The sequence below is a fragment of the Geotrypetes seraphini genome, chromosome 1 (assembly GCF_902459505.1).
Source record: "Geotrypetes seraphini chromosome 1, aGeoSer1.1, whole genome shotgun sequence".
NCBI classification, from domain to species: domain Eukaryota; kingdom Metazoa; phylum Chordata; class Amphibia; order Gymnophiona; family Dermophiidae; genus Geotrypetes; species Geotrypetes seraphini.
In genome coordinates, this window is record NC_047084.1 from 351,658,033 (window position 1) to 351,802,211 (window position 144,179).

The window sequence follows — 144,179 nt, forward strand, 5'->3', positions numbered from 1 at the left end:
AGACGCCAAACCCTCACATAAGCCTCCGGGACCCTAATAGAGTTGAGATCACTTTATCTGAATACCCCTTCTTACCTAGGTGACCCCTTTCAAGAGCCAAGCCGTAAGACAGAAGAGACCCGGATTGAACATTGGAATGGGGCCCCGAGTCAGAAGGTTGTCCAAGAGAGGCAGAGGAAGAGGATCCGCCACCAGATGGCGAATTATGCAGAGAAGAACTCTGCCCACTAATGGCCACAGAGGGAACACATACAACAGCCCCTCCATTGGCCATGATTGAACCAGAGCATCCAGGCCCTCGGCTTGACTGTCTCTGCGATGACTGAAGAAGCGGGGTGTTTTGGCGTTGACCCTTGTGTCCATCAGGTCCATGAGGAGCTGACCCCAAGACTGCGATATCAACTGAAAGCCACCGGGCTGATACACCACTCTCCGGGATCTAGCACGTGACAACTTAGGAAGTCTGCTTGAACATTCTCCACTCTGGCTATGTGGGATGCTGATATTTCCAGTAGGTGCGACTCCGCCCAGACCATGAGCAGAGTCACCTCCTGTGCCACCAAAGTGCTCCTGGTACCCCCCTGATGTCTGAAATAGGCTACCGCCATGGCATTGTCCGACAGAACCCTGACTGACTTGCCCGTCAGAAAGGACTGGAAGGCTAGCAACACCAAATGGATCGCTTTGTTCTCTAAGACAGTGATCTACCAAGAAGCCTCCTCCATGGACCAGGTGCCCTGAGCTCAGTGACCTAGACGTTGAGCTCCCCAACTGAGAAGACTGGCATCCGTCCACTGCGGCTGATACAGACTCGCCCCTTGTACCAGATGAGGGGTCTGGAGCCACCAACAAAGACTGCCCTGAGCGAAGCCTGGAAGTGGAACAGGGTGATCCAGACTGTGCCTCTGAGGTGACCACCTCCGAAGAAGAATATACTGAAAAGGACGCATGTGGGCCCCCAACCACCTCACGACGTCGAGGGAGGCCACCATCGACCCCAAAACTTGGAGGAAATCCTGCACCCAATGTCACCATAAGCAGGCGAATCTGAGATTGCAATTTGCTTACCTGGGCCTCCGGAAGGAAGACCTTCCCCAAGGAGGTGTCGAACAGCACTCCAGGCACTGAGAAGGGAGACAGCTGGCTCTTGGCAAGGCTGACTACCCATCCCAGCGACTACAGAAACTCCACCACCCGAGCCGTGACCAGGGTGCTCTCCTGGAACGACTTCGCTCGAATCAACCAGTCGTCCAGGTAGGGATGAACTAGAATGCCCTCTTTGCGCAATGCCGCCACGATGACCACCATCACCATGAGTCCGCCGACCAAGCGCAAAGCCACAAGGTACGGTGAGCTGCTACTGCAAACGCCAATGACTTGGCAGAAGCTCGCAAGAGGTCATACATGGCATCTGAAAGATAAGAAGCACCCAATTCAATCTTTGCCATCTCGCACTTGAGCAATTCCCAATCCTCAGTTTCACAGTCAAGGACATGCTCAGCCCAGCGAAAACACGCCCGAGCCACCAGCCCACCACACATCGCCGCTTGGACCGCCAGAGCTGTCACATCAAAACTCTGTTTAAGGAGGGACTCCAACTTACCATCCGGGTCCTTCAAGGCCGCACTGCCCTCAACAGGCACAGTATGCCTTTTAGAGATGGCCGAGACCACCGCGTCCACTACGGGCAACTTCAGAGTGTCCCTATCACCTTCAGGAATGGGATACAGGCAGGCCATGGAGCGAACAAAATGAAAGGGAGCTTCCGGCACCTGCCACTGTGCGAGCATAATATCCCGAATATCCTGATGCATAGGAAAAGAGCGGGAAGCAGAGCGGATCCCTTTAAGCAAGGGGTCCACCGTACGCGGGGGCTCTGACATAGTGTCCTCAAAGTGCAAAACCGAGGAGACCTGAAGAATTAACTCATTAAGCTATTCCCGCTGAAAAATGCGCACCAAAGAGGCATCTTCGCCAGCTCGGGGGTGCTCAAACCCCTCACTGGCAGAGTCCAACCCCCCAAGAGGATCTTGGAAATCTCCCCAAGGGTCCAGGTCCTCATCAATAACATCTTGCTCCTCTGGGCAAAAATCCTCATCCCAAGAGACCCTCAGGCGTTTGGATGAGAGAGGAGTAGAGGGGGGCAAAACTGCCGCTGTGAGGGGCCGCACCAGGGAAGACATTGAGAGCAAACCCCCCCCCCCCATGAGACCCCCGGAGTGGACACAGAACTTCCAGCCACCAGCACATAAGCTTTACAAAGTGCTAATATAAATTCAGGGGAAAAGACCCCCGGTGGCCCCAAGGGACTCCTGGCATACCTCAGGATTATTATTATTTTTTTTTTACATAACAGATTCCACGGCTCTCAAAGCTGGAGGGCTGACCAACCAGGGGGCCAGGCTACCGGCTGAGGCACCTCTATAAAAATATGGGGAGGTGGAGGAAGGTGGGGGGAGGGACCCAGCACGAGACCCGCCGAGTTTAACAGGACCCATCCAAGCTCTATCCAGCACAAAAGGGGAACTCAAGAGTCCAAAACAAAATTCCAACAGTAGTAAGAGGGGAGCCGAATTAGTCTTATCACCTGCTAATGGAGACTGAGGAAGACTGAGTTGCTAGGGAGATTCTAGCCTGATATACAAGTTTGTGCTCAGTCTCAACCTGCTGGTAGCAGTGAGACATATAACCCATTCGTAAGGACTATACCAGTCTACCAAGCAATACAGAAGCTTAAATTCTTAACACAATTCTAAAATATACGTCAAATGAAATAGAAACTGCAATAAATATTTATACATATCCAAATATTCAGTACGTACACTATATATACATATACACACACTATGTACACTTATATATATAAAAGTTTAAGACCATTTAAGGCGAGAGATTGTACAAGCAGTCAGTTTTGTGTGTGTGTATGTATATATATGTATATACACACACACACAAACAAAACTGACTGCTTGTACAATCTCTCGCCTTAAATGGTCTTAAACTTTTGGCACCATTTTAAGAATAAGAACTTTCAGTAAAAATGTGGCTTCAAGTGAAATCAGATTCATTCATATTTACCATATTCTGTCTTGGAAGCTTATAAAAGTAATAACAAGTGTATAAGCATCCATAAACCTAACACTGGCAATGCTTAAGTTATCCTAAGTCAGAGTTTCATACTTCATAATACAGAACGCTGCAGCAGCAAACTCATCCGTGTAGTCAAATCTTTCAAGTTGACAGGATCCTTTAAACAAAGTACTTATCAAAACATTTCTTTTATTCAGGAGTTAAGTTCTAGCTCTTAAAGCAGGTACTCTCACATACAATCAGCTACATTGCTGGATCCATGACCAACATCTCGTATTTGGCTGCTGAGACAGGCACACACAGCAACTCCTGCACCAGCCCTGCAGTGAGACACAGAGCCAACAAGCTCCCATCTGGAAAACAATGAACATAATTTTGACAAAATCAGTTGACTGCTTCAGAAGTTTTTCCTAATTTTATGAATATTAAGCTATTTTAAGCAAAATAAAAGAAACACAGAAACAGATCCCCCAGCGTAATTAAAGGGAAAGAAACTCTAAGGATAGACATGCTGAACTTTGAATCTTGTGAACTTCTGAGACTCGAGTCTGAACTGCCCAGGACCAGGTAAAACCACTCAATGGGGAAAGTTATTTTATTGCTCTTCAGGTTTTAGTTTTCCCAACTGTAAATGGAAACCAAAACAGAAGAAACAAAATAAATGCTGTTCCTTTTCCCTATTCCATTTGTATGCCCAAAATTTAAAGTTAGGATATACTGTACTGTATATTGGTATTTTGAATGAAAAATAAAAAGAAGAATGACACCATTTTACACTGTGCTATGTGAGAGCTACTGGACTGAAGCTATCCCATTTATAGGCATGAATGACAAAAGGCAAAGATGTGCTGAGACTGGAGTCGGTCCAACGAATGGCCACCCGGATGGTCTCGGGACTCAAGGACCTCCCGTACGAGGAACGGCTGGATAAATTACGGCTATATTCACTCGAGGAACGCAGAGAGAAGGGAGACATGATCGAGACGTTCAAATATCTAACGGACCGTATTGAGGTGGAAGAAGATATCTTCTTTTTCAAAGGTCCCACGGCTACAAGAGGGCATCCGTGGAAAATCAGGGGCAGGAAGCTGCACGGTGACGCCAGGAAGTACTTTTTCACCGAGAGAGTGGTTGATCGCTGGAATAGTCTTCCACTTCAGGTGATCGAGGCCAGCAGTGTGCCTGATTTTAAGACAAAAAGCACAGTTACTTACCGTAACAGTTGTTATCCAGGGACAGCAGGCAGATATTCCCACACATGGGTGACGTCACCGACGGAGCCCCGCAGCGGACAGCCTCGAAAGCAAACTTGCTTGAAGATCTCGAACTTTCGAGCACTGCACCGCGCCTGCGCGCGTGCCTTCCCGCCTGAACTAGGGGGCGCATCTCCTGAGAGGATCCTCAGTTCAGATACCTAGCCAAGAAGCCAACCAGGGGAGGTGGGAGGGTTGTGGGAATATCTGCCTGCTGTCCCTGGATAACAACTGTTACGGTAAGTAACTGTGCTTTATCCCAGGACAAGCAGGCAGCATATTCCCACACATGGGTGACCTCCAAGCTAAATAGAAAGGGATGGAGGGAAGTTGGCATATTACGAAAAAAGATTTTGCAAAACAGATTGGCCAAAATGGCCATCCCTCCTGGATAAGGTATCCAGACAATAATGAGAGGTGAAAGTATGAACCGAGGACCAAGTGGCAGCCTTGCAGATTTCCTCAATAGGAGTTGATCGGAGGAAAGCTACAGACGCCGCCATAGCTCTAACTTTGTGGCCCGTCACTCGACCTTGCAAGGAAAGACCAGCCTGAGCATAGCAGAATGAAATGCAAGCAGCCATCCAGTTGGAGATTGTGCGTTTTGATATAGGACGTCCCAACCTGTTCGGATCAAAAGATATGAAAAGTTGAGCAGATGTTCTGTGAAGTTGAGTGCGTTGAAGGTAGAAAGCCAAAGCACGTTTACAGTCCAATGTATGAAGAGCCGCCTCTCCTGGATGAGAATGAGGCTTTGGAAAAAATACAGGCAAAACAATAGACTGATTGATATGAAATTCTGAAACAATTTTAGGTAAGAATTTAGGATGAGTACGTAGAACAACCTTGTCATGGTGAAAAACTGTGAAAGGTGGATCAGCCACTAGCGCTTGTAACTCACTGACACGTCGAGCAGAAGTGAGGGCGATCAGGAAAACAGTTTTCCAAGTGAGATACTTGAGATGAGCTTTGTCAAGTGGTTCAAAAGGAGATTTCATAAGTTGAGCTAAAACAACGTTGAGATCCCAAATCACAGGAGGTGGTTTAATAGGAGGATGGAGATTGAGAAGTCCTTTCATAAAACGAGAAATCATAGGATGTGCAGAAAGGGATTTTCCATCCAAAGGCTGATGAAAAGCAGCTATAGCACTAAGGTGGACTCGGATAGATGTAGTCTGAAGTCCAGATTGTGATAAATGAAGTAAATAGTCCAGAATTGATGTCAAGGAAGCAGATCTGGGAAGTAAATTACGTGTAGAACACCAAGCAGAGAATCTTGTCCACTTTTGACCATAACATTGTCTAGTTGATGGTTTTCTGGAAGCAAGTAAAATATCTTGAACAGACGGAGAAAATTGAGAAAAGTCTGTTATATAGAAAGGTACCAAGCTGTCAAATGTAGAGACTGTAGATTGGGATGAAGCAAAGATCCTTGATTCTGCGTGAGAAGAGAAGGAAATATTGGAAGAAGAAGAGGCTCCCTGGTGCTGAGTTGAAGTAGAAGGGAGAACCAAGGTTGCCTGGGCCACCGAGGAGCTATCAGAATCATGGTGGCCCGGTCTGATTTCAACTTGACTAGAGTCTTGAGAATCAGAGGAAACGGAGGAAAAGCATAAAGGAATTGATTCCTCCAGTCCAGTAGAAACGCATCCGCTTCGAGACGCTGAGGAGTATGGATGCGAGAGCAAAATTGAGGCAGTTTGAAGTTGAGAGGTGACGCAAACAGATCTATCTGTGGAGTCCCCCATCGAGCAAAAATTTGGCGAAGAGTAGGAGAATTGATTGTCCATTCGTGAGGTTGTAGAAGACGACTCAATTTGTCCGCCAAACAATTTTGTTGACCCTGAATATAAACCGCTCTGAGGAAGATGTTGTGAAGAATCGCCCATTGCCACAATTTCAGAGCCTCTTGACAGAGGGAGTGAGATCCCGTCCCTCCCTGTTTGTTGACATAATACATGGCTACTTGGTTGTCGGTACGTACTAGAATCACCATGTCGTGAAGTAGATGCTGAAAAGCTTTGAGAGGATAGAATATCGCTCTGAGTTCCAACAGATTTATAGGACACCGCCGGTCCGCTTGGGTCCAGAGCCCTTGAGTGCAAAGACCGTCCACATGAGCTCCCCATGCATACATTGACGAGTCGGTTGTGAGGACCTTCTGATGAGGAAGAGGATAAAACAGTAAACCTCTTGAAAGATTCAAAGAGAGCATCCACCAGCGGAGAGACTTCTTTAATGAAGGCGTGATGGAAATTAGTCGAGTTGGTGGATCCACTGATTGTTGCCATTGAGATGCCAGTGTCCATTGAGGAATGCGAAGGTGAAGTCTGGCAAAGGGAACCACATGAACTGAAGAAGCCATGTGACCAAGCAGAACCATCATTTTCCTTGCTGGAACAGAGGAAAGTTGGCAGAATTGGTGAGACAGTTGAAGGAGTGCATCCTGACGTGGTTGTGGAAGATATGCTCTCAGATTGATAGTGTCCAGAGTAGCTCCTATGAACTGGAGGGACTGAGAAGGAGTCAGCTGAGATTTGGGAAAATTGATGTGAAATCCCAAACTTTGCAGAAAAAGAATAGTCTGTTGGGTCGCTGCAATAACCCCTGAAAAAGAGGGAGCCTTGATGAGCCAGTCGTCTAGGTATGGAAATACTTGAAGACCTTGGTTGCGAAGAGCTGCAGCTACAACCACTAGGCATTTGGTGAAAACTCTGGGAGAAGAAGCCAGTCCGAAGGGGAGAACTCTGTACTGAAGATGAAGATTTCCTACCTGGAATCTGAGATACTTGCGAAAGTCTGGATGAATAGGGATATGAGTATAGGCCTCTTTGAGATCGAGAGAGCACATCCAATCCCCTTGATCCATCAAGGAATATAGAGTTGGCAGAGTGAGCATTCGAAATTTCTCTTTGACTAGATATTTGTTGAGAGCTCTGAGATCCAAAATCGGTCGCAAATCCCCCGTCTTTTTGGGAACTAAAAAATAACGGGAATAAAATCCCAAGTTCCTTTGTGGAAGAGGAACTTCCTCCACTGCTCGCAGGAGAAGAAGAGCTCGAGCTTCTTGAAGAAGAAGGGGAAAATGCGACTGATTTGAAAGACACTCTCTTGGATGGCGATCTGGAGGTGCCTGAAGGAGTCGAAGAGAGTATCCCTCTCGTATGATGGTAAGTACCCAGAGGTCTGAAGTAATGAGCTCCCATTGGTGATAAAAAGTGGACAGGCGACCTCCTATGGGGAGGGGAGAATTTGGAAACAGAGAAATTTGAATGCTCAGGTCGAGATTGTCAAAAAGACTGAGCAGGCTTGGTGGCAGCAGGAGTCTGAGATTTTTGTTGCCTTTGTTGTGGAGGAGGCCGACGAGCAGGAGGTCTAGAAAAAGCAGGAGTTGTTTTCTGCGGATAGCGACGTGGAGTTTGTTTGAAACCTCTAGTTGGTACAGGTTTAGGTTTTGGACGAATGAGGGAAGCAAAAGAGCGCTCATGTTCTGAAAGACGCTTTGTAGCTGCCTCAATAGAGTCATCGAATAATTCATTTCCTTGACAAGGAAGATTAGCCAATCTATCCTGAAGGTTAGGATCCATGTCCACTATCCGTAACCATGCTAATCTACGCATGGCTACTGCAAATGCCGACACTCTAGACGAGAGTTCAAAGGCATCATAGGAAGCTTGTAGCATGAAAAGTCTCAACTGAGAAAGAGTCTTAAGGATATTTTTAAATTCTGATAGGCGATTGGTAGAGATGTCCGGGTAAAATGAAGATAAAATCTTTAAAAAATGGTTGAAGTAGGACGTAAATATGTAATTATAATTAAGAACTCTATTTGCCATCATAGAGTTCTGGTATAAACGACGTCCAAACTTATCCATGGTACGGCCTTCCCTACCAGGAGGAACCGAAGCATAGATTTTGGAGGGATGTGCTTTCTTCAATGATGATTCTACAACTAGAGATTGATGAGAAAGTTGAGACTTTTCATATCCTTTACAGGGGACCGTTCTATAATGAGATTCTAATTTGGATGGGATAGCAGTGATAGAATAAGGAGTTTTCATATTGCGAGTGAAGGTCTGCTGTAGAACAGGAGTCATAGGTAATCTGAGTGACTCTTTTGGAGGATGGGGAAGCTCCATATCCGCTAAGTATTCAGGAGTATATTTTGAGTCTGAATGAAGGTCTATCTTGAGAGCTTGGCCCATGTCAAAGATAAATTTGGCAAAAGAAATTGATTTTGGATCAGATGTTTCCTCAGGAGAACCACTGCGAGATTTATGTTGAACTGAGTAGGATGGAGAAGCCTCTCTAGAATATGGTGAAAGGTCTGATTCCAGACGCAGAGTGACCGAAGAAGCTGCACTGTGAGTTGGAGTAAGAGAAGTAGCAGGTGTACGTGTTACAGAATGAGTCGAGGTATGTGTAGGACTGTCTCGACGGACTGGCTTCGACGGTGTTCTGGATCGAGAAGGGCTTCGAGTCGAGGCTCGTCGAGATCCATGCTTCGACTTTGACTTCGAAGAACAAGGTAAAGAAGCCTCGGTATCCAAATTCGAAGACTCCCTCCGAAGCTTAGAAGGAACAGGTCTTGAATGCTTCGATCGATGCTTCGGAGGAGGTGAGCCCGGAGAAGACTCTGATGAAGAAATGTTCTTCGGTGTCCGGGATCGGCCTCGGGAGACTGGAAGCTCTGGTTGAGTGACAGGCTGATCAGTCCGAGGCAAGGTCGAGGACGGGACCAATTGAGCTACCAAGGAGGAAATCTGAGTTGTGAGTATAGATTTCAACATGTCCTCTAGCATCGGCACCGAGACAGAAGATTCTGACCTCGTAGGTGCAGCAGTACGCTCCGAAGAGGGCGACCTCGAAGGTGAGTATTCCCTTATCTTGGAGGTACGCTTCGAAGGTGGACGTGTCGAGGACTCTGGTGGCTTCTTGGATACGGCACCTGAAAGGGAACTCGGAGACTTACCCCCCGTAGAAGACTTCGTGGATGGCGTCGTCTTCGAGGCAACCGAGGCAGAATAGGTCGAGGCCTTCGAGACCGAAACTCCAGCCGGAGTCTGGGTCGAGGCCTTCGAGACCACAGGTGTCGAGGTCGTCGGAGTCGAAGCCTTCGAGACCGGAGCAGCCGCTACGGTCGAGGCCGGATCCGAAGATTGCTCCATGCCAAAAAGTTGAAAAAATTGAGCACAACGTCGTCGAAAGGCCCGTGGAGTAAGGGTGAAGCAGCGATGACAATCTTCTGGAGAATGAGAAGAACCCAGGCACTGTAAACAACGGCAGTGGGGATCGGTGACAGAAATCACCCGATTACACTGTCGACAACGTTTAAACCCGGTAAGAGGCCGGGACATGGAAAAAATAAAGTCCGTGTCGAACGAAGGAGCCTAGGCCTAGGCCCAAAGCTCGACGGCCGAACAAAAAAAGAAAAACAATATATTTTTTTTTTTTTTTTTTATGAAAAGAAAAAGAAAGGAATAAAAAAAACAAGCACAGCGACCGACTTTAAGAAAGAAACAGCCGCGGTGATGAGAAGGCAATTGCTGCAGAGAAAGAGAACGTGTCTTCTTGTCTCCGCGGAAATAAACGAACTGAGGATCCTCTCAGGAGATGCGCCCCCTAGTTCGGGCGGGAAGGCACGCGCGCAGGCGCGGTGCAGTGCTCGAAAGTTCGAGATCTTCAAGCAAGTTTGCTTTCGAGGCTGTCCGCTGCGGGGCTCCGTCGGTGACGTCACCCATGTGTGGGAATATGCTGCCTGCTTGTCCTGGGATAATGGGATCGTCACGTGGGATCTCTTCACAGAGAAAGGTAGGGGAGGGTCATTAGGCTGGGCAGACTGGATGGGCCTTGGCCCTTATCTGCCGTCTATTTCTATGTTTCTAATTTGAGGGCAATTTTAAACTCCTTTTGGCTTTGTCCTTTGAAAATTCAGAGCCAGCAAACCAAGTGATGTCAAAATAAAATCCCCAAGTCTTTTTCTTCTTTACCTCTCTTGCACAACTAAACACACACATGTGGAAGACCAAATCCTGTTTTAAATATGCCCTTTTATCTAAATGTGTCTAATCAGCACTGGAATCCAAAATCAAATATACATACAGTACAGTCTCGGTTAACCGGGTCTCAGTACCAGGACTCTCATACAACCAGCAAAAAAATTGCACCAGTTGCATCCTGAGCTGCAAATCCTCCATCCCTCCCTCAAGCCCACAAGCCCTGAGCAGCTACGAAACCCCTCCCTCCTGTCTCAAAGCGCCAGCGCGGCAACGGTCCTGAGCCACAAAGCCATCCTCCCTTCCTCTCTCAAGGTCCGAAACGGCAGAAGCAGGCGGCGGTCTGGAGCTGCAAACTCCCTTACTCCTTCCTTCCCCAAGCACAGCCAGTCAGCAGGGGGCAGCCTCAAAATAGGCTGCTCGCGGCCAGCCCTGCAGGGCCTTTCCTCTGACATGTCATTTCCGATGCAGAGGAACATTGGGAGGACAATTACTGATATTTCCTGCTTGACTGGAAGTGCGGTACTGTGGAAGTGCTATTTTAGGGTGCTTCACTGAGCCTATTTTACTAAAAAATAATTGCATAAAATGGGGGGGAGGCCTTAGATTTTCTGTTAAGTCTTAAATGCGGCAGAGAACTGCATACTACAGCTCATGCCTTTTAGGAGTGCTGACATGTACAAATCATTTGGACAGCTATTATATCAGGGGCATCAAAGTCCCTCCTCGAGGGTCACAATCCAGTTGGGTTTTCAAGATTTCCCCATTGAATATGCATTGTATGCTAATAGAGCTCATGCATATTAACTGGGGAAATCCTGAAAACCTGACTGGATTGCGGCCCTCGAGGAGGGACTTTGACACCCCTGTATTATAAACACTACATAGGAGCCTTCGTGTCTGCTCAGCTGCTCACTGCTGATTCCAATGTTTATCCAGTTGTTATCCATCAGGTTTTTTTGTATTGACATACTCTAGGACCCCTGAGGAAGGAGTGTTTCTTCGAAACACAGACCATGTCGAGTCTGGGTTCATCAATCCTTTTGAATACAAACTGTTTTATGATTATATTTTTATGTATTTTTTATGATTGCTCATTAAAGACTTGGTATCTTGTACATCACCACTGCAGTTTTTTTCCTTTGTCTTTCGACTTGACATTTCACTGCAGTTTTGTTGGATCCTTTGTTTGTTGTTGCCCCTCAGTCACATCAGGACATATAATTTAGCTGAAATTAGTTTTAGGGAGGTCCTCTAACGAAAATCAGAGCGTCCCAAAAGTAAAAAGATCTCTCCCAGGTACAGTATAAGTGAACAAAGAACTGATCAAGAATGGATATGAAGTATTCCAAAATTACCTGTTCATCAATGAATCATAGGCTTCCACTGTATTTAGATATGAATTGCCATTATGGCCACCAACTGCAAATATTTTGCCCATTAATGTTGCTATGCCAACGCCACCTCGAGGAGTGGTCAGCTCTGCAACATACTCCCATTTGTTGGCACGTGGGTCAAAACGTTCTACTGAACTAAGTGGAGAATTGTCATCAAATCCACCTGCAGAAATACAACAGATTACTTAAACCCATCTGCAACAGCAACTACCACAAAACTGATTTAACCAAAGAGTCATCTCGATGGAAAAGGATACAGAGAAACTTCAAAAAGCCTGTTATGGGACTTTTAATTTTTAAAATGACACTTGCTAAATCAAGATCCAGAAACAATTAAAGAAGAAAAAAAAAAGATGTACCTGAAAAACATGTGCAATCAAATTGGTATTGTACCTCTCCCTGTCTTCCTTTTTTTCCTGAGATCTGTACCTTTAGAAGGCTAAACTTTTTTTTGCCCTTATTTCCTTATACTGACATCTTTTTCCCTCTTTGCTAAGATGCTCTTTATAGGTGGCAATTTTATAAAATATTTTCCAACTGTAAAATCTGCTTTATTCATGGAAAAAACTTTTCTGGTCTCTGTCCCTGGTTTGCCTTACAATAAATGCATTATTCTTACTTACCAACAACATATAAGCAGCCATGGAGTTCACTGACCCCATTCCCAGCTCTTCGCTGACCCATCTCTTTGATTTCTGTCCATTTGTCCAGATGTGGATCATATCTCTCTACACTTGAGAGGGAAGCCACACCATCATTCCCACCTACTGCAAACACATGGTTCTAAACAAAAGAAAGAAAATGAACTATATTATATGGCTAGAAATCATGCTCTGGGAGTCCTTCAGTACTGTAGTTTAGACATTACTATTTCCCTTTGAATTAGAAATGAGGTGTTAAGGGTTGGGACATGTATGTCAAACTGCATGCCATAGAATTTTAAGAACTCAACCACTACTTGTTCTACTAAAATGTTGTTTGTAAAAATATGGACAAAGGATATTTAACTACATCAGCATTGACTTGAGAACATAAATGTGCCAGACTTATTGAGAAGTCCTGAATAAAATCTCACTCTCAGTTGTCAGACCATGCTTGCAGTTACTAGGACTGGAGGGTAATCTCCTGTGGGATAAGCAGAGGGTTGTAGGCCGCAAATTCTGACAATCCCCAGTGGGCCTCACTGGTTCACATTCAAACAACCAAACTTCAGTTTTCAGTTCTTGCTTCTGCTGAAACAAGGTGATACGTTTCAGCTGCAGTTCTGATTTTGGCAATTAAATGGTTATACCAGGAGTGCATGAACATCAGCATCATCCCTAAGGGCTGCACACATAAAATTTCCTCACTCCCCAGATAAAATCCCCCCCAAAGATAAATTATCTTCCTTCCTTCACATAAAATCCCTCCACATAATATTATTTTGCCAATATATGATCTCCTTCATAGCTCTTCTTCCTTATCTCTCTTTCTCACACCCATGGTCTCCTACATTTCTCTCCTTCCTACCCATTTTCATCTACCTGCCCCACAGTCCATGTACTGCAGTAGTTTCTCTCTTTTCCAAGCCCCAAAATTCCATATGCCTACGTTCTCCAGATCCCAACCTCATCCCCTTGCCTCTTTTCCTTACTCACCACAAGCAGATCTTTCCTCTCTCTTCCAGTCCTGTGGGACTGAAGAAAAGTACCCACTCAGCTAATTCCAGCGATGAACTTCGGTATGGAAGTGCCTTGGCACCACATGCACAAAGGCCAAGAATATCCTACACCCTCTGAAGCATTCTGTGTACCTTGGGACCACATGCGAAGGGCCCTGTCCTGTTCCCTCTGAAGAAAGAGGAAAGATCTGTTTGTGGGCCACATAAACCTCGTTGTTAGGCTGCATGTGGCCCGCAGACCATAGGTTTACCACTCCTAGTTTAGAAAGTGCCAGTAGAAATTTTAGTTTTGGCTAAAACAGAAAAAACATTTTCAGTCAGCCTCTACTGGCAGACTGATCAGGCACACAACCCTCATCTGTGTCTACATATCTGGCACCATATCTACAACCATAATTTCCTAGTTAACTTGCTACTATCTTGAAACCATTAGTAGCTTCTGCACCTTTCAGCTAAAGAATTTTCAGGCCCATTGAAAAGATCCATTTTTTGATACGGTCAGTCTTCTAAGTTTTAGACTCCGTTTTCACTAGATTTGTATGCATTGTATCCAGGCTTTAATATGCTTTACAGAAAAAATACAGAACAATATTCTGCGAAACAAAATAAATTACAGTTAGCATCATTCACTTACAATAAGAGCTACTGATCCAACTCCTCCCCTAGGTGTATTCATTGGAGCTACAACACTCCACCGGTCAGATTCAGTGTCATATCTCTCAACGTCATTGAAACATGTATTATCATCCAACCCTCCTATGGCATAAATGGGGCCTCCTAGGGATGCCAACGCAATCCCCCTCCTATAGAATAAAAAAAAAGAAAAGAATACCAAGGATATTCATATTGCTTTTACATTACACTTAGAATAACGGTCCCACACTTAGCAGCCTGGTAGGAATTCTCCTGTGTCATCACAACATGCAAAAAAACATAGCTCTACGAATTCCTTGACTAGCAATGTAAGAGTAAAGATTCAGGCTAGGCCTACCCTTATTATTTGAAGAGTGAAAAGCAAGCACATATAGATCTCCAGAATGATGAGTATTGTGCTAGACTGTGGGACTGTCTGGTTGCTCTAAGAGTAGCTTTAAATTACAGGCTAAATTATCCATGAACATCTATGGTAGACCTGCCAAGGTATTCCAAAAAGCTTAGGTAGAGAAGGAAAACCAATATATCGCAAACTGCACACTATTGTTTGTTTATTGTGAGCTTCTATACCACTACTAATGAATGGGAAATCAATTCAGAGTGGTTTGCATGAGCTTCTGTAAAAGGTGTTACAATACATAAGCTTCTGTAAAGTGAACCTCCTGAGATTTCAGGTATGGCGCGACACACTGGGAAGGAGAGGCACCGGCACCAACTGATTGCCTACAGGCAAGAGGCACGTCCTATAGACAAGCAGCCAGCGCCTCTTCTCTTCAGCCCTCTTCCCTTCTGGCACCCCCCCCCCCACCACTGACGGCTCAGGGCCTTCACGCATGTGCATGACATCATCACAGCGATGTACGTGCACTTCCAGGTGTCTCAAGCCGCGGCCACTACGTTTAGTGTGTCACGGCTTGAGAAAGTTTGCGGGACACTGCTGTAGACGTTTTAGAGTGTACAGAATACCTAATACATATGCCACTAGAGAAGAGACATAGTAAATATGCGAGACTTCCTTCAGTACATCTCATGAGTTGTGCACACCATCTATCCTAATGAATTATTTCTAGCTTTGAGACTGGACTGGGACAGACTACATGTTTTACAAGAACAGTTCCCAATATGGAATTAAAATTTAGAATCAACCTCAAGCAAATCTTAAGTCTTAGCAATAGTCAGAACAGTTGTGTATAAAATCTGCCTACACTAAGAATTGATCTGAAATTTAGTGAGCCAAGAAAACAGTTGTAAGTTTAAGAGAATTATAAATTATAGCCAACTAAGAATGTTCTACATATGATCCAAGATGGCTGCCACCATCTGTTGCTGAAAAGACGCTGGAGGGTGTCTTTTTTCCTTACTGCAATAATGCCGAAGAGAAGGGGTAGAAGCGTCGGTGGAGCCTCCCAGCGCTCGAGCCCCGCAGTCCTTACCGTCGATGACATTTTCCGACGTCTTCAAAGCGAGCCGAGTCGTTTGGGGAATCGCCCGATGGGAGCGCCGGCTGAGAGGAGTGCTTCGGCGGACAACCCCGGGCTGGACGTCACGCTAAGCCCCGACGTCAGGATGCCTCCCCTACAGCCGTTGCTGCTGGGAGCTAGCTCTCTGAGGGAGGAGAGCATGTCTGAAGAGGCAGAGTTTTCCTCTCAAGAGGCCAGCGAAGCGGAGGGCTTGCTACAGGGAACAGCACAAGGGGAATTTCTCCTTGTAAGAGAACCAGCGACCGGGACAACCATGTCTGAGGGTCAACAAGGCTCAAGGGAGGTAAAACACTCGGATGAATCAACTAATATTGCACAGGTACTTTCCTTTGCCCCTATTCGACCCCCTGAGGTTACATTGGAATCCTTATGGGATTTGGTCTCTAGTTTGGGTAATTCTCTCAGTCCTCAGATAAAGAATTTGGATAAAGAATTACAAGTTCAGAAAGAAGAAATTAAAATTGTTAAACAGGACATTGTACTTATAAAAACTGAGATTCAAGAATAAAAGAAGGACTTAAAAATGTTAAAGAGCAACCAAGATTTGATTGTGAAAGATAACCTTAATATGAGAAGAAAATTGGAAGTACTTGAAAATAATAGTCGGTTTAATAATTTGCGTTTGATTAATTTTCCGAAGGTTGCGTCAATTCCTCCAGGAGAAATGATAAAACGTTACTTTCTGGAAAATTAAAAAATTCCAGAGGGTTCATTTCCACCATTGTCAAGAGTGTACTATTTGCCTAATAGAAAAAATCAGGACTCTCAAAAAAAAGATGGTGATGGCAGACCACAGGAAAATCCTTTGGATGTTACAGCTTTATTGGAACAATCTGATAGAGAGGTGGCTAGTTCAGCCACTCTCTTACTGACTGTAGCTTTGGCTCCGACAGAGATTGGATTCTTAAACTTTTCTTCAAAAATAGATCCAGAGATTTCCTTGGCTTCCATATTCAAATTTATCCTGATGTTTCGAGAGAAACTCAGAAAAGAAGGAGGGAATTTTTATTGTTAAAACCTGGTGTGACCCAGATGGGGGGATTATTTTTTCTTAGATATCCTTGTAAGTGTGTAATTAGATATAATTCCCTTAAATATATTTTCTTTGAACCGTCTCATCTGACTGCTTTCCTCTCTATGAAGCGCCTAGAAAAAGGAGAAACATCTGTGTCTTAATCAATTAATTAAGCTCTCTTTCAGCATCAGATGACGTCTTTTGGTTAAATTTCTTATTGTACTATATTTACTCCTAATTCCTTAATCTTGGATCCATTGTTGAGGACTAGTGTATGATTAAGTCGGACTTATTACCTTTTATGTAATCTTGATGTAATTTTGATTTATTTTCAAGTTTGAGAATAGTCAATGATATGTTTTCTTGATCGTACTTTTCTGTACAAGATTGTAATGCTTGTTAAAATTTTTAAAAATTCATAAATTAAAAAAAAAAAAAAAAAAAGAATGTTCTACATATAAAGATGGTCAAAGAGATATGTAAAAACATTTGAAACAGAAAATAAAGAGGAAAAAAAAGGCTGGTCAAGGCAGAGATGCAAAACAGAAATGCATGAAAATTTTCCAGAGCTTCTGAAAATGAAGGGAAAATTAGATACTTACCTCAGTAATCTTCTTTCTAGTAAATAGGCACCTCATTCCTGAAGTCTTGGGTAGTCAATACCTTCCTACAAGACTTGTGTAGAGCCTTATCATGTTTTTCACTCTGCCTACCATCTCTCTGGGCTATCCTATGATTCCTTAGTTTGTATCAAACCAGATGGTCAGCCCTAGAGAAGAGATTTACGAAGAAGGGGTACGCAGACTTTCACAGCGAAACAAGTCTGTCTGCTCTAACACATATAATATAACATTGAAAATATGAACCATTGAACATATACAAACAAACAAAACTGTGGAAACTCAATGTTCTCAGACCTTTGGTTATAATTTATTACAAATTTTTCTTGATAGAAGCAAGTTCAACAGTATAAACTTTATCTATATATCATAAGAGGACCCAACACGGGCCGTGTTTCAGCTAAACACGCCTTCCTCTTTCATGCTGAGCATTTTTGGATTTCTACATTTGGATTTTTGTTTTTAGGATTCATCAAGACTTTTTTTCCACATCTGTCAAAGACTATATTACATTCTGGATCCCTGAGGAAGGCGTGTTTAGCCGAAACATGGCCCATGTTTGGTCCTCTTATAATATATGTTTATACTGTTGAACTTGCTTCTGTCAAGAAAAATGTGTAATAAAATTATAACCAAAGATCTGAGAACATTGAGTTTCCACAGTTTCGTTTGTTTGGATTTGTTCTTCTTTTCCTGTGGAAATTTGGGTCTTCTTGGTTTTGCTGTTCCATTGAGCATATAAACATTCAAGCATATAACAAGGTGGAACTAACTAGCCTCTTACCCAAGTGCCACCTGCACCAATAGTTTCAGGGTTCTGAAGGATACCCGCTGAAAGCAATATAGTAGCAGTGTGTTCCTTTATCCTTGTCCTTATTTGATAAAGGAAAGAAATAAGAAAACCGGACTTCCTGGATAAAGGGATTGAGGGATACAGATAGCAGCAGAGGTAGGTTATAGAAGTAGAGGTAGATTATAAAGGTCAAAAATTCACTTCACAGGTCAAGGACCTGGTGGGCCGCCGCGGGAGCGGGCCGCTGGGCGAGATGAACCTCCGGTCTGACCCAGTGGAGGCAACTTCTTATGTTCTTATGTCTGAAACAGTAGGGCGGGCTTCAGGAATGAGGTGCCTATTTATTAGAAAGAGGATTACTGAGGTAAGTACCTAATCTTCCCTTCTAGTGCAATAGGCACCTCATTACTGAACTCTTAGGATGTATTAAAGCAGTCCCCGGAATCTAGAGGGACAGATGAGGTTGCTGAAAGGATGGAAGATCTGAAGACAGCGTCCAATTTGGCTACCACATCCACTATGTAAAATTTTGTGAAAAGTATGGCGAGAGGACCACATGGCCTCTCTGCAAATATCTTCCGGAGAGACTACTGTAACCTCCACCCAGGAGAATGCTAATCCCCTAGTAGTGAAATGCGCTTTTAAGGATATGGGAGGTTGCTTCTGTAAAGATATGGCCCCCTATAATGTAATCTTTTGGTGTTTTAAGATGTGTGTTTTTGGCTACTCTTTTGTGGATGTGAAAGAGGTCCTGGGTTCAGTTCCCTCAGAGGTACAGCAGGAAGTAAAATTAATGACAATGACAGCCAAGGGCAATAGCATAAAATATATTGTGTAGAAATAAGCTTAATATTACAGAAATGCAATGTTTATAAGAAAGATACACCAAACATATGCTTGTTACTAATGTACAGAAAGATATTCTATTATGGAGCTGCTTCTGTGAATGAGAGGTTTTTCTTTGTGCCTCTGAATAGGTGAGATGTGGTGCTGAAAGGGGGCAGACAGGGAGATAAGAAAGAGTCCAAAGAAAGAAAGAGAGAGAAAATTTGTGGAGCAGAAGATAGAAAGAAGGGGGGTATACAAGGGTCCAGAGCAAGGCCTAGATTTTAATCTCCTACATTTTGAGACTTTTAAAAATAGCATCTATTGTTGTTAAATACATTTTCCAGCATCTTTCCCTGCCATCCTTGATACGGAAAGTGTGACACAGGAATTGTAGATGTAATCAACATGTCTGATATCTTTTGTTCCATTCAAGTACTTGTAATTAACATATCTTCCAGGCTGGCTAGATACTTAAGGTATGTGGATTCTGTGCAGGGGCTTTTAAGTTCAATCTGCACCGACATGCCCAAGATCAGATCTGTTTAATATAATATCCTATAGGCCTTTACAGACATTGTTTAGGCCAACAGAAAATGCCGACAGCTAGCATTCAGCAAAGTAAGGATGACAGCTTACCACTTTCATCTTGAAATGATCACTTTGGAAGTTGGTCAACCCTTATGAGCTGCTAGCCTTAGAGATGATCTGACAGTTGAAACTCATTCGTCACTTCCAGATAACGAAGAAGCATTCTGTGAACTTCCAACAATTTCAGGACTTTATCCCTCTTCTTTGATCCCGAGGAAGTAAAGGTTAACATGAAAATTGGAAACCATCTTTGGTAAGAAAGAAGGTACAGTATGCAGAATCTGGGTCTTCACTCTTCTGTGCACACCAGACCTGGAAACACTTCCAGGTTTTCGCAGAGACGGCTAATGTTAACTGCTTTTTGGATTGTAGGAGAGTGGCAATCACCATGTCCGAATAGCCTTTGAATGCCAAGGCTGCACACTCAAGAGCCATGCTGTAAGACCAAAGTGCTCCAAATCCTCTGGGGCAACTGGGCCCTGTTTGAGCAACCCCAGATCACATGGTAGTCTGAGACTCTGGTCCCTCTGTAGATGGACGAGATCTGTATACCACAGACACCTCAGCCAGTCTGAGGTGACCAAAATTACTAGCCCTGGGTGTCACAGGATTCGCTATCATGGGCCACAAAGAGAAGACAGATAGAAGCCCTGCCTTTGGCCACGGTTGCACCAGGATGTCCAAGCCATCACTTCCTGGCTTGTATCTTCGACTGAAGAGCCACACTGCTTTCTTGTTGGCTGCCGACATCATCAAATCGAACGCTGGGTGCCCCTGATTCAGAATGCTGTTGAATGACACTGGAGAGCGTGCCCATTCTCCAGGATCTAGTGTCTTCTGGCTGAGAAAATCTGCTTCCACATTGTCCACTCCTGCTACTGTATGTCTTTAATATTCCACAGGCCTTTGCTTACACTCTGATTAATCCAAAACAAATGCTGACAGCCAGCATACAGTAATGTAATGCTGACAGCAACATGTGCTGCCGAGAGAGCCAGAAGGTGGATCTTAGCCCAACAAAACATCTGAGTTTCCAGGCATAGAGCAACACTCTTGATGCCCCCCTGCCAATTGACCTAAGCTGCCACTGTTGCAATGTCTGTGAAAACTCGCAAAGCTTTGTTCTGCAGTGCGCTACCGAATGCCTGCAGTGCCAGGCAGACATACTCCGCTCCAACCGATTGATCAACCTCTTCTTCTGGGAGAAGGATGCTTCTGCAGACCCTGAACCAGACGCCCTTTGCAATGCGCTCCCCAACTGTAGAGGCTGGCATCTGTAAACAGGATCACCCATGAGGAGATGCAGAGTGGAACGCCTCAGGCCAGGGACTGAGGCTCCAGTCACCAGTTCAGACTGAGCTGTGCCTCCACTGTCCAAGGTACATGCATCTGTAACGCATCCTTTTGTGGGCACCAGTGGGATAGAAACGCATCCTGGAGGGATGCAGGTGGGCCCTTGTCTAGGGAACTACATCTATAGTCGCTACCAATGACCACAGTAATGCAAGTAATGCAAAGCTGTTGGTGCTAGTCTGTCCCAGAACACCCTGATCTGTTGTATGAGTTTCAGCCTGCAGGCTTCTTGCAGAAAAACTTTGTTCTCCTTTGTGTTGAACAGAAACCCCAGATACTCCAGGAATTGTATCAGCTCTAAGTGGCTTTTCCAAAAGATGACCACTCAGCCCAGATTTTGCAAGAGCTGAACTACACTCTGCACTGCTATCCCCCCTATGGATTCAAACAGAGTTCTTATTAGCCAATCATCCAGATATGGATGCAATTATAACCCTGTCTTGTGGAGGTGTGCTGATGGTACCGCCATCACCTTGATGAAATGGCAGGGCCAAAAACTGGAAATGCTGATCTAGAACATGAAGACCAGTGGACCACGTGCAAAGCCGCTGCTTGTGGCTTTGCCAAGAGAAGTGTAGCCGGGAGGAGGGAGCCTGCCAGAGGAGGTAAACACCCGTGGGAGGCACAAATTTGGGACGCAGAATGGAGGGTTGAATTGGGACAGGAAGGGAGGAAGAGGGACTGCGTTGGCATAGGAAGGGAGAAGCAAAGGTCACATTGGGACAAAGAAGGAAGGGAGGGGGCACAAACCTCAGACAAAGAATGGAAGAAAGGAGGGAGGGAGCATGAACATGGGACGTAGGATGAAAGAATGGAGGAAGTGAGGGAAAAAGATTCTGAGGTGGGGAGGGCATAGAAAGCGAAAATTGTTGGGCATGGGTGTCTGAGTGAGAGGGAAAGAGATGGTGCACATGGGGAAATGAAGAAATCAGGTGAATTGTTGGGCATAGGGAGGGAGAAAGAAATATTGGACATGGTGGTGGGAGAGGCGTGAGGTACAGATACATGAGGGAGAGGGAGAAATGTTGGATGTGGTGGTGGAGAGGGAACAGTGGGACTAGAAACGGATAAATTGAAACGGACAAGATTCGTTTCTGGACTGATGAACAAAAATAAGTGTAAACCTCCTATCTTTTCTTTCTATTTAAACTACAGTACTTTATTTTGAGGATTGTTTCTTTAATGTTTAATATTTTATAGACTGTGTACTGTATAGGATCAGAGTTACCAGTACATACAAATTCAACTTAAGAATGGCTTAAAAAAAACCACAGAACTCTTTCTTAACCCAGGAACTGTTTATATATGGAGAATCTGCCCAAGCCTAAATCAGGTTCTATGGCCACTATATCCAGTACTCTCTGTACTGTCACTTGAACTCTGACCACTTTTTATGATTTCCCTGCTGGGGCATCCACAAAATAGGTATAGGAGGGGGACAAAAGAACTCAAGCTTGTACCCCCTCCTGAATAAACTCTAGTACTCAGTGGTCTGAAGTGATCCCTGCCCACACCTCCCAATAGGCTGTTAACCTCCCACCGATCTTTGGAGGTCTGGTTGTTGCCCAGGTGACATAACTGCTTCTTGGGAGGATCCTGAAGATTGGGAGCACCACGCACCCTCAAATCTCTGCCTCGCACCTTGAAATGATCTCTGGACCGATGAACTTCCTGAGCGCTAGTGAAAATGCCTAGAAGGAAAAGAACACAGAGCCATTTTGTGCATTGGAAGCTAAAATACTTCCAACACTAAAGCGGTTATAACTGGTTTACCATTGATCATTAAATGCACGGTGACTTTAGAGCATCAGGGCCTTAGAGCATCAGGGCCTTAGTGCGTAGAAGTATCACAATCGGAAGGATGCTGGAGAAGCAGTCAGTACAAACCCACAGAAAAGAGAATAGTTAGCCGACGGCCACACCCATAACAATCTGGAAGCACCATCTCTGATACAGCACTATGGTCACTGTAGAAGGCAGCAGTCCACAAGGCTGCTCCTAGACAAAATATGAAATCAACTGGTGACCTGAACATTAACCAAAATACTCAGTGATATAAGTGTATTTTGACCTCTAAGATTTCAAATCAACTGAATTGTCCCATTTCTTTATAGGGAAAGAAAATAAAAAAGAAAGAATCTATGTGTCTGGGGGGGCAAGGACCTAAGAAATATATGAGCCAGGAGTCAATTATCTGTGATGGAAATTTGAATGAATAGTTCAAAGATAAGGGGGAGGGATACAGCCAATATAATATTACAAGATCAGTTTTTCTTCTAGAAAACTAGACTAGAAAAATAACTTTTTGAACTTCTATATGAAAAAAGATAAATGAAGAGAAGGTTAAAGATGAAGAAAGGAGTCCATCATTTAGAACAGGATATAAAGATTTCCAGCAGCCTTTTTGAAATAAAAATTCTGATAGTTTATCTTCTGAATTCCCAGATTTTAATTACCAAATATCTTACAGGAGGAAAAACATACCTCTTTTTATTCATTGACGCTTTCATCATCCATTTATTATAGAAGGGATCAAACAACTCCATGCTACCTAAGTGTTCATTCCCATCATGACCACCCACAGCATAGACCTTTCCTAAAAAGATAAACACCTTCAATGCTCATTCACATAACAAAATCTGCAAGGTAAACATTTTTCACAGGCATCAATGCTTTTAAGTTACATTTCCCCTTAGTTTTATGTTTCAGAAGATGTTCCACAGAATAAATCTCCAATATGCCCATCTTTCTGTAATAAGTCAATAATTACATATATGAGGGCAAAAGTAAAAGATAAGAGAGTTCGTCTATCCTCATGACTTCGTATTAGGATAGATGTCTTTATTGATCTCTTGTGCCTCAGGCATTGTTCCTACTAAACGCTGTACAAAATCCTTGAAGAAAAATTGCAGGATATAAGACCTGTACACTTCCCCCTCCGAATCTGCGGTATCAGCATCCGCGGATTTGGTTATTTTGGGCTATTTTAAGCCCTGTAATCCCCCCCCCTTTAAGCCTTACCTGGTGGTCTAGCGGGTTTTCGGGGCAGGAGCGATCTTCCCATGCTCCTGCCCAATGCAGATCACTCACAGGAAATGGCTCGAGAGACTACGGGAGCTCAAGGCAGCCATTTCCTGTGAGTGATCTGCACGGGGCAGGAGCATGGGAAGATCGCTCCTGCCCCGAAAACCCGCTAGACCACCAGGTAATGCTTAAAGGGGGGCTTACAGGGCTTAAAAAAGCCAGGGGGGAAGAAGGGGTTAGGGGCAGAACCGGCCCGAATATTATTCGTGGTTTTTTTAATATTCACGGGCCAGCTCTGCCCCTAACCCCCGTGGATACGGAGGGAGAAGTGTATAGTACAGTAAATTACTGGAAGGCAAATGGGTGTGACATATACCCTGCATAAGATCTTATGCTAATGATCAAATTTGCTCGCTGAAACAGAATAGCTTTAATTCTTGTTCCATCTGTAGAGAATTACAGCCAAATTCCTTCCATATTATTCATCATATGTACTCAAGATATGCCTTTAAACATTTAGGGGTCATTTCTATAACAGGGGGCCTATAATTAAGTGCAGGCAGTAAGAGCCTATTCTATGCAGACACTTACTTTCCTTCATAGAATACTATTATAACTGGGTATCAATGCACCTTACATTTAGATGTGAACAAATATGCCAGCCATAGAGCTGAAATGTGATCAGCTAAGTGAGGCAGGCATCTGTATAACTTATTATGTAAGCTACACATGTAAGTGGAAGCCTCATCTAAGTCCAACCCATGTGGTAAAAAAGAGAGAAAACAAAAGGCCAATGCCAAATAGATTTCTACAATCTGTACCCCGCAAAAGACAGATGAAAATCAAGTTTGTGCACTGCATATCACTATTATAGTCTACGTATGAGGGTGCTGTGCATCTCAAAGGGGAGGGAAATACATCTTAATATTGAGATTAGCAAGTTATATAATGTTAGCAATACTTTTGGTTTAATATATACTGTTCTAAAGCGGCATCATTTTTAACTGCTCACACATGATTGGCATGAATAACTATAACCTGCAGGGTGACAGGTGCAGCTCTGACCATCTTGTTGGACCGACTGGATGACCATTCAGGTCTTTATCTGCTGTCATTTACTGTATTACTGAGTCTTTTTGCAAATACGCACTATGTAAGTTACAAAGAAACATGATGGCAGATAAAGGCCAAATGGCCCATCCAGTGTTTCCATCCGCAATAACCATTTTTCTCTCATTAAGAGATCCCACATGCCTATCCCACACTTTCTTGAATTCAGACAGTCTCTGTCGCCACCACCTCTTCCAGGAGACTATTCCACGCATCTACTACCCTTTCTGTAAAAAAGCATTTCACTAGATTACTCCTGAGCCTATCACCTCTTAACTTCATCCTATACCCTCATTTCAGAGCTTCCTTTCAAATGAAAGTCTCTACTCATGCACATTTCACATGGGTATTTAAACGTCTCTATCATATCTTCCCTCTCCCACCTTTCCTCCTAAGGTAGACCTGCAGAAGGACTGGGCGGGAAGGGGAGGGGCAGGCTAGTTACACAAAATCACCAGGAGGGAGAGATGGCAGCTCTGGCTCTCCGCACCACTGGATCACTAGGGCAGTACAAAGGAATTACAAAAAAGGAAATCAGGAGAGGTGGGGCGGGACTGCAGCAGAGGTAACGTGCTGCGGAGGCTGATGGCAACCTGCTAGGATTACTACAGCCAACCAACGATCCTCTGCAGGTTGCTTTGAAGGTGAGACTGGGAAGCCGGAGGACGCTAGAAAGAAGGGGGAAAACATGTAGGCCTTCGGGAGGAGGGGGGCTTGTGTAGAAGTACATGTAGGGAGGGAAAAAGGGAGGGAAGTGGGGGCCCAAAGAGATGTGCATATGCTGGACTGAGGGTGGGGGAGGGGAAGAAATAATGGGTCTAAAAACAGAGGAGAGGGAGAGAGGTGGTGGACAATGGGATGGAGGGAAGGAAGAGAAAGGCAGAGAAGTTGGATACAAGGGATGGTGTAGAGGGGGGAAATAGAGATACTGGATAAGAGGGTAGTTGGGAAGAGAAAGGGAGAGATGGCTGACCCTAAGATGGTGGGGAAGGAGGGAGAGATGCTGGATGAAAGGATAGTTGAGAAGAGAAAGGGAGAAATGGTAGACCCTGGGTTGGTGGGGAAGGAGGGATAGATCCTGGATGAAAGGGTAATTGAGAAAAGGAGAGATGGTGGATCTGGGGATGGTGGGGTCCATTGCTGCAGCTGCGGGGATGGATATGAAAAAAAGGAAAGATGCCAGACCTCCGGGGAGGGAAGGGAAACGGAAGGAGAGGACAGAGATGGAAGATGGATGGTTAGCACCGAGACAGAAGAAAATGACAAATGGGCAGGAGACCCGTGACTTAGCCTGTGTTTTAGATTTCAGCCCCTTATGTGATTGAGTTTGACATCCCTGTTCTACACAGTAGTTCAAGAGGAAAACTCTGTTGAGCTCTGGGACACTTTCTGAATGGCAAACAGTACATAAGGAAGTAGGGTGCCAATTCTTCCAATCCTCAGCAATAAACCTCTTTACCATCTGCTTGTTTTTACTAAAGTGCTCAACCAGGCCATTGGTCTGGGGATAGTACACCAAGGTCCAAAGCACCTTTATTTTTAACAGGGTGCATATTTATTTATGACACAACATACAAGGTGTCCCCTGATCAGTGAGCATTTCCTTAGGCATCCCTATTAGTGAAAAACATTTCCCAAAAGGTATTCACTACTATGGTAGTTTTCATTTTATCAAAGGAGTAGGGGTCTGACACAATGTCTTCCAGCTATTGTAAAGTTTCAACAAATCGAAACTCTCCTTCATTCAATGTAGAGAGTTTCAATTTGTTCAAACTTTACATTGGCTGGAAGACACTGTGTCAGACCCCTACTCCTTTGCTTTTTTTATTTTATGTGGGGGCAATCCTTTTTACACTGCTGGTTTTCTTACCTTGCTAGTTTTCATATTTTGAAATGCTATAGCCTCTGAATAGCAGGTTGTATAATCCATGATCACCAGAATGTACTTATTGCCACATGTGGTTCACTCCAGGGGTTCCACAAAATCCATGGCCACTTTTTCAAACAGGGTCTCATTGATGGGCATAGGCACCACATGGGCAGGTAGAACTATTGCAGATTATTCAACTGGCATGTCAGGCATCATTGACAGTACAATTGTACCTGTTTAAACAACCCTGGCCACCGCAAAGAGGTCTCACTTCACTCAAGCCACCAAAAAGATGAATTTGAGAAAAAACCCCAAAAAAAGACACAGAGCAGAGCATGGACTGCTTGCAGAACTTGAAACTGCAGGGGGCTCTCTCTCTCTAAAGTAGGAGGAGCACATGTTCGGAAAAGTGTTTGGATTTCTGCAACTCCCGGATTGCAGGGAGGGATTGAACACCTAATGTACTGAATCCGGAAGGGACATAACAGAATTCACTGGAGATAGGCAGGGATGGGTGAAATTTCTGTCCCCGTGCAACTCTCTACTACAAATACTGCCTGTACAAAATCTTCAGTCCAGAAGCCCAGGCCAAACACAATGTGGAAGACTGGAGCCAGTAATCAAAACAAGGTCCCTTGCACATGGCAGTACACATCCACTGGGTTGGTCTCTACTGATTTTATTACTTTTCATGGTAAAACTTTAGATTTAAATAAAATTGACCTGCTGATTTACAGTACAAAAAGTATCAGCAAGGCTCTTTTAAAAAATAAAGCTGGATAGCTAAATACATATATGGAAGTGCATCATTGTAGATGCACAAAAGTATATTATTTAAAAGGCCAAAAACAGATTCTGAAAAATAACATTTTATTAATGGAAGCATTTTATTAATAGAAGCAATGATTGGTATGATACCAAGCAATTAATTTCTAGTTCTGGTAAAAATGTGTTCAGAAGAAAATCACTTTATTTTGATACTAACCTCCCACAGATATTACACCCACATGCCGTCTCCTGCTGTTCATCTCAGGACCAAAAAACCAAGTGTTTTTGCTAATGGAGTAACATTCAATGCTCCGAAAAGGATCACCTGATCCGCCACGGCCTCCAACACAAAAGAGCACACCTGAAGAAAGTGACATAACAGAGAAAAAGAACTGCATACTTAAGTTTGTTTTTTAGTGAATTGATAAAAACAAGCAAAGCCAATAGAATCCATTTTGAGAAGATGGATCTTTATATAGACTACTGGCTCATCACAAGAACAGAGAGATTACCATAATTTGCAATATGAATACTTACTTATGTCAGTAGAAGTAAATCAATAATAATCCAATCCAATCCAATCTGACCCTTTCAGAAAAGCATGCTAAGCAGTTAGCATGTGAATTAGTACATAAGTTAGCACATTTTGAATTTCATGCAAGTATAGTAATGGTTACATGTATTTGCTTACCAAGTACTTACTACATAGTCTGCTATGGGGTGGAAAATGGCAGGGAATGGGTACGGATTGCACACTGCAGTTAGTACATCACTTACCACTTGATGTTATTAGTTCAGATAATATGGATGCTTTTGACTCCTAAACAGAAGTTGGTAAGAACAGATCTTACTGCCTCTTAAAATAGGAGATGGTTAAGTACACCAGTGCTATCTGCTCTTGCTGCCTTTTATTTAGGAAGTATTACGTCTATTGGCACTATCTACAACTGTGCTTACCGTATGGTAAATTCCTTTTCTGTGTAGTAACTGTATGGGAAGATGCTTGAAATGCCCTTAACATTTAGAAGTTTAGTATGCAACATTTAGTATGCAGTTAACTGGGTACTTATCGCATGATAAGTGCAAAACTTAATTGTATATTAGTTAAAGGGCCTCTATATCAATCATTCCCTCCTCATTTAACATCTGAATATCTCACTTTACACAAAAGGTACACATTTGCCTCCTCGAGCACTATTTCTTAACATCCAGCCACTCTATAACATTGATTAAGGAAAACCGTACCAGGCTCATGTCACGAAAGAAAGGCTATTGTGGGGATAGAGAGATGGCTCCTCCTTACAGTGGGGTACCCAAAGACCTATGCTACTCCTCTTTCATTGTTGGGCCATGGAAAACCCTGCCAGTTCTGCTGCTTCTGACAGACAGTGGCAGCTCCCACTAATGCTGCCCGATTCACTTCGGATGAATCGATTCGAATCGATTCAACAACAAACAACAAAAAAAATCGGTCACCCGATTCGGTGACTGACCCTCCCCCCGCCCCCTAAAGCAGGATCGGCAGCGCTGCCTCTTGCTGGCCAGTCGCTGCCGCTCCTGCTTTAGAGGGCGAGGGTCAGTCGGAAGGTGTTGTGGTGTCTGGCTTCCCCCCTGACCTCCCGCATATCCATTTACCTAATTCCAGCAGGGAGCAGCCTGCAGAGAGGATCGCTGGTACTTTAGCAAACCTTGCAGGTTATCATAGGCCTCAGGAGCTGACTTCCCTCTGCTGCGATCCTGCCTCTGACGTCAGAGGAGGAGCAGGACCGCGGCAGAGGGACGACAGCTCCTGGGGCCTATGGCAACCTGCAAGGATCGCTAAAGTACCTGCGATCCTCTCTGCAGGCTGCTCCCTGCTGGAATTAGGTAAATGGATGCGCGGGAGGTCATGGACGAACATGCAGACCTTCGGGGGGGACAGGCCTTCAAGGGGGGGGTGCAGTCCTTCGGGGGGGGGGAACAGGCCTTCAGGGATGGGGTGCAGGTCTTCAGGTGGGCCTTCAGAGGGGCTACAGGCTTTCGGGGGGGGAACAGGCCTTCAGGGAGGGAGGCCCTGATGTAGAAGTACATGGAGGGAGGGAGGGAGGGAAGGGAGGTTCAAAGAGATGTGCATATGCCGGCTTTGGGGGGAAGAAATAATGGGTCTAAAAACAGAGGAGAGGGAGAGAGATGGTGGACAATGGATTTAGGGAGGGAAGGAACAGAAAGGGAGAGAAGTTGGACACAAGGGATGGTGTGGATGGGGGATAGAGATACTGGATAGGAGGGTAGTTGGGAAGAGAAAGGGAGAGATGGTGGACTCTGGGGTGGTGGGGAACGAGGGAGAGATGAAGGATGAAAGGGTAGTTCAGAAAAGGTGTATCTGGGGATGGAGATGAAAAAAAGGAAAGATACCAGACTTTCAGGGGAGGGAAGGGAAACGGAAGGGGAGGACAGAGATGGAAGATGGATGGTTAGCATGGAGAAAGAAGAAAATGACAAATGGGCAGGAGACCCTGGCAAGCGAGTTATCAGAAGATAACCAGAGCCTGGGACCAAAATGATTTGAATAATGACCAGACAACAAAAGGTAGAAAAAATAATTTTATTTACTATTTTGTGATTATAATATGTCAGATTTCAAATGTGTATCCTGCCAGAGGTGGTGTTAGACCGTGAACGTGAGCTAGGATTTAAGAGAGAGGAAAAGTCTTTTGTTTATTTTGTTTACACCACAGCGCCAGTGTGGGTAGGAGAGGGCAAAGGGGGTGAAGAGGCTATAAAATAAACCGACCAGGATGTTTGGAAAAAAAAAAAAAAAAAAAAAAAAAAACAACCCAAAACACAAAAAACACCCACTTGGGCAGGAAAATTCAATAGGCTGAATCGAATCAAAATTTTTTTCCCCGAATCGGGCAGCACTAGCTCCCACACTAATAACTTTTCTGATGTTAGCATGCCCACTGCCCTTATTTTCCTCATATCACCAGTGGCACAGATGGAAGAAAAGAGAAAGAAGTAAAAAGTTATTAAGGCAGTGCTTATCAAGCCTTCTATGACCATGACTCCATTATCATGGCCATGGAAAGCATGACTTCCTACCTTTCTTCTGTGGCCACTGCTCCTGGTCCTCCTAGGGCATTGCTGTCAATGCAGCCATGGCTCCTCAATGTCCTTGAAGCCTACAAGTGACTAGTTATAGGCATGGGTTGATGGATTTTCCTACCCCACTTGGGGTCATGACTCGTGGCTTAGGAAGCCCTGCATTTCCGAAAGTATATTTTAACACAGGTCAAATGAATTGCACTATTATGGTATTCAATAAAGATTATTAACTCTTAAATAAACTACCAGAATAGGATTATCAGCAAAATGGGTAGCACTGGTTCTTCCCTCATGTTCCAAAAGGCCATTGGCAGCCTAAGGTATACCCCCAAACCCTGCCACCAAGAATACAAGCATCTTCATTTTTCACTGGGAACATACTGCCCTCTTTCCCTCTCAAGTTGTAGAAGGCCTGGATGGTGCATTGTGTAGAAGAAGTAATAGCAGGGCATGACAGAGATCTTTCAGTCCTGATCAGAGGGTCTTATATACATGCAAACATTTAAAACTTTGATAAGTCAGGATAATAAACAAAAGACCAGGAAACCGATATATAGCATAGGAAAAAGGGAATTCACTATTTGTGTGAGGTGTTAGATGGGGCAGGATCATATAGAAATCAAGATATGTATAAATAATAATACATAGAAGTATTAATGACTCCATTTTGTATTAATCTTCCTCCATGTTGGTTTCTGTCTTTCTGTGTGTCTCTTCCTGGTGTAAACCATGCTGAAGTTTTCCTGCTTAAAAAAGGCCCGGGATTCTAGTGTTCTTTGTGTGGACTGCCATGCCCAGGGGGAATAAGAGAAACCTCATGGCTTAAGTATTAACAGATGGTCCTGGCATTTCAATGCTGGGTAGAGAATAATCTTTTTTTATATGCTTTAAAGAATTATGAGATGTGAATGAGAGATGAGTGCGCTTGTGTATGAATGTTTGGGATCCCAGAATGTGTTTGATTATGTGTGTGAATTTTGGTTGTGTCTTTACATATGAAATGTGCATATAAATTACTATAAAATTTAGGTTTTGAAAATTCCAGAGGTAACATCTGGAAATGGTTAAATTAAAGCCAGGGACACTGTTACCATGGAAACCCCCTAGAGGCCCAATATAGGAATTCTCATTAAGGGGGGCTCAAAACTCCAGGCTGTCAGTGTTTCAAGCAAAAGGGTCAGAGAACTGTTTTGATTTAAACTTTTAAAAAATACGGGGAGAGGAAGTTTTCTTTGGGTATATTATAATGTTTTATGCATATTCAGAAATTGATGTAAACAAAAATATGATTTGTAAAACTTTTTTCTATGTTAAGAGGAATTTTCTTCGTTCAAATCTAAGGACAGCCTCTGTTGGCTGATTGGTTGACAGATGTGATATCATACTGGTTAGTGAGAAGGTATAAAGGAAAATACCAGTATAGACTCTGAGACCATGCCTTTCTTCAGGAGAGGTGCAAATTTCACACCTGAAGGATTTCCTAAATGCCTAATGAAAGATGATCTTGATAACACTAATAAAAAATAACTGATTGGAAAATATTTGTGCAATAGTCATTATTCCCGGGCAACAAAGGGCAGGGTTTAGTAAGTTCCCTGTTCAAAGTGAAGGAGAGTTTCGGTCAGTTAGTGTCATCTGATTTGTCAGAGCCAGGGGAAACAGCAGTGAGTGGCAATCACTCCTGTCCCCTTTATCTCACTTAAAAGCATGGGCAGGGGATTGGGATAGAGAAATTTGGATTGCTCAAAACCACTCCTACCCCACTCATGGGAGAGGAACACATTATAAATTTACTCTACAGCTTAACTTATAAAAGAACACATCAGTGTACAATTAAAAAAAAAAAAGAGTCTGAATAAAGGAAGGGTAATGCATTGAATATGATATACTGTCTTTGTAGTACAACCGAAGTGGTTCACATATTACTTTTCTCTGTCCCTATTGGGTTACTGCAATCTATGGACAGGAAAGAGCATGCATACAAGACCAGGTATTCCAGAGACAGGTACAAAGGTGTTCTGAGCTCCAAGATACCTTAGAAATAGGCATACTGGTTACTTTCAGCTATACACAACTTTTTATGAATCTTTAGGAGCAGATTTGGTTGAGGACAAGGCATTAGCAAGTGCATTAGACTGTCTTAACTGCCTGTTAAAAGAAAAAGTGAATGCAAATTTGAATTGTTTCTTCATCATTTTACTATAGGGGTTTACTCTTTCTTCATCTCTTTTTAATTTGTATGATTCCAATTTGTTGGATTCTTTTTTATCTTGGTGTGCAATACTGGCTTTATGTCTACAACAAACAATTATTTCCTATTAAACACAGTGTTGGGAACCAGGGCTGTGGAGTCGGTAGATAAATCCTTCAACTCTGACTCCTCAGTTTCTGGTACCCACAACTATGACTCCAGGTACCCAAAATGTCTCTGACTCCTCAACTCCAACTCCACAGCCCTGTTGGGAACACCATTTCTTTTAGGAGGATGTGTTGCAGATGATGAAAGCCAGGATGAAAGACAATAAACATCAACTGAACATTAATTAAACTCAAATTGTTTTTTTTACTGAGTGAACTGGTTCCAATGAAACTTCAACCATCTGTCAGATTTGATGATATTGAAATAGATATTGTCTAAATGTAAATATTTAGGATCTTTACTTGATTCTAAGCTTTCATTTAAACCACAAGTGAAGAGTGAGTGCAAAAGATTTATTTAGACCAAAAGGTTCGAGAAGATTAAAGACTCTTAATCTTTCAACTATTTCTGCATCGTTTTATAAGAAATTTCAGTTACTAGATTATTGTAATTCCCTGGACTTGAGTCTCTCTAAATCAACTTTGCATGCTATGCAGCTTGCTCAAAATGCTGCTCTGCTGCTAGATTATTGGATGGCATTTCTCATTTTGATTATATTACTCTGATCTTGAGAGTTAAATTGGCTTGTGCTGTACTAACAAATTAAAGTTTTGATGTTGATTTTACAAGCCTTGAATAATGATGCCTCTTCATTGAAGATATATTGACCTCCCCATAGTTCCACAGATAAGTTGAAAAACTGTTGCTCAACATTCCTTCTTCTAAACAAATTTGAATAGTTGCCTGTCAAATTGCATTGTTGCAAGTTAACGGAGCACAGACCTGGAACAACTGGTAGCATTGAATGTTGCTACTATTTGGGCCTTCACCAGTTACGTGTGACCTGGATTGACCACTGTGGAAGGATACTCGGCTAGATGGACCACTGGTCTGATCCAGTATGGCTATTCTTATGTACCAAATGAGCTACACTGCACTACATCTTTATTGCAATTCAGAAAACATAAAGACTTTTTTTTATTTGCACGATCACTTGCTTAGTTATGTTTTTAAAAAAACTATTAGCAGCTATTAGTTTTAATGTTATACTGCTTATTGTATGATTTGTGTTTTTTAAATATTTTATTAAGTATATTTTTAGTACCCTGCATAAAACAGTGGATAGAGTGGTTTTATAAATATTTCAAATAAATATTTTCTACCATGAGCCATAATAAATTAAATATTGACATAAATCTACACATCAATAAGGTCATTTAAATGTTAGTGCTAAAATCTACATTAATGATGGTAAACCCAGAGAGTGGTAGAAATCTGGAACACTCTTCTGGCGGCTGTTACAGGGGGAAACACCCTCCAGGGATTCAAGACAAAGTTAGACAAGTTCCTGCTGAACCAGAACGTACGCAGGTAAGGCAAGACTCAGGGCACTGGTCTTTGACCTAAGGGCCGCCACAGGAACAGACTGCTGGGCACGATGGACCACTGGTCTGACCCAGCAGTGGCAGTTCTTATGTTCTCATGACCCAATTTAGTAAATAGGCCCCCAAGTTAAGTATCAGTCAAGAAAATGCAGACATTCCATTATCAAAAGATGACAATTAAAACCAGGATTCAAACCACTTCTAATGCTAACTGGCCTACAAACCCCTACAGACTTTTAAGCGCTCAATTAAATTGCAGAGAAAATACACAGAAAACCAAACAACAAAAATCAGACACACTATAAAAGGTTGCCACACATTCAGCGATATTCAGCAGTGATGTTCACACTGAATATCAAGTTTCAAGTTTATTATAATATTTGATTAAACGCTTTTCAGATTACAAAGCGTTTTACAAAGGCAATAAAATTCAATTAAAAAAAAATAAAAATCACAAATACATTAAAATTAAAAATGACTACTTTAAAAAGTAAAAAACAAACTGGGGTGACATACCACATGAAACGGTAGGAAAGAAGGAAAAATACAATTTTAAAATAAAATAACCAAAATAGGGTAGTACATTAGGAAGGTGAGGGGAAAAAATTTAGAACAGAGGAAAAGTCAAAAGGGAAGGGGATGAGGATCTTAATTTGATGAAGGGTGATGAAAATAGGAATTAACCAGAAAAAAAAACAACAAAAAAAAAACTTTTAGTTAAAGGCTTCTTTAAAAAGAAGACACTTTAAGCTATTCTTAAATTTTTGCAAGTCTGGTTCAATATCCGATTTAGCGGATTGGCTGATGACTGGTCACTGCCAATATTCAGCAGTTCACCAGCTACGTTTGGCAGTCAAAGACAACCATTTAAAAGGGTGGTATATATGTTTGTCCACTGAAACGTAGTCGGCTAGCTGCTGAATATTGTCATCTATGCAGATACTCAGTACCCACTTTATAGAATCCCCCCCCCCCCATGTCTTTTTGAGAAGCTTCAAGGTAGCTTTAAACCCTTTCTGGACCTAAACCACTTCTAGAAATATGTAACATGACAGCAGATAAAGGCCATAAGGCTCAGTCAGTTTGCCTGCCTAGTTGGCCCTCCTCCTAGAAGCAGAACTTAGTTGATCTCCAGTTTTACTCTGGGTTTCTCACCACATACCTCATCACATCTTGTTTTAGAACGACAGTCTTACTGTGAAATGCTTACCTCTTCTGCATTATTTATGCTTTTGTGATGTTTTAAAGTGTCCATTGTAGCCTCTCCCCATTTTTTCTCATCTCCAGTATGCATTCTTTAGCTCTTACTCATCTCATAGGGCTTATGGTGCAGATTCTGCACTATTATGATAGATCTCTTCTGAACTCTATATACTCTCAGAAATATAGCCTCCAGAACTTGGTACATAGTAGATGACAGCAGATAAAGACCCGAATGGTCCATCCAGTCTGCACAACCTTACCCTCTCTTTAAATTACTGATTTTAATTTTCTTTCTTAGCTGTTTCTGGGCCAGAACCCAAAGCTCTGCCCAGTTCTGTGCTTAAGTTCCATCTACTGAAGTCTCCGTCAAAGCTCACTTCAGCCCATCTAAACCGTCCCAGCCATCGAAGCCCTTCCCAGCCCGTCCTCAAACCAAATGGCCACATAATAAAGCCCTTCTTTTAACACCTCTATATAAAGCTACAAATGCATTATTAAGCTTAGTTTGACCTACCTCAGAGAAATATTAATAAAATTTGTGAAAGTTTGCACGCTCTCTCTTACTTTGGTACAGGAAACCTTATATACTGTGCCTTGTAAAATTATTCATGCCCTTAACATTTTTCATATTCTGCAGAAAACACAAGTCAAAATAGTTTTAAGCAGGAGTTTGTTTCAATGATGTAGATAACACATTTAACACTGCCGAGCCAAAGTGTGCTCCTGCTCTGTGCCGCTCAGCGGCTGAAGAAACCCGATCTCACGGCAGCCATCACTGGGTTAGAAGCAGGGCAGGAGCGCAGAAAGCACGCTTTTGCCCGCTGCACCTCTGGACCACCAGGGATCAGCAGAGGAGGTATGAGGACAGGGCAGGGAGGGGGGACAGGGTGCAGAGCCTGGGAAGGGGGCGCTGGCCCAAATATAAACTGGGACCTCCATTCTGGCCCCAAAATCCCAGTTTATATTCGAGTATATACGATACATAGTTTTAGCCACTGAATGGAAGGCAATCTTTAGTCCAGAGAATTTACCCATATTCCTTCCACTCAGTCTCCTTTCAGTGGCTCCAAAGAACAGCAAAACATTCATATTGCTTTCTTTCCACATGTAAATCAGCAAGACATATTTTTCTAGATTAATATGCTGGATAGACTATCTAGAAAATCTCTTTTGCCTTCAATCTAGAGAGCTGCACAGGAACGGGGACGATGGGAATCCTGCGGGACACGTGGGGATCTCGCGGGTTCCCCCTTCAGGTCGCGGGGATCCCGTGGGGGGCGCCCCTAGGGTCGCGGGGATCCCGTGGGGACGCCTCCGAGGGTCGCGGGGTTGGATGCGAAGCTCGTCTTCTCCCTACCTGCCCTGCCGCAGCACACAGCCGATTGGAACGGAAGTCTTCCACGATGTCAGCGCTGACTTCGGAGGGAGGGCTTAAGCAAAGCCCTCCCTCCCTCCGACGTCAGCGCTGACATCGGGAAGACTTCCGTTCCGATCGGCTGTGTGCTGCGATCGGCAGTGGCGTACAAAGGGGGGACGGGGAGGGCGATCTGCCCCGGGTGCAGCCATGGGGGGGGGGGGGTGCACAGCTGGCCAGGTCCCTTTACCTTTGTGGCGCTTCCTCTGACCGACCGATAACAGGCCCGGTCCGACAAACCTCCCTGCCCTGTAGCCGCGAATCTAAATTACTTTCTTACAGCAGCTTCAATACTCCAGCTGCTGTAAGAAGGTAACTTGGATTCGCGGCTACAGGGCAGGGAGGTTTGTCGGACCGGGCCTGTTCTGTTGTCAGTCGGGTGGGGAAGCGCCACAAAGGTAAGGGGCAGGGAAGGAGAAAGGGAGGAAAAGTGGAGTGGAGAGGAAAAGACGCTTAAGGTAAAACTGAGGGGGGAGAAGGACACTGAAAGCACTGGGGAAGGCAGAGGGGGGAGAAGGATGCTGAAAGCACATGGGGAAGACAAAGGAGTGGAGAAGGACGCTGAAAGGACATGGGGAAGAGAGAGTGGGGAGAAGACGCTGGCAGGGAAGAAGACAGAGATGCCAGACTATGGGGAGAGCGGAGGGAAGAAGATGGGTGCCAGACCAATTTGGAAGGGGGGAGAAAGGGAGAGGCACAGTAACAGAGCAAATGGGAGACACAGAGAGAAGAGAGATAGTGGATGGAAGGAATTGAATGAGAACATGAGGAAAGCAGAAACCAGGCAACAAAGGTAGGAAAAAAATTCTATTTCTTTTTTTTTTTGCTTTAGGATAAAGTAGTCTATTAGTTGTGTTGATAAAAATTTATAAACATTAGAGGCTCTGGTAGAAACCCGTTTACAAACTTCCCAATTAATATTTCTAAATTAATAAAGTCTTTTTGCTTATTTGTAAATGGGTTTCTACCAGAGCCTTTAATTCAGTAGCATAATTAAATGAAATAACTATTTCTGAAGTTTATAGGGACGGGTGGGGACGGAGGGGATTCCTCGCGGGGACGGGTGGGATTCCTTGTGGGGGACGGGTGGGATTCCTCACGGGGACAGGTGGGACTTGTGTGGGGACTGGTGGGATTTCTGTCCCTGCGCAACTCACTACTTCAATCTCATTCTTTCAGGTTGTAAATCTCAAGCTTTGGGATGGTTTACATCTTTGGCATCTCTGCACCTAACTTCTTTGAAAACAGCAGCAGGGCACTGGGTTCTGGCAGCAGACAGGATCATTTCTCACTCCACATGATTCACCTTGGGATCGACACATCTATGATCAATGCTGTTCTGATGGCTATCACTGGTAGATAGCACTATAGATAATGCAGAGCACCGGCATGCAAAAAGCTCCAGCAACTTCTGCTGCAAATATGAACTATTCCTGAATGCACACTATTTAGACACACTGCTCATGTGTGCCCTGTTGATAAAAGTGTGCACACTTCATATTGCCCCCAAGCAAAAATGAAGACTAACCAAACTACAGCAAAACAATGTTTCAAATGACACCAGAAAATGAAACAAAAATTTTTTGACTTGCCTATCTCAAAATACCAGTATATATATGATTTTAGTGTTTCAACTATACACCTCATAAAATAATTATAAAAATAAGCGTTTCTTTCATGTTCAGCAGTCTTATGATAGTCAATGCAGCAATTAAACCAGTATTTTTCAAGTTAGTCCTTAGCCAATCTGGTTTTCAGGATATCCCACAATGAATACGCAATGGAGGAAATGTCTACAAACCTCTCGTATACATATTCATTGTGGATTTCCCAAGAATCAGACTGATTTGTAATAGAGTTAAGACAACCTTGAGAAATACAGAGGCCAATGCAGTAGTTTATTCTTGATTTTCCCGTGCTAATCTTTCTACATGTATTGGGAGTAACAGTATAGGAACAAAAATCAGTGTAAAGCCACAAGGCATACAAATTATTAATGTATAAAAAAAACCCTAAAATCTAGTAGTTTCACTCATTGCTGAATCTTTACACCAGGTCAGGGCTGGCACAAAGATGCTCCCAAGACTCATAGAGAATGACACGGAGACAAATTTGTCCCCATGGAATCTACCTCCATCCCTGTCCCATCCCTGCGAGTTCTGTCCCTGCCCAAGGCTTGTGAAGAGGACAGAGCTTGCAGCGATGGGGTAGGGACAGAATGAACGGGACAGGTATGAAGACAGATCCTGTGGGGATGGGGACAAATCTGTACCTGTGTCATTCTCTACCCAGGAGCAAGGGATCATCTGACGTGAAATATGATACTTTACCTCATATAACGCAAGATTCTTGAGGCCTCCTGAGCCCCCCAACCCTCCCCCCTCCAAAATAAAATCCCTGGCAGTCACAGTGCAACTCCCCCAATCTGGCAAGCACTAAACACTGAAGATAAGAGAAATGCCCACTCGCTCCTGCCTCTGGCACTGTCTTCCAAAATAGTGGCACATGACTCCAGTGGTGCGTTACTAATGCATCACTACAGGTCAGTCTACTAAATAAAACCATGCTTTTCTTGTACTTTGGTAAGCTGACCCCTAACAGTGCATGCCATTTTGAAAGAAAGCAGCATTGGAGACAGGACATGCCCCTCAGCTTTTGCAGGTGCATAGGGAAGTTTATTGAAAAACTAGTCAGGAACTTTGAGGAAGGTACATGACGACGCACAGACATTTGGGTTTTTTTTCTTTACTTATAATTTCTAAGCTTTTTTTTTGCATACTTTAGGAGTATACAGCACAATACTGCCCCTAAGCAATGACCAAGTCTCTAAAAGAACCTGATAAGCACTGGAAAATTAATTTCTCTGCTCTGCCCTTTTATTACCAGCAGTCTGCTTCCTCGGAGTTGTACGGGTGGAGTATTCAAAATCGGGTAGAGTATGGCTGCTCAGGTGAAGATGGTAGTTTCTGGCTTCATCCAGCAGGTCCCTGCATTTCAGGTTCTGTTTAACAATCTCTTCCTTGGCCACGGTTCCCATAAGAAAATCAATGGGTAACAAAGGCAGACGCACCTGAGGAGAAGCGCATACGGTCTATGGTAATGCAAATATTTTATTTTGTGACAGCTCAACAAGTATATCTGAAGCCTTCTCATTCTCTCTTTCTTTCTCTAACAAGGCAAAGGCAAAAGTCCTTATCAGTTGATGAGATTCTTCACAAAAGCACAAGGGTCCTAATCTGAAGAACTACTGAAATTATTGCATTGAATCAAACATGCTTATGTGGCATTTTTAATCTGTGTGCTGGACTTATTTTTAACAAGTTCAAAAGCTGAAATAATTATAAAAGTATGTTTTACAGTTAGTTTGTTCTTTTAAAAGATTTAGGTTTAAAAAAAAAAGCTATGCACTTAGGTGATTTATTTTATTTCCATACAGGGCTTGATGTACTAAAACAGCATTTTACCACTTTCTGTGTGACCAGAAAAGCTAGCTATTTTCTTAAAGTGACTGGCTGCAGGATGTATGAGCAGGGCCGGAGCTCCCCATGAAAACTGAACAGAGCCCCACCCCCTCATCCTCAATCAACAGCTCAAAAGTAGGTTTTGTAATATATTTGCATACATATTCTATTAAAAATTACAAAATGATTAAAGAAACATAAAAAGCTAAAACATAAGATGTATTTCTGCCTTTTTCTTGCATGTTCCCTTTACTCCTTCCTCTCTCCTGCCAATCCCTAGCTTCCTTCAGACATTTCCAAACTCTGCTTCCCCATTCCTCTAAGAGCTCTGTAGCCCCAATACCTGTCTCCTCATCTCCTCTCTCCTTCCAGACACTCTCATATAGCAGTGGTCAATGGAAAAATGTGGAAGCTAGTTAAAAATAATCCCCTGCAAAATTTTCCAATTTGCTTATTCCAGGCCAGTAGCAAAAGCAGCACTTAAAACCAGATGTCACCTTCTCCTGGTAAGAAGAGCTAGTCTAATGTTATGAGCTACAAGATAAGCCCCATGCAACAGCAGAAAATGACAACTGCTTCACATGCCTTCCAGAGGTGAAGATCAACAGAGCAAGGATTGGAAGGAGGGTGGCAAAGATTAACAGAAGCAAACAGCAGAAACTCTTCTACACATTCCCACTGTTTTTGTGAGGGTTTTTTTTTTTTTTTTGGGGGGGGGGAGGAGGCTTAGAAGTACATTTTCAAAAAGGCACTTAACCAGTCAAGTTTTGGTCAACTAAGGGGCCTTTTAGTTAAGTGCATTAAAGTTTGCTCTGTGATTAAGTCCTCAAATTATTGTGTGCCAAGTGCAAAGTATGTGCTAACTGCTGAAGCATTCCAGGCATCTTTCCATATGCAGTTACTGCATGGAAAATAGTCGCAGATATGCATCAGGGACAGTGCTCAGTACTTCACACATTTCCTGCTTAGTTAGGATGAAATGTTCTACCAGCATGGTAACAATCAGTTAAAATGGAACAAATTCACATGGCACTGCTTAGTGCACTTCAAGAAAAAAGGGCTTCTTATATAAAGCAAAGATACTTATCTGTAGCAAGTATTCTTCAAGGGTAGCAAATATATATCCTCACATGTGGGTGATGTTATCCACAGAACCAGGTAGACACATACCAAGTGTACTGTTACTTTAAATTTTAAGGCAGTGCCCGCACCACATATGTGCCGGTGCCTTCCTGCCAGACGTTGGCTTGTGGAACTTGTAGTTCAGTAACAAAGCTAAGATGTCAACTACTGGAGGTGAGCAGGTTGTGAGAATAAACAGTTATGTGAAAAATTTAGGATACCCCTTGAAATATTCAGTTCTTTCTTAAGAAATGTTCACTTATCGATATCAAATCTTTTTTTAATTTATCTCTGGTAAAGAAAGTGATGTAATTGCAGGTAAACAACAAAAGGTTTCCTTGATTTACTCATGAAACAAAAGATATCCAGAAAATGTGTATTCTAACTGAGGAATAAATTAGAAAAATGTGTATTCTGAGGAATAAATTAGGACACCCTAATAGCTAGTGTTACCCCCTTCTGGCTGAAATAAATGCAGTGAGACGCTTCTTGTAGCCATCTACCAGTCTCTGACATCAGTCTGAGGAAAATTTGGCCCACTCCTCAATGCAGAATTCTTTCAGCTGTGAGATGTTTGAGGATTTTTTCAGAAGGGAATCACCAACCACCACTACCTTACGCCTCCTAGTGGTCACGGATCCATCAACTTTTGGGATTTAAGCTTTAACTTCCTCTTCCTGGGATGCTATCATCTCCTCCACTTCTAGGGCTGCATACCAGTTCTTCAGTTCAAGGATAGGTGGAGCCATAGTATCAATCCTGCAGGGTCTCGTAATCCGAGTACAGCTGTCCTCCAACAGTATGGCCTTTTCCCCCACTGCTGGGGATACATTGATGAAATGCTTCATGAGGCATCTCTCATTCTCGTGGATGCTTCTCAAAACGATGTTGAAAGTTGAGAGGTCTGTGCTTTAAAAACAGTTGTCGTAATGATCAGATCATTAGCCAACATTCTGGACCCTCAATCTCTTAACATTTTGATTCATTCCCTCATATCTAAGCTCGACTACTGCAATACATTATACAAAGGCTTATTCCAGAAAGACATCCGGCGCCACTTTATTCAAAACACTGCTATTAAAATTATCACAAACATGAAGAAATTTGACCTGTTATTCCTCTGCTTAAGAATGCTCATTGGCTACCAATTCCACACAGAATTACATATAAAATTGCCATTCTTTCTTTCAAAGCCCAAAATACTAAAGAACCTGCTTTCATCCACAAGCTTCTTATCCCACATGACCCACCTAGAACACTAAGATCCACTACTCAGAATCTTCAGCTTTCAACTTCAAAAAAGGGAATTATGATGCCATGAGGAAAATGGTGGGAAAGAAACTCAACGAAACCGCAAGGAAGATGGAGTCCGTAGAAAAAGCCTGGACCCTACTCAAGGGCACGGTGCACGAAGCACAGAACCTGTGTGTCCCCAAGTTCAGGAAAGGGTGCAAAAAAAATAGAACAAAAAACCCAGTGTGGATAACAAATGCAGTGAAAAAGGTGATAAGTGATAAGAAGGCATCCTTCAAAAAATGGAAAAAAGACCAGACAGAGGACAACCAAAAGGAGCATAAAAAACACCAAAAGGAGTGTCACCGAGTGGTTAGGAAAGCAAAAAGAGAGTATGAAGAGAGACTGGCAGGGGAAGCAACAAACTTCAAATCATTCTACAGGTACGTCAAGGGGAAGCAACCAGCTAGGGAGGAAGTGGGACCCCTGGATGATGGAGACAGAAAGGGAGTGGTAAAAGAGGAAAAGGACAGGTTAAATGAGTTCTTCACGTCAGTTTTCACAAGGGAGGACACAACCAACATTCCGGAACCCGAGGAGATCGTAAAAGGAGAACAGGATGAAAATCTGGTCCAACTAGAGGTGAGCAAGGTGGATGTACTCAGGCAGATAGACAGGCTAAAGAGCGACAAATCGCCAGGTCCGGATGGCATTCACCAAAGGGTACTCAAGGAACTGAGGAATGAAATAGCTGAGCCACTTCGACAGATATGCAACCTATCCTTAAAAACTGGAGAGATTCCAGAGGACTGGAAAATAGCAAATGTCATGCCCATCTTCAAGAAAGGCTCAAGGGGAGACCCGGGAAACTACAGGCCGGTGAGCTTGACCTCGGTCCCGGGAAAGATGATGGAAGCGCTGATTAAAGACAGCATCTGGGAACACATCGAAAACAATGGGCAGCTAAAGTCGAGCCAGCATGGCTTCTGCAAGGGCAGGTCATGCCTCACGAACTTATTATACTTCTTTGAGGGGGTAAACAGCCAGGTGGATAAAGGGGAATCCATAGACATCATTTACCTTGACTTCCAAAAAGCCTTCGACAAGGTACCACACGAAAGACTGCTAAGGAAGCTATGGAACCATGGGGTGCAAGGGATGGTCCGCCGATGGATCAAAAACTGGCTGGCGGACAGGAAACAGAGGGTTGGAGTAAAGGGCCATTACTCGGATTGGAAATGGGTCACGAGCGGAGTTCCGTAGGGGTCGGTGCTGGGACCGCTCCTGTTCAATATATTTATTAATGACCTGGAGGCGGGAACAAAATGTGAGGTTATTAAATTTGCGGATGACACTAAACTATACAGCAGGGTCAAAACCATGGAGGACTGCGAAGACCTCCAAAAAGATCTGACAACGCTGGAAGAGTGGGCCAAAAAGTGGCAAATGAACTTCAACATAGGGAAATGCAAGGTCATGCATGTTGGGAAGAAGAACCCGATGTTCACTTACAAGATGGGGGGATCACCGCTAGGGGTGAGCAACCTTGAAAGGGACCTGGGAGTGATGGTGGACACAACATTGAAGGCGTCGGCGCAGTGCGCCACAGCCTCAAGGAAAGCGAACAGAATGTTGGGTATCATTAAGAAAGGTATCACGATTAGGACGAAGGAAGTCATCCTGCCACTGTACCGTGCAATGGTGCGCCCGCACCTGGAGTACTGTGTCCAGTACTGGTCGCCGTACCTCAAGAAGGATATGGCGGTACTTGAGAGAGTCCAGAGAAGAGCAACTAAGCTAATAAAGGGTATGGGGGACCTCTCATATACTGACAGACTGAAAAAGCTGGGGCTTTTCTCGCTGGAAAAGCGACAACTTAGAGGAGACATGATAGAAACCTTCAAGATCATGAAGGGCATAGAAAAAGTGGACAGGGACAGATTTTTCGAACTATGGGGAACTATGGGCACTCGGAGAAATTGAGAGGGGAAAGGTTTAGAACAAATGCCAGGAAGTTCTTTTTCACCCAGAGGGTGGTTGGATACATGGAACGCGCTACCGGAGGATGTGATAAGCAGAAGCACGCTACAGGGCTTCAAAGAAGGTCTGGACAGGTACCTGGAGGACAAAGGGATTGAGGGGTACAGATAAGAGTAGAGGTAAGGTTATAGGGATAGGATTAGAGGAAATTTGTAAAATTAGACAGAGACCACTGTTCAGGCAGTGGGCCTGATGGGCCGCCGCGAGAGCGGACCGCTGGGCGAGATGGACCTCTGGTCTGACTCAGCGGAGACAACTTCTTATGTTCTGCATGCTCCTCTTTAAAGATTATCAGTATACGCCGGGATACATCTTTTGCCATTACCGCTCCTTCAATCTGGAATTCTCTTCCAGCCCAATAAGGGCAGAAAACAATCTAAATAAATTTAAGTGAAGTTTAAAATGCTTCATCTTCAAAGACGCCTATGCAAGCTGACCCAGCTCCCCGATTACCAAAGCTGTTCCTGTCCTCCGATTGCTCTCCTCTATTCTGATTTGTCTGCGCCCCTCTCTTCCTTTCGTTTTTACCTTATATGTTTACTTTCCTTTAAATATTGTAGTTCTCCCTATTCTCCTCTTGTTTTCACCGTACTTGTGTCAGTATATATTGTTTTTATTGTAAGTTATGTCTGTATTGTTTTTAATTAGCCTCTTGATTGTTTCCCCATTTAATTTTATTGTACAATGCTTAGAATTTATGATTGGTATTTTATCAAAATTTTAATAAACTTGGAAACTTGGATGTTTTCTCATCTTATCTGGAGCTTCTTCAATTTTCTCTCTTGCTAGGGACATTGGAGAGGCTTTCTTGGACTGAAGTTTCCAGAGACCCTTTGCCAGGCCATTTTACGCATTGCAATAGCTACTACAGATGTTGAAGATGTATTAAAAGTTGCCCTAGTCATTAACTTTCTAGTCTATATAATAAAATGCTAAGTGCACATGCGCACTCTTACCGCATGTTTCCCTGATCCCTGATCTGTCGGGATGTGGCCGACAAGAGTGTGCATGCGCGCTTACAAAGTTTGATGTAGGTGGCATACTTCACGGCCGTAGTTGACATCGAGCGGCTTTTCAACCCCCCCCCCCAGCACCGCCGCCGCTGCACCTTTTCAAACCCTCCCCCCCCCAGCACTGCCTCCATTGTTGGCAAGTTTTTAAAGTCGATGCAGGCGGCATACTTCACGGCCGATGGCTTTTCAAACCCCCCTCCAGCACCGCCGCACCTTTTCAAACCCTCCACCCCCTCCCAGCACTGCCGCCATCGTTGGTAAGTTTTTTTTAAAAAGCCTGGTGGTCCAGCGGTAAACCTCCCTCACTAGACGGCTCTCGTGGCTGCCAACACTGGAGGGAGGTTTGTTGTTAAGGCCTGGCTTCTTTGGGCAGCAGCAGCGTTTACAATTCACTGCTGTTGCCGGCTTCAGGCCTTCCTCTCTGGCGGGTCCTGCCTACTTCCTGTTTTCATGAAGACAGGACCCGCCAGAGAGGAGGGTCTGAAGCCGCAACAGCAATGAATTGTGAATGATGCTGCTGCCTGATGAAGTTCAAGGAGGAAAGGGAGCAGAGGGGGAGAGAATGGCTTGGAGAGAAGAAGAGATGGCAGGGCATGGAGGGAAGGAGGAAGGTATGCCAGACCAAGGGAAAGGGAAGGGAGAAAGGAAGGAGTACATGCCATATGGAACAGAGAGAGAGAGGGCGGACACTGGATGGAAAGAGAAGAGAGGGCAATGAATTGAAGGGACAAGACAGAGGGTGAACAGTAGATAGAAGGGGTAGAGAGAGGGAGACAGACGCTGAATGGAAGTGTGGGGGAGAGGAGGGACAGCTGCTGAATGGAAGTCTGAGGGACAGGGGGAGCAGACAGAAGGAAATGGGGAGGAGAAAGAAAAAAGGGCACATGTGAGGGAAGAGGATAGAGTTAGAAATAAAGATAGACAGACAGGGGGCCACGGAGAAAACACAGACAGAAAGAATGACAGACAGCTTCCAAGGAGAGAGAGACAAATTTAAAAAAATAACCCAGACAGACAGACATCTACTCTAACACCCGTTAATGTAACAGGCTAAAACACTAGTAGTAAATAAGTTCTTGGATAGCGAGGGTGGACTCCACAACCTGTGAATGGTGTTGAAATTGAGGTCTGTGAAATCCTGGACATGTTTGTATCCTATACATAATGTCTATCTTTCTAGGAGCAACTTATACTGAAGGGAGGAGTCTCCCAGTTTTTAAGTCTTTCATGAGTTTGTGTAAAAGTACTTTAATGCATTCATTTGGTGGTGTTTCAAAGTCAAGAAGATCAAAATGAGGTTTCTCCTCTGTTTCCATTTTAATGGGTAATGCCTGTCCCATCTGTTGTATGAAGCCAGTAAAAGACAGACAAAGTGGGGAAGAATGAGAAGGTATACTGTAGGACTCTTCTGCTGGAGTGCACAGAGAAATCAAAGTCAGACACCTCAAAGTATTCTCTTCTTGGCATATCTGGGAGTGCATTTCAAGGTGAAACGAGATATTTCCTCCAGTGAAGAAGATGCATGTGTCGAGTGGGTTCTTTTTTTTTTTTTTAAATTCTTTTTGATGCCGATGCTTGATGTTGCCAAAAAGAAATATTCCAGTATAATAATCCTAATACACTCCAAATTCATAAGGAGGAATGAGATACGCGATCCTCAGAGGGTCAAAAACCCGGAAGTGGAGGCGCTCCCGGTCATAAATTAAACACAAGCTAAGTAAAAATTATTCATGATCTATTTTTGGATAGAAGATTAAGTATATAAAGAAAAAATATAATAAAGAAGATACATTTGGATCCCATGAAGATTGGGTTCTATGGGTTGTTACCCATTTGAACTTCCGAGTTTTTGACCCTCTGAGGATCGCGTATCTCATTCCTCCTTATGAATTTGGATTGTATTAGGATTATTATACTGGAATATTTCTTTTTGGCAAAACTTTTTTATATATTAATTCCAGTTTTTGTATAGCCATTCTTTCAAGGATGCTTGATGTTGAGCAGGCATACATGACTGTGTCCTCGATCAACACTTCGATGTATCCTCGGACTGGGCTGAAGCAAGCAAGGTAGCCTTTGAAGTCTGTGTGGACTGCATCTGCAGTAGCCCTGAAAGCTTTTGTCTGAGCATAGCACAGATCTCCTCCTGGAGAGTCAGTCCCGGTACTGAAAAAGACAGTGGCATAGAAGCAGTCTGTTGTACCGTTTGATGTGGCGTGGGAACCTTGATGTCAAGATATACCTGGGTAGAAAAATCAGCTGGATGGATGGAGAATGGTCATTTGCTGATCAATGCTTAGCATGTGTTGATGAAATTGATGCTTGGGAGGATGCAGCAGTATGCCTAGAAGGGGAAGAATGTTTATGCTTCTTAACTTTCTTATATTGTATTTCCTCTGATGCTCAAGGCATCGATGATGAAGTAGAGTCTTGGCATTGCATCAACTTCGATGCACAATGCTTCCGATGGTGCAGAAGTCAATGTCGGGGTTGTAGGAAGTTGAGCATTGGCTTCTGAATCCCCAGCCATGATCAATCGATGTCAACGCTAAGATTTTTCGAACTGAAGTTTGCAAGCTTTCAATGGCATCTTTTGCATACAGAAGACATAGTCCTAGGCACTGAACACACCAATTATGCAGTGCCTGAGATGCTCCCAAATGCATCAAGAGTGTTTCTTGAAGCTGCTTGATACTGATTTTAACATGGAAGGGAAAATGGCTGATATAAAGTCAAAGGGCTCAATGGCCTAGAAAGCTCAAGTAAGAAGCAATCCAAAATAGGCTCGATGCTGTTGGGCAGAAAAAAAGCTTGAGGTGGCTTGAAGGACAAAAACTAAAAAGTTGTCACAAATGAACCAAAGTCAGAAGACGAAGAGGAATGTGATAAAAAAAAAAAAAAAAGAATGATTACAAAAAGGATGAAAAATGAAGATGGGAATGCACTAAAAGATGTAAAAAAGTGAATACCTTGTGTTCGTGGTCTGATGACTGACTTGGTTGCTATTTCTCTGACGGGAGGGTTGGTAGAGGGTGGGGGGGTTTGTTATTTTCCTTTAGATGAGTATAAGAGTTCAGCTCCCCTAGAGACGATTGGATGTTTGGGCGATCGGCTCAGTGGAGGCTTGTAACAAGGAGGTTTGGTAGTTTGTGTGTTTAGCTGGGAAGGTTGGGATCTAGTGATGTAGGATAGGAGGGGTGTGTTTGGAGGGAGAGTGGAGGGAATGTTATAATTGAAAAACATTTTGGATGACATGTTCTGGGTTTGATATACTTTTCTTTGGTTGCATACGTGTACTTTTCTTGTATGTTTATATCTCACTGCTCAATAAATACTGATTTTTTTTTTTAAAGAAAAATTTTGATGCACTGAGAACTCTGAAGACACTGCTTCTCAGCTCCATGGAAAATGAAGAACTGCAGAACCCGCAAGCCAACATCAGGAGGGAAGGCATCGTCACACGGTAAAGGTATACTAAAGTATGTACAATACACTTGGTACCAGGTTCTATGGATAACATCACCCACATCTGAGAATATTATACAGTACTTGTTTGTCCTTGGAAAAGATTTTCATCTGAATCTAAATGGATAAAATAGCCATATGGATTTAGCCCACACAAACACTGCTGCTTAAATGTACCTAGCTAGTACTTAAGATCAGAACTAACTGATTAAGTCCTCTCTCACAAACAGCTTCCCTGTTTCTTTTAAAACTGTCATTGCGTTTTTCTACAGGTCAACCTGACCTTAGTGTCCTGCATTGCTTTGACAATTCATCATTATCAGAGCAACACTGAATACTAAGCTAGAAGAGGTAAGGCTATGTCGTCTTCTCAGATTGGGAAGGTTTTGGGAGCTTCTGGAGGTAGGGATGTTGAATTAAATTTTATAAGATTAAAGTGAGCTCTTCCCTCCTACCCACTCTCTTGCCAGAGCTCAGGCAGCAGGGAGGGAGAATACCAAGTTAAGGGAAGGGATGCTCTAGACCTGTGGTCTCAAACTCAAATACTTTGCAGGGCCACATTTTGGATTTGTAGGTACTTGGAGGGCCACAGAAAAAATAGTTAATGTCTTATTAAAGAAATTACAACTTTGCATGAGCTAAGTACCTACAAATCCAAAATGTGGATTATCTGATAATTTCAGCTATACACAGCTGAAAGCTGTGCAACATGCAGAAAGTGAAAAAATCAAAGTTTCAACTGCAAGAGACAAGATTTTGGACCAACTATTTTGAGGCCCTCGGTATTCTAAAGAATGATTCTTTATGGAAAACATGTGCCCCAAGTGTCTGGTGGTTGCTTCCGCAATCGCCTTCAGCTCTCACCTCCTCCAGCACCGAACACACACACAAGCTGCACTGCCTCCAATGGTTACTTTACGTTCTGGAAAGTTGCCCACCTCACTGCTGTAACTTCAAGCAAGCGCTTTCTTGCATCTGTACGCAATTGTGAGGTGGCGTGGAGAGGACAATCGCATACAGGAAAGTGCTTACATGAGGTTACAGCAGTGAGGTGGGCAACATTCCAGAACGTGACCGCCAGACACAACTGCCAGACACTTAAGGCACAGGTTTTCCATAAAGAATCATTCTTTGACCTAACTTTTCAATCTTGGGATAGAAGTGGCTTCGAACATTGGGCCAATTACTTGAAGATGGGCAGCTGGTCCCCTTCCCCACTTTGAAGAAGGAATATGGTCTGCTGCGCAGGGATCTTTTCCATTACAGACAAAATGAAAGTTTTCTTAGACATCGGGCTTTTCCTGATCTAATCTCTTCTGAGCAATTGTCCTTGGGGAAGGCTGTGATGGGGGGTAGTGGTAGGGGAAGTATTACCAAGCTTTATCATGCACAATTAGTGCATCTTCCTCCTCCTCTGAAATATCAGCAGCATTGGGAGAGGATTTTGGGTAAGAGTTATTCTGCAAAGGAATGGGGAAATATTTATCGCTCTTTGTTTAAGGTTTCTATTGCAAGCAATATGATAGAAAATGGGTACAAGATGTTTTATACCAGCGGTCTCAAACTCACAGCCCTCCAAGGACTATTTTGCTGCCCGCGGTCTGTCCTCTCCACTTCACAAGTTTTCCGATTGTGGAGAGGACAATCGCGTACAGACTGCGACTATTGTAATTGGAGGGAATGTCGGCAAATGGCTCACGGCTCACCTAAAGCAGGGGTCCCCAATCTGCTCACCTTACCTTCTCACTACCCTTTCCCAAGCCACCGCAATCGGGGAACAGGCCAGCGCCAAGGTCTTAGCTCTCCCTGCTTATCTTCCCCAGCGCGGAGACGACCAATTCTCGCCACCTGACGTCAATTCTAACGTCAGAGAGGAAGTTCCGGGCCAGCTAATCGCTGCCTGGCTGGCCTGGAACTTCCTCTCGGATGGCAGAATTGACGTCGAGTGGTGAGAATTGGTCGGCCCCGCGCTGGGGAAGATATGCAGGGAGAGCTAAGACCTCGGCACTGGCCTGTTCCCCTATTGTGGCGGTGGCGGCCTGCTCCCCAATGGTGGTGGCTTGGGGGAGGGCAGGGAGAAATTAAGAAAGATAGGGGGGACAGGGAGACAGAAAGAAGGAAGGGAGATGGGACACAGACAGAAAGGGGCATGAAGAGAGAAAGACAGAAAGAAAGAAAGGGCATGGAGAAAGAAAAAAAGAAAGAAAGGGGGCACAGAGAGAGAAAGACAGACATATAGAAAGAAAGGGGGCATGGAGAGAGAGAAAAAGAAAGAAGGGGGCAGGGTGAAAGAAATAAAAAGTTGGGGGAGGGAAAGAGACAGATGCCAGACAAGGGAAAAGGAAAGAAAGATGTCAGACCATGGAAATAGGGACAGAAGAAGAGAGAGATAGAAGGGAAGGTAAGACATGGAAACATAGATTTTGAAAAGAAAGCAGAAAAATTGAATATTAAGTTAATACCAAAGATGGATGCAAGGCAGAAAGTGAAGATGGAGAGAAAAACAGTCAAAGAACAAGAAGGCCCTGGAAACATAGTTAAAAGCACAGAAAAATAAAGTCACCAGCCAACAAAGGTAGGGAAAATGATTTTATTTTCAATGTAGTGATTGAAATGTGTCAGTTTTGAGAAAGGAAAGATATTAAACTTTAAATGTGAGGATTGCAGAAAAAATAGGGCACTTAGAGGGCCGCAGAAAAAATAGTTAATGACAATTTTGCATAAGGTAAAACTCTTTATAGTATATAAATCTTTCCTTTAATTGTTAAAGGAAAGATTTATAAACTATAAAGAGTTTTACCTCATGCAAAGTTGTCATTTCTTTAATAAGACATTAACTTTTTTTTCTGCGGCCCTCCAAGTACCTACAAATCCATAATGTGGCCCCACTAAGGGTTTGAGTTTGAGACCACTGTTTTATACTATACGCCAGTACGCCTTCGGGCGATTTATGGTAGTGGCTCAGATGAGTGCTGGAGGAGATGTGGGGGGATAGGCACCTTTGAACATATAAGTGGACTTGTCCTCGGGCTCAGTCATATTGGGATAATGTGTTGCATTTTATTGGGGATGTGTTGGGCTGGGATATCTCTAAATCGGAGTATTGCTTACTGAATGTTGGCCCGAATACTCTACCTGGCCACCAAAGGAAATGGGTCAACCTGGTTCTTACAGCTGGCCGGCTTTTATTGGCCTCAGCCTGGAAACAGTTGATTCTTCCTTCGGTTACACTGCTTTTAACGAAGGTGATCTGTATTCAACAAATGTCTAAACTGACTGCTCTGAGGCAGAATCATTCCAAGATTAGTCTTTAAGCCCGTTACATTAACGGGTGCTAGAATAGATGTGTCTCTCTGTCTGTCTTTCTTTCTCTCTCTCTCTCTCTCCTTGGCCGCTTTCTGTCTGTCTCTCTCCTTGGCTATCCACCACCACCCCTATCCTGCTCCCCCGTGTCCAGCAGCATCTCCTTCCCTGCTCTCCCTGTACTGCAGTAGCCCTTCTACCTTCTTTTTACCTCCCCCTGTCCAGCAGCACCCCTTCTCCTTTCCTTTTACCTCCCCACTGTCTAGCAGCACCCCTTCCCTGCTCCCCCTGTCCAGCAGCAACCTTCCTGCTCCCCTTGTGCATTAGTACCCTTGTAGTAAATTTTTTTCCTTACCTGCTCCCCCTGTTCAGCATCTGCTAGGCCATGCAGCCTCAGGCCTTTTGCTAAGCTGGTCCGACTCACAATATCAAAGTGGGCCAGACTAGTAAATGTTCCGCGGCTGCTTGAGGAGACCATGGCTGCTGACACTGCTGGTCCAGGAGTGAGAAGAAGAGACATCCTGGCAGCGGCAGGAAGTCAGCCGGCGTTGGAGATGGAAGAAGAGGCGTCCCGGCAGCCTGGAGGAAGTTGAGGAAAGCGCCGCACGCACTGCAAACTGTCACAGGCCGCACGCCCTGCACGCTGTAGTACCATGTCTCTGCCACGGAGCTACGGATCACTTAGGCAGGGATCACGGAGTGTCAACTGCGCTTGTGCGGTCTGCATTTGAAACTTGGCTTCAGGCACAGACTGATTCTGGACTCTTACCTTCCTGAGTGGACTTCTTTGGGTGGTTTATGGCTGCCTTAGATGCACACATCCTTTTCCTGGGGGGAGGGGGTTAGAAGGTGGGATTGTTAAGGGAGGTGTAGTTTTGTTCTGTTTTCTATAAGTATGTACCAAAGAATGTGGGTGCGCCAATGTATGCTGTGCTATACCCCCTGTTGTGTTTGGGGTTATTTTTCTGCTTTTGTATTGCTTTTCTACGACTTAATAAAGATTTGAAATTTTTTTTTTTTTTTAAAGAATCATTCTATATAATACCGAGGGCCTCAAAATAAAGCTCGGCGGGCCACAAGTTTGAGACCACTGTTCTAGAACTAAATTTAACTTTTAGTTTCAGGCAGAAGGGAAGAGTGAGTTATTAAGCTGGCTAAACAGATTCAGACCTATTGCAGCGCCTAGATTTAATCATCCTAGTTAAATACTATTGCTAAAAATCAGCTCTAGCTGCCCAGATCTCTCTTTCCTCTACATCAACCCACAAATTCAGCCACACCACTGGTAATTTTTCAAAAGACATTTATCCAGCTTGTTAAGTACTTTTTAAGCTGGCTAGATCCTTAAAAGAAAATTCATAATTTAATACATATGGCCTATTTGAAAATCTGAAGTATACATTAGGTTCTACCAAAATGTACACCTTAATTCAAATGATATACTTGGGTACATTTAAACTTAAAGCCAACCTTGTGAATTCCTTATACAAAAAGTAATTTGTACAGTAGAGAAAGGTACATATTTCCCTATTCTACAAGTGAGGAAAGCATGCAAAGTATGGCTTATGGAATTCTTTATGACCCCTCTACTCTAGGGAAGGGTGGAAGGGGGCGGCAGTTTGGTATAATTTATATGAAAGTTCCTTATAGAAAATATGTACTTGTATTTTTATAGTACATGAGAATGCATATTTCCCCCATTTAATAATTAACTTTTAGCATAAAAAATTATTCTAGTTTGATCAAGTTGCACTTCCTGGCTCTTTCACTTTTCTTCAGGTTTCAATTTTGATGAGCTAGAGCAGTGGTTCCCAACCCTATCCTGGGGGACCCCCAGCCAGTTGGGTTTTCAAGATATCCCTAATGAATATGCATGAGAGAGATTTGCATATCTGTCACTTCCATTATAAGCAAATCTCTACAAAACTAAGCATTAGATTAGAGCATTCAGGATTCATCATTCTAAACAAGGACATACATAAATACGATTTTTCTATGTCCCAAGAAAACAACTGCCATCCATACCAAGCTTTCTCTCACCTGAGCCAGGAGTTCATGAAGCCATAAAGGATGATGCTGTGGATTGGCATGAAGCCACTTGGTGGCAGCACTATACACCTGTTTCTCATTCTGGATGTTCAGGTCTGCAGAAGACAGAAGTTTATGCAGGTGCTGGGGTGACATGTTCACAAAGTCTTCACAGTCTACCACTTCAGTAAAATGCTCACAAGCATAGCGATCTGCCATATCCATCAAGTCAATTCTGTTGTGACTTTCTGCAAAAGCCCTCACTGCCAGGCAATTGGAAGGGTGGAAGTGCAATTTCATGTATTCACAGCATGCCTTGGCAACAAGCTCCACCTGCAGGATACAAGCTGCATATAGCAGGGGTTGCACATTGTCTACCGTCAAGATGATCCTTGAGGAGTAAGCGAACCTCACTAAGTCTGCTATGGCTTCTCCATCAAAATCTTTAATCTCAATCAGTGTCTGTGTGGCCTCAGCCATTTCAGAAAGGAACATAGCTCGGAAGTAGGGTATAACACAAGCCAACACCAGCTTGTGGCACAAGATTAACTTTGAACCCACCTGTCAAGAAAACCAGAAAAAATAAGGAAATTTAATTGAAAGGAAAATGTGTTTTTACATCTAGCAAATGCTAAATGAAATCATACTGCAGCTAGGCAGGAAACTTGCACCATTCCACATTTAAGTGAAATACTGTATATATTTGAATATAAACCTATTTGAATATAAAGAACGTTTTCCCCCTAAACTGATGGTTTATATTCAAGTACCAGTACTGGGGCAGAAACCCGTACTGCTTCCTGGACTCCCCCTCCCCGGGGCTGCTCTGGTGGTCCAGGAAGCCGGAGTTAATGATAAATACATTACATTACAGAGATTTCGGCAGTTGGAACCCAAGCACAGTACCGGGTAAAGCTTTGGATTCTCGCCCAGAAATAGCTAAGAAAAAAAAAAAAAAAAAAAAATTTAAATTGAATCAGGTTGGGCAGACTGGATGGACCATTCGGGTCTTTATCTGCCGTCATCTACTATGTTACTATGTTACTATATTACATTAGTGATTTCTATTCCGCTTGTGCCTTGCGGTTCTAAGCGGATTACAAATTAGAAGATATCTGGACATTACCGAGAGAATTATATAACAAAGATTCAAGTACATTACATGATACAGTTGAGAGTTGCAAATTAGAGGATATCTGAAGTTATCCGATGGAATTATATAACAAAGATTCAGGTACATTACAAGTACCGAGAGAATTATATAATAAAGATTCAAGTACATTACATGATACAGTTGAGAGTTACAAGTTAGAGGATATCTGAAGTTATCCGATGGAATTACATAGTAAAGATTCAAGTACTTACAGGAAACAGTGGAGAATAACAATATATTCGGGTAACTCAAGAGGGTTACCTAACATTGAAGGGATAAGTTTATTGGATACATGTGGTAGATGCTTGTTTAGCGGTCTGGATATTTTTTGGTAGGTATGATTCGAGGAATTGACTAGTGTGTTATTCACGGGGGAGAAAGCATGTATGAGTGGGAGGAGATTAGTAAGTAAGGACGTGTTTTTTGAATAGAACTGTTTTGATTTCTTTTCGAAACACTTTGATGTCTGTTGTTTCGATCATCAGTTTGGTGATGGTGGGGTCAATTTTCGCTGCATGTGTCGCCAGAAGGCTGTCGTAAAGTTTCTTACGTCGGGTACCATTATGAGGGGGGGAAGGTGAAGTTCTCCTTGATCTGGGTGAGTGGTAGCGGTGTAGGCGGTTGTTTAGGTAGCTGGGGGCAGTACCATGGGTTACTTTAAATAGTAGACAATAGAATTTGAATTGAGTTCTTGCTTTTATCGGAAGCCAGTGCGTGTCTACATAGGCGGGAGTGATGTGGTCAAATTTGCTAAGTGAGTAGATGAGTGATAGCTGTGTTTTGAACGGTCTGTAGTTGTTTTATCATGTTGTTTGGGCAAGGTAGATAGAGGCTGTTGCAGTAATCAAAGGTACTAAGTATGAGAGCTTGTAGTGTTCTTTAGTAAGGGATTTTCTTATTTTTCTTAGGTTTCGCATGGTGAAGAATGCTTTTTGTATGATTTTGTGGATTTGTGTCTGCATTGTGCAGCATCTGTCTAATTGTATTCCTAGAATTTTGAGAGTGCTCTGTATTGGATATTTGGTTGTGTTTACTTCCAGTTCTGTTAGGGATGGTTTTTGTTCCTTCTCTAGTAGTAGGAATTTGGTTTTCTCTGCATTCAGTTTCAGCTTATGGTTCTTCATCCATTTTTCTACAGTTTCCAGTGTTGTTTTCAGGCGTCCTTTGGAGATGGGGTCTTGGATGTCGAAGGGGAGGAGGATGGTTATGTCATCCGTGTAGCTGAAAGATGTTATATTTAGGGCGTCTAGGGCAGTGCCTAAGGAAGCTATGAAGAGGTTGAAAAGTATGGGCGAAAAAGGGGATCCTTGTGGTACTCCACATGGGTTTGTCCAGGGGTCGGATAGAAGATCCTTTGACTTAACTCTGTATGATCTAGTTTTAAGGAATCCTTGGAACCAGTTGTGGACTTTACCTGATATTCCTATGGCATCTAGTGTCTGGAGTAGTATTGGATGGTCAACTAAGTCGAATGCTGCTGAAAGATCGAGTTGGATGACTAGTAACTTGTTTCCTTTGCTGAGGTGCTGTCTGGCTATATCTAGTAAAGATACCAGTAGTGTTTCTGTGCTGTGATTAGCTCTGAAACCAGATTGAGTTGGATGCAGAATGTGGTGGTCTTCTAGGTAATTGGTGAGATATTGTGCTACTATACCCTCTATGAGTTTGACATATAGTGGGATAGATGCGATTGGTCTATAGTTTGTTGGGAAATACCTCACTCCCTCATAGTGACTTGTCTCTGGAACTAAATAATCACCCCACCCTCTCCCCTCCTGGTCCCACTGCAGGCCTACCTTAGGTTCCTGGTGGTCCAGCAGTGAGGTGGGGCAGGATCAATCCTTCTACACTCCTGCTCAGCAGTCTCCACAGTAAAAAAAAAAAAATATGACTGCCACAAGTTCCCGCGTCAACCTTGTGAGACTCAGCAGTCTCGCAAAAGTTGCCGCGGGAACTTGCAAGTCTCGTGAAAGCTGCTGCAGGAACTCAAGCAGCCATTAAAAAAAAAAATACGGAGACTACTAGGCAGTAGTGTAGAAGGATCACTCCTGCTCCACCTCACCGCTGGACCTACCAGGGACCTAAGGTAGGTCTGCAAGGAGACCAGGAGGGGAGGGGCAGGCTGGTTAGTTAGTTGCAGAGGCAAAGTCACAGTAAGGGAGGGAGAGATCGATCAGTGTGGTTCCCCACACCATTGGACCACCAGGGCAGTACTGGAGGTAGAAAATGACACGGGGAAAAAAAATCTGCCCCTGTCACCGGAAAACCGTCCCCTTCACAGCCCTTGTCCCTGCCGTCCCCTTCACCGCCCCATCCCCACAGCATCCACCCTTCCCTCTCGCCACCTCACCACCCTTCAGCAGCTTGAGAATCTCCCTACCCCCCTTACCTTCATGGCGTAAAGAAACTTAAAGGAGGGAAGGTGCACAGTCCCTTCCTTCCCTCCCTCCAGCCAAATCTATCTCCCTCCCTCCCTCTTACCTTTGCAGCGCTTTAGAAAAGAAACTGATACCGGCAAAGCCTGCCTGTGCCATCCTGCAGACGCGTGTGGGCAGAAGCTTCTCCTCTGACAATTGTCATTTTAGAAACACAAATAAAACAGAGCAAGGTTCAACAAAACCCATCTCCCCTCCCTTTCACAAATATCCCCTTCACTATTGTGAAAGCTGAACAAACCAAATTACTACAGAATGCTACATAGAAAAATCAAGCTAACAGAATACTTTAGTCGCACATGGCAAGAATAATGTTAGGGGAGTGCAGCTAGGGCAACTGCCCCCTGGTCAGAGAGAGAGCCCTAAGCCAGCTGGAAGCTAAAGAAGCACAGCCTGGACTTTGCGGTCCCCAGTTATGTCTAATACCAGCTCTAGCAGGATACATATTTCAAATCTGAAATATTCTAATCACAAAATAAATTAATTTTTTTTCTTTTTGTTGTCTGGTAATTTTATTCTTCAAATCACATTGGTCTCAGGCTTTGGTTTTAGGTGCCTTCTATCTTCATTGTGGCATGGCTGGCTCCTGAAGATAAAATAGGCGCAAGAGGAGCTGGGGAGAAGATGCCGAGTCTGACATGGGCGCAATTTTTTTTTACCACAGGAGTAAGACTTTTTACCATTCCAACAGGGCAGTAAAAGGTCTTGTCCCCATTCTCACAGGGCGGTGAAAGGTCTTGTCCCCATTCCTGCGGTAAATCAGTTGCAATTGTCTCCATTCTTGCGGATTTAATGCGGAGACCCGCAGTTTACCACGGTAAACGGTCCCCGTATCATTCTCTAACTGGAGGCTTGCGGTGGGTCTGGGGGGTGGCTAGATGGGATTCAAAAATTAACCGCCCATTTTTTGACCCCCAAAACCTCGGTTTATATTCGAGTATATACGGTACACCACTGTGTATTTACACTTTTTACTTTGGCAAATTAAAGTTCATTAGAGTTTCTTCTCTTTGTATAGACTATGTACACATCTTATCTAACCTCTGCAAAACAATCCTGACCAAGTGTTTCGTGCAGGCCTGACAAAATCACAATTTTATGTAGGTCACAAAATTATAGCATAGTGTTACAGCAAACCAATCATTTAACAAACATATACATATTATTAAAAGAAATTTCCACACTAGTCATAGTTAGATCATTTCAAAATCTAAGCTGTGTCAGAAAGCGAGAAGGTGAGAACACCTCATGACTAGATCACTATAATTATGAGGGAGAGCAGGGTGAGCTTTGGTATGTACTGGCTCAGCTGTAGATTAAAATGAAGAACAAAGCATGAGCTGACACAGACAAGTCTTCCACATCCTACAGGCCTATCCAGCTCCTTTTTGGCATGCTGCAGTTATTCCTTCCCAAGCACCCATCAGCCTTGCTTCTTGCCAGCCAGTATCTTGCTGCTCCTGAGATAAGCCACACATCTGTCTGAATCAGTACAAGCTTAACATGAAATCTCCATGCCATGTGACTCAAGCTTAATCAGAAAAATGAGTGGCAGAGAGAAGCAAGCTGCAGTCTGGAAAGAAACTAAGAAGGGAGGATCCAGGGAGATGAAGATCAAATGCTTTATTTTATCCTTACTTTCTTTTTTTATTATTATTGTAATTTCAATACATCTAATGTAAATAGATAAAAGGAAATACAAAAGTATAACATCACTTAATCAGACTAAGCACCAAGAGATAGAACAATAAAGAAATACTTATCATAATACAGTCCACAATCTGGTGAGAAGAAGCAAAATTAAGGAAAACCCCTCGGGAAAAGGGGATTCATATACAATGAAAATTAAAGAATAGAGAAACAGAGCAGCAATTTGATGTTAACCTATCCTTTTAAATTAATCACCGCACTAAATAACATGTTTCATTCTGACTCCTTTACCCTCTAGAAAAAAGCCTAATTGGGCAGGTTCAAAGAAAATATATTTACTCCCTTGATAAGAAACAAAACATTTACAAGGAAATCTCAATTGAAACACTGCCCCCAAGGAAATCACTTTTGGATGAAATAATAAAAATTCTTTCCTCCTGGATTGTGTCCATTTGGAGACGTCTGGAAATATCTATACCCTTTCAGCTAAATAGGTGACTTGTTTTAAATTAAAGTATAACTTCAACAGCATTTCTTTATCCTATAGAAATACAAGAGAGACCAACAATGTCGCCTGTCCCTGAATTTCAATATCAGAGGATTGCAATATAGCAGAAAGCTCCAATTGTGTATTTTCAGCTACTACAGTTTTTCCCTTTTGCATTTGTTTTAAATAGTAAATTCTCTGTAATGGGGGAAGGCTTGTTTCCAGAACCTTTAAGACTGTTAACATAAAGTTCTTAAAGAGTTCTTGTGATGACATTAATTTAGCAATCGGAAAGTTAAGAATCCTTAAGTTCAAATTTTTTTGTTGATTTTCTAAGTTTGCAATCTTCCTCAAGAACATCATTTTATCAGTCATTTGTTTAGTGCCCAAATTCGAGGTCTCAGTTGTTAACTTCTCTAAATTATTCAAATCCACCTGATGCTGTTGAACAGAAGTCTCTAAAAGAATTATCCTGGAAGTCGAAATTAAGATAATTGTAACAAAATTTGTGCATACTGAGTGTAAGTTCTCAATCACTGTCCAGATAGAATCCAATGTTACTGCCTGTGGTCTCACCAGTGGCTTGAGGGGGGAGATAACTGCCAGATTTTTTTTGGCTTCTTCTCTGGAGAGAGATCTCCGGACTCCAACAGCCTCACCACTGCTTGCTCCCACTGGCTCCACACTCCCAGCATGCAACGGCTCCAATCCAGGAGTAGGCATTATGATGATCACTTCCAGGTCTACCTCGACTGCAGAACGTACCTCACTCGATATGTTCAGTGAGCCCTCCTGCACAGTCTGCCTTGCTGATGTTTCTCCGGCCATTGTGGGTGTGTGCGGTCCTCGTGGGCTCAGTGAGAGCAACATCTCGTAGTCCAAGCTGCAGATGCGCCTGAAATGGAAGGCTGGACTATAAAGGCTGTAATTACAGTCTGCCACGGCATTGAAGAGCCAGAGGTAGGTAGAGGGAATCCCCTCTTTTTTCCCCTTCTTTTAGGCATAGGAAAAATTCTCCAACGATGTACTTCAAAGAAAATTTGCCTGCAGGTTAGGGACGCTCTTGTCAGCGAACTGCTCAGTTTTTCCCTTACTTTCTTACTTCCTACTTAACCTTCCTGCTACTACTAAATTTTTCCATTGAGCTACAAGACACACACACAGTGCTGTTTAGATACACAGATAGAGCCCCTGTTTTGTGGAGCTTACTACGAGTATTTAAATTCATTAAAGTCAAGGCAAATATATTTCTAGTAAATCAGTTTTAGAATAAAGTGGGTCAAAAATCAAGAAGAGTCAGGGCTTTTGAGTTAAGGGCCACTTTTACAAAGTCACAGTAGTGATGCTGCCACTGTAAATGCACCGAAGCCCAAAGGAATTGAATGGGCTTGGGTGCAATTACCATAGCTTTGTAAAAGGGGTCCTAAATGCCATATCAAAGAGGTGGGTCTTTAAGCAGGGTTTGACCACCAACGCGCTGTTTTCTGAATGGCTGTGATCAGTTCTCGCGGGACTCAATGGTGAAGGAGATCAGAAGATAGCTTGGAGACAGCAGGGTGAGACCCAGGAAAACACCATCCGTCAATACAGGCAACTATACTCATCCAATTACTTGACTAGAGCTTTACATGTACCTTGACAACAAGAGAGTTGATCAAGGTATTTCTGAACAAGCCTCTGGTGGTTCTGGCCATCACATACCCAGTCCATAGAAAGGTGTGTAAAAATGAAAATGGAGGCTGCTGGTCATATGTACAAATCAGGAGAAGAGGGAAAATTACATTATTAGGGGTCAGATGATCAACATGGAGCTAAAGAGCCGAAACAGAAGCAAACAAGATATGGCCTCTTTGCTGGATTTTGTTATATAACATTAAATTAATTGGATAGATTACATTTTAAAGATAACTATGTGGCTACAGATATAGTTGATGTAGATAAGACTCACTTTAAGCAATTTCTGAAGATAGATTTAGATTCAACAAAGCAACACTGCAAAATTTGGTTACTAGTAGTTTGTACAGTATTGTTACTCTTACATATTGTAACTTGCTCAGAAAATTTTAATTAAGCGATTAATCAAATAAAAATAAACTTGAAACTTGACCACCCCCCCCCAACAAAAATTACCCATACAATTGACACACCCTATTGTAACAGTCTGAAAGCATATAGGATACTGTAGAGGCACGAGAAGATGATTGGAAAAATGCTAGAGGAAACCAAGCTTCACAACTGAATGACTGAAGAAGAGAAAGACTATTTAACAGAGATGGCACTGCCCACTAAAACAGTCAGATCCAGAAGGCTTTTGGTAGTTGTTCAAAAGGAAAGGGTAGATTTTTGCAAAAATTATACAGTAATAAAAAAAAAATATTTCAACAATGTTTACAATGTTGCCAAAGAAGAGGTTGTAGGACAGAGTGGGGGAAAGGTAGATGACTATTATCCTCCAAGATAAAAAAAAAATGAGGAAGAAAGGGACAGAGCATTTGGGACGAAGTTCAGTTTTAGCCCTGATAAGGTTTTATTGTTTTTAATATATCAAGTTTTATTATAGTTAACTAGCTCCAACAAGTTCAAGGCAAAGTACAATGTATGACAGGCTTTTAAAAAAACCATTGCAAACCAACATTTCATATTCCCTTTCCCCCAAGCTCTCCCAAAACTATCTCCAATGTAAAATTGGCTGACTCTTATCCAAATCTGGGTAAGTCTTAATTAAGCAACTGAGCAATAACCAAGACAGTCAACAGTTTAATCCAGCTGCGAGCTTGGCGAAGCATGGTCAGCCAGACAGATTCTTTGAAAAGATTTCCATCATGGTTAAGCTATCCTGCTTTGTAATTTTTTTTATAACCATAGTGGAATAGACCAAGTTCTGCCACTGAGTAATGTTGGGAGGCCAAACTGCTCTCCATTGTAATAATATGGTCAGTTTAGCCAAAAAGAACAAATAATAAAAAGTAAGTTGGGTGTGGTTTTATTTAGCTTACATGGTGAAACCAAAATATCATTGAAAAGGAAATCTGAGATAAGAATGGTAAACATAGGGCTAGATTCACAAAGCAAGCAAATTGTGTATCAATTGGTTTACGACCCCTTAACGAGCAAATTTCCCTCCAGCCTGATTCACTTACCTCTCTTGCGATCCGCTTCGAATCCATGCATGCAAATGAGGAACAACACATGCAAAGTAAACAGGGACGCGATTCACCAACCAAAATTTTTAAACTGACTGGGCTGACCGATCAACCCAAGAAGCGACTGCTGGAGACCAATCGAAAACGTCTTTCTGACTCTCCAGCTCCATAGAAACCCTGCTCTGCCCCGATCTGTCTCCTGCCTGCCACCCTGCCCTGCCTTGATCGCCGCCCTGCTCTGCCCCGATCTGTCTCCTGCCTGCCGCCCTGCTCTGCCTTGATCGCCACCCTGCTCTGCCCCGATCTGTCTCCTGCCTGCCACCCTGCCCTGCCTTGATCGCCGCCCTGCTCTGCCCCGATCTGTCTCCTGCCTGCCGCCCTGCTCTGTCCCATCTCTCCTGTCTGCTCCTGCCCTTCCCCGCACTGCGAGCCCGTGGTTTTAAAGTGGGTTAAAACCACGGGCTCGCAGGGCTAAAACTTTAAAAAAAAGTAAAAGTTAAAAAAAAAAAAAAAAAAAAAAAAAAAGATTGCAGCTCTGATGGGCATGCGCATGCATGGGGATCACAGAAAAGCAATCCATGCCGGCAGATGGGGGTGTTCCTCGGATCACCTCCATCTGCATATTCTTCTTTTCTGAATTCGTCGGACCTGCCTGGATCGGGCCCGATCAGGCAGGTTGGTGAATTGGCCCATAGTAAATAATGTTGAATTTTTGCCTTCACTGCGCTCCAAAATTGCATGGCCAAGACAGGATGATGGAGAACCACAGTTTAACAATCCAACCACGCTATCCATATTAAGTACACTTGCTTTGGGGATATATAATCTTTGTGGATAAACCTGTACTGCTGCTATTGGCATTGATGTTTTAAAGGTAATATAATGAGGTTGATACTACCCTTATGTTAGCCCAAATTGGTAGGGTCCAGCTCTGGTTTCTTCAGCTCAAGGCACGCAAAGGCAGGCTTCCACACTGCTGAGAATTCACCCTGAAACAGAGATGTAAACCCTACAAGGTGCTCAGCAACTGAACCTACTATTTCTTTAATAATTCCTGTTGTATAGGGATCAAATAATTGGAAGATCATACAAACTAAGCCCACTTTTAAAGATCAGGAGTTACAGATAGCCTTTTCACGTGGCAGTAACTTTAAAGATGTATTATCTCCAACAGTAAATATTGTGGGGGAAAAAATCGGCAAGATTATTGCCGTTGGGCTTTCACAAGTGCGGACAATGCAGTATCTGTGAGTTGACGTTGACACAAAAGACGTTTATTAACCCTCAAGATGGCAAAAAATATGACATTAGACATTTCTTAACTTGTGATTCCAACTACATTGTTTACGTAATCATATGCCCTTGCAATATGCTTTACGTTGGCATGTCTACACGTCCTTTCAGAGTGAGAATGATAGAGCATAAGTCCAGTCTTAAATGCAACAAATTGAATGCCCCTCTGGTAGAACATTGCACTGAGAAGAAACATACGTTTTCAGATTTAAGATTCTTCTGTATTGATAAAGAATGCACGCATCCCAGAGGAGGCGATAGAAAAAGGAGACTGCAACAAAGAGAGTCCCGTTGGATTTTCCGATTGGGAACTTTGAAACCCAAGGGACTCAATACAACAGTAGAATGGTGCTCTTTCTTCTAATATCTCATACATTTTCAAACATGTATATTGTATGGAGTCTGTATTTGACAGTATTAGACATGCGCAATTAGTATCAGCGACAGCTGTAGATAAGCTTTTTAAAGCGCATGCGTGGCGTTCGGTGGTTGCCAGCGCCATTTTTCAACTTTAAAGATTAGGCTTTAACAGCGCAGTAAGTACCCGTCAATGGTATCAGTTTGTCTACAAAAATTGATTTACATGACTTTTGAAATTTCATTTTTATGTTTTAGATACTTACCCCTGATGAAGCCCCTAATAGGGTGAAACGGGGCCCGTTGGATTGGAATCCGCAACTAAATACAACACCGGCAAAAGACATCAAATAAGCTAAATGCCGGTTTTTCAGTTGCGTTTCTACAGCATTTTAATCTGCACATAAAGTTTATTGCACATAGCATTATAAAATTCTTAAAAAAGTTTTAGAATACTCTACAGCTCGATGAAAGATAGCACTTTCCTGCTTAAGTTGGCTAATATACAATATGGTAGCTAACGCAGGTGACTGAATAATTTATCACACAGGTTATCAGACCTCTAAAACAAACATGTCAAATTCAAAGGCTGACACAGGCCAAATAAACAAGGTTTAAGTTTAAGTGGGCCACACAAAAACAAAAACGTCATTTTTCATAGAAACTTAGGTTTATTTTGAAAAGTTAGTTTTTCCGGTCATTGAAGGAGCTCCATCTGTAGCTACAGAAGTTAGTTTTGACAGAGGTAAATTGTATTTTTGCAGAAGTTCATAAACACAATTTAATATTATTTTGTCCAAATGTAGTGCTGCGCATCGGTAACTTATCAGACACAGAATAATTGCACAAATTAATAAACCTATCCTAATATTTTTGTTTAATTCGAAGGTGAAATATTTCCTGTTAGGCGCACCAAGCAAGTCAGTACAAAACTAATGGCATAGTGCTGCCCGATTCACAATTTGAATTGATTCACTGATTCATTTCAGGTGAATCGGTTCGAATCGATTCAAAAAACAAACAAACAAAAAAAAAAAAAAATCAGCCTCCCGATTCGTGACTGACCCTCCCCCCTTGCCCCCTAAAGCAGGATCGGCAGCGCTGCCTCTTGCTGGCCGGCCACTGCCACTCCTGCTTTAGAGGGCAAGGGGGAGGGTCAGTCAGGAAGTGCTGCGGTGTCCAGCTTCCCCCCTGCCCTCCTGTGCATCCCTTTACCTAATTCCAGCAGAGAGCATCCTGCAGAAAGGATCGCGGGTACTTTAGCCTCAGGAGCTGTCTTCCTTCTGCCACTGTCCCGCCCCTCCTCTGATGTCAGAGGCAGGACCCCCTTCAGGGGTGGTGCAAGCCTTTGGGGGTGGTGGTACAGGCCTTCGGGGGTGGTGGTACAGGCCTTTGGGGGGACAGGCCTTTAGGGGTGGGGTGCAGGCCTTCAGGGGTGGTGGTACAGGCCTTCGGGGGGGGTGCAGTCCTTCAGGAGTGGAGTGCTGCAGGCCTTCAGGTGTGGTGGTACAGACTTTCAGGGGAGGTGCAGTCCTACAGGAGTGGAGTGCTGGAGGCCTTCAGGTGTGGTGGTACAGGCTTTCAGGAGGGGTGCAGTCCTTCAGGGAGGACAGATCTCCAGGGGAGGGGGCCCTGGTGCAGAAGTACATGGAGGGAGGAAGGGAGGGAGGGAAATGGGGTTCAAAGAGACGTGCATATGCCAGACTTTAGGGGGGAAGAAATAATGGGTCTAAAAACAGAGGAGAGGGAGAGAAATGGTGGACAATGGGATTTAGGAGGGAAGGAACAGAAAGGGAGAAAAGTTGGACACAAGGGATGGTGTGGAGGGGGGGATAGAGATACTGGGTAGGAGGGTAGTTGGGAAAAGAAAGGGAGAGATGGTGGACCCTGGGGTGGTGGGGAAGGAGGGAGAGATGCTGGATGAAAGGATAGTTGAATAAAGGTGGATCTGTGGATGGAGATGAAAAAAAAGGAAAGATGCCAGACCTCCGGGGGAGGGAAGGGAAACGGAAGGGGAGGACAGAGATAGAAGATGGATGGCTAACATGGAGAAAGAAGGAGACCCTGACAAGCAAGTTATCAGAAGACAACCAGAGCCGGGGACCAACAAGATTTGAATAATGACCAGACAACAAAAGGTAGAAAAAATAATTTTATTTTCTGTTTTGTGATTACAATATGTCAGATTTGAAATGTGTATCCATCAATACTATAGATTAGTGATCTCAAATTTAAACCCTTTGCAGGGCCACATTTTAGATTTGTAGGTACTTGGGAGGGCTGCAGAAAAAAATAGTTAATGTCTTATTAAAGAAATGACAATTTTGCATGAGGTAGAACTCTTTATAATTTATAAATCTTTCCTTTTGGCCAAGTCTTAATAATAATATTGTCATTTATAGCTAAAGAGACATATGATCAAGAAACTGTTTTAGTTTACTTTTGTGATTATGATAAACTTACTGAGGGCCTCAAAATAGTACCTAGCGGGCCGCATGTGGCCCCCGGGCCGCGAGTTTGAGACCACTGCTATAGATGGATCCAGCTTCTATATTATATCAGTCTATCCTCAAATCAAGATACAGGAGGGGCAACCAGAATGCATATCGCTTTGCTCTACTGGCCACCAGAGTTAGAGGGGGCGGGGCCCAATTCGTGATGCAACTCCCGCCGGCAGCAGAATTGTTATGAGTGCCAGCCGGGAGGGAAGAGAGGAGCCCATTTGCGCATGTGCTGCGCAAAAGACTGGGGGATCTGACTGGCATTCCCATAACGGGTGCACGCGCCGGCATGCCAAAGTTGAGAAGAAGGCCCAAGGGGGGCAGAACAAGTCCCAAGAGGGCTGAAGGGAGGCTCCAGGGGCTACAATGGACCTGGCAACGGAGCTGGGGGCGCAAAGATGTTTGTTGTGGGCAGAATACGGCCCAAGGGACACTAGTTTGACATGCTTATCCTAAAAGCTAAGTCAAAGCATTCTACATTATTGAACTCTAAAGGTGCAGCTGTGCAATGGTATAAATGTTTGGAGTTAAATATATTTAAGGCACCTAAGGGGATACAGGGTACTTGGGAATTTAATCTGACTAAACATCTGGATGAGACTCGGTGGAAATTAGTTTGGAAAACATTACCTCTTCATTACACTCAGCAAGTTTATTGCAATCTTCCTTCTTAATGCACAAGGTATAAAGAACCCCAAATAAATTATCCAAAAATATATATATCCAAAGGAAAATTCTGTTGGTCATGTAAAGATACAATTGGTACACTGTAACATATGTTGTTTAAATGTCCTTATGTGGCTTCTTATTGGTGTAAAATTTGGTCAACAATTTCAACCCTGCTATCTATATCAGAGTCATTAACTTATCCAATAATTATATTGGGAGGTTTCGGGTTAAAGTTTTCATTAAGTTCTTATAAGACACAATTATTAAATAAGACACAATTATTAAAGAACTTAATAATGATAAAAATAAAAACTATTTTAATTAATTGGAAGGATTTTTCTAAATTGGAATATAATATGTGGTGGAATATGCTGTGTTTGTACAGTAAATATGAAAATGTTCATTAATTAAATGTGGTAGTTTGGGGAAATTTAGGAAAATATGGGATTGCTTACTTAAGTTCAATGTTTAATGTTATTATATTTAGTTTGGATTATTATGTTAAGACACCCTATGACTTATTTTTCTTTTTCTAATATTGTGTTGATAATTTTTTGTTTGTGATGGGGTTTTTTTTCTTCAAAATTTCAATAAAATATTTATGAAACCACAGGAATAATGAAGCTCTATTGACATGCTGACAAAACAAAATTAAAAATAACCAGCGAAATTAAGATTTCTGGGGAGGGGCAGGGGACATAGGGGGAACAAGCACAGACCACTGAAAACTGCAATTCCTCCACACACACCCTCCCCCCCCAATTCACCTCACAGGCTGCAACAGCCTTACTCACCGTGACAAGTGGGCAGATTTGTTGGGCCGATAGCCCTTTTCTGCCGTCATATTCTATGTTTCTATGACCTATGCTGGGAATGTGCTACAGCCTGCCTCAGCTCTGTACACTAGTTGGAAATGGAGAAGAAATCACTGCCTCATCCAGAATGTCTCTCCAACGTCGAATCTTTGGGCTGCTAGTCAGACACGGTATCTGTCTGAACACTCACCCCTGCAGACTGACAGAAGGGGGGAGGGCAAAAACATAGCCGACACCCTGGAAGATGCCGCTGAGCTGCCCGACAGCCTGCACGCAAACCCTTGCCAAGCAGTAGGTGAGCCACTAACCGGCGACGGCCCCAAGATCTAAAAATGTTTCTGCAGGCTGACTAACAGATACCACAAGGGATTGGCCTGTCAGCTGCAGACCATCATCTGCTTCTTCTCCATGCAGATATAGCTGGACCCACAAACAGGGAAGCTCCAAGAACGATAAACCAAAAAAACCCGAAAAAAACTCAAAGAAAAAAAAGCAGAGCAGAACAGAACAGAAATACTCCTTCCGGCTCGTGGGCAGAAGGGAAAAACTGTAGATGGCATTAGAGCTACAGTGGATTCTTTCTGCAGAGGCCTGCGGCCTGGAGGAGATAAACCACTTGTCCTTTTACATGTCACCCCCTTCCCACCCCACAGTATTTTTTCCAAGATAGTAAGTCATATGTATACCAAGTTTGGTTGAAATCTGTCCCTGCATTTTAGAGTTATGCTGGAACATACATACTCACACACATCTGATAGATACATCCGATTTAGCAGTACCTTAAGTGTGACATCGCAGAGCTCTCCAGATTCATAAAAGTTAAGGAGGGAACTGTGAAAGTCTTTCCAAGCTTCTTCTGCTTCAAATATAAAGGAACCATCGCTTTCACAGTCACTGTTCAGAGACCCATCTTGGTGTAGCTGTCTTTTCCCCTTTATTGACTGAGGTATAACTTGCTCAGGGACTAAAGCGTCAGAGGCCATCGTTATGTCTTCCATGAATAATGGATATAAATTATATATACATGCACAGAACAGGGCAGCTTCCAGTTCTCACAACAAACGTCCAAAGTCACCTTGAAGTGCCATGTTACAATCTGAGAAAGAGAGACAGAGAAGAAACAAAAGGATTTTACTATCAAACCACGTGAACATTTTTCATTTTACACTAAACCCATATCGCCTTGAAGTTTAATGAGTATACTCACTATTCTTAATAAAGATTTAGACATTTTTAGATTAACCGCCCCCCCCAAAAAAAAACCCAAACCCCAAACAAACATATAGTTACTACAGATTCTAATTAGAGGTAGGGCCAACAAGTAAAGTGAAAAAGGGATGGGGCAAGTGTCAACCAGGGTAGAATACAGTAAGGAAAGCTAATGTGCAGATATATTACTATTGTGGCCATTATCAAAAATCATGACTGGAACAAGTCAGATTTAACATTTGCAAGAACCACAAAATCATACTGTAAGTCTTTAGATAAGATTAGTATGACCTGGAGGGGAGGGAGATTGCAGATGCATCATGGTTTTGGATTTAGATACATATTTTTCCAGATCCAAACACCATCTCAGAAAGGCAATGCCAGGTATACAGAGCCATCTTTCAATATTTATAGTATATATAAAGAGAATCTCACTCTTTATACCAAAACAGTTCACTCCAACTTAGATAGTATAGTAGCGCTAGATAATATATCAATGCTTTATAAATTCTTTCTTAGTCCATTCTTTACAACAGTACATCTTAGGAATTCAGATATCCACCCTTATTGATAGATACAGGTGGTGGGATTCTTCAAGTACTTGGAATCATGAAGAATCCCACCACCTGTATCTATTGATAAGGGTGGATATCTGAATTCCTAAGATGTACTGTTGTAAAGAAACTGGACTAAGAAAGAATTTATAAAACATTGATATATTATCTAGCGCTACTATTCTATCTAAGTTGGAGGTATACAGAGCAGCAGAAAACACAGTAGGGAGCTAACAGAAGGCATAACTCTTGTGACCCTGGGCAAGTCACTTAATCCCCCATTGCCCCAGGTACATTAGATAGTGTGTGAGCCCACCGGGATAGACAAGGAAAAATGCTTGAATACCTGATTATAAACCACTTAGGTTATAAGTGGTATACAAATACTAAAAATTAAATAAATAACCAAGCAACTTGTTCAGCCATTTAAAAAACACACAAGTGTTCAGTAAATCCCACAGTGACTTGCTCAGTGATCAGCTACCAACTTGTTATCAAGGATCTCTTGGTCTGTTTGGCTTCATAAAACACTATTTTCTTAAAATAAAATGCTTAACTAGGACACACCACATGTTGTGAGCGTAAGCTGCAGCAGATCCAGGGCTGTGGAGTCAGTAGATAAATGTTCCGATTCCAACTCCTCGGTTTTTTGTACTTCAGACTCCGACTCCGACTCCAGGTACCTGAAATTTCCTCAGACTCCGACTCCACAGCACTGGTTAATTTTCAGATCGTTAAAATGGAATGTCAAGTTGAGAGAAATGAGCATTTTCGACACCACCTTCTTTTTGCTTTTAATCAAGGTTCTAAGACCGCAAAAGCTGCTCGCAACATTTGTGCTGTGTATATAGTGGATGCTATAGCTGAAAGAATCGCACGTGATTGGTATGCCAAGTTCAAAAATGGAGTCAGTAGATAAATGTTCCGACTCCGACTCCTCAGTTTTTTGTACTTCTGACTCCGACTCTGACTCCAGGTACCCGAAATTTCCTCCGACTCCGACTCCTCGACTCCGACTCCACAGCCCTGAGCAGATCACTAAAGCTTTAACACACTACCAGATTTTAACATCACCACTAGACTCCGTTTCACTAATAAAAACTGGGGCTACTTTTATATTTATGTCCTGTTTTTCATTGATATACAATTGACTTGTGAAATAAGCACATGCATATAGTATACACGACGAGGGAGTGCTGAAAGTTCTCAGCCCAACCAAGAACGGAATGATGTGGAGCCACAAAAACTTACAAGTTATTTCACATAGTCACCCCAAAATACTCTGATGTCTGGTCATTGAAATATTGCTCTGCTGATGCAATCACCTCTAAATCACTCAAAAATTGTTGTCCTTTTTTAAAACTCTTTTTAAGATTTGGAAAGAGAAAATAATCAAATAGGGTAAGATCTGGTGGTGAACTGAAACCCCAACTGCATCAAAATATCCATCATTTTGCCAGCCTTGTGAGCAAGTGCATTGTCCAAAAAGAACTCCTTTCCGCAGATTCCCCCTCCTTTTTTCTTTCAATGCCTCCTTTAATCAGTACAGCAAGTTACAGTAGTTAACTGTTTGGCCCCTTAGAAGATAGTCAATCATTACAACACCTTCCTGATCCAAAACACTATAGCCATGACCTTTCTTGCTGCCTTTTGGGTCTTGAATTTCCTTGGCCTTGGAGAACCTGATTGCCACCATTGCATGGACTGCTGTTTTGTCTGAGGACTATGTTTCATCAATAGTAACTAGTCATTCCAAAATGTTGGCACCAGCTCACTGAAAATGCTACAAAATCAACTTGGAAGTGTCCACTCGATATTGTTTCTTGTCAGCATCCAAACATTTGGGCACCTACTTGGCTGCCAGCTTTTGCATACCCAGCTGCTCAAAATCTCCATGCTGAAAGTTTGCACACCACTTCACTGGGGAGTATGATGGGCATTTGTTACTTAGTGTTTGCATCATGCATTCATGGATTTCCTTTGGAGTTTTCTTCTGCAGGAATAGGAACTTCATGATGGCTCAGAGTTCCACACTTGAAAATTCCACACTTTTCACTGACCTGTTTCAATCAATGATCTGGGCTTACCACAATGTGTTCTTAGGTCCATGCAAGTTGCTCAAAATGCCGCTGCCCATTTGGTGGCTCATGTTTCGGTTTGAGCACATTATGCCTGTTTTGAAAATCTGCTGCCAATCAGGGCTCGTATAAGAAGGGAATTACAACCAGGAGGAAGGAAGTCATCATGCCACTGTATCGTGCAATGGAGCGCCCGCATCTGGAGTACTGCATCCAATATTGATTGCCGTACCTCAAGAAAGACATGGCGATACTTGAGATGGTCCAGAGAAGAGCTACGAAAATGATAATTGGTATGGAGGACTGTTCATATACTGACAGGCTGAACAAGCTGGGGCTCTTCTCCCTGGAAAAGAGGCGGCTTAGGGGAGACATGATAGAAACTTTCAAGATCATGAAGGGCATGGAGAAGGTAGACAAGGATAGATTCTTCAAACTACAGGGAACCACAAACACAAAAGGGCACTCGGAGAAACTCGAAGGGGACAAGTTTAAAGCCAATGCCAGGAGGTTCTTCTTCACACAGAGGGTTGTGGACACATGGAACGCGCTCCCGGAGGAAGTGGTCGGGCAGAGTACGCTACGGGGATTCAAAGAGGGATTGGATGGATTCCTGAAGGATAGGAGGATTGAGGGATACAGATAGGGGTAGATATCAGCATAGAAAGAGTATAGATAAAAATAAGGGGGCTATAGGGCTAAATCATGATAACCTGACAGGTCATGGACCTGATGGGCCGCCGCGGGTGTGGACTGCTGGGCGCGATGGACCTTTGGTCTGACCCAGCGGAGGCAAATTCTTATGTTCTTAAGACCCTGCGTTTAATTTTTAAACTATTGAATGTTGGTGGTCCATGTCCTGTTGCAATCGTTGGTGCACTTTTACGTTCCGTCATGGAGTTTCTATGTTCTAGAGATAAGCTTTGTCTTGATGTGCCCTCCCTGTCGGTGGTTAAACTTCTGAGTCACTGGAAAGTGATATTTTCTGTTCAGGGTCCTATTTGTTGGAACAGGCTCTCTATGGATCTTAGGCAAGCATCTTCGGTTTTACAGTTTAGAAAAACAGCTGAAATGATTTTTTATTTTTGCGCACTTTTTCAACCAGTAGCAGTGAGTAATGAACTAGCAGTCAAGTCTCAGTTAACAAAAAGCAATGGCGATGTTTTGCTAGTGTTTGTTCATTGTTGGTTGTATTGTTATATGTTCGTTTGTTGTATTGTGATATGTTCAATGTATTATGTTGTTTTGTTGTTTCATTGAAATATGTGTTATATGAATTTGGATGTTTATTGTATTCCGCATAGAATTGCAGGATATGCGGAACATAAATTTTTAAAATAAATAAATGTCAAAACATAGCATTATGATTATGCAAATTGGCACTTTGCAAAATAATCAGAATGGAGTGGCAAACATTTAAGGTGGAAATCATTTACATTGTTGCTTTTTCTTTTTTGATGTTTTGATTTTCTCCAATCAGTTGTTGTTTGATAAGAGCTGAGCTGAGCTGAGCTGAGCGCTAACTGGTTGATTCGGTCTGTGTTGGAGGGAGGGCTTTAAGAACTCATCTGTTTCCTTTGTTCTGGGGCTGGCCTCAGCATGGCTACACTTTTCAAGGCTGCACTGTTTGTTCCCCTGATGAGCCAAACATTGGTAAAACAAGGTCACTTGTTGGGAAGATTGGAGAAAACGTGACAGCGTTGGAGCTCAAGTCGTCTTTTGTCAGCTAAATCCTTGAATGTGCCTCCGGGTGACTTTGCCCTTTTCTAAACCTGAGCTGTTCTGTGAGGAAGTTTTTTGCCAGTGAAAGTATCAAAAGCAGTTTTGATTTGTACCTTTTGGTTCTATACTACTACATTAGTCCGAGGCTTTTTCTCCCTCTTTTTGGATGCATGCTGGGTTTGAAGAGGAGCGGGAGGTACTTCGGTGTCACGATCACACAACATTTTGAATCATTATATTAACATATTATATGTTGTGCGTCCTTGTATAATTTGTTAAAATAAAATAGCATACTTTTCAGCTAGTGTGGCAAAATAACGCTCAGAATTTAGAAGCTGGATGGGCTGAGAACTTTTCAGTACTCCCTTATATTCAGCTACATGGATTTTTTGAATACCGACTCAAACATTCTTAGTGAAGGAGCAACCTAATAGTCAGTGCAGCAGCCTGAGAACATGGGGAACTAGGTTTGATTCTCACGGCAGATCCTTGTGGATGGGCAAGTCAGTTAACCCTCCATTGCCCCAGGTACAAAAACTTTGACTGAGTCCACTAGGGACAGAGAAAGTACCTCCAATAAAAACATACCTCTTCACTTAACTCCCCTGACTACAAAGAAATATATACAGTAGACTTTCAGTTAACTGGCACCCATGGGGATTGATAGATGCCGCATAAATGTAGTTTCTGGTTGCTTGAGAATTACTATTAAAAACAGGCCTAATACTATACCATAAACTGTTCCAGACAAACTACTGGACATGTGGTAGGCAAAAAATGGGCATACTCAGGCATGGCATGCCAAGTTTACACTTAAATTTCCACCAGAAATTGATTTTATTTTCATTTTTATTTAAAGTATTACAGTATTTCTTGAATTTTTTTTCTGGTTGCTTGAGTTCCGGTTAACAGAGAGTCTACTGTATGGGTACTATACTAGACCCTCTGTGTCGCATTAGGATAAAAAATTCTATTAAAAAATCTTGCACTTTAAGGCAAATTGTAACCTATAAACTGTATATTACGTATATTGGTATTAGATCCCTAGTATGTGTCTAGTTAGGATAAAATCTTTTATTGGAAAAACTTGTACTGTAGCTATGGCAAATTGTGCATCAAATGAAAACCTAATAGACAATAAATGCAGAACTTGTGTACTAACTGTTGAGGTGTTCCATGCATGTTCCCAAGAAGAGTGATTGGTGCGGCATGACTAAAGCGATTTCTGTCACCACCAGCCATCAGTGAGAATTTTATCCTAACTGAAATGTAATTGTGTTCTTTGTTTCTTTTGAAGTTGGGTGGGTGGTGACACAGAAATACATTGCCTATTGATCTTTCGATAACACTATATAACAAAATTTTATTTTTTATTCTTGGGTAATGTGTTCTTTCTTAATTGGGTCATTACAGGTAAAATGGTCTAGGACTCCCCATCTTACCATCACAGATTTTGGTGAAACTTTGTGTGCTGAATCTTAGATGACCCAACCGAACTCTGGTAAAGTTTTAAGATCTACCAGTAGAATATTTGTGGAGATATAGCTCTTTGTTTGATATTTCCTTGGTTATATAAGCAACACAAATGAAACTTGGTGATCTTACACAACTTTTTACAATCAATTCTATGGGACTAATGTGTATTTTCATTTTTGAAACTGGCATAAGTAAAAAGCCTCAAAGCGGACCAAAAAATGGACGCACTAAACAATGTCAAAGTTTTTAGACTTCTGTGGCTCCTCTAATAATGAAGCCATCTCAGTAAAATTGTCTATTACTTGTGACATGACTTTGTTCTCAAATATATGGATTTCAACTTTTAAGTTAATCTCGTTACTTTACAATTTCACTTTAAAATGTTGTGATTTTTCAAAAAACTTCAAAAATGGGATATTTTCAACCAGCTTTTGCAAAAAAAAAAAAAAGTCATCTAGAAACATATTTGAACCAGCTCTATTAGAAACAGCTTGTTTCAAATCCCTGAAAAAGTTGATTTTGTTTTTCAACGGGAACAAACAGTGCCTGAAAATAAGGGTGACCGAGGGGAGACACAGGCCTCCATGGAGAAGCAGATACTGTAACACAGTGAGGCTACACAAGTGGACTCTCCAGCTGACCCAGAAGGCCCTGCAGTGCCACCAACAATGCCAGAGCAAGTTCACAAAGTCAGGTGTAAAGGACATAGAGGAACAAGAATCCCCTCAAGAGGAGGGTTAGAGCGCTTTCTTTTCACTTTGGGGCCATCAGAAACTATTAAGCACCAGCGTCGCATCACAGGACCCCAAGAAGATAATATCATCCCCTATTCATCCCAACAGTCATTTGGCAGCATTAATAAGGTGGTCAGAGGATAAAACCCAAGGTTCCCGCCTCCCCAGAATGCGCAGCAGAACATGCGGCACAAGGGTACTCATTGGGTGCCCAATCGGCATGAATTCATGTCATTGGAGCACGAAGACTCTATCCCTGGTGGTTAGAACCAAATATGAGGCTTTTTGAAGAAGTTTAATAACTTAGAATTTAAACCGGAAAAAACCCAAGATGGCCACCATTATGATTTCCTGCTGAAAAAACGGTTGTAACTCCACAGGAGCTAACCCCCCCCCCCCATCAATTTTAGTATTTCTGGGGTGGGGGAATAAAGCTACTAGATATAACCTTAAAAACCACAATTTCAGATCCCCTCCCTGAACTGCCTTGTGGGTTGTGACTCACAGACTAGATGCTGGGAAGATGTGCTGCAGCCTGCCACAGCAACTCTTAGGGAAGCTAGAATTCAGAGAGGACCTCTGCCACCAGACTCCCTGCAGATGTCTCTGCCATGGACTTTGGAGGACCAGGCCAGTATGAGCTGGTGGTTCTGTATGCCCCTCAGAACAATCTTGTGGAAAATTGTGACAACAGATGCCAGAATGTTTAGCTGGGGGACTCATGTGATGCATGGGAAGGGGCCTAAGGCCTTGATTGGCAGATGTGTGTGTGTAACACATACAGCATCTGAGCCCATTTAAAAAAAAAGGAAAGAAAAAAAAAAAGGGTTCCTGCCCAAACAATTGAGTGGCAGAAGGCTTTCCCTGCCAGCTCTGCACACATGTGAGAGTTGCTCTCACTGTGATCAATCGGATGGGAGAGACGGGGATTACAATGAACCTCCACGCAAATTATTTGCATACAAAATTTTTAGTGCATCAATAGCTCTTTTAGAATCAGAGCAGATCCACACTGTCTTACCGATCCTGTTTAGTGTTTTCAGTGTCATCGGGAGGCACTTTGCATAAATCTGGATTTTGCAGGATGGCAATAACAATGCGCAAACAAATGGTGTTTCATTGTATCTGCCTTTTTTGTGTAACTGCAGCAAATTGGGTTGCAAATTAAAATGTACTATCCACAATGATACATTCTTTTGCTTGGTGGCAACCCCTCATCCTAATTTGTCCTTACATGAATCTCTTTGTTCTTGTCCGCATTAAATCAAGCCTTCCATTTTTCAAGTTTTAACATAATAACTTTGGGCAGACTGGATGGACCATTTGGGTCTTTATTTGCCGTCATTTACTATGTTACTAAGTATGTTATTAATTAACTAAATCTCATACAAATATGCAATCGTATTAAATTTTAATTTTAATATTTTTGGTGATCATGTCACTCTTTTTAGGACCCTCAGAGTCGAGCGCAGTAATCGTTCATTGTTTGTTTTTGTTTTTTAGAAAAACTGTTCAAATCGTCATCAATCCTTTTTTTGTGCTTTTTCTCTCTCATAATCTTAATATAAGTATTTTACTTCTTTATTATTTAAATAATACTTAAAATGCACCAAACTTAGGCACTTATCTTTTATATTTAAGTTCTGTCGGCTCGGGACCTGCTGACATGTTTTGCCTCCTCGGCTGTTTCAAGGCTGTCCCCTAAACATAAAAGATATATAAAATTACTACACGATCTCTGGGGTCCTTTTACTAAGGCACGCTAGCTGTTTTAGTGCACGCAGAACGCTAACACGTCCATAGATTATAATGGCTGCGTTAGTGTTTAGCGTGCACTAAAACGGCTAGTGCGCATTATTAAAAAGACCCATTTGTTATTAACAATATATTATATCTTCAAACTTAATTATAGTAGGCTTAACCATTTACCTTATGGAATTATGCTCCACCATAAAGCCCACTATTTTCCCAGGACAAGATGGCGGTGGCATCATTTCAAACATTCAGAATACACTGTGATGTCAGTTACTTCAAGAGATCTGATTGGACATTCTACGTTTTCATACTACCCACTATTTATTATTACTTACTTCATCTTTTTATTATCCTGATCAGCACAGCAGATACTATAAATATCCTATAAAGTCTCATCTATCTGTGTGTATGTGTATGTATTTATATTCCAGCATAACTCTGAAATGCATGGAGAGACTTCAACCAAACTTGGTATACATACGACTTACTATCTGGGAAAAAATACGGTGGGGGTGGGAAGGGGGTGACATGTGTTTTATAGAGCATGGAGCTGCTTTGACCAATTGTGTGAAGCTTGGGGAATGATGTCACACAGTCATTTAACAATATATAAGGAAGTACAGCTGTGGTGAAGCCTAAACAGAAAGTGAAAACTGAAAATTTGTGTGATGTGAGTGTAAACCAAAATCCAGGGAATTTGAAAATTAATTGTCAAATACTTCCTGTTCTACCAGGTGCAATCACTGAATACAAGTCTATCAATACCGGAAGATTGGGATAAATAAATATCCGGGCAACGCCAGGTGATCAGCTAGTATTACAAAAAGTTGTCCACTCTATTTCTATATTTAGCCCTTTCGGAGTTACTGTTTGTAAGGTGAAAATCCATTTCTGTTATTTATAGTTTAAAAACTTGTCACAATTACCACCCTTCCACCTTTCTGTTTTTTGATCTATTATCTGCCACTTCATATCTTTCCAACTATGGTTTTTATCCACCCAGTGTTGAACTAAGGGGGCTTGTAGCGCCCCCACAGTTATTCTTGATTTATGTTCATTTAAACAAATTTGGACTGGTCTACTGCTTCTCCCTAAATAAATTAGATTACAAGAACATTGTATCAGATTATGTTTTACTCTTGCAGGTTGTTGATGATCTAGCTAATTTCTCTTGTTGTTGGAACTATCCATTCGTGTCCTTCTATGGTGTACTGACACCACAGACAGGTTTCGCAAGCTTTATGTGAATGTACTGTAATGTCCTTATCTCTCATGGCATATCTATATTTTGCTATTATTTCACTAATGTTTTTATTTCTCTGATATGCTATTGTTGACGGTATTGTAAATTTATCTAATAGAAATTGAATGATATGCCAATGTTTTAAGATCATGATCTTCATTTAATGACCTATTTTATTGAATGGAAGCACGCAGATCAATTTCTCTTCTTTTACTTGATCTTGTCCTTCATTTTGTAGCAGAAGTTCTTTTGGTGTGAACTGTGCTGATAGGTCTTCCTTATCGCTGATTTTGGATATTTCCTATCTAACAGTCTCTATTGTAAGATCTTAGCTTCTTCCTGATAAAATTCCATACTTAAACATATTCTCCATACTCTTAGAAATTGCCCTACCGACAGATTGTAATATGAAACAAATTTATTGTAATATGAAAGACTGTATAGGGTATTTATGGTATCTGCTATGTTAATCAGGATAATGAAAAGATGAAGTAAGTAATAATAAAGTGGGCAGTATGAAAACGTAGGATATCCAATCACATCTCTTGAAGTAACTGACGTCACAGTGCATTCTGAAAAATAACATTTGAAATGACGCCACCGATGCCGCCATCTTGTCCTGGGAAAATAGCGGGCTTGATGGTGGAGCATAATTCTATAAGGTAAAAGAATGGTTAAACCTACTATAATCAAATTTGAAAATATAATATACTGTTAATAACAAATAGAGATAGAGTGTAGTAATTTTATATATCTTTTATGCTTAGGGGGCAGAACTTTAATATAAAAGATAAGTGCCTAAGTTTGGAGTGTTTTAAGTATTATTTAAATAATAAAGAAGTAAAATACGTACTGTATATACTCAAATATAGGATGAGATTTTTGGCCCCCCCAAAAATGGGGATCTTGTCCTATATTCGGGTCATCAACCTGACCCCCTCCCAGATGATATGACAGGCAGGGACAGGAGGGATGCCTCCTGTCTCTCATCCAGGCTGACTTAACTTTTTTTTTTTAAACCACCCCTCCCTCCCGTGCTGTTTTTAATCCCTGGTGGTTCAGCGGTATACAGGGCAGGAGCAATCTTTCTGCCCCCTGCTGATCCTCTCTGTCCCTGATTCCCATGCGGCGCACCCAACAGGACCGAGCTTTTCATGCTTCCTGCTTGGCCCCACGCTGCTCTCTGAATGGCCGCCGCGGGACGAGAACTGGCAGCAGCCATTCAGACAGAAGTGTGGAGCTGAGCAGGAAGCACGAAAAGCTCGGCCCTGTCAGGTGCACAATATGGGATTCAGGGACAGAGAAGCTCAGCACGGGGCAGGGCGTGGAAAGATCGTTCCTGCCCCATACATCGCTGAACCACCAGGGATTAAAAACAGCACAAAAGGTAAACGTGTGTGTGCGTGGGGGGGTTGTTATATAAAAAAAAGTTAAGACTGTCAGGACGAAGACAGGAGGCATCCTTCCTGTCCCGGCCTACCACTGCAGGGCAAGGGGGGGAATATTTAAAAAAAAAAAAGTTAGTCAGTCAGGACAGGAGGCATCCTCCTGTCCCGGCCTACCATTAGACCACCAGAAGGGGTACAGGGTAGGAAGGTGAGACAGGGTGCAAAGCCTGGCATGAAGTGGGGGCTGGGTACACAGCCTGGTAGGGCAGGGAGGGAAGAGGGCTGGGTGCAGAGTTTGGCAGGGAGTGAGGGGGGGTGCTGCATAGAAAGCCTGGTAGTGAGGGAAGAGGGCTGGGTGCAGAGCCTGGAAGGGAGTGAGGGGGGGCTGGGTGCAGAGCCTTGTAAGAAAGGGAAGAGAGCTGGGTGTAGAGCCTGGCAGGGGAGGGCGTGAGGGAGGGGGACACTGGGTGCAGATCTTGGCAGGGCATGGCACTTGAATATTAAGCCCCCGTCTTCTATTCGAGTCAACCTTTTTCCTCCTTTATGGGGGGAAAAATGGGAGTCTTGACTTATATTCGAGTATATGCGATGGGGGGAAATGGGGGATCTCGACTTATATTCAAGTATATGCGATATACTGTATTAAGATTATGAGAAAGAGAAAAAGCACAAAAAAGGATTGATAACTATTTGAGCAGCTTTTTCTAAAAGAACAATTAAGGATCACTGCACTCGACTCTGAGGAGGATCCTAAAAAGTGACATGATCACCAAAAGTGTTGAAATTTAAATTGAATACGATTGCATATTCGTATGAGATTTAGTCTGGATTCTGATTGCAGAGAATTTATTGCCAAAATTATATACTTGTTACTAATTAACGCCATAAAAACATTAATGTAATAGGCCTTTACGCTCGGAAAATATCTGAACATATCAAACAATCATTCATGGGGCAAATTTCAGAAGACAGACCAAAACCAAACATCTGTTTTGCCAAATATTTCTAGATACGTTCGTTAGGCAACACAAGAAGGTTAAAGTATGCAGGAGGGGAAAAAACCCTCTCATCTAACTCAGTTCAAGTTTAACACAAATATTTACTTGCACTCCAAAAGCACTGTGATTAGATCTTGCAGAACATCCTGTGAAATAAAAACTTTGCCCAGCAGCTTAACTGGTATTGCTTTTTTTTAAGAGACCAGAACAAGGAAGAGAGGACAAAACTCAATGCTTGCACGATACAAATTAACGGTAGAATCGGGGAAGCCCCAGTCGGTGCATAAATACTGACCTCCCTTTTCTCCAAGACTGGTGCAACCACCACCACTCCCAAGCGCCCAATCTCAACGAACCGAAAGGAAAGCAAATCAAAAGCAGAGCGGGGGAAATCAAGGCGCAAGCGCACACCACGCGTCCAACGTCATAGTCGAGCATGTGCACGCAACGTCCTTCCCTCTCACCAAAGATAACCTACGTGACTTTTCTCGCCAAAGCTCTCCCTATTCCTAGCGTAACGGTTAGCCGAACCCCGTCCCGAAAGACGCAAAGCAATAACCCTTACGCCGCTAGCCGTCACAACTGGAGTTCACCAGTAAGGGGAACCCCCCTGCACGGCACACAAGGTAGAAACGCAGTTGCTGGCCGGAAGAAGCTCAAGGGTACAGCATGCTGGGAAATGTAGTTCACGCTGTACACACGCGTGTTGGTAAGGAACCTCCTGCGAGAAACGTAACCAGTTTAAACGGATATGAAACGGAGAGACATGACTGCTTCAGAACCTGGGAATTATATTATTACTACTACTTATAATTTCTATAGCGCTACCTGACATACACAATACGTGAAAACATAATCCCTGCTCCCATAGCAAGCGAGACGCTTTTATGTTGAGGGGACGGAGGGAAGCTCCATCTAAGCTCCGCCTCAGACCACACCTCCATAATAATAGTACTACCTGTAATTGTAATGCCATTTCTTCTATTCATTCTTCATATGCACACAATATAATTTTATAATCTGTCTTTCCCTTCTTCCATTCCCCCTCCACTATGGCTATTCTTATCTTTTAAAATTAACCTTTATAAAGTTTAGTCCCATGCTTTATTTTACTGAAAGAGGCTGAAGTGTTACTTTGTTTTGTTGGGGGGGGGGGGAGGGGGGTTGTCTGTTCTGGCAGTGTCTTGAGGCACTTTTCCCTTTTCCATTCAGAAATCCTACCCATTACATAAAAACAGTCATTTCAGTAGTTCAGCATGAAGCTGGAGATCTGAGATGAATGAGAGAGGAGGCTTTCACTACCCCCCTTGCCCCCCCCCTTTTTTTATACAAAACAATACACTTCCCCCCTCCGTATTCGAGGTTTCCGTATCTACAGATTTGATTATTCACGGTTTTAAAACAAAAAATGCTTTTTAATTTTTCAGGCTATTTTAAATCATGTAAGCCCCCCTCCCTTAAGCCTTACCTAGTGGTCTAGCGGGTTTTCAGGGCAGGAGCAATCTTCCCACACTCCTGCCCCGTGCAGATCAGCCATTTCTTTTGAGCGATCTGCCCCGAAAAACCGCTAGACCACCAGGTAAGGCTTAATGGGGGGCTTACAGGGCTTAAAATAGCTGGGGGGAAGCGGGGGTTAGGGGCAAAACCGGCCTGAATATTATTTGTGGTTTTTTTAATATTCACGGGCCGGCTCTGCCCCTAACCACCGCGAATATGGAAGGGGAAGTGTGGTATGTTTTTAGTGCTGCCTACAGCACTAACAGCTCCAATGCTCATAGAATTCCTACGAGTATTGGAGTTGTTACGGCTGTGGCTGGCGCTAAAAACCGTGCTACTGTTTTGTAAAAGGGGGGGGGTATGTTTTCCACTTAACAACTCTTTGAGACTCTGGCCTCCGGTATGTCCTTAATTGGCATTTGGCTTCATTGTAAATCTTGCTGATTTGGAACATTTTGCTCAGATCATCTGGTACACAAAAACTCCTTTCAACTAGACAGTGATACAGGGACAAAGATTCATTTCTGCGGCAGCCCACTCACCATCCCTGTATTTTCTTCCCTGTCCTCTCACCGTCCCTGTATTTTTCATCCCTGTCCATTCACCGTCCCCAAAGTCTTATTTTTCTTCCCTGCATATTCCCGCTCAAAACAGAAAGATGATTTTATACAATTTTATGAGCATAAAGCATTTAAAATAAACATTTTTAAACAGACCCTGACTAAATACTGAACAAGGGGGTCACAAATTAGAAACAAAAATAAGTAGACAAAAATTGAACTGAGAACCCCAAAAAGTTAAACTCGGCTAGTAACAATGGAGGAAAATAGAAATGCATTTCCTTTTCTGTTGAACACAATACAAAGACATCAGCTATACACATTTCCCAAAGCTAATGTACTGTATTTCAGTCAACAAATTCAAAATACATAAAATGCTTTTTTAACCTTTGTTGTCTGGAGATTTATTATTCCATCAAGTCGGTTCCAGTTTCTCTTATTTTTTGCTTCCTGTCTTCTGCATTCCTTCCTCTTTCTCCGCCCCCATGTGCAATGTCTCCCTCTTTCTCTCAATGTTCACCATCTCTCTCTCACCCTCTCTTACTGCAAAAGGAGTGGGAAAAGAGAGAGAAGGGGGCAGAATCCAATGCACATCTCTCTCACCCTCTCTACTGCTAAGTCCAACATTTCTCCCTCACATATCCTTTGGCTTCTGTATAGCATTTTTCACCTCTGACTACCAACCCTATGCCCAACATTTCTCCTTCTTCACCCCTCTCCAGTTCCCTACCACATCTCTCCCTCCCCTCCACCACCATGTCTAACATTTCTTCTCACATGCCTTTCCATCCCCATGCTGGATCTGTCCCATTGTTCCCTCTCCACAACCACAGCCAACATTTTCTCCCTCATCTTTCTCTCCCCCATGCATCTCTACCTCACTCCTCTCCACCATTTTCTCTTCCTCCCTAAGCCCAATAATTCTCCTATTTCTTCCTTTCCCCATGCATACCATCTCTTTCCTTCCCACTTCATACACCCATGCCCAACAATTCTCCCTTTCTCTTCCCTCCCCTACCTGTGGCATTTTTCTTTCCCTCCCTCCTTCCCTCTTTCCATCTTATGTCCAAGATCACACCCCTCACTCCCTCCATTCTATGTCCCAAGTCCACGTCATTGTTGTCCTAAATGCTTGCAACCATATGCATCTCTTGGACACATGTTTGGAGTTGCCCTAAGATTTTGTCTTTTTGGTCTATGTTGGGTCACTATGTTTTCTCTCTCTGAAGATGGCAATGGATACCTCAGCCACAGGCCTTATTTAGATGTTACTCTTTACAATCTCCGAGATCTAGGGGCATGTCTGCATTTTTGCCAGAACTATGTTGTTTGGAGAAAAACAGCTATTTTGAATGTCTGAATACACCCTGACCAGCCTACATATGCTCACTGGAAATCCCTGATGATTGTTCAAGCATCTTTGGAGCAGTGCAGCTTTAAGGACATAGATTCTTTACGAGGATGAAAATTTACACAAATTTGGGAACCTTTTTCGTCAAAACTAACACCCTATGCTTGTAGTAGATTATTGAATACTTGATGTTAGCATTGTGCTTTGCTTAGTTTATCTTTTAGCACTCATGTTATGGGAGGTTGGGGTATTGTATACCACAGGTTTTGCATGGTAATTTTTCTGTTTTGTTTATTTTTTAAATGAATAAAGAAATTTAAACATAAAAATAAGTGTTCAAGGCTTCTGCAAATGAGGACAGGGCAGGGATAGGGACAAACTTTGTCCCTGCATCATTCTCTACCTGTCAGTGGGGAGGGAGTGCTGTTTCACTATTACATTTTCAATTATGAGGGACTGGCAAGTTCTGGAGGACTCCAGGGAATCTACCTGTCCCTAGAGATTGAAAACACAATATTGAAGCATCACCCTCTACTGGTAACAATGCAGTTGGAGGACATCCTAAATAGGAAGACAATGGGAAAAGCATTTAGGGTTTCCTATCAAACAATAATTAAATAATTTTTGCATTTCAAAGAAAATTTGAGGATGAGAGGATAATCTGCAGAGAGCAGCAATTAGAACCCAAACCACTTTACTGGGCAGACTGGATAGGCCAATTTGGTCTTTATTTGCAGTCATATACTGTTACTATGTTTGCAAACAGTAAATATCTAATCCAGAGCTGAATGATGTAATTAAGTCATGAAATGTGAAAAAACAAACAAATTGGTTTCTTATAAATTAAGGTGTTTTCACATCAGTAGTTATTCAGTTACAAAACTTGTATTCAAATGTCATTGTGATTCTAACCTAAACAAAAAGTCTAACATTTTAGTCTGATATAAAAAATTACAAAGACTAGGGGACACTCAATGAAGGTATAGGAAAATACTTTTAAAACCAATAGGAGGAAATATTTTTTCACTCAGAGAATAGTTAAGCTCTGGAACGCATTGCTAGAGGTTGTAATAAAAGTGGATAGCATAGCTGGTTTTAAGAAAGGTTTGGACATTTTCCTGGAGGAAAAGTCCATAGTCTGTTATTGAGAAAGGCATGGGGGAAGCCACTACTTGCTCTGGATCGGTAGCATGGAATGTTGCTACTCTTTGAGTTTTGGCCAGGTACTGGTAACCTGGATTGGCCACCATGAGGACGGGCTACTGGGCTAGATGGACCATTGGTTTGACCCAGTAAGGCTATTCTTATGGGTTTTTTTTTTCTTATGTTATGCTCTTATGTCTGTGGGAATGGACAATGAGCAATCCACAAGAGCCAGCGGTATGAGTCAAAGCCTTGTTTATTTTAATCCAGGATGTGCAGTAACATGGACCTGGCACAGTACTGTGTTTCGGCAACATAAGCACCTACATCAGAGGTTCACTGTAAATTGGAATTCACAAAGCAAAATGGCTTCTTTGTTGATGTATAAATCCAATCCAACAGAGCATAAGGTTCGTGCGTCAAACCGCTGGCTCTTGTGGATTGCTCATTGTCTATTCCCACTGCTTTATTTGTTGTTCAGTGTTTGTGGGATCTTGTCCTGTTGGACTCTTCTTGTGATGCTCTTATGTCTGCCACTGCAATCACCATTTTGTATCATCATGATGTCACAAACTATATATGTGGAATGTAAAGTTTGATATGTTTTCCACCTAGCAATATAGTACAACAGAGAAGGGAAGATGCCTTGCCTTAAACTATAGCAAACAAACAAAAAAGGCAAATGAGATGTTTTAAAACAACCAATGGTATAGTTTATTAGTTCGAAGTTTAAAATCTTTAGTCCCACTTAGCAATATCGCAGAATCTCTGTGCCTCGGTCTATGGTTGTTCATCTGTGCTTCTCTTTTCTTTCCCCTTCTCTCTTCCAAGGTTCTTTTTTCTGTCTTTATGCCTCTTTCTCATACCTTTTATGCCATATCTCTACCCTCCTGTCTGTTTTCTCCTTTTACTGCTTCTCATCCTCTCTTTATTTCTTTACTCTCTATGAGTCTTTTCCATGTAGTCTTTTTCCTCACATACCTCTCTGCTATAGCCTGTGTTTGGGGGCTTCTGGCCTGGTAGTTTCCTGCTCCTGTGGACTTCCAGCTGACTTGAAACCAGCCCGTATTTGGCTATGACACCTTGAGCCTTGATTCAAAACTACCTGGGGTTTTCCCCTATTTTATACATCCTCTTCCCAACTCAGTCCAGCAGTTGCAGCAACAGTCCACAGCCAGAAGTCACAAAACATGGATCCCCCTCTCCATTGTGGCTCACAAGGGCCCTGTCTGCCCACCAGATGGCCTATCTGAGCAGCAGCTGCTGATATGTTCTCTGATCTGGCAGATGTGAACGCTACCTCCATTTCATTTGCAGTCATAACTAGCAAGGAGAGCAAAAACTGAGCCAAAGTACAGATTTCCTATACTGAAGCCTGCATTGTTCACTAACAGCTATTCTGTTATGGTTTGCAAGATGTGAGAAGATACGATGATAATATTTTTCAGCTAAACCAACAGAATATACTACATGTGGGAATATCCCTGATAGGATTAATTGAAACAGGGTACTCAGTTGGGTAGTTACAAGTGGCTCAGCTGTTTGCATTTTGGCTTTAAACGTAGTTGACAAACTCACCGGATTTGGCAGATATTCATTTTTTAAGTGAATGGGTCTTCCGCATTATATATTGATGTAAATATTTTGCTAACACAAGGCATAAAGTTATATTTTATCCGATCACATATCATCACTAAAGGGAGAAGATAAATGATAGATAAAAAGTTGTTATAGTTAGCCAGAAAGTGTGGTGGTTTCATATTTTATAGCTCATTGGACCATGAATGTTGCCTTTAGCAATGAATATCCTCTCCCTTCACATTAAATGATTAATTATTCGTATTATGATTATTATTTTTCAATTGGGGATGCTTTTTGTTATTCCCATGTAGCTAAGCCAGGATTAACCTTTTGGTGGGCCCTAGGAAATGGTGGGGCCCACAAACCCCACCACAATATAAGCACTTTAAAAAGCACATAATGTAAACATATAAACATCTTTATTCTCCAAATTATCACATCACCTGATTCCCTTTAGTAGCAAGAGATGGTTATCAAGGGGACCCTCTTATTTATAACTGTAGAGGAAGAGCTGCTTGCTGGCCCCTCCCCGCCGGCTGTAGGACAGTGAGCAGTGGGGAAGAAAAAATAAAGACTCCTTTGACTAGAAGTGGTTCTGGCCTGGCCTGCTCTTTTCTGCATGGCAGTTGACTTACTATGGTAGAAACTGGCTTTAGATCCCTCAAAGGACGAGACAATCCCTATTGTGACTGAATGTTCTCAGCATACTGGTTGAGAATGTAATGTAATGTAATGTAATTTATTTCTTATATACCGCTACATCCGTTAGGTTCTAAGCGGTTTACAGAAAATATACATTAAGATTAGAAATAGGAAAGGTACTTGAAAAATTCCCTTACTGTCCCGAAGGCTCACAATCTAACTAAAGTACCTGGAGGGTAATAGAGAAGTGAAAAGTAGAGTTAGAGGAAAAATAAAAATAAAATAAACATTTTAACAAGATTTTAGTTTCCAGAAAAAGGGCTTCTTCAGGGAAGAGACTTGGCCGACAGTCCCAGGATATCTATGTCTCCTCCCCTGCGATGTTCTCCCATCCATGCATTCCCTCCCAGACACACTGCCCGTGCCCCAGCCGCTCCAAGGAGGCTGCCCCAGATGAGGCCCACGATGAATGCAGGATTCTCTCCTCTGCGGGAAAGCCGCCCGGAGCCGACAGTCGATCTTCATAGCGGATTGCAGGGGGGGAAGAGTTCACACTCTTGGTAGGATCGGGTCTGTGTTCTCTCGGTAGTTGTGGCTGGTCTCGTTGCTGCTTAGGTGTAAAAGCAGTTGATCTCCACTGCTGCTGATATTTAAAAGCAGGCAGATTGATCTCTCCAATGGACTGCAGGGGGAGGAGTTCACAATCCTGGCAGGATCGGGTCTGTGGGCTCTTGGTGGTTGCGGTAGGTCTTGCTGCTGCTTGTATGTAAAAGCAGTTGTTTTTCTACTGCTGCTGATATTTAAAGCAGGTAGATTGATCTCTTAAACGGGAAATAAGGGGAGGAGCTCTCGATAGTGGCGGCTGGTCTTGGTGTTGTTTAGGTGTAAAAGCAGTTGATCTCCCAATGCTGCTGATATTTAAAAGCAGGCAGATTGATCTCTCCAACGAATTGTATGGTGAAGAGCACACACGCCTGGCAGGATTGGGACAAAGGCTCTCGATAGAATCACTGAGTTAGCACATCTGACAGAACTCTCCTACATGTGAGTCCTAGGCATATGTCTAGTTTGCCATGCTTTAATCCTGCCCTGCTTATAGTTCTCCAGATGAATTGCAGCAGAGCAAAGACCTTATAGTATGTCTCTTTTCAGATTTCCTGCTGAAGCCCTTCATGGTTTTCTCAAACTATTACAGTATTTAAGAACACAGAGGCTTAACTCTGAATCCACCTCAAATTGAAATGCTAGATCTATCAGGGGGAAAACCCATTTGGTAAAGGACTGACTTACTAAGGAGCAACTTGGTTGTTTATTTTTAATGGAAACATGGATGCCATCCGAAAGTGATCCTTTGATTGAGGAATTTTGCATGCCTGGTTATATCATCTCACTGTGTAGAGAGACCAAACATGGGGGAGGTCTTGCTATTCTTTTGAAATTCTTTATTGGGGTTTCAATCTTGGATTTCAAGCAAACCAAAGATAAGAGCATAAGCAGTGCCCAGCAGTACGCTCATGCGGCGGCCCATCAGGTCCAGGACCTGTATAGTAACTCTCTATCTATACCCTTCTATTCCCCTTTCCTTCAGAAAATTGTCCAATCCCTTCTTGAACTCCAATACCGTACCCTGTCCTATCACGCCCTCTGGAAGCGCATTCCAGGTGTCCACCACCCGTTGGGTGAAGAAGAACTTCCTGGCATTGGTTCTGAATCTGTCCCCTTTTAATTTTTCCGAATGCCCTCTCGTTCCTATAGTTTTTGAAAGTTTGAAGAATCTGTCCCTCTCCATTTTCTCTATGCCCTTCATGATCTTGTAAGTCTCTATCATATCCCCTCTAAGTCTCCTCAGGGAAAAGAGCACCCGTTTCTCCAATCTTTCAGCGTATGAAAGGTTTCCTATACCTTTTATCAAACGTGTCGCTCTCTTCTGAACCCTCTCAAGTATCACCATATCCTTCTTTAGGTACGGCAACCAATATTGGACGCAGTACTCCAGATGCGGGCGCACCATTGCCCAATACAACGGCAGGATAACTTCTTTCATTCTGGTTGTAATACCCTTCTTGAATATACCTAGCATTCTATTCACTTTCTTAGCGGCCGCTGCACACTGTGCCGACGGCTTCATTGTCTTGTCCACTATTACCCCAAAGTCCCTTTCTTGGGTACTCTCACTCAAAGACAGCCCTACGTGCAAGACTTTACATTTTTCTACATTAAACTTCATCTGCCATCTCGTCGCACACTCCCCTAGTTTGTTCAAGTCCCTTTGTAAAGCTTTGCAGTCTTCTTTGGTCCTAGCCCCATTAAATAGTTTGATGTCATCTGCAAATTTTATTACTTCGCACTTTGTCCCTGTTTCTAGATCATTTATAAATACATTGAATAGCTGCGGTCCAAGCACCGACCCCTCTGGAACACCTTTCGTGACCCTCCTCCAGTCCGAGTAGTGGCCCTTCACTCCTACCCTTTGCTTCCTACCCGCCAACCAATTCCGGATCCATCTGTGTACGTCCCCTTCCACCCCATGGTTCTTCAGTTTCCGAAGTAGGCGTTCATGGAGTACCTTGTCAAAGACTTTTTGGAAGTTTAAATATATGATGTCTATGGAGTCCCCTTTGTCCATCCGTTTGTTAATTCCTTCGAAGAAGTGCTATAAGTTCATCAGGCACGATCTTTCCTTGCAGAAGCCATGTTGGCTTGTTATCATAAGTTTATTCCTTTCTAGATGCTCCTCGATGCTATCTTTTATCAGCGCTTCCGCCATTTTCCCTGGAATCGAGGTCAGACTTACCGGGCTGTCGTTTCCCGGGTCACCTCTTGATCCCTTTTTAAAGATAGGCGTAACATTGGCTATCTTCCAATCGTCCGGGATCACGCTTGGTTTTAGGGATAGATTACAGACTTGCTGTAGTAGTTCCGCTATTTCCTCCTTCAGTTCTTTCAGTACTCTAGGGTGGATTCTGTCCGGGCCCAGTGATTTGTCAGATTTTAATTTTTCTATCCACATGTGTATCTAGAGATTTTGACATATAAATTGACAGATTCCTCTTTATCAGAATTGTTGTGGATTGCTCATTGTCCATTCCCACAGACATAAGAGCATAACATAAGAAAAAAAAACCCATAAGAATAGCCTTACTGGGTCAAACCATTATTTGACCCATTATTTGACCATTATTTGACCCATTATTTGACCATTATTTGACCCATTATTTGTTATATTTCATCATCCAGAACTCTCTAAACACTTCACATAACCTGCTCCTTGGAGACATAAATCTCTACTTAGAAGACCACACCTCCAAGCAAGTAGAAGGTTTACTTTCATATCTTGATGCCCTTTCCTACCAGATTCTTAACCCTCAACCCACTCACGAAAAAGGCCACCAACTTGATATTGCTGCATACACGTCTCTAAACTCACACACACCAGATATCCACATCTCCAACGGTATCTGGCATCCCTCCCTTTGGTCAGACCACTACAAATATACCTTCACCATCAACTGGGCTAACAATAACAACAAACCCAAACCCCCAAAAAAGTTCTTCAAGACTCGCCAGAAAATCGAACCCAACACATTCTGGAATTGTTGACATTATTTGACCCATTATTTGACCATTATTTGACCCATTATTTGACCATTATTTGACCCATTATTTGTTATATTTCATCATCCAGAACTCTCTAAACACTTCACATAACCTGCTCCTTGGAGACATAAATCTCTACTTAGAAGACCACACCTCCAAGCAAGTAGAAGGTTTACTTTCATATCTCGATGCCCTTTCCTACCAGATTCTTAACCCTCAACCCACTCACGAAAAAGGCCACCAACTTGATATTGCTGCATACACGTCTCTAAACTCACACACACCAGATATCCACATCTCCAACGGTATCTGGCATCCCTCCCTTTGGTCAGACCACTACAAATATAATGGAAAACATATCAAACTTTACATTCCACATATATAGTTTGTGACATCATGATGATACAAAATGGTGATTGCAGTGGCAGACATAAGAGCATCACAAGAAGAGTCCAACAGGACAAGATCCCACAAACACTGAACAACAAATAAAGCAGTGGGAATAGACAATGAGCAATCCACAAGAGCCAGCGGTTTGACGCACGAACCTTATGCTCTGTTGGATTGGATTTATACATCAACAAAGAAGCCATTTTGCTTTGTGAATTCCAATTTACAGTGAACCTCTGATGTAGGTGCTTATGTTGCCGAAACACAGTACTGTGCCAGGTCCATGTTACTGCACATCCTGGATTAAAATAAACAAGGCTTTGACTCATACCGCTGGCTCTTGTGGATTGCTCATTGTCCATTCCCACAGACATAAGAGCATAACATAAGAAAAAAAAAACCCATAAGAATAGCCTTACTGGGTCAAACCATTATTTGACCCATTATTTGACCATTAATTGACCCATTATTTGTTATATTTCATCATCCAGAACTCTCTAAACACTTCACATAACCTGCTCCTTGGAGACATAAATCTCTACTTAGAAGACCACACCTCCAAGCAAGTAGAAGGTTTACTTTCATATCTCGATGCCCTTTCCTACCAGATTCTTAACCCTCAACCCACTCACGAAAAAGGCCACCAACTTTATATTGCTGCATACACGTCTCTAAACTCACACACACCAGATATCCACATCTCCAACGGTATCTGGCATCCCTCCCTTTGGTCACTACAAATATACCTTCACCATCAACTGGGCTAACAATAACAACAAACACAAACCCCCAAAAAAGTTCTTCAAGACTCGCCAGAAAATCGAACCCAACACATTCTGGTATTGTTGACATTATTTGACCCATTATTTGACCATTATTTGACCCATTATTTGTTATATTTCATCATCCAGAACTCTCTAAACACTTCACATAACCTGCTCCTTGGAGACATAAATCTCTACTTAGAAGACCACACCTCCAAGCAAGTAGAAGGTTTACTTTCATATCTCGATGTCCTTTCCTACCAGATTCTTAACCCTCAACCCACTCACGAAAAAGGCCACCAACTTGATATTGCTGCATACACGTCTCTAAACTCACACACACCAGATATCCACATATCCAACGGTATCTGGCATCCCTCTCTTTGGTCAGACCACTACAAATATACCTTCACCATCAACTGGGCTAACAATAACAACAAACTCAAACCCCCAAAAAAGTTCTTCAAGACTCGCCAGAAAATCGAACCCAACACATTCTGGTATAAAATAGACCCCGCACTCAATTCCATCAACCCTAAAGAATTCGTAAGCCATTGGAGAACCCTAAGCGAAACAACCTTAAATGAGTTAGCCCCAGCAAAATCAAAACACAGAATCTGCAGACCTTCCGACAAATGGTTCGACACCGAACTTCTCCAACTAAAAAGGCACTGTAGACAACTCGAAAGAGTCTGGAAAAAACAGAACCAGGAACAAACCAAAACAGCATGGAGAAATCTAACCAAACAATATAAGATCAAACTTAAGGAAAAACGAAAAGCCTACTACTCCAAACTAATTGGCACTAACACACCAGACACTAAAACACTCTTCAACCTAGTAAGAAAACTAACTGACACCACACCATTCCTAGCCACTCAAGGAAACCACCCACCAACAGCCTCCCAACTAGCAGGCCACTTCAAATACAAAATACGCACAATCAGAACCACTTTTAATAACTCACAGACCAACCTCAATGAGATACTAATAAACCCCACAATGGAAGAAGCCATAACTGCTGACAGAACTTGGACCAACTTCCCAACAGTACAATGGACTGACTTGAACCAACTCTACAAAAAATACAGCCAAGCCTCATGTGATCTGAATAACTACCCCTCATATCTACTAATGAATGCTACCCCTAATTTCAAAGCCAACCTCATGCAATGGATACAAATCACACTCAGAGAAGGCCAATTCCCACCAGAACTAGGCAAGATCATAATCACCTCTCTACTGAAAGATCGTAAAGGCCTAATTGACTCTCTCTCTAACTATAGACCCATCGCCTCAATCCCATTATACGTTAAAATAATAGAAGGTCTTGTTGCACAATATCTCACAAATTACCTGGAATACCATAACTTACTCCATCCCTCACAATCAGGATTCAGAACAAACCATAGCACAGAGACATTACTAGTAACACTACTGGATACAGCCCGACAATACCTCAGTAAAGGAAGTAGGATACTAATTATCCAACTAGATCGTTCTGCTGCATTTGATCTAGTAGATCACACCATACTACTCCAGATAATAGACGCCATAGGGATCTCAGGTGGGGTATACAACTGGATCCAAGGATTCCTTAAAACAAGAACCTTGTTTTAACTTTTCCCATGATAAGATATTTGAATAGAGGGGAATGGGGTGGGATTTTATTTCTGATTATTACATACTATATCAATATTTGAATGAATTTACAATAAAGTTGATTTTATGTATTATTGATTGGGAGGGAGGGAGGGGTGGGGGATTATTATATTCAACAAGAATTATATAAATTTAGATTTCTTGCATAATATTATAACTTTATATAATATTAATTTTCTAAATAAATGTTAAATTTGATGTTAATATATGAGTTAATCAAGTGTGTATATTCAAGTTTCTAATGAGTTTATTTGGAACACTTGTTGTAACATAAGAAAATGAATAAAAATTTATAAAACAAAACAAGAACCTATAGAGTAAAGTCTAACGATCTCAAATCAGCCCCATGGTCTAATCCCTGTGGAGTCCCACAAGGGTCACCACTATCGCCCATCCTCTTCAATCTATTCATATCCTCCCTTGATACCACTCTAGATACCCTAAATGTAATATCATTCAGTTACGCAGACGACATAACCATTCTGCTCCTCTTCGATAACCAAGATCCCAACTCAACAGGACATCTGGAAACAACTCTGAAAGCAGTGGAAAAATGGATGACAAACCATAAATTGAAGCTTAACTTGGATAAAACAAAATTCTTACTACTTGAAAAGGACAAAAACCCTTCCATAACAGAATTGGTAATAAATGTCACCAAATATCCAATACAGACATCTCTTAAAATCCTTGGAGTATTGATAGATAGATGCTGCACAATGCAGACTCAAATCAATAAAACAACACAAAAAGCATACTTCACCATGCGTAACCTATGAAAAATAAGAAAATTCTTCAACAAAGAACAATACAGGATCATAGTCCAATCCCTTGTACTAGGACTATTGGACTACTGCAACATCCTCTAACTACCTTGTCCAATAAACTTAATTAAACAGCTACAGTCCGTTCAGACCACAGCTCTCAGGCTAATCTATTCACTCGGAAAATTTGACCACATCACCAATGCCTACCTAGACTCACACTGGCTACCCATACAAGCCAGAATCCAATTCAAATTATTCGTTCTATTATACAAAGTAATAAACGGAACTGCGCCTACCTACCTAAACAATCGTCTAAATCGAAACCTTTCACCCAGAATTAGGAGAACCCAGACACCATTCTCCTACTCACCACTCAAAGGTACCCAATGCAAAAAACTATACTACAGCCTCCTAGCTACTAAAGCAACGAAACTTGACCCCTCCATATCCAACCTATTGACTACAACAACAGACTATAAAGCATTCCGAAAAGAAATAAAAACACTACTATTCAAAAAACATATTCGGTTAACCTAACCTAACATGAATCCCATCATGCTGGAATCTTCTTCTCTATGTCACAAAATAAACTGAAACCTCACTATGTAACTTGAAACCAACTACCTTCTAATGTAATGTAAGTTCATGGAAATGTCCAGCTATCTTCCAATGTATCTTCCTGGAAATGTCCAGCTATCTTCCAATGTAATGCAACTTCCTGGAAATGTCCAGCTATCTCCCAATGTAATCCGCTTAGAACCGCAAGGTACAAGCGGAATAGAAATCCGTAATGTAATGTAATGTAATATACCTCATGGTAGTTGATACAGAGCTCGAGATGATTACTTTGAGTTCTTGGCTAGAAATACATTAAACTCTTCATATTGTTTGTTACTTGGCAATGTGAATCTGCACTTGGAGGATTGCTCCTCTCCAGTAGTTAGGGAATTTTTGGATCACTTGACTTCTCATTCCCATTCCTGCTTTCTCCAAGACACACTAGAAGGAATATCATCTAGATTTTGTTACTATTTCCAGCAGGGAAAGGTTTGGCCATATATAAGAACATAAGAATTGCTGCTGCTGGGTCATACCAGTGGTCCATCGTGCCTAGCAGTCCACTCCTATGGCGGCCCTTAGGTCAAAGACCAGTGCCCTAACTGAGTCTAGCCTTACCTGCGTATGTTCTGGTTCAGCAAGAACTTGTCTAACTTTGTCTTGAATGCCTAGAGGATGTTTTCCCCTATAACAACCTCCGGAAGAGCATTCCAGAAGAACTTCCTCACGTTTATACGGAATCTATCCCCTTTTAACTTTAGAAAGTGCCCTCTTGTTCTCTCTACCTTGGAGAGGGTGAACAACCTGTCTTTATCTACCAAGTCTATTCCCTTCATTATCTTGAATGTTTCGATCATGTCCCCTCTCAGTCTTTTCTTTTCAAGGGAGAAGAGGCCCAGTTTCTCTAATCTCTCACTATACGGCAACTCCTCCAGCCCTTTAACCATTTTAGTTGCTCTTCCCTGGAGCCTTTCAAGTAGTTCTATGTCCTTCTTCATGTACGGCAACCAGTACTGGACACAGTGTTCCAGGTGGGGGCGTACCATGGCCTGGTACAGCAGCATGATAACCTTCTCCAATCTGTTTGTGATCCCCTTCTTAATCATTCCTAGCATTCTGTTTGCCGTTTTTGCTGCCGCCATACATTACGTGGACGGCTTCATTGACTTGTCTACCAGTGTTCCCAAGTCTCTCCTGGGGGGTGCTCTCCGAGAACTGCACCAGACATCCTGTATTCGTGTATAAGATTTTTGTTACCGACATGCATCACCTTACACTTATCCACATTAAACCTCATTTGCCATGTCGCAGCCCATTTCTCGAGTGTGTTTATGTCACGTTGCAGGTCTTCACAATCCTTCTGTGTCTTCATTACTCTGAATAACTTTGTATCGTCTGCAAATTTAATCACCTTGCTTGTCGTACCAATTTCCAGGTCGTTTATAAATATGTTGAAGGTATACTTTGAAATTTGGTGACTCTAAGGTCCACATCTTTCAAGATTATTCGGCAGCACTGACTGAGAAAAGGAAATTGTTCTATCCGCTTTGTTCTACATTGGCCGAGAAAAAGTTAAGATTCATGTTTCTTTATCCAGCGGTCTTATGACTTCATCATCAGGGCCAGTGGCATACTTTTGATTCATCACTGGAGGCAACCAACTATCTTAACACTCACTTGCTTCACCCACAGGAACCCACTTGAAGGAGGAAAGGGACATTGAAGTTTTGCTCTTACTATTTTTGTCAGACAGGTGCTCTGCCTGCTATATTACAGCTCTGTGGCTTGTTTTCACTGGTGGCTTAGTTGCTGCTGAAGCCAATTTTGAAGATTGTGTTTGGATGTTGATGTTAGGGTCTGTGTTAATCTCATTGTTTCTATGATTGTATCTGACAACTGTTAACACTGCCTGTCTCCATTACAGGTTCTATTTGCTATGGTTTTTGTTCTGACTCGGGGCTCAGGGAGGCATCTTTTCGTGCTCTTACATACCTATAGATCCACTTTGGAGTGGGTCTGTTGATGTGTTCTGTCTGGAGGGACAAGGGGAGGAGGGAAGATGGCGGGAGGGGGGGAGGTGTGGGGTTTATTGCACTGTGGATGAAAATGAGCACCTTATTGATGTTTGATTTTCATGCTTTGGGGAGAGATGATCTTTTGTTTTCACAGCCTTGGGTTGGGAATCCTGATCTTGGGTTTTCTGCACTGGGTTGGTCAGGGCTTTGAGGGGAGGGGCTATTTTGCACCCTGAGATTCTGACTCACCTACTTACAATGACTTTGTCTCGACCATCCTGGGTTAGGCTGGGAGTCTGGGATGGTGTTACAACGCCTATGACATACTCGCACATAATACATTTGCACCATTATTTATGCCCTTAGCAAACACGATGCGAATTGTGTCCTGGAATGTCTCGGGAATAACATCTCCTATTAAAAGAACCAAAATACTGAATCAGCTAAAACGTCACAAAGCGGACATCGTCTGTTTGCAGGAAACCCGCCTCACTGATTTAGAATACTCCAAGCTGGGTAGATATTGGATGGGTGCAATATATGCAGCTTCCGCACCTTAGAAACGAGCTGGCATGGCAGTATTAATTAACAAATCCTTACTCTATAAGGCACACCTGGTGGAGAGAGATTTGCAGGGTCGCTATCTGTTGCTTCACCTGACAGTGGGTACTTATTCGTTTCACCTCTCGAATGTTTATGCACCCAATGTAAATGATCACTCTTTCTTTGAACATATTACCACTCTGCTGTTGGAGCGGGTGGCTGACCCTGTGTATCTGGTAGGGGATTATAATCAGGTTTTAGATCAGAGTAGAGCTCGTTCTGCTAAGGGCAGGCAGGATCAACGACTCGTGGCATACCATATCTTTGCGCAGCATTGGATTTGGTTGACCCTTGGCGTTTGCTACATGCCAATGAAGGTGATTATACCCACAGGTCTCGTGCACATGGAACGCTCTCTAGGATAGATTATATTCTTACCACCAGATGTTCCTTTCTTAACATTGAATCGGCCCCTCGATTATATCAGATCACTCTTTGATTTGGGTAGATGTGAATGTGGGCTTTGGACTGAGGGACCCAGCACGTTGGCGTTTTCCCAGTTACTTATTTCAAGATGATCACTTTAGAACTTTTCTGCAAGCCAAATGAGAAGTGTTTTTGGAGTTTAATGGTCAACATCATCAAGACCCCATTGCCTCAATACCGCTATATGTCAAAATTACAGAAGGCCTAGTAGCCAAACTCCTCACAAACTATCTAGATGACCATAACCTACTCCACCCCATGCAATCTGGATTCAGAACCAACTTCAGCACAGAGACACTCCTAGGCTCCCTTATGGACACAGCCAGACAACATCTTAGCACAGGAAAAAAATGCTTCTCATACAACTGGACCTGACTGCAGCATTTGACCTAGTTGATCATAACATCTTTCTTCAAATCTTGGATGCAATAGGTATCTCAGATACAGTATATTCTTGGTTTGAAGGCTTCCTAAAATCCAGAACCTATAGAGTAAAATCAAACAAAGAAAAATCAGATCCTTGGTCAAACCCTTGTGGTGTACCACAAGAATCCCCACTATCCCCTACTCTCTTCAACCTATACACTGCCTCTCTCGGAGCATACCTGGATAACCTAGGCATAACCACCTATAGTTATGCGGATGATATCACCATCCTCATACCATATGATCAGCCAAAGACCACCATGACAAACATAATACATCGAACACTAGAAACAGTTACGACCTGGATGAAAGAACACAAACTGAAACTCAACCCAGATAAAACTAAATTCATCCTCCTCGAAAATGACAAAGTCCCAGCTATAACCAATTTAGAACGTAACTCAATCATCTATCCAATCCAAACCACCATAAAACTACTAGGAGTGACAATAGACAGATGCTGTACTATGCAACTGCAAATAAATAAAACCATACAGAAATCCTTCACAATAATGAGAAACCTGAGACAAGTCCGGAAATTCTTTGAAAGAACACAATTCCAGCTTATAGTGCAATCCCTAATCCTAGGATTGCTAGACTACTGCAACATCCTCTACTTCCCCTGCCCTGCCATGATGACCAAGCAACTACAAACAATCCAAAATACTGCTCTGAGACTCATCTACTCACTGAGGAAACATGATCATATCACAGAGGCCTACATCAACTCACACTGGCTACCAATCCAAGAAAGAATACTATTTAAATTCTACTGCATGATATTCAAAATCCTAAACGGAAACAGCCCAGCCTACCTAAACAATCGCCTCATCCAAGCAACCTCAACCAGACATAGAAAAACGCACTCCCCATTCACACCTCCCCCGATCAAGGAAGTAAAATGGACAAAACAATACGATGGCCTCCTAGCCACTCGAGCCGCAAAACTGGATAACCAAATCTCCAACCTACTGTTAACCACCCCAGACTACAAGATTTTCAGAAAAGAAATAAAAACTATACTCTTCAAGAAATTCCTGAAACAGTCCTAACCACACCTACTCTTAACAACTCTTACTCTTAACAACACTTACTCTTAACAACTCTAGAAATGACAATTGATCGACTCTTTACAACTCTCTACAAATGATCTACCCTTTACAATGCTAGAAATGACTATTATTCTTCCATTGTAACCCCCATTCTTTATATCTTTTGTAATCCGCCTTGAACCGCAAGGTAATGGCGGAATAAAAATCTCTATTGTAATGTAATGTAATGTCATTTTGGAGTACAGCTAAAGTTGTTCTTCGGGGGGATTGCATTGCTATGTGATAGCTAGAAATTTTAAGTTGAAGTTAAAGACTTTTCTCTTCTTTGATGCTTTTGTAACTTAAACTGTCCTTTTAAGGTCGACTTAGATTCAAGAAAAGTTTTACCTTCTGTTCCCCCCTCCCTTTGTCATTCTTTCCCTTGTTTGTTCTCTTTCTCTCTATCAATTGTAGTTCTAACCCTTCTTTCCTTTTGTTACCGTTCGTCAATGTCTTTAAAAATTATTTCTTTAAACTTTCCCCTGGTCTGTTTCTGTGTAAGTTGTATTTTATTTGGCACATTGTTTTGGCGTTTTTGTACACTGCCTAGAAGACTTGATTGGGCGGTATAAGAAATTTTAAATAAACTTGAAACTTAGCGGTGGCCAAACATCAGTATAATAACTACCCATCCCCTACGGCGAAGGAAACTTTACTCTCTATTGAGACGGCTCTTAATTCCCATATACATGAACGTATGGTTAAGAAGCAGTTTTATCAGAAGTTTAAATATCATAGGTATGGGAATCGATCAGGGAAATTGCTAGCTCACTTAATGAAAAGGGCGTGAGGACAGCGATTTGTATTGGGACTTAAGGACGGTTTGGGGAGGCTACAACATACCACTGATCAGATAGCGAGGCTTTTTCTGGAACATTTCCACGGTATTTACAAGAGGAGGGATTCGGGAGCAGGTCCTCTTATTGGGGATTGTCTGGAAGGCTCTGGTCTGCCCAAATTGATGAACCAGGATGTTGAATCTTTAAATATACCCATTACTATTAGAGAATTACAGAAGGCTATTCAACTCCAGCGGAATTATTCTGCCTCGGGGCCAGATGGCTTTACTGCTGAATTTTACAAATTGTTATCCTCTCAGATTGGACCGCCCCTGCGAGATTATTTTGCTCACATTATAAACAAGGGCAAATTCCCCCTGGGTGCCAATGAGGCTTTGATCACATTAATTTTAAAACCGGGTCAGGAGGCATCCTCCCCCAAATCCTACCGACCCATTTCATTCTTAAATCTGGACCTGACTGCAGCATTTGACCTAGTTGATCATAACATCTTTCTTCAAATCTTGGATGCAATAGGTATCTCAGATACAGTATATTCTTGGTTTGAAGGCTTCCTAAAATCCAGAACCTATAGAGTAAAATCAAACAAAGAAAAATCAGATCCTTGGTCAAACCCTTGTGGTGTACCACAAGAATCCCCACTATCCCCTACTCTCTTCAACCTATACACTGCCTCTCTCGGAGCATACCTGGATAACCTAGGCATAACCACCTATAGTTATGCGGATGATATTAAAATTTTGGCCAAAATTGTAGCAGATAGGCTTTCTTCCCTTCTTCCGAGATTCATTGGGTCAGAACAAGTGGGTTTTGTGTGGGGCAAACAGGCAGTACAGAATGTTCACAAGGCAATATTAGCTATGGCACATGCACAGTCTCAAGACATACCCATGTTGTTACTTAGTTTGGATGCGGCCCGAGCCTTTGATCAGGTGAAGTGGACATACATGTTCAGGGTGTTGGACTATTTGGGGGTGACTGGCTGGTATGCTCAGGCTTTAAGAGCCTTATATGCGTTCCCGGTGGTGTGCTTACTGGTCAACGACATTATAACAGACACTTTCCCGACAGAAAGGGGCACCCGACAGGGTTGTCCATTGCCCCCACTTCTTTTTCTGCTCTATCTGGAACCTATTTTGCGAACCGTATCCAGAGATTCTGATGTCGTGGGAATAGCTTTTTTGGAACACATGGTAAAGGTGTTGGCGTTTGCTGATGACTTGCTCTTTACTTTAACCCAACCAAGTCATTCTATCACTCATCTGCACTCCCTTGAAGAATTTCGGTTCTACTCGGGTTTTTCTCTGAATTGTCAAAAATCGAAAGCTTTAGCTATCCCAACTACTTTATCAGATACCTGGGAGGGTGATTTTCCCTTTTCATGGGCTCCTACATGCCCCTATTTAGGATGTGCTTTCCCAGGGAGAGGGGGGATTATGGTTTACTGAACATTAGCTGGTATGCAATGGCCTGCCAGCTGAGGCACATTAATGACTGGTTTAGAGGCACATTTTGTTTTCTGCAACACCATTAGAACTGTCACTGTTATCTCCATACCATATTAGTTATATGTTGCATGGTGCTTAACTTAACTCAGTCACTGTCTTGGGTGAATATTTACCCCTGTGTATTTCCATCTGTTCCTAAAAATGTATTTACAGACTATCTTATAATGCTTATTTTAGTTTGGACAGCAGATGGAGCTATAGTCCACATCCTCATTGTACTTGTATATGTTGGCCTTGCTTTCAGAAATAGAGGCACTTGGGGGGGGGGGGAATTCATCAATGTGCTACTGTTAAGAAGAACTATTTTAGCACCAGGTCTCATTGGATAAAATGGGACCCTGTGCTAAAATAGCATGACTTGTGGTAAAATAACACGTCTTAACAGTAGCACACTGATGAATTTCCCCCTAAGAGAAGCTGCTTTTCTCAAAATGTTTCCCTATAATAGTTATTCTTTAAACTTGTAATTGGTACTATAAAGCAGATGAGTTGCAAGGGCTACTGAGTTTTGGTGTTTTTTTTTAAAATAATTTCTTTATTCATATTAAACTTACATCAAGTGTACAGTAAATATCAACCAAATATAACACAACATCACTTGAAAAATTGTCAGTATCATACACCAAGAAGATTTAACCCCCACCCCCTCCCAAATTCATATATAACTAATATATACCACATAAAAATAATATCTTACGACAATCAGCTATATATTCTTAATGGAAAAAGAAGAAATCCCCCCCCCCCCAAATCCACATGTGTATTAAGATTGGGAAAAGTGTAACTTTTAAAGGGCTACTGAGTTTTTGCGATTCAGCAGATGCAGCAATACTGTATAAAGTGAAATCTAATGGGAACTGATTAAAAGCAAAGGCTTCAATTTACCACAGCAGCCCATGGATAAATTTTGTCATGAGTCAGATAAACGTCTGTGGCACAGATTGTGAAACATGCTGCAGCATTTCTGAGTCACATTTGCAAACAGTTGCAGATAATTTACATATTTTATCATGCAAATATAACTTGCTTTAAACCAGAGGTGCACAACCCTGGTCCTGATCTGAGGAAGAAAGGGTTACCTTCAAAAAAAAGCTAATCCTAAACTACTTTACATTAAGGGCTCTTTTTACGAAGGTGCGTTAGGGACTTAACGCGCGGAATAGTGTGCGCTAAAATGCCCCGCGCGCTAGCCACTACCACCTCCTAGTGAGCAGGCAGTAGTTTTCGGCTAGCGTGCGCTATAGCGCGCGCTAATCCGGTGCATGCGCTAAAAAACGCTAGCGCACCTTTGTAAAAGGAGCCCTAAGTTAGTCCAATAAAAAAGATATTATTTTCTTCTCCATGTTTTTGTTTTATTTCTACAGTTTACCTAGTAAGCTCTAAAAATTAAACTGGTTCTCAGTACAGATCAGATCCTTTGAAGGGCTCCTAAACTTTAGGAAATCAATAAAACTTACCTCCACCTAACCTGCCTGCCTATTTCTGATGGATTACAAATAAATGATTATTGCTATATATCTCAGTGTGTGCTGTACTTAAGAGAGGAGGAAAACTTAACATGTTTTAAAAGTACCCTAAAAAGCTTTGGGGCTCATAATAAAAATAAAAAAAAGTCTAAAAAGTGGGGTAAATGGCTACTTGGATGATCAAAAAGCCTGATCGTCCAAGTACCCATAATCAAAGCTGGTTTTAGACGTATCTAAAACCAGCTTAGACCTTTCCCCTGCCTCTAAATGCACAGAGAGAAAAGAGGCGTTTTAGAGGAGGGGAAAGGGCGGGCAATGGGCGGGAGGTGGGCCGACCTACACCTAGGCGTACAACAGGTAGGGTTGTTGGAGTGGGCAGATTTGATGGGCTGTGGCCCTTTTCTGCCGTCATCTTCTATGTTTCTATCTAACCAAAACATTTGACAAGTTGCCTAGTCGGCACTTATACGTTTTGACTTAGACCAAGTCAAAACAGGTATAAGTGCCAAAAAAGTGGCCGCTGAGCTGATGGCGGCTGGCGCGATCAGTTCAGTGGCTCAGCAACCTACCCCCCCACCACAACCATCGCGGCACGAGAGATGCCTCATCTCCCCTACTGCGGTGCAATCACCCCTCTACCCGAACTGCCGCGACCCGCGGCAGGAGAAATGCCCAATATCTCCTGCTGCGGGTTGTGGCAGTTCCTGTAGAGGAGTGATCGCATCGCGGCAGGGGAGATGGCCAATCTATCCTGCCGCGATCCATCGCCCCCCCCCCGACAACATCAGGGTAAGAGGGAGCCCAAGCCCTCTTGCCCCGACGACAGCCCTGACTTCCCTCTTGGGAGCTTGGGCTCCCTCTTGCCCCAATCATAGTCGTGGAATGTCGGGGCTGTCGATGGGGCAAGAAGGCTTGTGCTCCCTCCTGCCCCGATAGTGTTGGGGAGGTCGGAGGTGCCGCGGGGCAAGAAAGCTTGGGCTCCCTCTTGCCCTGATGTCGTCGGGGGGGGCGGGGGGAATTTTGTAACCAGTGTTGTTTTTGACAGACACCGGTTACAGAATCCAGCTTTTAGGTGAAGGACTGACTCCTCCTTCGCCTAAAAACCCTTGTTTTGGACGTTTGGGGCTTAGGATTTTTTTAGGTTGATTATATGGTATAAGTTTAGACGTAGTGGTGGTCTGGGCGTTTAAACAGCTGAACGTAGAGGCAGGCCATTATCAATAAAAACCTCCTTTTAGACGTTTTTTTTTTTATAATGGACATTTTCCCTGTTTCTACTTTCAACATTTAAGGCCTTAGGCCAAAAGGGGACTTAGATGTTTTTTTTTTTATTATGCCCCTCCACCTGTTTAAAGATGCCTTCAACTTATAATTCCTCCCAAAAAGATATTTCTGTTTCCTTCTTTACATTTCTCCCCCCTCCCTTTTTGTGCCTTCCATATATGTTACCTCTTTTTCTAAAACAAATTATTCTAACCCCACTATCCTTATGTATCAGATAATGTATGTACTTCTATTGTATTTTATTGTGAATCAATTTATAAGTTATATGACTTTTTATGTTCTTAAAACCATTTAAAAAAAAATTTTTGTATTTCACTGAGAAACACTTCATAAGCGATTAAATCAAATTTTAATAAAACTTGATGAAAATTGTAATCTGTTAACTGTATATTATGTGTGTTATCATGTAACCTGTACTGATGCATAAAGCTAGAACTCATGAATATTCTCTCTGGATATTATATAAGGGCTCCCTGTGACAATCTCCCCCCATTTCTCTCTGTTCAGTGTCAGGAATTCTACCTTTTGCCATAAAGGCCAATTTTCAGTCTGGGGCATCTCCACCTCTAGGCACTTCCAGCCTTGGATGAAGGAAACAGTGGCCAAACCTGACCCTTCTAATCGAGGGAGGGGAGGGGAGGGAAATCAGAATTTTATTATCACCATCTGAATCTCTAAAATGGGTGTTCCTGGTGGATGTCCCAGCACTAGGATAACTGTAACCCACAACAAAAAAGTTTTTTAAAAACCTCGCGTGTAATGATATGGACAAAAAAAAGGAGTGGGGAAGGGACACGATCAACCAACCTCAAGGATAACCAATTTATTGAAATCATATGACTAAAACATATATAATATACTAGTCTTTAAGCCCGTTACATTAACGGGTGCTAGAACATATGTGTGTGTGTCTGTCTTTATGTCTTTCTCTCTCTCTCTCCTTAGCTGTTTTTTCTTTCTGCTTTTCTTTTTCCTTGGCTGTCCATCACCACCCCTTGCCTGCTCCCTCTGTCCATTTTCCCTTCCTTTTACCTCCCCTGTGTCCACCACCACCCCTTCACTGCTCTCCTTAAGCAGCAGCAGCCCTTCTCCCTTTGTTTTACCTCCCCCCTGTCCAGCAGCACCTCTTTCCTTCTCCCCCTGTCCAACATTAGTCCTCCGTTCCTTTTCTTCAACCCCCTGTCCATCAGCATGTCTTTCGTTCTCCCCCTGTGCAACAGGTGCTAGAATAGACGACTGGGTTTTTTTTTCCTTTCTCTCTCTGTGCTTGGATGCTGTCTGTGTCTCTGTCTTGCACCCTGCCTGCCTGTATTTCTCCATTGCGCCCTGCCTGCCTATCTCTCTGTGGCCCCCTTCTCTTCCCCGGCATGATTGGTGTGTGCCCCCAGAACACCCTTCCCCCAAAGCAGCCCCGTTTCCCAATGCCCCTGCCCCCTTTTGTGCCATGCCTGCCTGCTCCGTGGCCCCCTTCTGTTTCCCCCCTATGATTGTTGTCTGGCCCAGCAAACACCTCACCCCAAAGCAGCCCCCTTTCCCTCTCCCCTTGTTGAGCCATGCCTGCCTGCTCTGTGATCCCCTCCCATGATTGCTGTGTGCCCCCAGCACACCCCTACCCCCAAAGCAGCCCCTTTCCCTCTCCCCCTGCTTGCCTGCCATGCCTGCCTGCTCCCTGTGCATCAGAATCAGCATTTCCCTCCCCCTCACCTGTTCCTTCGTAGCAGCATGGAGATAAAACGGCTCCCTTAGTTCTTTGCTGGATTTTTCTTTAAGTTTAAAGATGCCGACGTGGCTCCTCTCACGATCCGGCCTGCGTCGGAAGCCTTCCCTGACACAGGCCGGGATCGTGAGAGGAGCCACGGTGGCAGTTTTAAACTTAAAAAAAAAATGCAGCGAAGAACTAAGGGAGCCGTTTTCAAAGCCGCCGCCGCGGCTCCTCTCATGAGCTGCACTTATATTATGTTGGAAGATGAGAGAGGAGCCACGGCGGCGGCAGATTTCAAATGAAAATAATTTATGCGGCCAGCCGGCTCCTTCGAAACCCTCCTCCCCCCCCCCTTTCCCTTCCCGTGGTCCGTCTGGCTGCGTTGTTCTCTCCCTCATTCTCAAACCGTCCGTGCCCTACCTTCAAACTTGCAGTTCAGGCCTTGAGGATCATGGCAGGGAGGAAGGCATTGTTTGGCGGCCGCTCGAAGGAGGGGGGAGTGATGAGCCAGCGGTGCATCTGGATTGTGAGCAGCCCTGCCTTCGGTCCTGTCTCGGTCCCACTAAACCGGCTGGCAATAACGAAGCCAGACATCACGGGGGGGCTTTCCCTCTTGCTAAATCGCTATAGGCTCTGCCGGTCTCGATCCCGGCCCTCAGGATCAAGACCGGCAGAGCCTTTAGTAATTTGGCAAAAGGGAAGAACCCATGGCATCTGACTTTGTTATTGCCAGCCGGTTTAACAGGGACAGGACCGAAGGCAGGACTGCTCACAATCCGGATGTGCCACAGGACTCGGCGTTCACTCACTCTGTGACGGTTCGTCTTCTGGCGGTGACGTACTAAGCGCGCATGCGCAGTCGTGCGGCCACACCACTACAGAAAAGGGATCAGGGAACACGGTTCGCTACTGCGCATGCGCGGGCTAGCATTTTATTATTTAAGATACAGAAAGTATATAACAAGCCTAAAAGAGAGTCCTTTGATCCTTTTTGTACTGGACTCTCTGTTAGGCTTGTTATATACTTTCTGTATATGTTATATATGTCATATAATTTCAATAAATTGGTTATCCTTGAGGTTGGTTGATTGTGCCCCTTCCCCACTCCTTATCGTGGGTCAGGAACGCTGACCTATGACCCACTTGATCCATCCAATATTATTGACCCATCATCAGCTCTGCCTCCAACCTTTACCACATACTCTCTCTCAAACCCCCTCCCAGCCTTCACCCCCTCTTTCTCAAGTTCCCTCAGCCTTGACCCACACTCTTTCTCACTCTCTTAAATCTCCCCAAACTTCACCCACTCTCTCTCTCTCTCTCTCTCTGTCAACCCCCCAGCTTTCACACTCTCTCTAAACACCGCATCTTATTTCCCTGACCTTGCAGGCTGCCTTTGCATGCTTCCTAGAACCTGCTGTAATTCAAGTGTTGTGTAATCTTGGGTTGTACACTGTATGAAGTTCGGGCTGACCTTATAGTTTCAAGTCCTGCAAGACTCCCAAACTTCCTGCACTGCTCAGTTCAAAATTATATATACAGCTAAATTGTGCTGCAGAAGCAAAAAAAAAAAACAACCAACCAATGCTGAGTAGTGTTACCAAGAAAAAAACCACACACAAAACTTTTTTTAAAAGGGGGGGGCAATAAATCCCAGGTTCCAGTGTACAATTTCTAGGAACCATGGCAACCTGGCACAACTGTTTTGTCAACCCTTGCTTTAAAAGACAGAAGCAAAGCACACTTGCTCATGCCTCTGCTCTGATATTGACCTCTTGGAAAATGGCAGCACCCAGTGATGCCCGGTGCATCCTAGGATGCACTGAAGAGGACTGTGTGGACTTCACTCCTGTTGTCCTTACATTACAACCTGAGAAGGTTTGGGGACCTGGGGGGGGGGGAGGGGTGCATCTAGATTCCAGGGCTTGTGTTTTTAAATATCCTCCCTGTCAGTGCCTGAGCCAATCTCTGCTCAGGCCCTGACAAAAAAAAGATGGCATTTAGCAATAAGCTGTGCGTTACTGCCACAGTTTTCATGCAGCAGTAATTTGCATGCTCACTGCTTACAGCATACTGCCTTGAAAGGTATGTAACTTCCTTCCCTCCTGTGGAAATTTCCTATGGTAATTAAAGCTTCATTCAGCCCCGATACTTGTTTAACAAAATAACCCATCTTGACTTTTCTGTGGTTTTCTTAATTGGTTTTCAATGAAATGCTGTGTGTGTGTGTGTATTTTAGAGGACGGGGTGTTTGTAGGGTTGGCTCATCAGTTATATTTCTGCTTTGGGCGGGGGTGTCTGTGGAGCATTTGTTGTGGATCATATGGCGTGTCTGGAGTTTGTGCATCTGTGGTATGATTGGGGAGGTTATTTCTGTTCTCTACCTAAATAAAAAATTTGCGGATGGCGACTGGAGGGTACAGAGCTCGTCCGGCCCAATTTTCTTTTCTGTGATTGTCTGCTCGTTTACAGTTCGATTTATATTCCCCCTTTTTTGGACCTTGTGTCCTTGTACCGTTGGATTTCTGTATCTTCTGTGTTGCATCTGTTAATAAAAATTATTTGGAAAAAAAAAAAAAAAAAGAATCAATTTCTGTTAGTCTAAAGCAGCGTGAACCTTCCTTGTGCATGTTCAGTAACTGCATTTCCTCTTAGGAGCCACAAACTAGTTAATATGAAGCCTGAGTTAGCCATTAGATATCTCGTTGTGTGCTACCAAATGTAAAACTAAACAAACCAGGTTAGTATAGATTAATTCTGCATAGTCAATGCTAATAGAAAACCATACATACAGAGAACACAGAAACACCTTCACCCAGTATTTGAATTTTGGGACTTGTACACTGCCCTTTTTTTTTTTTTTTTTTTGTAGTTATACAACCACACTCAAAGCAGTTTACAAACAGATACTTCAAGCACTTTCCCTCTGTCCCGGTGGGCTCACAGTCTATCTAATGTACCTGGGGCAGTGGAGGATTAAGTGACTTGCCTAGGGTCACAAGGAGCAGTGCAGGGTTTGCACCCACAACCTCAGCGTGCTGAGGCTGTAGCTCCAACCACTGCGCCACACTCTCAATAAGTAATCACAAACTAAAAATAGAAATATGTAGACAAAAGTTAAACTGAACCACCAAGAAGCTGGATTCTGCATACAATGCAATAGCACAGAAACACTGATGAATGTCCCCTAATATTGTACAAAACATAAAAATAGCATATGTAAATTTGAAAAAAAGAGAAATAAATCATCACTTTAGAAATGAACAAATAAAAATAAAACAAAAAATGGAAAATAAGATAACATCATTTTACTGGACTAATATATTTTTCAATTAGTTTCAGAAGACAGGGGGACAAATTTATCCCCATCCTCACAGGATCTATCTCCATCCCTGTAAGTTCTCTTCCTGTCCCTGGTCCATCCCTGCAAACTCTGTCCTCATCTGCACAAGTCTTGAACATATGATTTTAAAGTATTTGAGGCTTGTGCAGATGAGGACAGAGCTGGCAGGGACACGGATGGAGATAGATCCTGCAGGGATAGTAACAAATTTATACCTGCCATTCTCTAGTCAAAACCTCTTTCCTTAGGTCAGTAAAGTATACTGTTGCTATAGTATCCTGTCCTGACCTGAGGAAGGAGAATTTGGTCTCTGAAAGTTAGTCAAAAATGTATTAAAATTAGTCCAATAAAATTATTTGCATTTTCTATTTATAATCCAATGTAACACATAAAAAAGGGAGATCTAAATACACAACACAGCGCAATGACACCCAAAAAAAAGAGTGTAAATGCCTGCAGAGCTGGGACAATTTTTTTTCTACCTTTGTCATCTCTGGTTTCTGCTTTCTTCATCTCGCCAATCCTTCCTTTCATCTACTGTCTACCCTCTCTCTGCCTCTTCTATAAGGCATATTCTCTCTTTCTATGCCCCTTCTAGAAACTGTCTGTCTGCCTCCCCCTTCCATCTCTCCCTCCCCCCCCTTTGGTCTATCATCCATCTTCTTCCCTCTGCTCCCCCCCATGGTCTGGAATCAGTCTTCTTCCCTTCCATCTCTCTCCCTCTCCCTGTGGTTTATAGAATCACTCTTCTCCTTTCCTCCCCTCAGATCTGGTATCTCTGTTTTCTCCCCCTCCCCTGTACTCTGGCATCTCTCTCCTCTCCTTCTCTTTCCTCCTCCCCCCCAATGGTCTGACATCTCTCTCCTTTCCCTTCCTTCTCAAATTATTTTCTGCCTCTGTCTAGATTAAATTATTTCTTACTATCCAGTCCTCAATTTCTCTCTTTTCAATGTGTCTACCTAAAGCTTGCCACCTCTTTCTCTCCCTCCCTCCAGTATCTCACTAACTCTGTCCTCTTCCCCATCCAGTATGTGCCCATTTTTCTTTAACACCTCCTTCCACCTCCCTCTTTCTCCTTCCCACTTCCATCCAGCATCTGCTCCTCTCTCTCACTCCTCCCCACTTTCTTCATGTCTGCTGCTCTCTTACTTTTCCCCACTTCCATCCAAGCATCTGATCCCCTCTCTCTCCTCCCCACTTCCATCCAGCATCTGATCACCTCTCTCTCTTCCTTCCCCTCCCTCCTTCCATCCAGCATCTCTCCCTCCCCTCTGCTCCCCCTCCCTCCTTCCATCTAGCATCTTCTCCCCTCTCTCTTCTCTCCCCACTAAAATCCAATGTCTGCCCTCTTCTCTCTCTTCCTTCACCCCACTTCCATCAACATCTGCCCCCTCTCTTTCTCCTTCCACCTCAATTCTATCAAGTATCCTGCCCCTTCTCTCTCTCTCTTCCTCTACCCCAATTTCAAGTATCCTGTCCTCTTCTCTCTCTCTCATTCCACCCCAGTTCATCAAGTATCATGTCCCCCTTCTCACTTTCTCCCTCCACCCCAATTATATTGAGTATCCTTTTCTGTTTTCTCTCTCTCCACCTCAATTCCATCGAGTATCCTATCCCTTTCTCTCTCTCTCCCTCCACCACAATTCCAACGAGTATCCTGCCCCTTCACCTCCCCACTGCTACTGCTGCTTTTCCACATAAGCAGTAGCAGCTGTAAATTTAAATGCAGCTATCGCAGAACCTTCCTGCACCTCCCCACGACTGCTGGCTCTGCTCCAGAACAAAGAAGTGATGTCAGACTGGCAGCCATATAGAGGTGCAGGAAGGTCCCGAGATGGCTGCATTTAAAATTTACTGCCGCTGCTGCTGGTACGGGAAAGCTGCAGTAACAGAGTCAGAGTCATGCGGGAGGTCTGTGTAAATACAGCATTACTGAGCCCCTGCTATGTCTATATTTTAATCCCTGGGATATGGTTGTGGGTCTGAGCGTTCACTATTAAGCATATATTATACTGTGTGGTCATTCTATATATAAAGAGATTTACAGATTTGGTATGGGTGACTAATTAAAGCAGTATATTTTAATCTATCCTTATAGTTTTAAGATTTGAAGTTGTATTGAGAATCCAGGATTTCATTCAAATTATATTACCCCATGATTACATTACAGCTACAAACAATTTGGAAAAATTTATTTCATACAATTAAAATGATCAGTCAGGTTATTTTGTGGTAAAAATAGAGTTGCTTGGGTGTCTAGAGCCAGTCTCATGTCCTCTACATTCTTTCAACATCAAGAAGCTCTTTGCCTGGAGCACAAGTTTTTGCTGTGACACATACAGATACAGTAAGGTGATCTTGCAAGATGTTTTCAAACAGAGCAGGTTGCTAAATGCAGAATGTGGAACCATGTTACAGTAACTCCCTGAAACTGTTGCAACATCTGTTCTTACTATCACCTGCCAATTAAGCCTGCAGTGTAATGCTGGAAAGTGTGCCCTGGTATGTGGGACTGCTCTCAGAGTCAGCGCCTGGGATAGATGTGATCCGATTTGTAGGTTTGTCAACTCACCCAGTTGAACTCCAACTAAGCTGATGCAGTTCTGTTTTTGCCCAGAATAAAACTTTGCTTACTAATCATTTTCCAGTTTCTAACTTACTATTTGTATCCAAAACACTAGAGAAAGTTGTTTTTGTTCACTTAGGCTTGTATTTTTTTCACTATTGAAGGAATTTACCCCCCCCCCTTTTTTTTTTTTTTTACTAAGCTGCAGTAGAAGTTTCTACCATGGCCTGGAACACTAAATGCTCTGATGCTCATAGAATTCCTATGAGTGTTGGAGCAGCATCGGAGCATTTAGTGCCCCGGGCCATAGTAGAGTTGGGGGGGGGGGGTTAATAGAATAAAAACCCAAATGTACTTCACCCTATCCAAGCAGGATTTAGGAAATATCACAGTACTGAGAGAGCTTTAATAGGATCTTGTGAAGACTCTAAATCAGAATCTCCTAAATTAGGACACACCACAGTGGCATATGTAGCCCATAGGTGTTGGAACTGGGGAGGCTACATGGGCCATGGTCTCTCCAAAAATTGGCAATTGGAAGTATGGCTCTCCTGACTCCCCCACCTACCACCTCCCTGCCACTGTAATTTAAAATGTTCGGGTATAAGCGGCACAATGATGCAGACCTTCTGCTGTCGGCCTGCCCCAGAAGTGTTCTTTCTGCAATGCCCTGCCTACGCGGGAAGAGGAAGTGCTGCAGAAAGAACACTCCTGGAGCAGGTTGAAAGCGGGAGGCTTGCTTTACTGTGCCGCCTACTGTCTGAAGATTTGAAATTACAGTGGCGGGGAGGTAGTAGGTGGGGGAGTCAGGAACTGGGGAGAGGTTGTATCACAGGATCCAGCTGAGGGAGGGGGGGAGGCTGGGGTTGGGAATGAGGGAAGGACAGATGCTGCATGGGCTGTGGGGGTTGGGGTTGGGGAAAGCAAGAAGGACAGATATTGCACGGACTGAAAGGGGTTTGGGAAAGCAGGGAAGGACAGATGCTGCATGGGATGGGAGGGGGTTGGGAAGGACAGATACATGGGCTGGGGGTTAGGGAGAGAAAGAGAGATGCTGCTGGTGGGTGAGGGGAGAGAAAAATAATTGTTGGACATAGGTGTGTGGAGTGGGAGGGAAAGAGAGATGGTATACACGGGCAGGGCCGGATTTAGATGAAAAGAGGCCCTAGGCTATTCCACTTATGAGGCCCTTTCACCTCCCATTTTTAAGTTTGTAAATTACATGAGAGATAATAAAATACATCATTACTGTGATATATATCAATATGTTAAATGAAACATGTTGTTATTGGTACTAACCTTTATAAAAAAATGTGACACGGATAATAAATAAAATAAAGTCGAGAACACTTATTTGAACATTTATTCTCAGCACCATATATACCGTGTTTCCCCGATGGTAAGACACTGTCTTATTTTTTTTCGAAGGCCAAAATATGCTCTAGGGCTTATTTTCGGGGGGATGCCTTAATTACCCTTTCATGTCCCCTCTGTATCTCTATCCTTATTCAGTAGGTCCTGCTTACCCTTTCTCTTCTTTGTGTCACTATCTCCATTTTCAGCTTTCCCCCCCTTTTCCTTTGTTACTGCACCCTGTAGCTAGAATCTTTCCACCCTCCCTCCACTCCGGCCCAGCCCAGTATGAAATATTTCCTTTTGTTTCCCTCCCCTCCCCTCTCTCTTTCTCTCTCTCTTCTGCTCCCTCACCCACGAGTCCTGCATCTGGCCCTCTCCCTTCTACCTGCACCTGGCAACACCCCCCTGCTCCGCGGCTCTCTTCAGCAACTTGTCAGCAGCGGTGATCAAGACAAGCTACCGACATCGAGGCCTTCCCTCTACGAGTCCCGCCTTTGTGGAAAAAGGAAGTTGAAACAAGCGGGACTCGCAGAGGGTAGGCCCCGACGTCAGAAGCTTGTGTCGATCGCTGCTGCTGAGTTGCCGAAGAGAGCCGCGGAGCAGGGGATGTGGCCGGAAGCAGGTAGAAGGGAGAGGGAGATAGGAAGGCTGTAGATCTCCGGAGCATGACACCGACCCCGGCCAGGATGATTTCTTTTTCAGGCGTGCATCTTACAAGTCCGGCGTCGCGGCAGGAAATAGCCATGCTGAGCAGTGAGCTCAGCACTACACAGATGAAAGCCTTGCTTGCTGATTGGTCCGGTGGCACGGCCGCCGGACCAATCAGCAAGCAAGGCTTTCATCTTTGTACGTGCTGAGCTCACTGCTCAGCATGGCTATTTCCCGCCGCGACGCCGGACTTGTAAGTTGCATGCCTGCGTGACACACTACCGGAGCCACGGCAAAGGTGGAAAAGAGCCGCATGCGGCTCTGGAGCCGTGGGTTGCCGACCCCCGCGGTAGACGGAGGGACCACACGGAGTCACCCACCGTACCACCCGATTCGGGTAAGCGCAGGTATCGGTGGGTGGCTTATTTGCGGGGGGGGGGGTGCCTTATTTTACAATTTTTTATAAAAAGGGGGGCTGTCTTATTTGATAGCCCTGCCTTATCATCGGGGAAACACGGTAGTACTTGTAACAATAACTAATCAAACATAACACATAACATTTACAAAGAAACAAAATTCAAATAATGAAAATCTTTGACTACGAAAATAAAATACACAATAAAAATTATCATATTTTCTATCAAATTAAATAAAATATATTCAATAAATTGAAGATTAAACCAAATTCAATTCAGATAAATTTATTTCATAATAATTCGCATTTAAAGTTTAAGTATGAATTATTATGAATTTTAAGTCTTAAACTAAACCAAAAATGGAACTTTATTCAAACAAAATCCAGATCACACAAATCCAGATCAAACAAAATCCAGATCACCCCCCCCATGCCAGCCTGTGTGCCTCCCATCCCCCTGAGCAGCATGTTTCCATGGAAACCACCCCCCCATGCCATCCTGCCTGCCTGCCTTCCATTAAACCCCCCCACTCCCCTCCGATGCCAGCCTGCCTGCCTCCCATCCCCCTTCCACTGAAACCCCCCACCCCACCCCACCCCCCTGTTGCCATCCTGCCTGCCTGCCTTCCATTGAACCCCCCCACCCCACTCCGATGCCAGCCTGCCTGCCTCCCATCCCCCTTCCACTGAAACCCCCACCCCACCCCCGATGCCAGTCTGGGCCGCCCTGTCCTGACGGATCCACGTTTTGTCTCTCTCCCTGCAGGGCTGGGCTTTGCCCAGCTGTTTCCAGACTGACGTCTTTCCCTCCCCGATCCTCCTCCCAGGGCGAGAAAAAGAAAGGGAGAAGCCAAGACGGCGCCCCGTTGCGGCCGGAGCCGGTTCCGATCCCGAAGCAGAACCGAGGTAACCGGGAGCGGCTAAAACCTGAACCGGAGGCAGGATCGGACAGAGGACCGGCGCACGCCCCCACCCGGGGCTGAGACCAATTCCCCTCCGGAGCCGGGAAAGGGGTGGGGGGGGGGGAGAGAGGAGCAGCGGGATCCGATCCGAAGCTGGAGCACGTGTGCAATTCGGATTCCCCATCCCCGACTGAATTTTGATGAGTCGCTGGCGCAGGCGCCGTGAGGATGGACACAGAAGCACACCTCATTCCACCAGGACTCACAATATTTCAACAGCGCATGCGTGCTCTAGGATTTTATTATTTATGATATAATCATGAAAATATAAAATAAAGCACGTAATATACATTTTAAAATATGCAAATTAAAACATATGTTAAGAACTTGCTTAGAATTCCGCAAAATGAAGATATTGTCACAAAAAAATTTTCAATATTCTATAAACACTTCACTAAAGTATTGAACCTACTGAACTCAAAAGGCGAGAATCAAATGATCGTGTACGCAATCCTAAAATAAGAATCTTTTCTAATAACATTAACACGTGTTTCATATTATCGAAGTAACACAAATATAACCGAATGTCGGGATATCAATAGGTCTGTTCGTTTGTCTGTTCCAATCTACACCAATCTGCACTTTATTTATGCAAGAACAAACCATAGCTTAGTAGCATAAGGCATGTCAATATTTGCCATAGCAATCAGTGAACGTATGAACTATACTTTGGTGCAATCTAGTATATACAAACAAACAGACCCAATGAGCCGAACACGGGGGGGGGGGTGCGTCTTCGGGCAGGAGAGATTGGGCACCCTTCCTGCCAGCAATCGGACAGGCCGCAGCCCGCTATACTTATCGCGGCAGAGAGATCCCTTGCCGCGATAAGTATAGCGGGCCGTGTCTAATCTAACCCGATTCTCTAACCCGCGTCTGTAACATGGACGCCGGTTTACAGAATCGGGGTTTAGTTTAGGCCGATTCTGAATAGGACGCCTCTCCCGGGCGTCCTATACAGAATCAGGGCCTAGGTGTCTTGCGGGCCTTGCCTTCAATATAGGCGGCCTGCCTGGGGAGCATTTTTTTTTAAAAAACGTGCATCCCGATTGGCTGATTAGACAGCTGTAGGACGCCTACAGCTGCCTAAAATCGGGACGCACTTTTGGAGAATCAGGGCCTCAGGGCCCAAGTGTGTAGACCAAAGGACTCAGGCACTGCATACTGCATATAAAATCAATATAAAAAGCTTATCCTTCCGGCTTCCTGATGTAGTTTAGTGAAACACAGACTGTGTTGGAGCCGTGAACTGACCTTTTCAGATAAGTGGTCTACTGTTAAACAGCTTTTGTAGAGCCAGTAGAAGCAAGATTCCTTGCTCCATGCAATGTGTTATGATTAAAATTCAAGCACCTTTCCAGCAACGTTGTACCGCTGCTGTGGCGCCTTGCTGAAGAGCTTATGAGCACATTTAAATATTTTAAAGCCTTTAAATATTATATGATGATATTATTTGAGAAACTTGCCCAGTATTGAAGATAGGGGGGTCTTTTGTGTTTTGTTCTATTTGAAAGTATTGACCCCTTGAGTGGACTGTAATTCAAAACCCCCAGTCTGTTTGAAAGATGGATGTAGGGCAGAAAGTAAAGGAGAGAAAAACAACAAATGGATAAGAAGGCCCTGGATACATAGTTAAGAACACCGACAGAAGGAAGTGCAGCCAGAGACTGGGAAAAAGATGGTTAGAAAAATAAAATCACCAGGCAACAAAGGTAGGGGAAATGATTTTATTTTCAATTTAGTGATTGAAATAGGTCAGTTTTGAGAATTTACATCTGCTGTCTATATTTTGCATTGCTCAGGAAGAAATGCATTTGTTTCTATTTCTCTGGGGTTGTACTGCATGCAGAGTCTTGCATCTTAGGATTTCGTTTGTATACTGTATATTAGTACTTTTAGTTTGTGGTCCTGTATTTGCATAGGGATTACTTGTGTTCAAAGACAAAAAAGAAGATCCAACAGAACTGCAGTCAAAAACGATAAACCAAGGACAAAGAAAAAGACTGCAGACAGGTGTACAAGATACAGACAAAATTTATTATAAATAAATTGTTGCGTACAAATAAACCACTTATAGTAATATGGGACCCAACACGGTCCGTGTTTCGATCAACGCTGACTTCCTCAGGGGTCCCATATAAAGGTGGTAACACATAAATGCAACACAAATGCCTGATCTGTATACGAGCAGTATGTGCTATTGGAAAGAGCTAAGGCTGCGCTGTGTTCTACATGTGTGACCAAGGCCAGGTGTTCTGGTAGGAATGAATGTTGAGAAGCATACAGTGTGCTTTGCGAAGTTTAATTTTGTAGTTATGTATTATGTATTGTTAATAAGATTATATTGTGTATATATATGGAAAAAATGGTATTGTAATTAGTACTATTATGATGGCAGGGTCTGGGGGTGGAGCTTTTGGGTCCCCCCAAACTAAAAAGCATTCCGCTGCCTATGATGTAACCCATATATAAATTGGATTTGATAAAGATGTGTGTTTATTAGTGAAGCTGGCAATTTGACCTGTGTGATTTTCTTCTCAGTATTTGGGATGAGGCACATAAAGTGAAACAGGGATGGACTGATGATCAGAAAATAAGTCAAAATTGGATCACACCAGGTGAGACCTGGGGAGAAAACTCTAGAAGCAATTACTGGGGAGAAGCACAGAAATCCAGCTCAGGGGGTAGTAACAGTGATCAGTCCATGTCTTGCTGGAGTAATCCTGGCAGATCAAACTCCTCCACTTGGAGTAGCAGTAAAAATGGAAATGTTCATAATTCTTTCGGTGAAGAGGCTCCAAAATAAACCTGCCAGCTAATTTTAAAGCTATATCATACAAAGGGAATCAAATCATATTGAATCAAAAAAATTGATTCAGTTGATAAAATCAAATCAAATTGAAATTTTTTCCTCAATCAGACAGCTCCGTCTCACAAATATGGCATAATTAAGTACTGAGAGGAAAGATAAGTGCTGTTCGGGGAACTTGGCTGTTACCTGTGTGCAGGCAATTGGCTGGGCGTCACTGCTTGCTGGTGGAGGGGGCTTGCCAGCGTCTTCATCTTCCATCCACTCTGCAGAACACGGCCGTGGACGTGTGCCCAAGAGCACGTGTTCAAAGGGGAGTGTCCTAAGGGGCACGCACCTTAGGAATACTTTCGGAGCAATGTAGAGCATTCAAGCATTGGGCTCTGCATTGGATGGGGGAAGAGGAAAGGAGGAGTAAAGGGTAGATTTGGACGGAATAACAACAAAGGTCCAATGGATAAACACTTGATACCCACTGCTCCATCTTTTCCAGTATGTTCTACAAACCTCCCGGAGACTTCCCTATCCATAGGGGGTCCTACCCCACCCCCACAACCCACAGTTGGAAGACTTGAACTTCCTGACTTTGATATAAGTTCTTCTCAGGAGTTATCAAAAGTTCAAGAGTTTCAGATAGTGCAGCCTACTCAGACTACAGAGAATCAGTTTCTTCCGATTCCCCAATCAATTGTCTTTACTCATCTGGTTTAGGAGGACCCTATGTTAGATAGTAAAGATATATCTTTGAAAGATATAATGAAAGCAATTTTGAAAATGGATAGATCATTACTTGATCATTTTCAGAGTTTCAGTAAGTATACTGAGTTTTCTTCAGTAAAACTTAGGGCTCCTTTTACAAAGCCACGCTAGGGCCTTAACGCGCGGAATAGCGCATGCTAAATTGCCACGCGCGCTAACCGCTACCGCCTCCTTATGAGCAGGTGGTAGATTTTTGGCTAGCGCACGCTAATCCAGTGTGTGCGCTAAAACACTTAACGCACCTTCGTAAAAGGAGCCCTTACTGAACAAGATAATAGATTGAAATCCTTAGAAAAATCCGTGGAGACGCGTGAAAATCATATTAAAACTTGTCAGTCAGTTCAAGCGTCATCAACAAAAGATAATTTAATGATACATTCTAAGTTGGAAACTTTTGAAAAAATTTTGAGAGCAGCCAATGTAAGGATATTGAATTTTCCGGTTACCCTTTTTCTGTCTCCTAGAGAGTTTTTCAAATTATATCTGAAAGAGGTGTTATTGCTACCGATGGATGAAAAGGAAATGTCTAATGTTTATTATTTACCATCTGGTACTATAAAAGTAAGACAAGAGGGAGGTGTAGATGTGATTAATACTCCGGATAGTTTAGATCTAACTAATTTTTTTGAAAATACACAGGAACCTATATTAAAGAGATCTAATTTGCTGGTTACGATGATATCTGTGGAAAGGAAAAAGACAATTATGAAAGCATATTTTGCTAAAAAGTCTATTTTGTTTTACGGTCAGACGATATCTATTTTCCCAGACGTTTCCAGACAAACTCAGATTAGATGTAAGGCCTTCCTCCAGCTAAAGCCTAAGGTGATACTGGAGGAGGAACTTTTTTTTAAAAATTTCCCTGCAAATGTCTGGTAATGTGGAAAACAAAATCTTATGTTTTCTTTGAACCATTATAATTGGAAACTTTCCTTTCTGATAAAACTGCACTTCAGCGTTAATTAATGTTGAGTTTAGGATATTTTTGCTATGTGGGTTGAATGGGTTCAAGTATAATTTACCTGTACGCTTGTTAATCAGCCAGTTTCCTCGTGATGTGGGCTTGATATTTGTTTTAATTTCAGATTATCTCTTTGTGATGATGATATTTTCTGTTTTTTTCTTGTGCTTTCTAACTATTGTAAGATATGCAGAAATAAAAAAAAAAAAAAAGATAAGTGCTGATCGCTTTGAAGTATTAATGAAGACATAATATTGATGCTATTTATTTAAGAGGTTATAAGTTCACATTTTTTGTAAAGTTTGATGTAATTACATTATTTTAAAAAAACTTTTAGTACACAGGGAGGATATGTGATTAGAATTTTGATCTCAGGATTGGGATTTGAAATAACTGGGTTATAAGAGATCCTATCATCTGATTCACACCATGAATCATATCATATGATTCACACCATAGTTAGTAGAAGAAAGAAGGTGTTGATGCCCCTGTACAGGTCATTGGTGAGGCCCCACTTGGAGTATTGTGTTCAGTTTTGGAGACCGTATCTGGCGAAAGACGTAAGAAGACTTGAGGCGGTCCAGAGGAGGGCGACGAAAATGATAGGAGGCTTGCACCAGAAGACATATGAGGAGAGACTGGAAGCCCTGAATATGTATACCCTAGAGGAAAGGAGAGACAGGGGAGATATGATTCAGACGTTCAAATACTTAAAGGGTATTAACGTAGAACAAAATCTTTTCCAGAGAAAGGAAAATGGTAAAACCAGAGGACATAATTTGAGGTTGAGGGGTGGTAGATTCAGGGGCAATGTTAGGAAATTCTACTTTACGGAGAGGGTGGTGGATGCCTGGAATGCGCTCCCGAGAGAGGTGGTGGAGAGTAAAACTGTGACTGAGTTCAAAGAAGCGTGGGATGAACACAGAAGATTTAGAATCAGAAAATAATATTAAAGATTGAACTAGGCCAGTTACTGGGCAGACTTGTACGGTCTGTGTCTGTGTATGGCCGTTTGGAGGAGGATGGGCAGGGGAGGGCTTCAATGGCTGGGAGGGTGTAGATGGGCTGGAGTAAGTCTTAACAGAGATTTCGGAAGTTGGAACCCAAGCACAGTACCGGGTAAAGCTTTGGATTCTCACCCAGAAATAGCTAAGAAGAAAAAAAAAAAAATTTTAAATTGAATCAGGTTGGGCAGACTGGATGGACCATTCGGGTCTTTATCTGCCGTCATCTACTATGTTACTATATCTATGATGTCATCCCTGTTGAAGATGATTTTCCGAGTGATTTATTTTGTGAATTGTTCAGTTATATTTCTCTCTGCCCAAAGTTTCTTTGGTATTTGTAAGTCAGGGCATTGATCGGCTGCCTGGTTTTAATATTAATGATCTCATTTGCATGTCAGAATCGGAGAATGTATGACTGCATGGAAAACCACGTGGTAAGTCGTTTAGAGCATCAAGTCAGCAAATACGATTGGTCGCTAAACCAGTCAAAATGGTTTAGCGATGATCGTTAGACAATCAGGGACTTCATTGCTACTAGCCCTGAGTGATTAAAACAAAAAAATTGTTATTGTGGACCTGAGATTCACAAAAAAAAAAAAAAAAGCCAGGAGAGATCTGTTTTGTGGCCTAGAGGTTATCTTTATAGCAAAGTATTTGTAAGGATATTCTAGTCTACTGCAATAGGAGTGTCATTCTGGACAGTAGGGTATTCTCCCCATGCTCACGAACCGTGTAGAAGGAATCTATGCCAGGTTTTCAACTCCTCCTCCTTCCTCAGAGGGCTCTGTTGCCCCCTTCAGTCTTTCCTTTTACTTGCAAGCCAGAAGGTGTCTTTCTGATCTGATCTGTATATTTTGTTATTATTTTCGGCTTTTTTCACAGTTTTTGTGGGTATTGGTGCACCAGAGCTCCCCAGTATGAAATAAATTTGCATATAATGGAGGCAATGTATGCAAATCTAATTTATACATATTCTTTGTGGATATCCTGAAAATCTGACTGGCAAGGGAGTACTCCAGGACCAAACTGAGAAACTCTGCTATACACTCTGGGGGAAACCACTGCTTGCCCTGGATCAGCATCATGGAATGCTGCTACTATTTGGGTTTTTGCCAGGTACTTGTGACTTGGATTGGCTTCTGTGAAGATGGGATACTTGGCTGGATGGACCATTGGCCTGAGCCAATAAGGCTATTCTTATGTTCTTACTATAAGGGGGTTATGGTGAGATATGTACCTGGGCCTTTTTATGTGAAGTTCACTGCAGTGCCCCTTAGGATGCTGGATTGCTCTGCTGGGATGTCTGTGTGGCCAGTCTACTAAACATGCTGACCCGTCCTATATCCTAATGGATTGTTTTGTGTATGGGTTTTGTGGTTTGTTTGTTTTTTAATAGATGCATATCTGCAAAATGGCTATTTTTGAAAAAAGCAAGCACTTTGCAGTTTTGAAAATCAGCATGTTTGGTACTGGTCTACAAAATATCTAAATTTGGATTTAGACAGCATATTGAAAATGCCTCTCCAAATTGTTTAGTATACAAAAACCAGAATTCCTTTTTTGTTAAAAACAAAACACCACCACCTTGCCACTGGCCTTTTTTTGAAAACTATAATATCAAAAATGACAATCTATTAGTAAGATAGTAATTTGTAAGCTTGAAGACAATAGTTTAGGGGACTTTAGGTAAGTTAACTGATGCAAAATCTCTAACGTGTTTCTCTCAATTTTGTATCTAACTAGGACAGTTTTTATTCAGTCACCAGGCCAGCCTCAAGATGTGCTTTTTAAAAGGTATCTTTTGTAGAGTTGCCAATTGGTTTAATTTCTTTTTCTAGAGAAGTTAATCCAGTTTTGGTTTTACTCCACCGCAGAGGTCAATTCCCACTACTGCTGCTTGTGATCCTGAATTTACTCCAAATAGAATTATACAATCTACTGATTCCTTTAAGATAGTATGTTTGCTTCTCAATGTGGGCTTCTTGTGATCTTGGGCAAGTTACTTAATCCTCCATTGCCTTGGGTACAAAACAACAACAATCTGTTCAGTCCTGCTTGGACTGGGATTTATTAAAATTGTTGCTTTTTGGCTTTGGATTGTAAAGAGAAAACCTGCTTTCTTTCATTTAACGTCAAGACATAATAGTGAGTATGTTTTCTTGGAACAATATGTACAGAGAAAAGGGACAGCATTTATAGCTACAATCTACAGAAAAACAAATAACTTTTACTTCTGCACTATTCACCCTTCTGCATTTATTTATTTAGTTAGTATTTAGCTCATGTCTTTCCAGTGGTAGTTCAAGGCGAGTTACATTCAAGTACAAACTGTCCACAAAAGGCTCAGAGTTTAAGTTTGTGCCTGAGGCAAACCAGGGATCCTCTAGTTCACAGTCTGTCATTGTGCTTTCAGTGTTTATTTGTTAACTTTTCAACTAAGGTTTATTTGACGTCAACTGGACAAAGTACAAGAACAAGAAGCCATCAAGTCTTTAGAGGTGGAGGAGCTGATAATATACAAACTTTTTTTTTCCTCTTTGACCTGGTGGTTTCCTTCCAGCTCAGTATGAGATTAGAAATGGCACCAGGAGCTATCCAGGAATTCCCCTCCTATTTTCTATCCCTTCCCAACTTACTTTAGTCTAGATCAGTGGTCTCAAACTTGTGGCCCAGGGGCCACATGCGGCCCGCCAGGTATTATTTTGAGGCCCTCGAAATGCTTATCATAATCACAAAAGTAAAATAAAACAAGTTTGTTGATCATATGTCTCTTTAGTTATAAATTACAATATTATTATTAAGACTTAGCCAAAAGGAAAGATTTATAAACTATAAAGAGTTTTACCTCATACAAAACTGTCATTTCTGTAATAAGACATTAACTATTTTTTTCTGAGGCCCTCCAAGTGCCTACAAATCCAAAATGTGGCCCTGCAAAGGGTTTGAGTTGGAGACCACTGGTCTAGATAGTGCAAAGATGGTCAGGACCACTACCTGGCCCTTTCTATAACCTTGCAATTATGTGTCCTAATTCCAATCATTAGGGAGTTCTAACTTGGAAACTCAATTTATGCCCCCAGAAAGAGCCTATTCTATAACAGAACCTTGGCCTCTAGCTTTTGTTATAGACCAGGAGTCTCAAAGTCCCTCCTTGAGGGCCGCAATCCAGTCGGGTGTTCAGGATTTCCCCCAATGAATATACATTGAAAGCAGTGCTTGCAAATAGATCTCGTGCATATTCATAGGGGAAATCCTGAACACCCGACTGGATTGCGGCCCTAAAGTAGGGACTTTGAGACCCCTGTTATAGACTATCCCACGTGATGGCACCTGCACTTTTGCAGTCATGGTGCTGGTTAAATGTGAGCACCTAAATGCAACAGGGATATGTGTGATTTACAGTATTCTTTAAATTGCCCACATTAGTGTGAACCCCGCCTATTTCTCACCCATTCTCCTCCCCTATATATATGCCCCTTTGCAAATAACCATCATGTAAATTTATTAATTTACATGATGGTTTTTATTAATCTTTTGTAATCCGCCTTGAACCCCCTTCTTAATTCTTTTGCAAACCGCCTTATCCTTAACAACCCGTGAAATGTTTAAAAGATCTACTACTTACCTCTCTAGCTAATCAATAGTTTTCCCATTGTAACACCGTTTTTATTAATCTTTTGTAATCCGCCTTGAACCGCAAGGTAATGGCGGAATAGAAATCCCTAATGTAATGTAAATTAATCAGGTTTTTACAGAAGAGCACTTAGGCAGAAAATTGCCTTTATGTGCGTGTATGGAACTATTATGCATAGTTACAAGCATGCCATATGTGTACGTGTAAGCCCATGGTTATAGCATTATGATTTATGGTTTATTTATTATACTGCCCTTTAGGTGTTATCACTGTGTGAAGACTATGGTTCCCTTTCCTTCCATACCTAGTATCTCAGTCATGGTTTATCCAGGAAGTAGAAAACCTGATCTGGGAATCAAAGTCTGCAAGGCAGCCAACAGCACTGTTTATTCAATCACCAGACCAGCCTCATGCTGTGCTTTTTGAGGTATCGTTGTAGGGTTAACCATTTAAATAGAGCGAGTCTGGAACCCTTTGGGACAGGAAAGCATTCTTTGTTATGGAGAAATAGTGGGATTCCAGCCTGCTATCGTGGGTGCGGAGGGACAACCCAGTGGATGGCATTACTTCTCCTGAAGAAGTAAACGAAACTCAACTTGAGTTGAGAAGTTTCTCTGGATGAACAAGTTACATTTGACCCCATAAGCATTACACAATGCGTGAATAATTGAAAGATATTTATGATCTGAACTCTTTGAAACATTTGATTTTGGACACTTTGAACAATTTTGTTTTTCACGGACACTAGGGGATAATGAGGAACCAAAAAGTGCACACTTACCGTTACGCTCCAATCGCACTACAACAGCATGGGGTTTGATTGGTTTATACCCTGGAGCCCTTCTAACAACCACTACATAGAAACATACAGAAGATAAAGGCCAAATGGCCCATCTAGTCTGCCCATCCGCAGTAACCATTATCTCTTTCTCTCTCCGAGAGATCCCAAGTTAGGAGCAATTACATCTCTCCCAATAAGTAAAACCTTTTTATAATTATAATGGAGTTTAATTTTGAATGTTGTTAAAAAAAGAAACACGGAGATGGTAAATGTGAGGAATGGAGTGCTGCAATGATGGTTCCTCTTTCACTGGTCACATTTACACTGACCTAGCTGTTGGAGCACTGAGCGCACTTTTTATTTAAATAAAAGATAAGGTTGCAATATTTTGACTAGTAAATCTTTGTAGGGTTGCCAATTGATTCCATTTATTTCAGGACAAATAAATCCAGTCCTGGTTTTTTCCCACTGCCAGCCTGGACTTGTCTTTCTTTGTCTACCCTTCTGAGAGAAGTCAAAATGGCATTTTTATTTTCATCACAATTTTCAGCGTCTGTTACAATCTGCTCATAGCAATTTCCAAATTACATATCATAAGTACAAATATCTTTCAAACACATTTAGAAACAGAAATTCATACATCATAATACTTTATCTCTAAACAAATAAACAAACCAAATAGAATGAGAGAGTTGTCCCTATCTCCTTTACCTCATACTTCTAGTTACACAGCTATTTCAAAAGAGAATAGTCTATTCTAAAATACTGAACCTAAGGCCTAATATGTAAAAAGCTCATGGAAATAGCCAGGATTTTACAGTCATAAGGGAGCATGAATAATAAGTTTCAGTTTGACCACCTTCATAAGTTCAGGACGTCTCAAGTCTGTTACAACAGGGGCATTCTTAAGGTGACCATACGTCCCGTTTTTGGATCCCCTGTCCCGTTGTTCCCACACACAACTTTGGCACTGAAATGTCCCATTTTCAGGGACAGCATCCCGAAGCTGTGCATGGGGACAACGGGACAGGTGATCGCTTTCTGTCCCTCCCTGCTGCACGCAAAAAAAAAAAGTCTCCCTCCAGCATCCGATTTAAACCCTCCCCCGGTCCGCTGCCATTGCTGCTCTCCTTACCTCCCTGCTGCTAATCGCCGCCCAGAAGCCTTCTTCCCGACGTCAATTCTGACGTTGGAGAGGACGTTCTGGGCCAGCCAGGCAGTGATTGGCTGGCCCGGAATGTCCTCTCTGACATCAGAATTGACGTCTGGAAGAAGGCTTCTGGGCGGCGATTAGCAGGGAGGTAAGGAGAGAAGCAGCGGCGGACTGGGGGGGGGTGGGAAGGAAGGAGGTAGGCTTTTTTTTTGCATGCAGCAGGGAGGGAAGGAGGTAGGCAGGCAAGTAGGCTGGCTTTGGCATGGCAGGGAGGGAGGTGGGCGGGCAGGCAGGCAGGCTGGCTTCGGGGTGGGGGGTGGGACAAAGTCTGGAAGGCAGTGAGGGGGACATGGGAAGGAGGCACTGGGAGCACTAAGGACATAGGAAGGAGGCACTGGGGGCACTAAGGAACTAAGGACATGGGAAGGAGGCACGGGGGCACTAAGGATTTAGGATGGGACACTAAGGACAGGAAGGAGGCACTGAGGGCACTAAGGACACAGGAAGGGGCACTAAGGACATAGGAAGGAGGCACTGGGGGCACTAAGGACATAGGATGGGACACTAAGGACATAGGAAGGAGGCACTGGAGGCAATAAACACAAAAACACAGTAGGCAACCCAGTTATACATTCCAGAAAGAACAAATCACCAAATCTTAGAGTGTTCAGAATCTGGCTTTGGCTTCTCAGAGCCACGACATTCAAATAGGGAGTCCACACTTGAAGGAAAGTTTTACGTCTGTTCCGGAAACCAGCTACAGCTCTTGCCTCCCTCTGCATCAGAGCATGCAATTTATTCCTCCAATTCCACACAGAAGAAGGTCAGGCAAACAGCCAATGGTTCATAATACATTTCTTCCCAACGACATAACACTTGCTCAAAAATTGTTCCTGAGCTGGATACATATGTGTCAAAGTAAAATGACAAAATAACATACCAGGTGTCGAGAGAGAGACAGCGGTGTTCAAAGTGGTACCCAAAAAGGAAGACACCTCCTTCCAGAAACCCTGGATTGTTGAACACGCCCACAGACCATACACATAGGAGTGCGCAGTAGAATGGCATTTTATACAAAGCTGTGTGTCTATACTCCTCATATGATAAGCTTGGCTTTGGGGGAACATAAGCCCTTGTCATAGTCTGATAATATTACTCTTGTAATTCTGCAGTGCCCACCACCTTCGATATACCCTTAAGTGCCCTCAGCAGTACAGGTAGTGTTAATTTCCAATTGAGATCCCTCTGCCAATGCTGCAGTATACCAGAAAAATTCCCAGATCATAACTTAAGCAGACCCTTATGGAAATAGAAAACCGATATCCTGGTCTCCACGGATGCCTTCAGAAACTCCTCAAAAGTGGACCCCAAATTCCCAAGACAGAGAACCCACCGGGAGGGACCCCACATAATGCCGAATTTGTTGGTAAGCATAGTGCACCCCCCAAAGCTGGAATCCCTCTTGCAAAATGTGACATCATTGGAAAATACCCCTGTTTCTTCACTAGCTGAAAATAGAAGACATGAGCTCCAAGGGAAAAGTGGCATTGCCCACCAATGGCATTAACACACTGAGATGTGGATCCTGCCCCCAGTAGGAAAGAACTTGTTTCCACACTGCCCAAAGAGGGCAGAACAACACACTGCCTGGAATGCAAAAGATACAGCAGGTGTAAAGGGTAGAAATAATCTTTCTCTAAGATCGCATCAGTAAAGATATCTGTGCCCAACACCCAGTCGTGGATATGACGTAAAATACAAGCCTGATTATATAGCCGGAGATCCGGTATACCCAAACTGCCCCGAGCCCAATGTCCCACCATGCTATCCCACCTAAGCTTAGGCTTCCGCCCTACCCAAAGGAACCTGGAAAGCAAGGAATTGAGGGCTCGAATGTTTATCTTCAGTAAATATACCGGAAGAGTCTGGAGAACGTATAGCCATTTGAGAAACAAGATCACACAAAAGAGATTCAAGGCAAACAGAATGCTAGGAATGATAAAGAAGGGGATCACAAACAGAACAGAGAAGGTTATCATGCCGTTGTACCGGGCCATGGTGCACCCTCACCTGGAGTACTGTGTCCAGCACTAGTCGCCGTACATGAAGAAGGACATGGTACTACTCGAAAGGGTCCAGAGAAGAGCGACTAAGATGGTTAAGGGGCTGGAGGAGTTGCCATACAGTGAAATATTAGAGAAACTGGGCGTTTTCTCCCTCGAACAGAGGAGATTGAGAGGGAACATGATTGAAACATTCAAGGTACTAAAGGGAATAGACTTAGTAGATAAGGACAAGTTGTTCACCCTCTCCAAGGTAGGGAGAACGAGAGGGCACTCTCTAAAATTGAAAGGGGATAGATTCTGTACGAACGTAAGGAAGTTCTTCTTCACCCAAAGAGTGGTAGGAAACTTGAATGCTCTTCCAGAGTCTGTCATAGGGGAAAACACCCTCCAGGGATTCAAGACAAAGTTAGACAAGTTTCTGCTGAACCAGAACGTACGCAGGTAGGGCTAGTCTCATTTAGGGCGCTGGTCTTTGACCAGAGGGCTGCTGCTTGAGCGGACTGCTGGGCACAATGGACCACTGGACTGACCCAGCAGCGGCAATTCTTATGTTCTTATGACAAGGGTGAGACCTTCCACCTCACCAATTGGGAACGCGTATCGGCTAGCAACTTATCAATATTTAAACAAAACAAACGCGACACATCCATAGATAACCTAATACCCAGATAATGGAAAGAACCCTCTGCCCATTCCAAAGGAAAGTCCCTCGCAGGGAGAGTGAAGAAGCCAAGGCCTCTGACTTCCTAAAGTTCAAAGCAAAACTCGAAAAGTCACCATATTCCCGCAGACTCTCCAATAAAGTTGGCAATGACCGATGTGGGTTGGAGAGAAAAAACAATAAATCATCCACAAACGCCGCTATCTTGAAGTGATTATCTCCCAGTGGTAACCCACTAATCTCCACATTTGCTTGAATTTCCCTAATCAATGTTCTGATGAAGGAATTTTGTACCACCTTCAATGCATGCACAACAGTAGAGGGCACCCCTAGCAAAACAATGTTACAATAATCGAGACTAGACATCACAATCATCTGGGGAACATGTTTGTAATCACCCCAGGAAAGGTAGGCACCCAGATTACGCAGCACTTGCAATCTAAAATACGTCTTCCAAACAACTGCAGATACATGCTGTCTAAACGATAGCTGCGAATCATGTCACAAGCCACTGAGACTTAGTAAATATCATGCAATCATTTCAAGCAATACCTGAGCAACGTGACAGACATCTTCAGTGCCTTGACCTGATGCAACATCCTTACTAATCTGAGGAAAGCAGACATGGAAAGAGGAACTGAGCAGCAGCTGTATCATTGATTACTCATGTTGCTATCAGCCAGAGGGCTGAATGGGTGTCAAAGGTAGAATTCATTTGTAATCTACAATGTCTTTCGATTTTCATTTCAATTTTAAGTTAAGCATAACTTAAACAGTGAAAAGGAAATACATTATCCAATGGAAAAAAATCAAAATACTCATACATTATTCACCAAGAAAATGAATATATGTAATGGACACAAAACTTTCAAAGTTGTTTAAACAGGTGTGGACTGTGAATATTTGCAGGAAGACCTTAGAAAATTTGAAGACTGGGCATCCAAATGGCAGATGAAGTTTAATGCGGACAAATGCAAAGTTATGTACATTGGGAAGAATTCTGGTCGCTATCTCAAAAAAGATATAGCAGAATTAAAAAAAAAGATTCAAAGAAGAGCAACCACAATGGCAAATGAGATGAAATTTCTCTCGTATGAGGAAAGGCTAAAGAGGTTAGGGCTCTTCAGCTTGGCAAAAGAGACGGCTGAGGGGAGATATGATAGAGGTTTACAAAATCCTGAATGATGTAGAACAAGTAAAAGTGAATCAAAAAGTACAAAGACTAGGGGAAACTCAATTTAATTACATGGAAATATTTTTTTTTAACAAATAGGAGGAAATATTTTTTCACTCAAAGAAGTTAAGCTCTGGAATTGGTTGACAGAGAATGTGATAAGAGCAGTTAGCATATCTGGGCTTTACAAAGGTTTGGACAAGATCCTGAAAGAAAAGTCTATAGTCTGTTATTGAGACAGACATGGGGGAAGCCAACAATGCTTGTCCTGGGATTGGTAGCATGGAATGTTGCTACTATTTGAGTTTCTGCCAGGTACTTGTGACCTGGATTGGCCACTGTTGGAAACAGGATACTGGGCTAGATGGACCCTCCTGAACTGCGGCAGTTGAGCCGTTCGCCTGCTCCTGCCTTTTGCCTGCTCGCACCGCAGCTGACATCTCCAGGGCTCCCAGGCCACCTCTCTTCCTCCGGGGCTTGGCGTGTGATCGAGTGCCGCCCCCCAGAAGCAGCCGGGAACCCTCCTGAACTGCGGCAGTTGAGCCGTTCGCCTGCTCCTGCCTTTTGCCTGCTCGCACCGCGGCTGGCACCTCCAAGGCTCCCAGGCCACCTCTCTTCCTCCGGGGCTCGGCGTGTGAGCAAGCTCCGCCCCTCAGTAGCGGCCGGGAACACTCCTGATCTGCAGCAGTTAAGCCTTTTGCCTGCTCGCACTGCAACTGACATCTCCAGAGCTCCCAGGCCACCTCTCTTCCTCCGGGGCTCGGCGTGTGAGCGATCTCCGCCCCCCCAGTAACAGCCGGGAACACTCCTGAACTGCGGCAGTTGAGCCGTTTGCCTGCTCACACCGCAACTGACATCTCTAGGGCTCCCAGGCCACCTCTCTTCCTCCAGGGCTTGGCGTGTGAGCGAGGATTGAGGGTGAGGATTGCCGAGTTGGAGCCGAAGTATGCGGGCAAGGAGATGCCTCCGGCGCAATCGCTCACCCAGCCTCTCCATCCCATCATCGCCGTCACCCCTGTTGCCGAGAAGCCGGCAGCCAACCCGGCGCTCACCCGCCGCTAGAGGCACCCGGCCCTGATGCCAGCCTAGTTCTGCTGAGCAGTGTCGACTCAGAGAAGGCGCTGCAGCCGCTAGCTTCGGCCATGAAGAGGAGTGACCTCCACGACCACCACCGCCACCACGAGGGGGAGGCCATGGTTGGCGCCGCAAATGGTCAGAGAGACGCGAGCGGTGCCTGTCCTGAAAGGAGACAGATTCAGCGAATTTGACATGCAGGAGGAGAGAGTGAATGTCTTAGACGAGTTGATGACTGGAGACACTGGATTTGAGGCTTCCGGTTTGCTGACAAGGATCGGATGACATCTGGAGAAGTTTTGCAGCCAAAACAGTGAAGTCATTTCAAGCTGGACTTCAGTCTTGACTGTTTTGTTTTTATTTTTCACTTTCTTTTTAGTTTATGATATTTTATTTTTAAATCTCATTCATTGTTTTGCCACTTGGTTTTTGTTTCCTAGTTTATTATTTAAATTTCATTTAAATTTCCCAAGTATTCTATAGTTTCAACGGTTCTCCCTTCTGCTTCTATTTCCTATCTCCCCTCTTTTTTTAACCTTTCAAAGTCCTTTAGATCATTGTAGTCTTATTAGAATGTTTATTTTCTTATTTTTCTCATCTATCTCTATTTTATTTCTTCATTACTCTACTAATTGTCATTTTTTCCAGGTACTTTAGTTAGATTGTGAGCCTTCGGGACAGTAAGGGAATTTCTAAGTACCTATTTTACTTATAATTTTAATGCACCCTATTGTCTATTTTTCTGTAAACCGCTTAGAATCCTAACGGAGTTTAGCGGTATATAAGAAATAAATTACATTACATTGGTCTGATCCAGTATGGTTATTCTTATGTTCTTGTTGTTATGATCTCTTGGATCAGATCAATGGGGCTAATGGACACCGCAGAAGCTGATGCACAGAGAAATTTAGTAGGGTTGCAGCTAAAAAACCTCTAACTCTCCCAAAAATGCTCTCTCAATGCACACAGACTGTCCCCCTAATAGCATATTCAGCTGGTAGTGCCACCAGTGTTGTGCCCAGAAATTCAATGCCAGACTTCAGCATTGACTTGAGCAGTAAAGAGCATTTAGCACACTGGCCTGTGCTAAAAAAATGCTTTTGCAGTTTTGTAAAAGGGAAGGAAAGATAGGACTGTCTTTTATGCAGTCCTATTTATGTAGTTAACCTGGCCAGGTAAGTGCTGGAGCTTGCATACCTACCTAATAACCATTAGCCCATACACAGTATCCAATAATTGTGCATACTGTATCAATATGGCCCATAGCGTCGTAGTAGGAATGGGTGCCTAAGACAATACTTTTTTGTTTTTTTAATTCATGCTTCACTAACTTATGGGATTAGGAAGAAATCAGTCTCAACTGCGGCATTCAGATTAAATTAAACCTTGTAATCATTTGTTAACAAATAAAATGTACATGCTGACTAAGGGGTGTACAGCCTCAAAATGTTCATTTTGTGTAGTTTCCAATCACATTTATGGGAATTTTCATTTTGTTTAGTTTGCATTTGTATGTTTATTTGGGGGAAAATTTATTTATTTACACAGGCTTCATTAGACCATCCATTGCACTGAAAATGCAGCAAGGCAGTTAATCTACAGTTTAAAAAGAAAATAATAGAAGAGACAGATGGGAGGGGAAAGATAGAGAGAAGACAAAGAAGGAAAAAAGACAAATAGCACATGTGAGTGCTGAGAGTTTGACCAAAGAACCAGGTTTTGCTCAACTTTTTTAAAGATATGTTAGAGGATTCCATTTTTATTTCAAGTGGAAGGGTGTTCCAAAGTTTTGGTCCAGCATAACTTATTTATTTTATTTAGAAGATTTCTCAACTGCCTATTCCTAGGCGGCTTTAGAAATAGGAACATACATAAAATAAAACAAACAAAATTTGTATAAACATCAAAGATTACAGATCATTCAATAAGGACAATTAATCACAGCCCTCCACCAACGGAATAAATCAGAATCATCATTCATTGGAATGCTTCTATAAAAAGTGTAGTCTTGAACAAGGAAAGATTAGGTTCTTACCTTGCTAATCTTCTTTCTGCTAAACAGGAATGGGAGTCTTGACCATCAGATTACTGTATATACTCAAATATAAACTGAGATTTTGGGGTTCAAAAATGGGGGTCTTGGTTTATATTTGAGCTAACCCCATCTCGCACCCACTGCAGGCCTCCAATACTGCCTGGTGGTGCAGGGAGCTGGAGCTGCCATCAATCCCTCCTTCCTGGCGACTTTGTGCAACTAGCCTGCCCCTCCCCTTCCCTCCCCTCCCGGTCACCCTGCAGGTCTACCTTAGGTCCTCGGTGGTTCAGTGTTGAGGCGGGGCAGAAGCGATCCCTTACGCTCTTGCCGGCAGTCTCCATAGTGAAAAAATGACTGCCGCGAGATCCCGCGGCAAACTTTGCAAGCATGAAAACAAACAGTGGGCTTTCTACAACTCTCACAACTGACGGAGATTTAACCCGATGGTTAAGACTACCAGTCTTGTTGCACAAGAAATGCCATTTCACAGGCGATATCCAAACATAGGTGAGGAAGAGAGGACATTGTAGAAGGCATTCTGAGAAGATTATAGTGTAGGCAGTGGCATAGTAAGGGGAGGGGGCGGAATGCCCCAGGCGTCATCTTGGTGGGGGTGCCATCACATCTCCTCTCTGCCCTCTGCTCCTTTCCACACCTCCCCTGCCGTGCATGCGCCTTCACAACCCCTCCCCCACGCACACACTGTACCTCTAGGTCTTCGCCAGTGCGAGCAGCATCTCCAACTTGCTGCCCACGCTGGCGTCGTCACTCTCTCTGATGTCACTTCTAGGTCTTGCGACTAGGACGTGATGACAGAGAGAACGTCGACATTGGTATGGGCAGCAAGTTGGAGATGTTGCTCGCGCCGGTGAAGCTAAAGAGGTACGGGGGAAGGAAAGGGGCATGCGTGCGTGTGCGGTGGGGAAGGAGTGGGAGGGGCGCCTCTACTTTGGGCGCCTCCCACCCTCGCCACGCCACTGAGTGTAGGCAAGCACCTCGACCTGCATTTGAAGAAACAGTCATGAAATGATGATGTCACCTTTATGCTGAAAATAGAGATAGCTCAGGGGAACTGAGCAAAGTACAATATGGTACTCTGAACCTATAATATCAAGCAGAGAAAAGAAAGAATCTGTTAGCAGAAACAACAGCACAGTAACAAATACATGTCAGTATATGCATTTTTTTTTTTTCTAAAGAGCGTATACTGTTTCTCACACAGGGAAAAAAAAAGACTTGGGGTTTTGTCCTGTCATTTTAGCCCAAAGCAATTTCAGTTCCAAAATGGTAACCACAAGGCTGCCAGAGAAAGTTGCACCACTGTTTTTACAGTGCAGCTGATGGGGACAAAAGCAACTCAAAATGCTCCTGCCCCAAACACACCACTAAACCACCAGATCCTTTATTAGGTATGCTGAGGAGGGCCTATGGGGAGGGGAGAAGAGGGCGGAGTGGTAGGCAGCCCAGAGAAGGGGACATATTTTCTGTCAAGGAGGTAAAGGAAGGCTGCCGGGGCAGCAGGGGGCAGGGTTACAGTTTTGGGTTTCCACTGAAAATTCACCTGCATTTTTCAGCCAAAACCCAAACTTGGATTTTGGGTCTGTTTCGGTGTCAAATCCAAAACTGAAACAAATTTGGTTGACCTTTAATTGCCAATTCTTGGAAACAAGTGCTATATTTATTTTGATGTTATTCACACCTTTTTCAGTAATAGCTCAAAGTGAGTCACATTCAGGTGCTAGGTATTTCCCTGGCCCTGAAGGGCTCACTATCTAATTTTTGTACCTGAGGCATTGCAGGATTAAATGACTTCCCAAGATCACAAGGAACAGAAGTGGAATATTTGGCTGCTTGCTGCTTGACACCCTTTCACAAGAAGACCACTTTGAGAGAAGCTTACACGCTATCTTCAAGGGATCAATAGATTGTGCAATTCTATTTGGAGTAAATTCAGGATCTTTTATATATTCTTGTAATAAGTAATGTTGCACCCGACTCTTTTTTTGCTTTTATTGTTGATCAAAACCTATCCCTGCAATGTTCAATGTATATTACTTCGATTGCTTTTTATCCTGTTCAGAAATAAAAATGAAGACACAGACTTAAAAAAAATCTAAAACTATATGATCTAAGATCACTTAGGGCTCCTTTTACTAAGGCGCGCTAACGTTTTTAGCGCACACACAAATTTACCGCACGCTAAACTGCGCGGTACGCTTCTAGAATAACGCCAGCTCAATGCTGGCATTAAGGTCTAGCGCGCGCTGTTCCGCGCTTTTAGGGCCCTAGCACACCTTTGTAAAAGGAGCCCTAAGTATAGATAACTTAAAGGATAGGGTGCTTATTTTAGAAGCGCTATTTGCATTTTAAATGTACACAAACTGGCATTCATACAAGTATATTGCATGCATGTTTGTTAAATTCCAATATTTAGAAATCCAGGCTAATACATATCTTAAAACACAAACCATGCCTATGGCTAGAAGCATGGTCTGGAAATGTTCCCCATTTCAAAAAGGGAATGCATGAACACCAGGATTTATACTTGCATCAAGTTTTTGTGCGCACTTGTTTTTGTGCAATGCTCCATTGGAGGAAATAGAGCAGGGCTGCCCAAGTCCGGTCCTCGAGATCTACTGGCAGGCCAGGTTTTCTGGATATCCACCATGAATATGCATGAGAGAGATTTGCATAGCAAGAAGACAGTGCAGGCAAATCTCTCTCATGCATATTCATTGCGGATATCCAGAAAACCTGGCATGCCAGTAGATCTCGAGGACCGGACTTGGGCAGCCCTGAAATAGAGGGTGGTCAACCACACTCTGCCAGTGTTCCCCAGTCCCCCCACCCAAGTGATACTGACAAGAGATATCGGATACTGTGATAACTTCAGAAAAAATACACTTGTATATTTCTAAAATGGCTGACATATACATATATGTGCCAGAACATAAACATTTATAGTATATTGGTATTTCAGAACACACACATTTAATGTTGTTGTGTTGACCCCATTGATATTTCAGACATTTATGGTTATATAAAATGGATGCTCTAGCCACAGGTAATGGGCACATGAATGTCGTCCATTCCTCTCTGTATTTTAGAGAATCTTTGTTGGCAGATCTTGTTCTTCAAGAACTATGTCTGTGATTTATACAATACAGGTACCCCGAAGGGATTAGCCTGTCAGCTACAGACCAAAATCTGTGAATTCTCAAGTAGGCAGAGCTTCAAATCTATTTCAAACGCAAAAATACCTGCAGAAGGGATGAAACTATGTTGAGTTAAAAATAATAAAATGGGGAGAGCAGAACATGCACAACCAGAGTCATGCATGCAGAAGAAAAGACTGCTAGAGGGTGCTTAGCGAGCCTGTGAAGTACACTGGAGGCAGAGTGAAAAAGCTGGGGTGCATTTCTTCTGCAGCTCATGTGAGATGAGGAAATAACCCTATGGTCTGAATGTCTCACCTATTGCACTGAAAACCGTCATTTCATGGTCAACTGAGGTCTTTTCCTCCATTATGCTTAGCATTATTACTTGATGTTTCTGAGTTCAATTAATCCTCTAAGACAGGGGTGTCAAACTCAATCACATAAGGGGCCGAAATCTAAAACATAGGCTAAGTTGCGGGCTGAATTTTTTATTAAGATACTTAAGAGTCCTTTTATTAAGGTACGCTAACCAATTTAGCATGCGCTAAATGTACACCTTAATAAAAGTCTTAATCTTAGTAGAAGTATAGGGTTACAACCTCTCCAAGCCCACGCTGGCTCTGTGATGTAAACAAAATAAATAAAAAAGACTTTTCCTCTCTCTTTCAGGTCCTAGTTCACGCTTGCTGTCTTAACACCAGCTCTGGCAGGATACACATTTCAAATATGACATATTGTAATCACAAAACAGCAAATAAAATTAATTTTCTACCATAAGAACATAAGAACATAAGAAGTTGCCTCCACTGGGTCAGACCAGAGGTCCATCACGCCCAGTGGCCCGCTCCCGCGGCGGCCCATCAGGTCCGTGACCTGTGAAGTGGTTTCTGTCTAATCCTATAACCTACCTCTACTTCTTTCTGTACCCCTCAATCCCCTTATCTTTTAGGAACTTATCTAGACCTTCCTTGAACCCCTGTAGCGTGCTCTGGCCTATTACAGCCTCCGGGAGCGCATTCCATGTGTCCACCACCCTCTGAGTGAAAAAGAACCTCCTAACATTTGTTCTAAACCTGTCCTTTTTCAATTTCTCCGAGTGCCCCCTTGTGCTTGTGGCTCCCCACAGCCTGAAGAATTTGTCCCTGTCTACCTTCTCTATACCCTTCATGATTTTGAAGGTTTCTATCAAATCTCCCCTAAGTCTCCGCTTTTCCAGAGAGAATAGCCCCAGCATTTCCAATCTGTCCGCATATGAGAAGTTTTCCATACCCTTTTATCAACTTTGTCGCTCTTCTCTGGACTCCCTCAAGTACCGCCATGTCCTTTTTGACACAGTACTCCAGATGTGGGCGCACCATCGCCCGATATAGCGGCAAAATGACTTCCTTCGTCCTGGTCGTGATACCCTTTTTGATGATACCCAACATTCTGTTCGCTTTCTTTGAGGCTGTCACACACTGTGCTGATGCTTTCAATGTTGTGTCTACCATCACCCCCAGGTCTCTTTCAAGTTTGCTCACCCCCAGCAACGATCCCCCCATTTTATAGTTGAACATCGGGTTCTTTTTCCCTACATGCATGACTTTGCATTTCTCAGTGTTAAAACTCATTTGCCATTTTTTTGCCCAGTCTTCCAATCTCGTTAAGTCCCTTTGCAGGTTTTCACAGTCTTCCTTGGTTCTAACCCTGCTGTAGAGTTTGGTGTCGTCCGCAAATTTAATGACCTCACAGTTCGTCCCTGTCTCCAAGTCGTTAATAAATATATTGAACAGGAGCGGTCCCAGCACCGACCCCTGTGGGACTCCACTCGTGACCCATTGCCATTCTGAGTAATGGCCCTTTACTCCAACCCTTTGTTTCCTGCCTGCCAACCAATGTTTGATCCATCGGTGGATATCCCCTTGCACCCCGTGGTTCCACAGCTTCTTAAGCAGCCGTTCATGGGGTACCTTGTCGAAGGCTTTTTGGAAGTCAAGGTAAATGATATCAATGGATTCCCCTTTATCCATCTGTCTGTTTATTCCCTCAAAGAAGTACAGCAAGTTCGTGAGGCATGACCTTCCCTTGCAGAAGCCGTGCTGGCTTGCCTTCAGCTGCCCATTTTTTTCTATGTGGCCGCAGGTGGTGTCCTTAATCAGTGCTTCCATCATCTTTCCCGGAACCGAGGTCAAACTCACCGGCCTGTAGTTTCCCGGGTCACCCCTTGATCCTTTCTTGAAGATGGGCGTGACATTTGCTATTTTCCAGTCCTCTGGGATCTCCCCTGTTTCTAAGGAAAGGTTACATATTTTGCGAAAAGTTTCTGCTATTTCGTTTCTCAGCTCTTTTAGTACCCTTGGGTGGATGCCGTCCGGACCTGGTGATTTGTCGCTTTTTAGTCTGTCTATCTGACGGAGGACTTCCTCCCGGCTTACTTCTAGTTTGACCAGTTTCCCATCCTGGTCTCCATGTAAGATCTCTTCGGGTTCTGGAATATTGGATGTGTCCTCTCTCGTGAAGACTGACGAGATGAACTTGTTTAACCTTTCAGCTATCTCTGTTTCTTCCTTTACCACTCCCTTCCTGTCTCCATCATCCAATGGTCCCCACTTCCTCCCTGGCCGGTTGTCTCCCTTTCACATACTTGAAGAATGGTTTGAAATTTCCTGCTTTCTCTGCTAGTCTCTCCTCATATTCTCTTTTTGCTTTCTTTACCACTCGGTGACATTCCTTTTGGTACCTTTTGTGTTCATCTTGTTTGTCCTTGGTTTGGTCCTTTTTCCATTTTCTGAACGATGCTTTCTTGTCACTTATCGCCTTTCTTACTGCATTTGTTATCCACACCGGGTTCTTTGTTCGATTCTTCTTGCACCCTTTCCTAAACCTGGGGACGTACAGGTTCTGTGCTTCGTGTACCGTGTCCTTGAGCAGGGACCAGGCTTCTTCTATGGTCTCCATCTTCCCTGAGCTCTTGCTGAGTTTCTGACCTACCATTTTCCTCATGGCCTCGTAGTTCCCTTTTCTGTAATTGAGTGCTGTCGATGTGGTTTTCTTTACTTTTGGTGTTCCTATTGGTGTTCCTATTGTTGTCTGTCTGTCTATTAACTTGCTCACCAGGGTCTCCTGCCCAATTGATGTTTTCTTCTTTCTCCATGCTCACCATCCATCTTCCATCTCTGTACCTTCCCTTCTACTGCCATATCCAACATTTCTTTCCCATTGTCTCTCTTTCTCTCCTTGCTTTGTACCCTGGGCAAAATCTCTCTATTCTCCTCCATGCAGCATCTCTTCCTTCCTCCCCTCGATTATCATGTGCAGCATTTCTTTCTCCCCATGCATCTCTCCCTGCCTTCCACCCTATGTCCAACATTTCTCCCTTTTCTCCATGTATGTCTCTCTCCCCTCCACCAAATGCAAGATTTCTCCCTCACCCCTTTCTACTTCTTTGTTGCATCTCTCCATCTCCTCCACCCCATGTTCAATAATTCTTCCTTTCTCCTCTCTCCCTAAAAGTGCAGTAGCTTTCCATCCCTCCTATCTCCCTGTACAGCAGTTTTCCATCCCTCCCTCCCATCCCTCTGTGCAGCAGCCTTCCAGCCCTCTTATCACCCTGTGCAGCACTTCCTGATTGACAAACCCTCCCCCCCACCATGAGACATCAACTTTCGGGCCTCCTACAACAGCAGCAGCATAAACAGCCTAACCGTCAGTACTCCCTCTTCCTGCGTCATCAGTAACGTGTCAGAGGAAAGGCCCCAGTGGGGCAGGCCAGGAGAAGCTTGTTCAGAGTGCTGACTCTGCCTGCCAGAGTCAGGCATTGCAGCCATTGCTGCTGCTGCCAGTAGTATTGACGAACAGCCCCTGCCAGTATTGGAATCTAAGGACACAGTGATAGTTGTCAGAGCAAGTCACAAGCTAACTTTGTCTCCAGAGGTACAGCTGCAGGGGGTGTTCATCCTGAGCTCAGAGCCTCCATTTTCCCATCCCCTTCGCCCTCTTGCATGCTTCTCCTCGCTGCCTCATGGCTGGTCCTTTCCTGTTTCTGACCTGGTAGCTGGTGGTTGCTTCCCTCCATCACCGCTGAGCAAGGAGAGCAAGCAGGAGGGTATTCTCTCGCGGGCCAACATGGACCAAATTAGGGAATTCACTCTCGGGCCAAATTTAATTACCCAGTGGGCCAAATTTGGCCGGCAGGCCAGAGTTTGACATGTCTGCTCTAAGGTATATTTTGTTTAGACAGATCCTGTTCTAAAATACTAATGGAATTTAAAGATATCTTAACCTGGATGTCTCAGTTCTGATTTGTTCTAAAATGCCATTCTACATGTCACCAACATCATGTATAGAATTAAGTAGCATGTTTGCCTAGAATGTACAAAAAAATCTAATATACTGAAAAGTGTGATTGCAGTTTTGTAAAATTCTTGATCCAATTGTCAAATTTCTGGAGCTATTTATGTTTAAATCATTTTTATTGAGCACAATAATAACAGCATCAACAAAACAATAGCAAACTGTGATACAAGGAAATCAGGCCAACACGAAAAATGAGTACACTGGCTCAAACATTTTGTAATTATAACAACCCTCCCAACCCGACCCATCACAACAAAGCCATCCAAAAAAAACATGCAACCACAGACAAGTGTAACCTGAAGAGACTAAACCAAGCCTTCATTAAATGTCCTGTCTAGCCAAGGCTTACACACTGATTGCAAGACACTCCTTCTCCCAAGGTTCTTATGAAGCATGCCCAAGCATGCTTAAGAACGTAAGAATAGCCATACTGGGTCAGACCAATGGTCCATCAAGCCCAGTAGCCCGTTCTCACGGTGGCCAATCCAGGTCACTAGTACCTGGTCAAAACTCAAGCAATATTCCATGCTACCGATACAGGGCAAGCAGTGACTTCTATTCCTTAGTTCAGAATCTCACACACAGTTCCATCTACTCCTCCCATTTTTAATTTTGGCTTCAACATTTGACCAAAATTCATAAATCAGGGAAAATACCCACGAAAATGGGCACATTTCCCTGTTGCTTATGCCAGCATCCTGGTAAAACGTAATTGTGTATTTAATCATTTTGATGTTGTTTGAGTTTGTATTATATCTCCCAAAGAGATGGCAATCAGACAATAGATAGTAAGAACACTCAAAAGAGTTCCTTGTTCATGGTGGTGTTTCACAGGATTAGCGATTTAAATACATCTACCATCATTGGGTAGCCCCTAACAGTGGCGTAGTAAGGGGGGGTGAGTCTGCCCTGGGCGCCATCTTCCTCGGGGTGCCAGAACCCCTCCTCCTCTCCACCTACTCCTTCCCATGCCACACACCCCTTCCCTTCCCCTATTTAACGTCAGCACGAGCAGCCATCAACTTGCTACCCACGTCGGCTTTGGCGCTATCTCTGACATTACTTCTGGGACCCACGCCTATGAAGTGATGTCAGAGACAGCCAAAGCCGACGCAGGCAATAAGTTGCTGATTGCTCGAGCTGAAGTTAAAAAGGTTCAGGGAAGGGACAGGCGGGCGG

General features: G+C 42.9%; 1 protein-coding gene across 6 annotated transcripts; it reads right to left on the reverse strand.

The window, feature by feature from the left end:
- Positions 1–272: 272 nt before the first annotated feature.
- On the reverse strand, positions 273–83,200 carry KLHL8 (kelch like family member 8). 6 transcript variants are annotated; one of them, XM_033963985.1, is made up of 10 exons: positions 83,108–83,200; positions 69,893–70,209; positions 54,623–55,171; positions 39,829–40,015; positions 27,718–27,861; positions 23,213–23,324; positions 14,031–14,199; positions 12,360–12,519; positions 11,698–11,899; positions 273–3,443 (listed from the first exon to the last, which is right to left on the reverse strand). In XM_033963985.1, the coding sequence occupies exons 2-10, from the start codon at positions 70,109–70,111 to the stop codon at positions 3,320–3,322; spliced, it is 1,866 nt and encodes a 621-aa protein (XP_033819876.1). In that variant the 5' UTR covers positions 70,112–70,209; positions 83,108–83,200; the 3' UTR covers positions 273–3,319. The 6 variants fall into 6 exon arrangements, with proteins under 6 accessions (XP_033819876.1, XP_033819895.1, XP_033819905.1 ...); XM_033964004.1 differs by having other exon boundaries at positions 83,099–83,122; XM_033964014.1 differs by lacking the exon at positions 83,108–83,200 and adding an exon at positions 82,836–82,895.
- Between the last annotated feature and the right edge of the window lie 60,979 nt (positions 83,201–144,179).

Bases quoted from the DNA above. Each gene is read 5' to 3' on its own strand.
- KLHL8 (XM_033963985.1), bottom strand. From the start codon at position 70,111: ATGGAAGACATAACGATGGCCTCTGACGCTTTAGTCCCTGAGCAAGTT. The intron at 55,172-69,892 runs GTACTGCTAAAT...TTTTCTTGACAG, and splicing joins TCTGCGATGTCACACTTAAG to GTGGGTTCAAAGTTAATCTT. The intron at 23,325-27,717 runs GTTAGTATCAAA...TTATCTTTTTAG, and splicing joins GGGTGTAATATCTGTGGGAG to GAAAGGTCTATGCTGTGGGT.